The sequence below is a fragment of the Podarcis liolepis genome (assembly GCF_965112155.1).
Source record: "Podarcis liolepis genome assembly, chromosome: 1".
NCBI classification, from domain to species: Eukaryota; Metazoa; Chordata; class Lepidosauria; order Squamata; family Lacertidae; genus Podarcis; species Podarcis liolepis.
In genome coordinates this window covers 4,564,302-4,707,629 of record NC_139554.1, presented here as the reverse complement: position 1 = coordinate 4,707,629, position 143,328 = coordinate 4,564,302, and the positions used below count along the sequence as shown (strand labels likewise).

The following is a 143,328-nucleotide window of genomic DNA, read 5'->3' as shown; positions in this document are numbered from 1 at the left end:
GTCAGCACCAACACTTTGAACTGTGCTCAGAAATGTACTAGGAGCCAATATAGGTCTTTCTGGACCGGTGTTATGTGGTCTCGGCGGCCGCTCCCAGTCACCAGTCTAGCTGCTGCGTTCTGGATTAGTTGTAGTTTTCGGGTCACCTTCAAAGGTAGCCCCACGCAGAGCGCATTGCAGTAATCCAAGCGGGAGATAACTAGAGCGTGCACCACTCTGGCCAGACAGTCTGCAGTCAGCGAGGGTCTCATCCTGTGTACCAGATGGAGCTGGTAGACAGCTGCCCTGGACGCAAAATTGCGTCTCCATGGAGAGCTGTGAGCCCAAAATGACTCCCAGGCTGCACACCTGGCCCTTCAGGAGCCCAGATAGAGCACTACATCAGGAAAGAATCCAGGGAAGATTTTGCACAGGTCCTGGGCAAGGAAGAACTGGTGAAAGGAAGATAATTGAGAACTGATGGATTTCCTATCTGGGTGGTGAATATGCAGCCAAGTGGATAAGATGCCAACAAAGGTCCGTATAGTAAAAGCTATGGTTGTCCCAGTAGTGATGTATGGAAGTGAGAGCAGGACCATAAAGATGGCTGATCGCCGAAGAATAGATGCTTTTGAATTATGGTGCTGGAGGAGACTCTTGAGAGTCCCATGGACTGCAAGAAGATCCAACCTCTCCATTCTTAAGGAAATCAGCCCTGAGTGCTCACTGGAAGGACAGATCCTGAAGCTGAGGCTCCAAGACTTTGGCCACCTCACGAGAAGAGAAGACTCCCTGGAAAAGACCCTGATGTTGGGAAAGATGGAGGGCACAAGGAGAAGGGGACGACAGAGGACGAGATGGATGGACAGTGTTCTTGAAGAGACCAGCATGAGTTGGTGCGGGAGGCAGTGGAAGACAGAAGTGCCTGGCGTGCTCTGGTCCAGGGGGTCACAAAGAGTCGGACACGACTGAACGACTAAACAACAAAGATAAGATGCCAGTCTGGGAATGAGAGGAGGGCCAGGGAGGCAGAGATTGTGTACATTCTCCACAGCTTTCTTCCACGACAGTTGTGCAAAACGCTGGGCGGATTCGGAGCCGCAAAAAAAGCTGGCAGGCTGCAGGTCCCCTAAGCATCTAGAAGCAAACAAGATCTCCCTTCACAGCCCCTGAATGCTCCTCCGAGGCCTCGGATATTCGCACATTCCTCTCCCCTTTCCTCATGTCAGCCAACTCCAAGCCAGAGAACAGCTGGCATTTGATAACAGTGGGAAATGGAGACGGCAGCTGCGGTTTTACAGGCCCGGCTCCTCAAGTCGGTCACGTTTCAAGGAAATTTCTAAATACCCGCCTCCCCCTCCCGGTCCCAAAACTCCTTCTAATGCCAGCTGAAGCTGCTGTGAAGCATCGCTGCTGCAAATGTCCAGATCAGGGGTTTGGTACCCTGAGACCTTTTACGAGGACCGGCTGTGCGATTAGGAAGCAGATTTGAGCTGGCAAGAAAAGGCCACAAATGGTCAATTGTTTAATTTACTAGCAGCCTTGAAGATACAGGATTGAACTAGCAAGGCCACTGCTTTGACCCAACAGAGTCCTTATGTTCTTATGTCAGGGTTCTTCGGCAGATACGTCATCACAGAATCATAGAATTGTAGAATTGGAAGGTACCCCGAGAATCATCTAGTGCAGGGGTTGGCAAACTTTTTCAGCAGGGGTGCGGTCCACTGTCCCTCAGACCTTGTGGGGGGGCCGGAGGGGGAAATGAACAAAGAACCCAGCGATGCATTTTAAATAAAGGGACACAGCGTTCTATGCAAGAGCACCAGGCAGGCCCCACAAATAACCCAGAGATGTATTTTAAATAAAAGTATGTTTCCGAGCACAGTTCAAAGTGTTGGTGTTGACCTTGAAAGCCCTAAAAGGCCTCGGCCCAGCAGACCTGAAGGAGTGTCTCCACCCCCATCATTCTGCCCGGATGCTGAGGTCCAGCTCCAAGGGCCTTCTGGTGGTTCCCTCACTGTGAGAAGCAAAGCTACAGGGAACCAGGCAGAGGGCCTTCTCAGTAGTGGCGCCCGCCCTGTGGAACGCCCTCCCACCAGATAGCAAGGAAATAAACAACTGTCTGACATTTAGAAGACATCTGAAGGCAGCCCTGTTCAGGGAAGTTTTTAAATGTGTGACATTTTGATGTATTTTTGATCTTTGTTAGAAGCCGCCAGAGTGGCTGGGGTATCCTTCAGATTGGGCATCCAACATAGACACAGTTTGTAAAAAAAAAGGTAAAGGTAAAGGACCCCTGGATGGCTAAGTCCGGTCAAGGGCAACTATGGGGTTGCGCCGCTCATCTTGCTTTCAGGCTAAGGAGCCGGTGTTTGTCCACAGACAGCTTTCCAGGTCACGTGGCCAGCAGGACTAAACCGCTTCTGGCACAACACAACATTGTGACGGAAACCAGAGCGCAGGGAAACGCCACTTACTTTCCCCGCTGCAGCAGTACCTATTTATCTACTTGCACTGGTGTGCTTTCGGACTGCTAGGTTGGCAGGAGCTGCGACAGAGCAACGGAAGTGCACTCCATCACAGGGATTCGAACCGCCGACCTTCCGATTGGCAGGCCCACGAGGCTCAGTGGTTTAGACCACAGCGCCACTCGCGTTCACAGTTTGTACCCAGTTTGTACCACATGGCAAGAACACACGCCGGTCAAGGGCAGGATGCCAGCAGTCAAAAGAGTGACCTTAGCAGGTTTGCAACAACATCACTGTCCGAGAAGGATGTTTTCCCACAGGTTTTCCGCACAGTGCTGGCCTCTCTTTGAACCCAAATTTGGAAAGAGGGGCAGAACATCACGTATCACCCAGCAGGCATGGCATTATCTAAGGAAACAGCCAGCTAACACAAACAAAGTTTGCATGCAACTTCTGACACCAGATCCAAACGCAACTCCGCTTTCTGATAAGGCAGACTGGCATGCTTGTTTGGTGTCAGAGTGCAAGAGGTTCAAAAACAAATCTAACTTTTTGGCTGTGAAGCTTTAAACACAAATAAATCAGAACTCTTCTCCAAATTCTGCACCCAGAAGTGTTGGATTCTGCAACCTGTAACGAGCTGGGCAGATGTGCATAATTTTGCAGACTTTTCATCATTTGTTTTGCAGCTGTTGCAACATGGGGAAGCCTCACTCCCTGGAAATGTGTTCAATGAAAGCAAAGTTCTGTGGAGGGCAGATTCCGCACCCGGTGCCAATTCCTTTGTTTACACACTGCGGTGGTTCCCAAACTGTGGACGACACCAAGTTATTCGCCTCTGATTCACTTTTTCCCCAAACTAAAAGCACTGCCAAGCGCTGCACCCTTTCTCCAAAGGGGAGTCCTTTTGGGCAGAAAAGGACTGGTTCCTTCCCCTCGGTGGGCAAGCAGCCCTGACCCTAAAGGCCAGGCTCTCCCCTGGAATTTCCCTGCCAAACCCTTCAAAGAGATCAACATTTGGCACATACCCACAAACTGCAAAGGCAGAAGGAAATGACCGTATTTTTCGCTCCATAAGACGCACCCGACCATAAGACGCACCTAGTTTTAGAGGAGGACAACAAGAAAAAAAATATTCTGAATCTGCGCAGCGCCTCTCCAGCAAAGTGGGAGGAGAAATGGAAGGGTCTCCGTTTATCCTCCCGCTTCACTAAAGGGGCGCTGCACAGTTCTCCCTCTCTGCGCAGCACCTCTCCAGCGAAGCAAAGTCAGAACAGCAAGAGGGATCACTGCGCGGAGAAAACAGCGATCCCTCTTGCTGTTCTGGCATCTGGCATAGCTGCGCCAAGCCTCTTCAGGGCAGGGGGAGTGTTCCAGGAGAGCAAGAGGGATCGGTGCTTTCACTGCGCAGCAATCCCTCTTGCTGTTCTGGCTTCAGCGACAGCTGCGCAGCCTGCATTCTCTCCACAAGACGCACGCACAGTTCCCCTTGCTTTTTAGGAGGGGAAAAGTGCGTCTTATAGAACGAAAAAATACAGTAAGATGCTTGGAGGTAGAACCAGACAGCACACCAGTTACTTACTGGTAGAGGTTCTTGACGGACTGCTCACTGCTGGTGACGCTGTGGTATGGCCCTTCCCGGCGCTGATAGTCCCCTCTGCTGAAGCCGACTCTGGCCGGCAGCTCCAGGTGGACGTTGTAGGATTCTTTGGGCCGTGTCCCAAAGAACTGGACCCCATCCTCGGGGTAGAGGAAGAGGGCATAGGCATCCGAATCGCTGTAGGCCAAGACTGCTTGGAAGGTGTTGTGCTGCGGAAGCAAAGTGCAGAGACCCAAAATTAATCCTATTCCGATCAAAGCAGAGAACAGGCATCAGGTGTGGGGCAGGGGAAAACTAGGGGCATAAAGTGAGCTCCCGGTTGCTCCTTTCCACATGGAGCTCTCTGCCAGTGCCAAACAGCTGATGAGCGCTGGCAGGAAAGCCGCCTCCCCCCCTCCTTGGGGATGGAGAAGCTAGCTTTGAAGTCTGTTTGCAAGAAGCAGTTGGAGTTTCAATCCACTTTCTGCAAACAGGGCATCTTCCCCCTGCAGAGGCCTGGAGCCGGTCGCTCGCCTGCTCATTTGCAAAACTGACGCTGGACATCTCAAAACTGGGCATCAAAAGAAACATGACTTCGTAACTTATAAAGTAGCACTACATGCGTTGGCAGCTAAGAAGATCGGGAGAAAAGAACTAGATAAAATAGCAGTCAGTTGCAAAGGTGATTCGGACATTTAAGCTGGCACATTCTACCTTGCTATTCTATCGTATGCAACAAATAATTTCTAGGAGACGTGATTGTGGTTTATTGCATCTGCAGTGCCTGATGTTTTTATGGTTAGTGTTGCTTTTCTTTTTGTTCCCATTGTGAATGATGCCATGGCCTTTAGCTAGTGCAATAAAGTTGGTGAGGATGGTGATTAAAAGAAATAGATTGGTTCCTTCATTGCAAGGCACTTTGGGGCCCTTCCAACTTCATAGTTCTATGAATCTAATTCTGCACCAGATACAGAACACAGCAGTGGCATGGCCCTAGATCAGGGGTCTGCAACCCGCGGCTCCGGAGCCGCACATGGCTCTTTTACACCTTTGCCGCGGCTCCGGGGCGGATACTAGCGAGGGGAGGAGGCGCATTGTGCGCCCCGACACTCCCCACTGTGGCGGGCGCTGTACTGGCTGTGACGTCGCATGGGGGCGGTGTGTGCGTTAGTCACGCACCGTCCCGACGTCACCTTCCCGCCCGCCCGCTACATAGTAAGGGGCATGTACGCTGGTCACTGCATTGAAAGGGGGCATGTACGCTGGTCACTGTTTTGAAGGGGAGTGAAGAACACACACCAAAAAAAAGGTAACTTGTTAATTTAACGTTTATTTCTATGAGGAGGAGTAATTCTGAGGGGTCAAACAAAGAAATAATTAAAAAGTGACAAAAAAGTTATTTTTATAATGACGAGTTTTGCGGCTCCCAGTTTTTGTTTCTTCGGAAATGGGTCCAAGTGGCTCTTTTTGTCTTAAAGGTTGCAGACCCCTGCCCTAGATTATCAGATCAAGGGAGGGGTCAGCTTTGCTGCACAACTCCAGTTAAGGAGTAAAGGTCTGCATGGGCAGATTCCATTTCTTCCGCTCCTCCTTTCCCAGAAGGCTGCTGCTCAAAACGCCTTGTAAAACTGCCCTGTTTGGTATCATTCATCTCCCTCCCGTCTTATCTCCCTGCCTTTTAATCTCGACTCAGCTGCAAGGAGGGGAAATAAATCCGTTTTTGGATTATCTCCCCCTCGGGAGCCGCAAGAGAGATTCCAGTTTTCACCCAAGCCAAAAGAAGCTCAAGAGACGCAATCGCCGATTCCCAAAAATGGGAGAAGTTGTGGATGCAAGCTTGCTTGGAAACGGGCCCTCGGACTCAGCCCAGGCACGTGGGTGGAGGCTGGTTGTGAAAACCAACGAGGACGACACAGAACTCTGCACATGCTCAGAGGCACTTCTTCCTTGTCCTTAAACCTTCTCCTTCTCCTCCACACACACATTTTCCAAGATGGATTTCCTTTCCTTTCCCTGTTGACCCCTCCATTCTTTTTCAGGCCCAATCCTTTCCATTTCCTTATATGTCTCATCGCCTTTAGATCAGGCTCTGGTTGATTTGACCCCTTAAACTTCGACGGCTGTGCCAAATTTAGTAGAGGAAAAAACCCTGCGTGGCAGAACATCTCTCCCACAATATTTCAGATGCGTAAGGATTTCCTCTCCTAGACTATTAGACTGGCACTGTATCCTGTATCCTTTGGGGCGCCTCCTTTAGACCTTCCTCTTTCAACAACCCTTTGAAGCTGAGACCTTTCCCACCCAGCAATCATTTTGAAGATGTTTTTAAGGTGCGTTCTCATTTGACGCTTGCGGCCCTGGGCTCGTTTGGAAGGAAGGAGACAGGATATACATTTGACTCTGTATGTAAGCAACAATTTGTTTCTTTTAAGTATTTATAAGCCGTCCTTCACCATAAAGAAGGCTGATCACCGAAGAATGGATGCTTTTGTATTCTGGTGCTGGAGGAGACTCTGGAGAGTCCCATGGACTGCAAGAAGATCAAACCTCTCCATTCTTAAGGAAATCAGCCCTGAGTGCTCACTGGAAGGACAGATCCTGAAGCTGAGGCTCTAAGACTTTGGCCACCTCATGAGAAGAGAAGACTCCCTGGAAAAGACCCTGGTGTTGGGAAAGATGGAGGGCACAAGGAGAAGGGGACGACAGAGAACAAAATGGTGGGACAGTGTTCTCGAAGCCACCAGCATGAGTTTGACCAAACTGCGGGAGGCAGTGGAAGACAGGAGCGCCTGGTGTGCTCTGGTCCAGGAGGTCACGAAGAGTCGGACACGACTAAACGACTAAACAACAACAACAAGCCGTCCTTCACCCATAAGGAGAGGCTGCTGGGTGAAGCCAATAGCCCGTGAAATAAAAAATTAAGGTCTTATATATATATTCATGGACTTGCCAGGCAAACACATACATAAATGTATGGGCCACATGTCTGAGGCAGCACAGGAGGGCAGCCCTGGAGCCATTTTGGCTCCCAAACTGACCAAATGTTTCTCGGCAAGGTCAAAGGAAAACGGAAAAGCCTCCCCATTGTCTTTTCCTTCACAAATCCTGTCTTAAGGGTATGTCTGTGTATGAATAGGGTGAGCCTGTGACCTGGCTCAGGAACTAAGTATTTGTCACTGCAAAAGACTGGCCAGGCTCCCCAGGATATCCAATCAAGTATGCATTAACAGGTTACCTTCCAGACAGGAGATAAACAACAACAGGAGATAAACAACATGCTCAGATTTCTGCTGTAGACCGCCCTTTCTGTGATGAAGGTATGATGTGTCTGGGGGGTGGTCTTGAGCTACACGCCTTCTGTGTTGTATGTATGATGTGTCTGGGGGTGGTCTTGGACTCCAGGGTGGGCAATTTAAAATGTCTATATAAGGGCAGCCACACCTTGGTTCTGGGTCCTCCTCCTTTCCTGCGTGTGAGGGGAGCACCCTGTTGCAACAGTTCAATAAAGATCAGGCTTATGAGCTGCTTTGCTTCTCAATATTCTCTGGTTGGCCCCTGTTATTTTCTCCGATCGATGGAGAACCTACAATGGACTCTATAAGGGCTCTTGTGTCTCCCTTAAGGGAATAAGGGCAGATTTTCATTTATTACACCTGCAAACAGGATCTGAGCACAAACCTGGTAAGGTGCCTTTGAACTGCAAGAGGCTCCAATGTACAAAGGACGCGGGTGGCTCTGTGGTCTAAACCACTGAGCCTCTTGGGCTTGCCAATCGGAAGGTCGGCGTTTCGAATCCCCGCGACCGGGTGAGCTCCCGTTGCTCTGTTCCAGCTCCTGCCAACCTAGCAGTTCGAAAGCACACCAGTGCAAGTAGATAAATAGGTGTCACTGTGGCGGGAAGGTAAACGGCATTTCCGTGCGCTCTGGTTTCCGCCACGGTGTCCCGTTGCACCAGAAGCAGTTTAGTCCTGCTGGCTACACGACCCAGAAAGCTGTCTGTGGACAAATGCCGGCTCCCTTGGCCTGAAAGCGAGATGAGCGCCACAACCCCATAGTCACTTTTGACTGGACGTTACCGTCCAGGGGTCCTTTACCATTACAGTCATACCTCGTGTTGCGTTTGCTTCATGATACGTTTTTTCAGGTTGCGTCCCGCAGTGACTCAGAAGTACTAGAAAGGATTACTTCCGGGTTTCACTGCTTGCGCATGTGCAGACGTGCAAAATGACATCACGCGCATGTGCAGATGCGGCGAATCGTGACCCACACATGAGCAGACGCGGGTTGCGTTCTGCTCGTGTTGCAAACGGGACTCCGGAACGGATCCCGTTCGTAACCAGAGGTACCACTGTACCTTTTACCTATGCACTATAGGTAACAAGTCCCGCCTTTGGCCCCGCCCAGTGGTGCCTCAGGGCCCCTCCCACCTCTGGCATAAGGCCCCCAGGAGGCCGGCCTTGAGAGAACGCAACCCATCATAGAATCATAGAATCATAGAGTTGGAAGAGACCACAAGGGCCATCGAGTCCAACCCCCTGCCAAGCAGGAAACACCATCAGAGCACTCCTGACATATGGTTGTCAAGCCTCTGCTTAAAGACCTCCAAAGTAGGAGACTCCACCACACTCCTTGGCAGCAAATTCCACTGTCCAACAGCTCTTACTGTCAGGAAGTTCTTCCTAATGTTTAGGTGGAATCTTCTTTCTTGTAGTTTGGATCCATTGCTCCGTGTCCGCTTCTCTGGAGCAGCAGAAAACAACCTTTCTCCCTCCTCTATGTGACATCCTTTTATATATTTGAACATGGCTATCATATCACCCCTTAACCTCCTCTTCTCCAGGCTAAACATGCCCAGCTCCCTTAGCCGTTCCTCATAAGGCATCGTTTCCAGGCCTTTGACCATTTTGGTTGCCCTCCTCTGGACACGTTCCAGTTTGTCAGTGTCCTTCTTGAATTGTGGTGCCCAGAACTGGACACAGTACTCCAGGTGAGGTCTGACCAGAGCAGAATACAGTGGCACTATTACTTCCCTTGACCTATTAAAGCTTCCCCAGCCCAAGAGGGTAGTTCTCTGCCCCGAGGAGCTTACAATCTGAAATGGCCTGGCGTTGTTGTCTGGGATGCTTCCCGGAGAGGCGGAGGATCGACGTGTCGTGGTTGCCATCTGTTGTAAATAAAAATATGCCCTTTTCCCTTATGGGGTATCCAAGAGCCCATATAGAGTCCTTACATAGGTTCCCTATTGGTAGGAGAGGATAACAGAGGCCAAGCAGAGAATATTGAGAAGCAAAGCAACTAGTAAGCTTGATCTTTATTGATCTGTTGCAACAGGGTGCTCCCCTCACACGCAGGAAAAGAGAAGGACCCAGAAAAATGCTGTGCAAGGGCTTATAAAGACTTTTGAAATTCCCTCCTCTAGATCAAGACCACCCCCAGAAACATCATACATACATCACGTGAGGGGTGTAACCCTAAGACCACCCCTCAGATACATCACAGAAAAGGTGATCTTAAAACAGAAATTTCAATATTGTTTTTCTCTTACCCTTGTTTATTTCCTGTCTGGCAGGTTACTTGATTGGATTGCCTGAGGAGCCTGGCCAGTCTTTTGTAATGATAAAGCTCACACCCTTATTCAAAATTAAAAAAATTCCTTCCAGTAGCACCTTAAAGACCAACTAAGTTAGTTCTTGGTATGAGCTTTCGTGTGCATGCACACTTCTTCAGATACACTGAAACAGAAGTTGCCAGATCCTTCTATATAGTGAGAAGGTGGGGAGGGGTATTACTCAGAAGGGTGGTTTTAAAACCATGGAGAGACCTGGTCTGAACAAAGGCATTGGATTCTTATCTCATTATACATGACTAAGCCATTTTTCACCTTCTCACCCCTTGCCTTTTCCTGTAAGACCTATTGCAGTCGTTAAGAGTCGTCAACAGGCTCATCTCAGCTATCTGCCAATCTCCCATTCCCACCACCCTTCTGAGTAATACCCCTCCCCACCTTCTCACTATATAGAAGGATCTGGCAACTTCTGTTTCAGTGTATCTGAAGAAGTGTGCATGCACACGAAAGCTCATACCAAGAACTAACTTAGTTGGTCTTTAAGGTGCTACTGGAAGGATTTTTTTTATTTTGACTATGGCAGACCAACACGGCTACCTATCTGTAACTGGAACCCTTATTCAAACACAGACATACCCTTAAGACAGGATTTGTGAAGGAAGAGACAATGGGGAGGCTTTTCCATTTTGACCTTGCAGAGAAAACATTTGGTCAGTTTAGGACTCAAAATGGTTCCCGGTTGGTCTTCCTGTGCTGATCTATGTATGTGCAGTTATGAACATTACCATATATCTAAGACCATAACATTCCTATCATAGACGTCACCCTTCCTCAGGGAGAGTGTCTCCTTCACCGATAACCTCGTGTTTCCTGAGCAAGCACCTTCTGCACCCAAGAAGACCTTCGTGCTAGAGGGTATCAGAATTATTGCGGGGCCGGAAGGCAGTGCCTGAGGCCGTCGTGGCCGCATGTCGAAATATGTGCCTGGAGATCTGGAATGCAGAAACTATGGACATCCCCGCTCCGGCTGATAAGGATTTCAGCAAGAGCCTTTGGGGGATTTTCCTCTCGAACTCAAAAAAAAGAGCTTTGCAAATGTTAAGTAAACAAATAAAAAAGATAGTATTGTTGGACGTAGCCAAGGGCTCTGGCTCTGATGAAGCCATGCCTTTGTCAGAATGAAAAAGAAGTGGAAAAGGAGAGGGGGGAAATCTCAAAATGTGTAGCAACGAATTTCACAGCATTCCCTTGAAAATAATTCAGATGTTCCTGACAGCCACAAGCTTTCCTCCAGAAGTGGTCGTGTTTGGCAAACTGAGACAAACTGTCATTTCTATTGAGCTGCTTAGCTTCAGGTAAGGAGGCGGCCTCTCCAGCCCAAGAGCAAATCCAACCTTTGGGCTATCTAAGCAGATAGTGTCTGCTCTGGCTGGTAGCAGCCCTGCAGAGCCTAAGGCCCAAGATTTTTGCTTCTGAGTAACAGCCGCTGGAAACCACAGGAGGGAAGAGTTGCTCTCGATCCAGCAGGCTGTTGTTTCATGAAGAAGAAATTCCTCTTTTGTATTTTTGGCTAATGTTTCTTTTATTTTGCTTTCTTTATTTTCTCTTTCTCGCTCTTTCCTCTCCTTATTCCTATGGTTCCTTTCTTTCCTTCTTCTGTTTTTGTTCTGTATCTTTTAGAGCTGCAATTTTACTATGTTATGGGAAAATCTCAATTAAAAAACCTTATTATTATTTAAAAAAAACACTCAAAGAGGTTGACGAAAAGCGATGAAATTGTCACCCAAAAAAACTAACAGCAATAATTTAAGACTTGCAGGAAGCTTAAGATGACAAGAGACTAAAAGCAGGTTAAAACTCACGCCAAGTTTCTAAACATACAAAAGTTTAAAAACTAAAATGGAATAGCACTCACATTAACTTTCTAAGCATCTGGGTGGGCTCGTCTGAACAAAAATGTTTTTCGCACTCGCCGAAAAGAGTACAGTGGTACCTCAGGTTAAGTACTTAATTCGTCCCGGAGGTCTGTTCTTAACCTGAAACTGTTCTTAACCTGAAGCACCACTTTAACTAATGGGGCCTCCTGCTGCCGCCACGCCGCCGGAGCACGATTTCTGTTCTCATCCTGAAGCAAAGTTCTTAACCTGAAGCACTATTTCTGGGTTAGCAGAGTCTGTAACCTGAAGCGTATGTAACCTGAAGCATATGTAACCTGAGGTACCACTGTACAGTGAAGATCCCTGCCTGATTATCAAGAGGCAAGGAGTTCCAAAGGACATGATCTGCTGGGAATCTCTGGCCCGAGCCTACTTGCAATGCCTGGCATTTTCCCAGATTCATTTCAGCAGAGTTTCGGGAGGAGAGCATTCCCTGTGGATTCTTCCCTTAAGCAAACGAACAAACAGAGCACAGTGTACAGCAAATGAGTCTCGTTGCACAAGGACTTCCGCTTGCACAATGGGGTTTTCCCCCCTTCCCCCTGTGCACCCCAAAATGGGCTCGGGGGGGTCGTGAGAAACCCCAGAACGGCATGCAGTGTAGAGGAGATGGGGGCGTTGTCCCATCCGGCAAGCGGAAATCACAGGACGGTGGCCTCAGCACAAAGCTGGGTTCTTCCTGGAGGTTTCCATCTAAACACGCAGGATTAAACCCAGAGTTAAATGGGAAATCTGACAGATAACAGTGTTCCGGTGGGGTCAAGCGTCAAAGGGCAAGGGCAAAGGTCAGCTTGACTTGCTTGTTCCTAAGCCACCCTCGATGGACTCTGAGCACCCAACATTTGTTCAAACGGAGGGCAAATTCTGCCAGCCCGAATCCGGTTTCCTCAACTCCAGAGGGCGGCTGAGACCCAATTCTTCAACGCAGAATCTCTGGCAGCCTACGCCAGTGGAACGATCTGCTTGTAGATTCTCCTTCCTTGCAGGTTTTTAAGCAGAGCTTGGAAATTCCTTCTCAGTGGCGTAACGTGGGGGTGCAGGGGGGCCCGGCCGCACTGGGCGCAACATCGGGGGGGGGCGCTCGCACTCGCAGCTCTCTGCCCCTACCTGGCTCACTCACTCTCTCTCACTGCAGTGCTGGCTGTGCGAATCCGATCCGAGCCGCTGGGTCGCCGCCCACTGTGGAGGGGGTGGGTGCCAGGCGTGCGGTGCGGAGAGAGAGCGAGGGACTATCTGGGGGAGGGACAGTGCAGCGGCCGCCCAACGCAGCGCTGAGCGCGGGAGAGAACCACACCACACCAGACCAGGCAGCAGCAAGAAGAAGCTGGCAGCGGCGGCAGGTTAGGGGTTAGGGGGCGCAAATTACTTGCCTTGCCCTGGGTGCTGACAACCCACGCTACGCCGCTGTTCCTTCTGTCATGGATTCTTTAGCTGAGATTCCTGCACTGCTGCGGGGCTGGACTAGATGACCCTTGGTGCCCTCCCAACTCTATGATTGTTTCTCCCACCCCATGGTCTTTGACAGGAAGAGGCAGCTTGGCGCTCTGAGGATCTGGGGGCCTGAAGGCGAACAATTCTGCAACCGTCTGGGGTGAGGGCGCTCACATTGGCTACCTCCACTTTCGCATGTTCCCTGGCATTTAAAAACACAACAGCACGCCACGGTTATGCGACTTGGGAAGCTGCCTGATGCTGAGCCAGACCACTTGCCATATACCTCAGTGTTGCCCACACTGACTGGCAGTTCCAGGGTTTCTGGCAAGGGACATTCACAGCCCAACCTGATGGTGATAGGGACTGAACCAGCATATTAACACACACACTGTGTGTGTGTGTGTGTGTGTGTGTGTGTGTGTGTGTGTGTGTGGCTTTAATTCTATTCATTTTGGCTCCCGAACAGCGAAAACCCGGAATGTTTTCAAACGTTTTTCGGACGCCGAACATCCGACAAGGCTTCTACTTGAGTACAGGAAGCTCCTGCAGCCAATCGGAAGCCACTCCTTGGTTTTCAAACGTTTCGGAAGTCTAATGGACTTTTGGAACGGATTACGTTCGAGAACCAAGGTACGGCTGTACATGTTTTAAGTATTTTGCATTATATCTGTGTCGATTTAATTTGTGTAAGCCGCCTTGAGGCTCGGTGGGAAGAAGGTGGGATAGAAATAACATTAACAAACACAACAACAGGACTTTTTGCATGCACACCAGAGGCACCCCCACTGAGTTACAGCCCTTTCGTGTTGTTTTTAAATGTGCGCAAATCGATTTAAAAATAGATATCTGCAGACCTACCTCGTTACAGGAATGCCATTAGGGCCTTCATTTCCATGCGTGGCGGAAAATCTGAAACATGCCTTTCGTTCCCAACAGACACGGGAATGAATCATTCACAGAGACATCCCCCACCCACCCAACAAAACAAGGCAGAGGTTAAAACGGTTAACAAAACAAAAGCAGTCAGACTTTCCCAAAACGGAAAGCCCTCTTTGCCTTTTCCTAGGCAGCTGCCTTAAACTGAGTCAGACAGCTGAGCCATCTTGTTCGACACTGACCGGCAGCCTCTCTCCAGGGTTTCAAAGAGCACTGAGTGCTGCCAGATCCAGCACTTGTGCTACCAGGAAGAGTTGCTGGGATCGCTAAGCCTGAACGCCGGAGCAGTCCTTGTTTCCTTGAATACAGAGTTAACTTCACTGACACCATGTGATTTATTGTTGACCTGGTCCTGACACCAAATCACCTTTCCATTTCCATCCCAATGGGAGCAGCGGCTGTCCGTATCTCTTCCCTCTCTATTGTATCAAATGCCCTATAGGATCCCAACAGCTTGGCCAATGACAGGAGACGAAGAAGAAGAGTTTGGATTTGATATCCCGCTTTATCACTACCCGAAGGAGTCTAAAAGCGGCTAACAATCTCCTTTTTCCCTTCCTCCCCCACAACAAACACTCTGTGAGGTGAGTGGGGCTGAGAGACTTCAGAGAAGTGTGACTGGCCCAAGGTCACCCAGCAGCTGCATGTGGAGGAGCAGGGAATCGAACCCAGTTCACCAGATTACGAGTCCACTGCTCTTAACCACTACACCACACTGGCGCACCCCAAGGAGCACCCCAAGCAGAAATTGCCAGAAATGCAGACGTCATAAACCATCGCCTCACCTGTTTGGAAGGCTCCGAGTTCTGGCTGACCTCTTCGTAGGCCCCCACGTTCTCCCAGGTAGCGATGAAGGTGTGGCGTGGGGCAAACCCGTCCGCGCTGGGGAATCCAGCCTGGATTAGCTGGGCGGCCCGATCTGTCACCTCCCTGGAGTCGTCCAGGCGGTAATAGATTTTGCCCCTCCCGCCACTGGTGTCGATGTCCGACAGGAAAGGAGCAACCGCGGGGAAGTCCGTGGGGAAATCATCATCCACATACTGGGTCTCTCTAGGGAAGTCCTGGGTGGAAATGATCCCATTGGTCCCAACCTGTCAGGGAGCCAGGTCAAAGAAGAATGAATAAAGTGATCAAATATCAAATGCAGTGGAAGACTAAAGGTTTGTACGGTTCTCATCATAAATTTTTATTTAGTTTTACAAATTAAAAGTGACATTCAAAATCATAAATCATAGAAAGATAAACAAAGAATCAATTGAATCTCTGGAATTTCCCCCACCCCTCCATCACTAATCTTTTTTCGCTGCATATTTTAAGTCACTCCATTTTTAAAAAAATATTCCATGCACTCCTAGTTCTTGTTACATTATAAAGGTAAAGGAAAAGGGACCCCTGACCATTAGCAGTGCTCATCTCACTTTATTGGTCAAGGGAGCTGGCAGACAGCTTCCAGGTCATGTGGCCAGCATGACTAAGCCTCTTCTGGCGAACCAGAACAGCACACGGAAACGCCGTTTACCTTCCCGCCGGAGCGGTACCTCTTTATCTACTTGCACTTTGACGTGCTTTCGAAATGTTAGATTGGCAGGAGCAGGGACCGAGCAACGGGAGCTCACCCCGTCACGGGGATTCGAACCGCCGACCTTCTGATCGGCAAGCCCTAGGCTCTGTGGTTTAACCCACAGCGCCACCCGCGTCCCTGTTACATTATAAGTGTTATTTAAATCCTGCTTAGGAGCTCAACTGTTTCCAGTGGTCTCCAAGGTAAGTTATAAATTCCCCCCATTCTTTATAGAAATTCTGTCCTTCCTGGTTTCTGATTTTCCCAGCCCAGTCATTTCCGCCATCTCCACATAGTCCATCAGTTTGATCTTCCATTCCTCTCTGGGGGGAACTTTTCCTTCCTTCCATCTCTGGGCTAACCGTTTGTACAGTTCTGGTTTCCTCACCTCAAAAGGATACGGTAGGAGTTGGAAAAGGTTCAGAAAATGGCAACCAAAATGGTGGAGGGGACAGAGCAACTGCCCTTTGAGGAATGGTTGCAGCATTTAGGACTTTTTCATTTAATGAAAAAGCAAGGAAGGAGCAACATGATAGAATTTTATAAATTTATGCATGGCGTGGAGAGAATGGAGAGAAAAAGCTTCCCTCCCTCTCGTGTAACACAATAACTTGTGGACATCCAATGAATGTTGGAAGATTTGGGGCAGAGAAAAGATAATCTTTACACAGCACAGAGTTAAACCCTGGAACTCCTTGCCACATGAGGCAGTGATGGACCCTGACCTTTAGATGGCTTTAAAAGAGAATTGGGCAAATTTATGCATTAAGTGAATCACAGGCATCTAATTGCTTACTCGTAGCCGGATGGAGAAATGTAAGAAAGATTTAGGTCCCAGTTGCCGGAGAGATAATCAGGGAAATTAATACTGACTGGCCTGTGGAATGAGATCAATTGGTGTCACCACTAGGGAAAGTTTGGGGTGGGACAGCCTTCTCCATGGTGACTCCCAGATTCTGAGCTCCTTCCCTTGGGAAATGCTGCTGTCCTCCTTATTACAATCATACCTCAGGTTACAGATGCTTCAGGTTGCATTTTTTCAGGTTGCGGACTGCCGCAAACCGGAAGGGGTTACTTCTGGGTTTCGGCGGTCGCACATGTGCAGAATCACACTTTGCACATGTGCAGAAGCAGTGAATCGCAACCCGAGCATGCGCAGACATGCCGCTGCGGGTTGCAAATGTGCATTTCGCACGGATCACGTTCGCAACCCGAGCGCCCACTGTACTCCCTTTTATGCACAGTTATGGGCTTATTTTATTCACCTGAGCCTTCGGGGATTTAGCATCCCCGGGACCCAGCAATTGAAAAATGTTAGATTGCAGTTTTTAATGCAATTGTGAAATATTTTTGCGACAGAGATTTTACTGCATGATAAACTGCCTTGAGCTCCCAGATGGGAGGAGGGGTAGGTACAGAAATAAAATAATACGTCCGTATACTGCTTAAAAACTCCACTTGCAAGCAGCCCATAAAAATAATCAGAGCATTCTGCAGGAATCCTTAAAACAACCCTGCAAGGAAAATTCCCCAGATTAAGTGGGAGGCAGCTAGGAAAGTGGAGGTTTGCTCAAGACTGCCTGGTGAGTTTACAACTGTGGATAAGAATGGAGCCTGGGAACTTCCAGGCTCAACAATAACAACCTTACTCACAAGGAAACTGTGTGTCTGCTTCTGCCACAGGAGGCTGTGGGCAGGCTTCTGCCTTTCAGCCTCAGTTTCTCATCCATAAAATGGGAGCAGCACCAACTCACTATCAAGGTTAAGAAAACACATCTGCAGATGGAAAGCTGTTGATTTTATTTCCTTTTAGTTATTAAAATCTAGCAGGTTTTCGTTTGCATTTTTCAAATAAGTAGATGTGGAGAGAGGAAGCTCAGGGCAGAATTCGGCCTTCAATCGGTGGATCGGGACCAGCTGCCAGCTCAAAGCCGGACCCAAAGTGGATCACCACAGCAGCACAGCCACCCTACATTTACACAGGGTTGTGCTTGGAGCAGAGCATCAAAGTTAATTTACCCAAGTTTGCTATGTCTGTCTGTTTCAATGCAGCTACTCTGAGCAGGGGGAGCATTGTAGACCCCCAACTGCATTGGGGAAGGGTCTCAAGACAAGTCCTCGTTTGCAAAGGCCAAAGGGCCACCCGGCTAAATGGATGTGTCATCACTGGAGAGGAACTGGCGACAGAGATTTTGCAGCGTGTGTCGAGGGACGGAGCGCCGGCTTGGAAAAAGATATTCGGAAAGGGACAGAGTTCTTATTGAGTGCCCAGGAATGTCCTGGGCAAACAGATGCCCGGCCAAGGACCCCTCCCTGCCTCTGGCATCTGGCACAGCTCTGGGCTGGCTCAGCAGGGTGGTGGTGCCATGGGGGGGTGAGTCCTTGGCTTCTCCCTGGGGCTGGCACCATCCTCCAACCAGGAGCCTGACACCAGCCTTTGCCAAGCTGGTGCCCTCCAGATGTTGATGGATGGCAACTCCCATCCGCCCCGGATGGCACATCTGGAGGGCAGCCCCGTCAGCCCCCAATATCTGGAGGGCACAGACAACACCCAAACACCCTGCCCACCAAAATCTGGAGGGTACAGCCCCATCCAACATCTGGAGGGCAAAGACAACCCCTTGTTGGCTCCATCCAAAACACCTGGAGGGCACAACCCCCATCAGCCCCGCCCAACAGCTGCAGGGCTCATCCATCCCCGTCCCGTCCAGCAAGATCTGCGGGGCACCCGCTTGGCGAAGGCTGCCCTAGACGAATGCCCTGCTCCTCTCCCCCCAAGTCCCCCGATCTCTCTCCCTCTCTCTATGGGGCGTCGGACTTACATAGACCTGGCTGAATCGGGTCTCGTAGTAGAGCAGCGGGCTGGGCAGCTGCACGGGAGCCGAGGTCTCGTCGTCGCCGTCGGGCAGCTGCCGGTCGCCGCGCGGGGGCCCGAAGGGGAAGAGCTGCTCTCGGGGCAGCGCAGCCCCCCAGCCCGGCAGCTGCAGGAGGAGGAGGAGGAAGAGCCCGGGCAGCGCGGCTTCCCCCAGCATGGCCCTCGCAATGGACTTGCTCCGGGAGGAGGAGGAGGAGGAGGAAGGGGAAGCGGGCGGGGCGGGCGCAGCTCCGGAGCGGGAGGCGCGAAGCCCACGGCCGCCCCCTCGAGTCCCGGCAGCTGGCCCAGGGCAGGGCGGGGCCGGAGGCGCCTCTCCCGCCTCTCCATTGGCTGCCCGGAGCCCGGGCAGCGGCCAATCAAGCCCTCCTGGACTAGAGAGGATGCCAGTAACCCCCCCACACTCCACCCCCCGACGGCAACATCTGGAGCTCGTTAGAGGCTCGGCGGGCGCAGCTGCTGCAGCGCCGCTGGCTGCCCGCCCCGTCGGGGATGCGGCCTTGGTGCCCGGCGCGCATCGGAACAGCTGGATCCCGCTGCTTGGGCGCAGGCACGTCGCGCAGAGAGGGGCGCAGTGGACCAGGAGGAGAGCCTGGCTGCCGGATCAGGCCATGGTCCATCTGGTCCGGTCTCCTCTTCGCACGGGGGGCCAGCCAGACGCCCCGAGGGGAGAGCCACAAGTGGTACCCCGGAACTTTCTCCCCTCCTGTGGTTCCATCTGAAATTCCTTTCTTCTTAAGCTGACTGGCAATATTGTCAGTGTAGATAAAATACATCAAACATCAAAAAAAGAAGATAATGGCCACTGGGTCCATCACCTCCTGGCAAATAGAAGGGGAAGAAATGGAGGCAGTGAGAGATTTTACTTTCTTGGGCTCCGTGATCACTGCAGATGGTGATGGTGGTAAAACCTGGTTTTCTCCGGGTAGGAAGCTAGATTGACATAGGAGTGGGTCTATAAAATTTTGTCTAAGCTCTGCATAAGAAGGGCAAGTCAAGAGAATGTGTTTGGTGGACTCAACCACACCCATGGCACAATGACAGGACCACTTATAAACGCCACCTCCAACTCCTTGAAAGATTCCATCAATGGTGTCTCCGAAAAATTTTACACATCACTTGGGAAGACAGGTGAACTAATGCCAGTGTACTGGAAGAAGCAAAGATCACCAGTGTTGAAGCGATGATTCTTCAACATCAACTTCCTTGGACGGGTCATGTTGTTCGGATGCCTGATGATGGTCTTCCAAAGCAACTACTCTATTCCGAACTTAAAAATGGAAAGTGTAATTCTGTTGGTCAATGAAAGAGGTTTAAAGACTCTCTCAAGGCAAATATTTAAAAATGTAGTATAAACACTGGCAACTGGGAAACACTGGCCTGCGAGCACTCCAGTTGGAGAACAGCCTTTACCAAAGGGGTCATGGGCTTTGAAGACACTCAAACTCAGGACGCAAGGGAGAAACGTGCTAAGAGGATGGCACGCTTGGCAAATCCACACCGTGATCAACTCCCGCCTGGAAACCTATGTCCCCACTGTGGAAGGGCGTGTGGAATGGATCAAACTCTTTGCAAGAAGTAAACTGATGGGAAAAGGAATTGCAAAGTGTTGGCTCACACCTGCTTTGACACAGCAACGTGTAACCTCTCTGTAGACAATTCAGAATCATTGCTCAATAGACAGTTCCTCCTGAAACACCCCATTATAGCGAAACCTTTAAGCCAGTGGTTCTAATGCAAAACTCAGGTGGAAGAGCAAAGCTAATGTACCACCTGAGATTCCAAGATAAACTGCTCCTGACTTTGGACGTTCCATTGAATTACTGTGGGCTTGTTTACAGAATGAATATGTGCTTCACACTGCGCTCCTCACAAGATTTCTTCAAAAGGAAGCAAATTAAGTCGTGCCTGGGGAAACACATGCAGATTTTTGCAAACTGCAGAGTTTGGAGTGAGTGCAAGACTGCAGTCTTCTTTGATATGGAATTCAGCTTTTTATCATTTTTTTTTTATTTAGTAAAATGCAGGCCTGTGTCTCTCCCCTCTGCCTGTGCCTCTGGCCTTTGCACCCTAAAAGAATTAATTAAACACTGCACTAAAGTTAAAGGAAGAGGAAATGTTCCATTTCTCCCCAGGGCATTGCAAATGCATGTCAAATGACTGAACAACGGTTCCTTTTCTTCTTCTTCTTTGTAATTATAAAAGGATGTTCTTTGTGTCACTGGGAAACAGCTGGGAATAGTCTGGGGGTTCAGTGTAACTGGACGCAGGAGCACGTCAAGGAACATATTACAAGTGACAGAAAAACACAGCAGCTTTCTGGAACTCAAAGGAGAGGTGACACAAAAGCTTGGAACCAAAGGCACTGCCTTATAGACCAAGGCAGGGGTCTGCAACCCGCGGTTCCGGAGCCGCATGTGGCTCTTTTACATCTTTGCTGCGGCTCCGGGGCGGATACTAGCGAGGGGAGGAGGCGCATTGTGTGCCCCAACACTCCTCACTGTGGTGGGCGCTGTACTGGCTGTGACGTCGCATGGGGGCGGTGCGTGCGTTAGTCACGCACCGTCCCGACGTCACCTTCCCGCCCGCTGTCAGATCGTGGCTCCAGAGATATATTTGTTTTAAATGTCGCAATGGTTTTGCGGCTCCCAGTTGTTGTTTTTTCTTCGGAAACGGGTCCAAGTGGCTCTTTTTGTCTTAAAGGTTGCAGACCCCTGGACCAAGGGAGTGTATGGGTTCATCTAGCTTAATATTGTCTACTCTGACCGGCAGCTGCCCTCCAGGGTTTCAGGCAGGAGCGATTACCAGTCTCACCTGGAGATGCTAAGGATTGAATGCGGTGCCTTCCGCATGCCAAGCAGATGTTCCGTTATTGAGCTATGACCCTTCATATAAAAGGGGGGGGTGGCAATAGGAGGGATGCCTGAGGGGGATATAGTTTGGGCAAAGAAGTGGCCTGATCCAGAGTCATACCGTTGGTCCATCTTCCTCAGTATTTTATCTGTTGTTGTTTAGTCGTTTAGTCATGTCCGACTCTTCGTGACCCCATGGACCAGAGCACGAGCCAATAAAAATAAATAAATAAATAAAAATATATGACTAGCTAAAAAAAAAACGTGGGGGGAAAACCTCTGCACTTTTATATTTTTTTCTGTCCTGAATCTTCCTCATAGAAAAGTCACTCCATCCCATTGATCATTTTTGTGACCCTTTCCAGAAGCTTTTCCAACTCCAGTCAGGTGGGCAGCATATAAATAATAAAACTATTATTACCGTATTATTATTATTATTATTACTACCCTCCAACATTTCTCCACTGAAAATACAGATGTCCCCTCCAACAGTTTTCCGCTGTAAATAGGGACGTCCTACCATACCCTCCGATGAAAAGAAGGACGTCCTAAGGAAAAGGGGGACATTTCGGGATCAAATCAGAAACCGGGACGGCTTCTGTAAATCCAGGACAGTCCCTGGAAAAGAGGGACACTTGGAGGGTCTGAAACTACAGCTCCCATGATTCTTTGCGGCAAGCCATAAGATGTTTAGAGTGGCATCACGGTACTTTAAATATACAGTGGACGCTCGGGTTGCAAACATGATCCGTGTGGGATACACGTTCGCAACCCACAGCATTCGCAACCGTCAGTGGTGCATCTGCGGGTTGCAATTTGGCGCTTCTGCACATGCTCAAAGCGTGATTTAGCACTTCTGCACATCCGCGACCACTGAAACCCGGAAGTACCCTTACGATACGATACAATACGATATCTTTATTGTCATTGTCTCTTGCGGAACAATGAAATTGAAAACTACATAAAATTACATAAAAACTACATAAAACTACCACAAAACTACATAAAACTACATAAAAACTACATAAAACTACTACAAAACTACATAAAACATTCAAAAACCCCTAAAAACTCTAAAACCCCATTTTAAAATCCACTATACTATAGAGACCCCTTATGCTGCGTTTAGAACCAGAATTGCATTAGTGTAGAAACTGTTTCTCAGGCGGCTAGTCCTGGCCTTTATAACCCTGTACCTTCTTCCAGAAGGCAGAAGCTGAAAGAGATAATTTCCGGGGTGCGTACTATCATGTGCTATCTCTGCCGCTTTCTTATGGCACCTGGCAGCATAGATTTGATCCAAGGTGGGAAGAGTGCACCCAATTATTCTCTCCGCAGTCTTTACAACCCCGGACAGCATTGTTTTTCCCCTGGCCGTGCAGCTCCCAAACCACACGCACAGACCGTAAGTTAGTACGCTCTCTACAGTGCAATGGTAAAATGCCATCAACAGGTCCTTTGAGAGATTGTTTTCCCGGAGGATTCTCAGAAAATATAACCTCTGCTGTGCTCTCTTCACCAGGTCTTTGCTGTTCTCTCCCCAGGTTAGGTCGTCTCTCAACTCCATTCCCAGAAATCAAAACACTTCTGGGTTTCGGCGGGTCCACAACTCAAAAAACGCAACCTGAAGCGTCTGTAACCCGAGGTGTGACTGTATGGCGCCATTGTGGCCAAAGTAAGCCCACATCCAGGGTCCCCAGAGATCTCCTCAAACTTGAGATCTCATAAGCTCAGAAAATCGGGGAACTTCAGAACTTCAGTGGAGCTGACACCAGAGTTGTTTTGCCCCTGCTGTGGCCATTGTTGTTTGTTAACAGGAGAACTGAGACTCTTTCAGCGCTGAGTCCTTATCACTGTTGTGACAGGGTCCAGGCTGCAAGCCGTCCTGCTCACCCTGGGAATATGTTTCCCGCTCCACAATGCCCAAGACTATCAGTCCCTGATGTTGTAAACAAAAATCTGCCCTTATGGGGTACCCAAGAGCCCATATAGAGTCCTTACGTAGGATCCCTATTGGTAAGAGAAAATAACAGAGGCCAACCAGAGAATATTGAGAAGCAAAGCAGCTAGTAAGTTCGATCTTTATTGATCTGTTGCAACAGGGTGCTCCCCTCACACGCAGGAGGGAGGAGGAACCCAGAAAAATGGCGTGCAAGGGCTTATAAAGACTTTTGAAATTGCCCTCCTGTAGATCAAGACCACCCCCAGAAACATCACACATACATCACAGAAGGGGTGTAACCTAAGACCACCACCCCCCCATACATCATACCTACATCACAGAAAAGGCGGTCTTAAAACAGAAATTTGAATGTCGTTTTCCTCCTGTCTGGCAGGTTACTTGATTGGATTGCCTGGGGAGCCTGGCCAGTCTTTTTTTATGGATTTTTTTTTAATATATATTTTATTCAGGATTTTCTTGTTTTACAGAAGTGTAGTGCCTCGTATTTTTTTTCATGTAACATTTTTACAAATCCGTTTCATTTGTTGAGGCATTAGGGGGAGAAGAAAAGAAAAAAGAAAGGGGGGGTAGAGAGAGGGAAGATGGATAGGGGTGGGGTCGGGTGGCGGTGTTTCTATTATGTTTAATGTATGTAGAGTTTGGTGTCAGCGTTGCTTGTGTTGTTCACTTGTGTTCCTTTGGTGGTGAGAGACGTTGGGGTTGGCCTAGGGTGTGGCTGTTCATTTGTGGTTGGCTGTGGTGGTCTTTGTTTCCATGTGTGAGTGGGGTGGGTGGGTGTTTTGGATCAGGTTAGCCATATTGACTTGTATGCTGTTGGTGGATTTTTGTCATTGTCTTGTTGGGCTGTGTGATAAAGGGGAGCCATACCGGGGTGAAGGCGTCTTCTTCTGTTTGTCCCCGTGTCAGTTTCAGTTTATTGGTTAATTTTTCTAGTAGGGCTGTTTCCCATACTATTTGGTACCATTGGTCCATGCTTACTCCTGACAGGTCTCTCCAGTGTCTGGTTATGGTGTTTCTGGCTGCTGAGAGCAGGTGGGTTATGAGTTCTTTGTGGTGTAAATGGGCATTACTGTCTTGGAAGATGTTTAGTAGGGCCAGTTCTGGGGTGAAGTCTATTACTTGCTTAGTTATTTTTTGTAATGCTAAATACTTAGTTCCTGGACCATGTCACAGGCTCACACCCTATTCAAACACAGACATACCCTTAAGACAGGATTTGTGAAGGAAAAGACAATGGGGAGGCTTTTCCATTTCCCTTTGACCTTGCAGAGAAAACATTTGGTCAGTTTGGGAATCAAAAATGGTTCCAGGTCGGTCTTCCTGTGCTGATCTATGTACGTGCTTGGTTGGTACACTTATGAACATTACCATATATCTAAGACCTCCAAATTCCTATCGCACTGATCTGCAGTGACGTCAGCCAGGGAGGAGGAAAGCAAGGAATGGCCATGAGTTCCTGGCCGGTTCTGCTGGGTCAGAGGCGTCTCTGCGTGCCTTTTGGCCACCAGCCATCATCACCAGGAATCGAGGAAGCTGCAGAAATCCTTGGGGGTTTCAAAGGTGGTCTCGGAAGGCCTTGCACGAGATGTTTACATGGTGTGTTCTGTGTCTCCCTCCTGTTCTCCTCTCCACTTTAGTAATCTCTTGGCTTATAAACGCGGCCCTTACAGCTGCTCAGTCGTCCGGCTGCGCCAAAGACCATCTCTCCCCTTGTTTATCTTCCCAGCGTCCTCGTAATTCTTTGGGAATAAGCAAAGGCCGCGAAGCCAGCCTTGAGCAGAAGCAGATTCATTCTTCCCCTGCCCCGAGCGCTTGGATATTTTGGGGGGAGGGGGCGCGGCAACGGAACAGCACTTTTCCCCCTGGCGCTGTTGGGTCGGCCCTCACTTAAATATAAGTGCATCCACTGCACAGAACACCAGTTACCCAAATACCTACAAACTACCTTGTGGAGGACTTGTGTGAGGGAAAACTTAATAATTTGGAGCCTCACGCAGGATTCGATCAAGTAAACAAGAGAGATTTTATTAAACATAGGAAGTTTATAACACGAAGTGGGTAAAACGTAGGATACTTCAGATGATAATGTTATTTCACTTCAGTTCTTTCTCAGTTGTTGCGCAGCTGTTGCCGCTTAATGCTTTGGTTCTTAAACAAGGTGGTGTTTTCTGACAGTTACACACCCCTTAGACAACCCTACTCCTGGGGTACTCCAAGTAACAGACGCAAGGGATCTCCACACCCCTCTAAACTGGTTTGGGAATCTTCTCTTTTTGTAGAAGAATCTCTCCCCTCTTGACCGGAATGAGACCTAAGTAGACTATATCTTTCCAGCTTCTACTTCTCCTGGCTCAGCGTCCCAGTTAATTCCTCACCTATTACCCTTACAGGACACCACACACTGTCCTTCACACTAAGCTCAGAGACTCCTTTCTCTAGCTTGTGATATATTCCTCAGAGTGGATGTTTCCGGGCGGGAGTTGATCACGGTGTGGATTTGCCAAGCGTGCCTTCCTCTTAGCATGTTTCTCCCTCATGTCCTGAGTTCGAGTGTCTTCAAAACCCTGAAGAAGTGTGCATGCACACGAAAGCTCATACCAATAACAAACTTAGTTGGTCTCTAAGGTGCTACTGGAAGGAATTTTTTAAATTTTGTTTCGACTACGGCAGACCAGCACGGCTACCTACCTGTATTCAAAACCCAAAACATCTTTGGTAAAGGCTGTTCTCCAACTGGAGCGCTTGCAGGCCAGTGTTTCCCAGTTGTCGGTGTTTATACTACTTTTTTTAGAATTGCCTTGAGAGTCTTTAAACCTCTTTTGTTGACCACCAGCATTACGCTATCCATTTTTAAGTTTGGAATAGAGTAGTTGCTTTGGAAGATGATCATCAGGCATCCGCACAACATGACCAGTCCAACAAAGTTGATGTTGAAGAATCATTGCTTCCACTCAATTCACCAGAGGCTATCTTTGCATGCATAAAGAAAAGGTAAAGGGACCCCTGACCATTAGGTCCAGTCGTGACTGACTCTGGGGTTGTGTCGCTCATCTCGCTTTACTGGCCGAGGGAGCCAGTGTACAGCTTCTGTGTCATGTGGCCAGCATGACTAAGCCGCTTCTGGTGAACCAGAGCAGCGCTTGGAAATGCCGTTTACCTTCCCGCCGGAGCGGTACCTATTTATCTACTTGCACTTTGACGTGCTTTCGAACTGCTAGGTGGGCAGGAGCAGGGACTGAGGAACGGGAGCTCACCTCGTCGCGGGGATTCGAACCACCGACCTTCTGATCAGCAGGTCCTAGGTTCTGTGGTTTAACCCACAGTGCCACCCTTTGCATGCATAGGAAGTCCCTAACTCACCAGGAGTTTGAAACCCATCAGCTCCCCTCACCTGGTTTAGCTGGGCAGTCAAAGCTGTTTCCAGGGTGTGGCATCTGTCGCATGCTGACCGATTCTAGGTGATGGCTGAGGGCAGGGTAGGGATCACAAGTAGACAAACCTCCCCAGAAGGAACACCATGTGTCCCCCACCAGAGGTACCACCCCTCCTCCAAAACCCCTTCCCTCCACCTCCAGAATGTACGTGCTGCCACAATGAAAGATCCATTTGTTACAGATATGGAACGGGTCTTCTGTGGCACCTGCAACAAGTTCCACAGATCGAAAAGGTCTAGTGGGAATATATGCACCAGGGGTCAGCAAACTTTTTCAGCAGGCGGCCAGTCCATCGTCCCTCAAACCTTGTGAGGGGCCGGACTATATTTTGAAAAAGAATTCCTATGCCCCACAAATAACCCAGAGATGCATTTTAAATAAAAGGACACATTCCAGTCATGTAAAAACATGCTGATTCCCGGACCGTCGGCAGGCCGGATTGAGAAGGCGATTGGGCTGCATCCGGACCCCGGGCCTTAGGTTGCCTACCCCTGATATACAGTGGTACCTTGGGTTATGAACTTAATTCGTTCTGGAGATCTGTTCTTAACCTGAAACTGTTCTTAACCTGAGGTACCACTTTAGCTAAAGGGGCCTGCCACTGCCACGGCCACGCTTTTTCTGTTCTCATCCTGAAGCAAAGTTCTTAACCCGAGGTACTATTTCTGGGTTAGCGGAGTCTGTAACCTGAAGCGTCTGTAACCTGAGGTACCACTGTACACGGAGAGGCGATCTCACCGACAAACTGGTCCTCAGTTCTTAATTGTGAGGAGGGAGGGAGAGTCAAATGGGAGCAGCTATGAGCAGCGCAACTGGAAATTCTCCATTTGTGGAGGCTTATTTTTCTGCTCCTGCAAATTACTATGATTACCAGGCCCTCCCCACCCCCCCTTTTGTGCGCGAGAGCCTTGCCGTTGTCTGTCAAAGAGAGCTCTCCTCCAGCCACAACCCAGCACCGATTCTGCCTGCTTTTGGATCGGTTCCCTCCATCATCATCCCACACATTTTCCATGCTCTTGTGGCTGCAGCTGTTACATGAGAATTGCGGGGGGGGGGCGGCGAGGAGGTGAGGGGCATGGAATTTGTGCGTCTCCCATAATTAGCTCTCTTCGTTGTTGTCCTCAGGCCCGGAGCAGAAGGAACCAAAAAGCACACACACCCCTTTCAGAGGAAGGATCTGGAACGCTCTATCAGATCCCGTGTCTGTGGAAGGGACTGTCCCCATCAGAGCAACGCAGACACGTTTTCCTGTTAATTGAGCCGAGCTTTGTGGACAAGGACAAACAGGATACAAAAGGAGAAGCAGATTTTTGGTGGGTTTTTCCATTATTTGTGTTATGTACTGAGTTGAATAGGATCCAAAATGCAGCAGTCTGATTGGTCCTAGAACAATGGGATTCAGAATGCAGCAGTCTGATTGGTCCTAGAACAAAAGGATCCAAAATGCAGCAGTCTGATTGGTCCACAGGAGCCACCCAATCCTGCTCCAGATGGAAGTGAATCCGCAACCTGATTGGCCTACAGGAGAATCCCAGAATTAGCCAATCACTATGAGCTGAATAAAGAGCATGAAATCCACTCTCGACTCTGAGTATATTTCAACTTGTTTTCAGTGTAGGGACAAATCCTCCCCTCTCCTAAGAACACCCTACTCCCTTTTTGGCATAGCTGTCAACTTTCCCCCTTTCTTGCGAGGAATCCTATTCGGAATAAGGGAATTTCCCTTTAAAAAAGGGAAACGTTAGCAGCTATGCTTTTTGGCCATGGATGGGGGCCAAGCTCACAGTCCCAAAGATGCCGTTTCAGAAGAATGAGTGCCTACACTCCAACATTTCTCCAGTGAAAATAGGGACGTCCTAAGGGAAAGCGAGACATTCCGGGATCGATTTAGAAACCCGGACAGCTTCTGTACATCCGGGACTGTCCCTGGAAAACACTTGGAGAGTCTGTGAATGGGGGCCAGTTACTCCCCTCCCTCTATTATAGGTCCAAAACAGACACAGTGGAGGGGATCCATGACCAGCTTTTCCAGGGTTTTGTACAAAATTAGAGTTGGTGAAAGGAGCTCTCGTGGTGTGTGGAGCTACAGCAACAACAATTGGGTCAATCCAATGTCCTTATTTCTGTATTCCTGGCTGTGCCATCCTCCAGTCTTCATGAAAGAACAGGGTGCTGGCCTAGATGGGCGATTGACCCAATCCAGCAATCTCTTCTTACGTTCTTATCTCAGTGACTGGAATCTGGGGGAAGACTTCTACCTGGAGTTCTCAACTGGCCTCCTGTAGGACTGGCGATATATCGATATTTCATCCCAAACTGGTTTGAAGTCCTTAGCATGATATCAGTTTCATAATTTTTGAGCTGGAAGCAGGTACGGTAAGGTAAAGGTAAAGGACCCCTGGACGGTTAAGTCCAGTAAAGGCGACTATGGGGTTGCGGCGCTCATCTTGCTTTCAGGCCGAGGGAGCCAACATTAGTCCACAGACAGCTTTTCAGGTCATGTGGTCAGCAGGACTAAACTGCTTCTGGCACAACAGGACACTGTGACGGAAACCAGAGCGCACAGAAACGCTGTTTACCTTCCTGCTGGAGCGGTACCTATTTATCTACTTGCACCGGCATGCTTTTGAACTGCTAGGTTGGCAGGAGCTGGGACAGAGCAACAGGAGCTCACTCCGTCGTGGGGATTCGAACCACCGACCTTCCGATTGCCAAGCCCAAGAGGCTCAGTGGTTTAGACCACAGCACCACCCACATCCCTCCTTGACCTGGAAATACATTGCGAATCATGATGCGTGTGTGTGTGCTATGCTAAAATCACAACCCAGGGGAAACCGTGAAGCCAGCCAATGCCTCTGCACAGCTCCATCCTTATTCAGACATCATGATATATCAGTATATTGTGATATTTAACTGGTGGTATATCATGATGTTGAAAACCAGATACAGTGGTGCCCCGCAAGACGAATGCCTCGCAAGACGAAAAACCCGCTAGACAAAAGGGTTTTCTGTTTTTGCGTTGCTTCGCTAGACGAATTTCCCTATGGGCTTGCTTTGCAAGACGAAAAAGTCTTGCGAGTCTTGCCATTTTTTCCCGCTCCCCCCCTTTTTCTAAGCCGCTAAGCTGCTAATAGCCTTTTAGCCGCTAAGCCGCTAAGCCTTTAATAGCCGCTAAACTGCTAATAGTGCTAAGCCGCTAATAGGGTTGCTTCGCAAGACGAAAAGACCGCTAGACAAAGAGACTCGCGGAACGGATTATTTTCGTCTTGCGAGGCACCACTGTACTGCCCAGCCCTAGTCCCCTGCAGATTCACCCCTGAGATTTCTCACGTCCACCCCTAATCTAGCGATTCCCTGACTTGTCCAAATGGCATCTGAAGCAGCAAGGAAGTTCTCAGCAACAAGAGCAATGAAGTGGATTTGTTTTGCAAGAGCCTCGTGTCCAGGGCCAGATTTAGATTTGATCAGGCCCTAAACTACTGGAGGTCATGGGGCCCTTTATATGTCCAGCTGTCCTTTGTCAACTACAAATTGTCACTGTTTTTTGTGTCGACTACTGGTATATGCTATGTGGTAATTGATGGACCTAATAGGTATCTAAGGCCATTTGCACATGTTGGCCTGCAACCATTCCATGCAGAATGTAGGCACCCTATATATAGAAAGGAGCAAACCAGTGATATTTTAGGGAGCAGGCTAGCAGGCGGGGCCCATGACTTACATCATAGGAGCCTACACAACACAAAACACTGTTGCTGTATGTAGGTTTTATTTTATTTGTTTTTTATCTTATAGTTTGGAAATGGACATCCGGGTTTTTTCCCCTTTAAATTTTTCTGGGGGGCCCCAAGAGAGTGGGGCCCCCCATGTTCAAATATATAAAAGGATGTCACATAGAGGAGGGAGAAAGGTTGTTTTCTGCTGCTCCAGAGGAGCGGACACGGAGCAATGGATCCAAACTACAAGAAAGAAGATTCCACCTAAACATTAGGAAGAACTTCCTGACAGTAAGAGCTGTTTGACAGTGGAATTTGCTGCCAAAGAGTGTGGTGGAGTCTCCTCCTTTGGAGGTCTTTAAGCAGAGGCTTGACAACCATATGTCAGGAGTGCTCTGATGGTGTTCCCTGCTTGGCAGGGGGTTGGACTCGATGGCCCTTGTGGTCTCTTCCAACTCTATGATTCTATGATTCTATGACCTAAGCCATAGCTTGCTTAGCTTATATGTAAATCCAGCACTGCTCATGTCCCCATGTCAAGTGGGGACACTTCCAGTTTTGGCAGCGTGAGATGTTGTCCAACGGAATCCAATATTCTAAGGGTTTCTCTTTGGGAATAACACATATTCCTAAACAACGGGGGAGCAGAGTAGGAAACAATGCAAAACAGATATTGCTGGCTGCACAACAGCTACACCCTGCGTGCAAATGTGAATAAGAAACCAATTAAATGCCTTTCAGGGTTGGTTTGGTTTTTTTAAAAAAGAAAAGCATCAGGGAGGGGGAAATGAAGCAGCAACAAGGGGAGGAAGCGCTAGATATTTTGGGACATCCAGGCAACTTTTGAATTGAGCCTTCACCCTACTTTGTTTCCAGGGAGATTGGACAATATCCAACCTGGAGTCTCTGGACAAACGCTGCTGCTTGACGTCTTTTTTCCTCACTCCCACCGCTTCAGTCAACTAGAAAAGTTAAGCCGCATTCACGCCAAACTTCAGAACGGTGTTTTTGATATCTAATGCAGTAGAAAAGGGTTTGAACAAAAACACCGTGGATGTTAAGTTGTGGGTGAACATAGCAGACAACACAGTGATTCTTCAAACAGCTCTTGTTTATTCACAGACCAGACCAGAACTGAACTGAAGGGTTCAGCCAGCCTGCTTATATAGAGCTCCACTACAACGCAACTGTAACTATTTTCTGTAACTATCCAATCACTGAAGGTCAATTTCAATCCCTTATTTGCATATGTGGACCTGAGTGAAAACTATCTACAGTATCCCCCTGCTGGCCCAGGGTGAGAACTTCAGTATATAACAGTGGAGGTGTGGTTCGGAAGTTAACTTATGAAACAATGTAATTACAGTCATACTTTGGATCCCGAACGCCTTGGTACTTGGACGTTTTGGTTCCTGAATGCCGCAACCTGGAAGTGATTGTTTGCAAATGTTCTTTGGAACCCGACCGTCTGCTGAGGCTTCCGATTGGCTGCAGGAGCTTCCTGCAACCAATGGGAAGCTGCGCTTTGGTTTCCGAACGTTTTGGAAGTCGAACGGACTTCCGGAACGGATTCCATTCGACTTCCAAGGTACGACTGTATTTGATTTGAAGTTAAATTTTAGAAATTTAATTATTTAAAAAATTGCAATGCAAAAAGAGAGAGAATGGTGTGAACATTTCAGGCAAGCATCACACATGTGCAGATGAGCGCTCACCTGTTAAAGAGGCTGTTTGAAGGTTCGTGTTTCGAAATATGTATTATTTTTACTAGGTTAAGAACTTAATTCATTCTGGAGGTCCGTTCTTAACCTGAAACCGTTCTTAACCTTCTTCTTTGGCGATCACTTGTAGCTGAGTAAGATTGTCTTCCATAAACACGGTTTTAACAATGAGTCTGTAGGTGACTGTGGAGGCCAGTTCTGGATCCACACGTCCTTCCACAGTGGGGACACTGGTTTCCGGGCAGGAGTTGATAATGGTGTGGATTTGCCAAGCATGCCTTCCTCTTAGCACGTTTCTCCCTCATGTCGTGAGTTCGAGTGTCTTCAAAACCCTGAAGAAGTGCACATGCACACGAAAGCTCATATCAATAACAAACTTAGTTTATCTCTAAGGTGCTACTGGAAGGAATATTTTTAATTTTGTTTCGACTACGGCAGACCAGCATGGCTACCTACCTGTATTCAAAACCCAAAACATCTTTGGTAAAGGCTGTTCTCCAACTGGAGCACTCGCAGGCCAGTGTTTCCCAATTGTCGGTGTTTATACTACATTTTTCAAGATTTGCCTTGAGAGTCTTTAAATCTCTTTTGTTGACCACCAGCATTACGTTTTCCATTTTTAAGTTCGGAGTAGAGTACAGTGGTACCTCAGGTTAAGAACTTAATTCGTTCTGGAGGTCTGTTCTGGGGCCTCCCGCAGCTGCCGCGCCACCACCGTGCAATTTCTGTTCTCATCCTGAAGCAAAGTTCTGAACCCGAGGTACTATTTCTGGGTTAGCGGAGTCTGTAACCTGAAGCATCTGTAACCTGAAGCGTCTGTAACCCGAGGTACCACTGTATATGCTGTGAGTAGATCACTCTCTCCTCTAATCCAGGGCCTAATTCATTCTTGCTCTTAGAACAAGCAGCTCTGCAAGAGGAGGAGAAAGAGGAGGAAAAAATTTAAGGACTATTTGCAAAAATTTTATAAGTTATATGAATGATAGGACTTCGCATGACTTGGAAGGTTAGCCCCAGCAATGAGAGTGGAATATATATGAAATTAGATAATATTAATGAAAGAATCAATGTTTAAATGTCTAAAAAAGGATAACATATGTGTTCACAGAGTAACTGGATGATAAGTGATTTAAACTTAAAACGTAATTGAAAGTACAAAAGAAACACATGAAACAAGGTTATAATTTGCTGACAAATTTATTATAAAGATTGCATTGTGCGGGAGATGTGGGGAAGACCGATGGAAGATTGAAATAAGCTTTGGGGAAAATCAGTCTTTTTTCTTTCTTTTCTTGTTTTCTTTGTTTTTCTGTGCTGTTTATCTATATCTGGAAAAAATGCAATAAAAAATAATAATAATAATAAAGCGGAGGAGAAAGAGGAGGAGGACTCATTTGCATCTGGTCTCATATTTTACCCAGCCCTTTTGGCCCATCATGAATTCGTCAGGGGTCAGGACCATTCTTCGCATTTTTCTGCTGATATTTAACGGTGCCTCGGGGCAGCTCAGCTTCTAATTGGGGATTTGCATCCCACTCAGTATCTGTCCCAGATCTGAAAGGGGTTTTTTTATGTACGCAACAGTTTTTAACTTGTTTAGACCCAACCGTTTTATAGGCGTTCTGAATGGGTGCCGCGAAACGGCTTGGTGATGCTGCTTAGAAAGCGATTCATAAATGTTATGAGATTGAGATGTACAGGACTTGGTGGATTGTTTGAACGAAAGACTCTGTTAAGATATGCGCGGCTGGATGGCAGGCCAAGACCAGCCAGCCCCTATGGAAGGAGGAAAAAGCCTCAGCCAAAGAAAATAAAGAAGAAGAAGATAAAGAAGAAGACTGGCAAAATAAATTACTGAACTACACAGGACATATTATTACAAAAACAGACAATTGTTCAGTGCATATTTCTTAAGCTTTGCGTACAGACTTTTACATTAGTGTAGCTTCTAAAAGTCACTTGTAATATGATGAAGAAGGTTTTAAAATTGGATTAAGTTTTTATGGACGTGCATAAACAAGTATATTATCATAGAACCAAGAGGGGGAGTGGAGGGAAGTCGACACAAAAAAATATGGTTTAATCTGTTTATGATATTTTACTTTTTTCTGTTTTTGTTTGTTTTGTTATTTTTGGAAAATCAATAAATTGTTATTATTTTAAAAAAGGAAGTGATTCATAAATGAAACAGATAAAGTCATCACACCGATTGCTGAGAACCACAAGCAGGGAAAGAGATCTGCTGTGGTCTGATCCCTCTTGCAGGCGTCCCACTCGGGAATCTGGCTTGCCAAATAAAGATACTGGATGCGAGAAACCCCTGATGGGAGTCATCTGACATTAAAAAAAATCATTACTGTAGCAACAATAATATCTGAAAGGTCGCCCCAGACACTCATCTTAGCATTCTCATTTCTGCTTCGCTCCAGTGTCTTCCCCGCATTTTTTCTTGTGGTAACAACTGCAGAAAAATTCCACCCTCCACTCCTAAATAGGAATTTTGCAGCCCCCTTCCCTCTGTGCTGCCAGAAGCGCAGAGATTCTGTAGTGGCGATTGCGCCCTCTAGTGCCACAAGCAGTGGCCAGAGGATTGGAGAAGATCAGTCTACATCCCAATCCCAAAGAAGGGCAGTGCCAAAGAATGCTCCAACTACCGCACAATTGCACTCATTTCACACGCTAGCAAGGTTATGCTTAAAATTCTACAAGGAAGGCTCAAGCAGTATATGGACCGAGAACTCCCAGAAGTGCAAGCTGGATTTCGAAGAGGCAGAGGAACCAGAGATCAAATTGCAAACATGTGCTGGATTATGGAGAAAGCTAGAGAGTTCCAGAAAGACATCTACTTCTGCTTCATTGACTATGCAAAAGCCTAGTCGGACTGCAAGAAGATCAAACCTATCCATTCTTAAGGAAATCAGCCCTGAGTGCTCACTGGAAGGACAAATCCTGAAGCTGAGACTCCAATACTTTGGCCACCTCAGGAGAAGAGAAGACTCCCTGGAAAAGACCCTGATGTTGGGAAAGATGGAGGGCACAAGGAGAAGGGGACAACAGAGGACGAGGTGGTGGGACAGTGTTCTCGAAGAGACCAGCATGAGTTTGACCAAACTGCGGGAGGCAGTGGAAGACAGGAGTGCCTGGCGTGCTCTGGTCCAGGGGGTCACGAAGAGTCGGACACGACTAAAGAACTAAACAACAACAGTGCCACAAGAAGCTGTAAGCACAGAGCTTCAGAAAGTTGGTGTGACTTTCAATTTCTTTCAGTCTCTGTTGTATTAACTTTTTGCATGTTTTTATGTATTGCTGTAAAAAAAATTAGTGATCATTTTATTGTTTTGTCTTTTTTGTAAACCTCTTTGAGTCTTTTTCTACAGTCGAGAGCGGCCTGAGATTCTTAGAAATCAAAACATGGGCTGGAACTACATGAGGAGGTGTAGAGTAATAGAAGAATAGAGTTGGAAGGGACCCAGGGGTCATCTAGTCCAACCCCATGCAATGCAGAAATCTCTGCTAAAGCATCCACGACAGATGGCCATTCAAACTCTGCTTAAAAACCTCCAAGGATGGAGAGTCCACAACCTCCAGAGGGAATCCCTTCCACTATCAAACAGCAGTTGCTAAACAATTTAACCCCTGTGTTGCAAACAATAGTCAGTAATATCCAAGGCAACACGATGACCAAATACAATGATATGATATCAATATACACTCTTTATATAATATGAAATATATGAAATCACATAAACAGAAAACTTATGAATCGCTGAAAGTCACAAAATATGCACTCTTAATGGATTCTCTTGAAAACATGAAACCAAATAAGCATAAGTCTTATAAGTCTCTGAAAGTCTTTGAAGACTATACAAGTCTCTGAAAGAAGCAATGTTTCAGATTCTTATCTAGCGAAAATAGGCTGTAAAGCTTCGTTTATGGCGTCCAACGCTGCTGAAGTAGTTCGCAAACAGACGTTGTGAACAGTGATTCCAGATATAATAATAATAATAATAATAATAATAATAATAATAATAATAATAATAATTTATTATTTATACCCCGCCCATCTGGCTGGGCCTCCCCAGCCACTCTGGGCGGCTTCCATAAAAACCAAAAATACAATAAAATATCACACGTTAAAAACTTCCCTGAACAGGGCTGCCTTAAGATGTCTCCTGAATGTCAGGTAGTTGTTTATCGCCTTGACATCTGCTGGAAGGGTGTTCCACAGGGCGGGCGCCACTACCGAGAAGGCCCTCTGCCTGGTTCCCTGTAGCTTTGCTTCTCGCAATGAGGGAACCACCAGAAGGCCCTCGGCGCTGGACCTCAGCGTCCGGGCAGAATGATGGGGGTGGAGACGCTCCTTCAGGTATACTGGGCCAAGGCCGTTTAGGGCTTTAAAGGTCAGCACCAACACTTTGAATTGTGCTCGGAAACGTACTGGGAGCCAATGCAGGTCTTTCAAGACCGGTGTTATATGGTCTCGGCGGCCGCTCCCAGTCACCAGTCTAGCTGCCGCATTCTGGATTAGTTGTAGTTTCCGAGTCACCTTCAAAGGTAGCCCCACGTAGAGTGCATTACAGTAGTCCAAGCGGGAGATAACCAGAGCATGCACCACTCTGGCGAGACAGTCTGTGGGCAGATAGGGTCTCAGCCTACGTACCAGATGGAGCTGGTAAACAGCTGCCCTGGACACAGATTTGACCTGTGCCTCCATGGACAGCTGTGAGTCCAAAATGACTCCCAGGCTGCGCACCTGGTCCTTCAGGGGCACAGTTACCCCATTCAGGACCAGGGAATCCTCCACACCTGCCCGCCTTCTGTCCCCCAAGAACAGTACTTCTGTCTTGTCAGGATTCAACCTCAATCTGTTAGCCGCCATCCATCCTCCAACCGCCTCCAGACACTCACACAGGACCTTCACCGCCTTCACTGGTTCTGATTTAAAGGAGAGGTAGAGCTGGGTATCATCCGCATACTGATGAACACCCAGCCCAAACCTCCTGATGATCTCTCCCAGCGGCCGCATGTAGATGTTGAAAAGCATGGGGGAGAGGACAGAACCCTGAGGCACCCCACAAGTGAGAGCCCAGGGGTCTGAACACTCATCCCCCACCACCACTTTCTGAACACGGCCCAATTTCGTTGAATTCTTCTTCAGCACAGCAGAAGGATACAGAAATGCTTCATAAACTATAGAAGAATATTAAAACAATGACCTACATATGCATGGTAACTACAACAAACTCAAAATATTGCAGGGGGTTGGACTAGATGACCCTCAGGGTCCCTTCCAACTTTAAGCTTCTATGATTCTAAGGGACACAAGTGGCGCTGTGATCTAAAACACCAAGCCTCTTGGGCTTGCCGATCGGAAGGTCCGCGGTTCGAATCCCTGCGACAGAGTGAGCTCCCATTGCTCTATCCCAGCTCCTGCCAACCTAGCAGTTTGAAAGCACACCAGCGCAAGTAGATAAATAGGTACCACTCCGGCGGGAAGGTAAACGGCGTTTCCGTGCATTCTGGTTTCCGCCCCGGTGTCCCATTGCGCCAGAAGCGGTTTAGTCCTGCTGGCCGCATGACCTGGAAAGCTGTCTGTGGACAAACGCCAGCTCCCTCGGCCTAAAAGTGAGATGAGCGCCACAACCCCATAGTCGCCTTTGACTGGACTTAACCATCCAGGGGTCCTTTACCTTTACCTCCCCCCCCCCTTGATTCTATGTGATGCAACAGTAAAGAATGAAAGCTTTTCCTGCTTGGCAGGGGGTTGGACTCGATGGCCCTTGTGGTCTCTTCCAACTCTATGATTCTATGATTCTATGATTCTAAAGCTAGCGGCAAAATTGATTTGGGGTTGCAAATTTCCCACCAATTTCCAGTCAGGCTTTCCTAATACATTTTTGTTGGGAGTTCTGTGGCTAAGATATCACGGCAAATTTTGCAGCTTAATTTTTGCCCAGTAGATGGTAGCATGTCCTTAGAAAACCTTGGCATCATTTGCATTCTTTCCCTTGAACATTCACGGGAGCAAATCCTTGGAGCAAAGCAAGGCCAATGGCAGAAATGGCCAAACTTGGCCCTCCAGCTGTGTTGGGACTACAATTCCCATCATCCCTGACCACTGGTCCTGTTAGCTAGGGATGATGGGAGTTGTAGTCCCAAAACAGACACTATGGCCAATTGCAGCAAACCAGAGAGCCAACACTCTTAGATTCACTCATTGAATTGTAGAGTTGGAAGGGACCCACAGGGCTCATCGAGTTGGACCCCCTGCAATGCAGGGATCTCAACTAAAGAACTCAGTGCATGAATCTCAACTGACAGATTGCCACCCATTGTTGTTGTTGTTGTTGTTTAGTCGTTTAGTCCGCCTCTTTGTGACCCCCTGGACCAGAGCACACCAGGCACTCCTGCCTTCCAGTGCCTCCCGCAGTTTGGTCAAACTCATGCCAGTAGCTTTGAGAACACTGTCCAACCATCTCGTCCTCTGTCATCCGCTTCTCCTTGTGCCCTCCATCTTTCCCAACATCAGGGTCTTTTCCAGGGAGTTTTCTCTTCTCATGGCGTTGCCAAAGTCTTGGAGCCTCAGCTTCAGGATCTGTCCTTCCAGGGAGCACTCAGGGCTGATTTCCTTCACAATGGATACATTTAATCTTCTTGCAGTCCATGGGACTCTCAAGGGTCTCCTCCAGCACCAGAATTCAAAAGCATCCATTCTTTGGCGATCAGCCTTCTTTATGGTCCAGCTCTCACTTCCATACATCACTACTGGGAAAACCATAGCTTTAACTATATGGACCTTTGTTGTAAACACAGATTGTTTAGTTAGCCAAAGGCCTGGGAGAAGAGGAATGTTTTTGCCTTTTATAAAGCCCTCAACAACCTTGAGCCCAGTTTATATGTGAGACCGTCTTACCCATTCTTCCACTCTGATCTTCAAAACATTGGACTCTTAGAGGTGCCACATAGTCCACCCGCCACACTTGCCTGTGTGGCAGAAGCAGCTACACTTTGGAACTCCCTGCCAATTGATGTCAGGCAGACACCTTCACTGTCCTCTTTTCTGCACCTGCCAAATACATTTTTGCTTAGGCACGCCTTACCCAGACGTGCAGAAGGCTGGTGTGTGTTGACATCTGGGGTTTTGCTTGCTTCTAATTATCTTTGGGATGTTTCAAACAGCTGCTTTGAAACATTTTGAAATGGAGCGTTTTATCGCACCGTTCCTTTTGTAAACCGCTTTGAGGTTTTATTACAACTGCGTGGCATATAAATCTTGCGAAACAAATGAGTAACAAGAAACGAAAGCTGTCTGGTCATCGAAAACAGCCTTCCCCAAACTGATGCAGCCCAGATGTTTCAGACTCCAACTCCCAGCGGCTGCACTAGCCAGGGCTGGAAGTCAAAACATCTGCAAGACAACTGGGTCTCATCGCCTTACCCTTCCTTGCAACGGGCCCAGCATTTCTTCCAAAGTGCCCCAGCTGTTTTGGGTTTTTTTTAATAAATTTTTAAAATTCAAAATTAAAGCAAAACATATTATCCAGAAACATATCTTCCCTATTTCCCCCTCGTTTTCCCTCCCACCCCCCACCCCAGCTTCCCTCAGTTCCAACCTTTGATTTCTCTGAGAATGCTGATTTCCACATGTTACACAGTTGTATAGATCCTCAAACTATTTAGCTGATTGTTATCAATAAAAAGCTTGTGAATGTTTATTCAAAGCCAGCCAAGGAGTCCAGTTCGCTTTGTTGCATCTTCAAATACTTTGTAAAGGGTTCCCATTCATCTTTAAAGTCACAGTTATCCTTGTCCCGTAGCTTGTATGTCAGTTTTGCCAGTTCTGCATAGTCCATCAACTTTCCTTGCCATGATTCTTTAGTTGGGGTTTCTTCAGTCTTCCATCCTTGTGCTATTAGGACTCTCATGGCTGTTGTCGCATACATGAAGATGTTTTTCAGCTTTTTTGGCAGATCTTTCCCTACAATCCCTAACAAAAATGCCTCAGGTTTTTTAACAAATGTTAAATGGAACATTTTCTTCAATGCGTTGTATATCATTGCCCAATTTTTTAAAATTACATTACAATCCCACTACATAGTTGTTCCACAATCCCACAGCTGTTTTGCTTGCTTGCTTCTGGCTGGTTGGAAACTGTCGCTGAGGGAACAGGGTTCCAGCCTGCAGCTCAAGCCCAGATGTGGCTGATAAACGGGCTTTGGTGCAAGCTATGAAGTTGCACAGGAACACGGCAAACTGCCTTCCATCGACTCAGGTCTTTGCTCCATCTAGGCAGGGTTGTCAGTGCTGAAAGTGGCTCTCTGGGGTTGGTCTTGATGACCTTGGCAGTTTCTTCCAAACTCTACCATTCTACGATTCCATGATTGCTGGCACCTGTTTGTCTGGAGAGACAATGATGATGATCTGTGCTTTTTTTATATAGAAAAATGATGCCACGAAGTTGTTACAGTAAGTGCCGTACTTTTAACTTGGGGGGGGGGGTGTTGCCAGCAGTACTGCATGCCATCGAGTAACCCCAGGAAAACCCCAGCACTAATAATAATAATAATAATAATAATAATAATAATAATAATAATTTATTATTTATTTCTACCCCATCCTTCTGACTGGGTTTCCCCATCCACTCTTGGCGGCTTACAACAAAAGATTAAAAATACAGTAAGACATCAGCCTAAACAGGGCTGCCTTCAGATGTCTTCTAAACATCAGATAGTTGTTTATTTCCTTCACATCTGCTTGTAGGGCGTAACCACAGGGCGGGCCCACCACCAAGAAGGTCCTCTGCCAGGTTCCCTGTAACTTGGCTTCTCGCAATGAGGGAACTGCCAGAAGGCCCTCGGCGCTGGACCTCAGTGTCCGGGCAGAACGTTGGGGGTGGAGACGCTTCTTCAGGTATACAGGACCGAGGCCGTTTAGGGCTTTCAAGGTCAGCACCAACTCTTTGAATTGTGCTAGGAAACGGACTGGGAGCCAATGTAGATCTTTCAAGATGATGATGATACATGTATTTATATACCCCACCTTTCCCCCTGATGGGGCTCAAGGTGGCTTAAAGATAAAAAATAAGAACTGCTAAAAACACTGAAAAGCAAATCATTAAAACACAATTAAATGCAGACAGAATTAAAACTATATACAGTGGTACCCCTGGTTGCGAACAGAATCTGTTTTCCGGAGGCCCATTCGCAACATAAAAAGAGCACAACCCACAGCGGCGCATCTGCGCACGCGCGGGTTGCAATTTGCCGCTTCTGCGTATGCGCGTGACATCATTTTGCACGTCAGCGCATACACAAGTGGCGAAACTCGGAAGTAACCCTTTCCGGTACTTCTGGGTCACCGCGGGACGTAACCTGAAAGAACATAACATGAAGTGGACATAATATGAGGTATGAATATACATATATATGATCTGTTTAAAACAACAGAAACATCATGGCACCACTGCACTTTCCTTAAAAGCAGTCAGTTCCCAAAAACCTGTTGGAAGGAAAAGGTCTTCAATGGCTGGTGGGAAGAAGGGGGCCAGTCTAGCTCCAAACCTGTCTGGGAGGAGCCACCACCAAGAAGGCCCTTCCCCTCCCCAAGGACTGAGAAAAGGGCCTTCCCTTCCCTGGCAGGTGGGTACGAGGGAATATAGTATTTCAGATTTTGTTGTTGTTGTTTAGTTATTTAGTCGTGTCTGACTCTTTGTGACCCCCTGGACCAGAGCACGCCAGGCACTCCTGTCTTCCACTGCCTCCCGCAGTTTGGTCAAACTCATGTTCATAGCTTCGAGAACACTGTCCCACCATCTCATCCTCTGTCGTCCCCTTCTCCTTGCGCCCTCCATCTTTCCCAACATCAGGGTCTTTTCCAGGGAGTCTTCTCTTCTCATGAGGTGGCCAAAGTCTTGGAGCCTCAGCTTCAGGGTCTGTCCTTATAGTGAGCACTCAGGGCTGATTTCCTTCAGAATGGAGAGGTTGGATCTTCTTGCAGTCCATGGGACTCTCAAGAGTCTCCTCCAGCACCAGAATTCAAAAGCATCCATTCTTCAGCGATCAGCCTTCTTTATAGTCGTATTTCAGATAGTTTGGACCTATAATGCTGTGTAGAGCTTTATAGGTCATAACCAGAACTTTGAATTGTGCCTTGGAGCTGTTGTAACAAGGACGTTCGCCTTCAGGGGTGAAGTCCAACCGCTGTGTTAGCAGCACCAAAGTAACATCCCCAGGGTGCAAGCCTAGGCCGTGTGTATGGGGGTTTTGTAGAATCATAAAATTGTACCGTTGGGACCCCTAGAAATCATCTAGTCCAACTCCCTGCAGTGTAGGAATCACAGCTAAAGAATTGCTGGCATATGGCCATCCAACCACTGTTTAAAATCCTCCAAGGAAGGGCAATCCACTTCTGAGGTCTTCCATTCCACCGTCGAACAACTCTCACCATCGATGAACCTGCCGCTTGGACGCTGCCACAAGTCACAATCCATACACTTAGCAAGGAACTGGAACGGCTCATGAAATCATTCCATTTTATGGCTGCCTTTAATCTTTTGGCGCCCTTAAATCAATTCCACACAGGTTTATTTGATTTTTCTTCCCTTTCAAATGATCTGTAGCATTTGATGGCTCACGATCCGCCAAGTTTAAGAGAGGTGATTAAGCAGCATTCGGCGTGTCCTGTGCATTGCTCGGGACGGAACAAAGAATCCGTCCTAGAACATTTGTTCTTGTGCTTGTGTTCCTCGTAAAAACACCATTTTTAGGACGCTCGCTCAGTGGGAAAGCAGAGCCGGGAGCTGGAGGAAAACCCAGGGGGAGGAGGAGCCGGCAGTTGAGAGTCTCCTGTGAATTCGACGCTGTGTTGTTATGCACAGTCTCATCTTCAAGATGTGATATGTGGTATTGCTGTCTTTCTGCCTTGGTCAGACCTGTGTCCGGTTCTGGGTAACCCAGTACCCCAGTTTAAGAAGAATGTTGACAAGCTGGAAGGTGGGCGACCAAGATGATCAAGGGCCTGGGAACCAAGCCATATGAGGAACGGTTGAGGGATCTGGGAATGTTTAGCTTGGAAAAGACGAGGCAGAGAAGAAATAGGACAGTCATCTTCAAATATCCAAAGCGTTGTCACGTGGAAGATGGAACTAGCTTCTGCTGCTCCAGAGGGGAGGGCCTGAACCAAAGGTTTCAAGTTACAAGAAATAACATTCCAACTAAATATCAGGAAGAACTTTCAGACAGTAAGAGCTGTTTGACAGTGGAATGGACTCAGAAGGTGAAGTTCCTGGGTGACATTACCTACAGCCAAGGAAGGGGGAGGCAAAACACGCCCACTTTTGCCCTAATAGTTATCACCTACCAGTGGTGCCCCCGGCTATTTAATTTCCATGGCAACATATTTCCTCTAGCTTACGTAACAAATGGAGCACAGGACACACCTGTCTGGTGCTATTCCTTTTGGGAAAGGAACTGGTTTGGTATTTTCATAGACCATCCTTTTCTACAGCCACCAATGTTACAACTACAGTACAGTGGTTTTCAACCGTATCGGAAGTCAAACATAACGATAACGATATCTTTATTGTCATTGTCCCGTGTGGAACAATGAAATTGAAAAACTACATAAAACTACATAAAAACTACATAAAACTACCACAAAACTACATAAAACTACGTAAAACTACACAAAACATTTAAAAACCCCTAAAAACTCTAAAACCCCATTTTAAAATCCACTATACTATAGAGACCCCTTATGCTGCATTTAGAACCAGAATTGCATTTGCATAGAAACTGTTTCTCAGGCGGCTAGTCCTGGCCTTTATAACCCTATACCAGAAGGCAGAAGCTGAAAGAGATTATTTCCGGGGTGCGTACTATCCTGCGCTATCTCTGCCGCTTTTCTTAAGGCACCTGGCAGCATAGATTTGATCTAAGATTTGATCAAACATTTTGGTTTCGGTTTTTTTAACGCCGAAAACCCAGAAGTAAATGCTTCCGTTTTCGAACGCCCCTCGGAAGTCGAATGTTCCTCAAGTGTGGGGGGCAACGAGAACCATGGGGCAGGGTCCAGGATGCTCAGATTACTAGCACCAGACCTCCCCTATCATGATGTAACCATGATGTATGAGTGATGTAGTTTGGGGGGGTTAACATGGGGATTAGCAGCTAATAAAAGTTTGAGGGCTCTTTTGTTGGGGGCTTCCATCTTGTTCCACCTGGTGGCAGGTGGGAGTCCTGTCGCGACAGTCTTCAATAAAGACCAAGCCTACTGGCTGCTGTTTTGCTCTGGTATTCCTGACTGGTGTCCTTGTTTTTTTGTCCAAGGGAGCCCTCAGATTTCTCCGTTAACAAAGCCAAACGTCCGGCGCGGCTTCCAATTGGCTGCAGGCAGTGCTTTTCTCTATTAAAAAAAAATGTTTAGGGGTACTCTCATTTTGACTCAAGAAAATCACCATTTTATAGTTCAAATTGGGAAAAATAAATACAGTAAATGGAGAAAAGTACAAAGATTCACAAAATGTTTAAGGGTATGCGTCCCCCCGGGGGGGGGGGGGAGCACTGGATACAGGAGCTTCCTGCAGCCAATTAGAAGCCGTGCTTTGGTGGTTTCTGAACGTTTTGGAAATTGAACAGACTTCCGGTACAGATTCCATTCGAAAGTACTCATTTCCTAACAGCAGAGAACAAAAATATAGTAGACTCAAACAAGATATATGGTAAGTATCCTCTGAAGCCTACAAGTCAGCAAAGACCTGATGAAGAGAGCACAGCAGAGGTCATATTTTCTGAGAATCCTCTGGAAAAACAATCTCTCAAAGGACCTGTTGATGGCATTTTACCATTGTACTGTTGAGAGTGTATTAACTTATGGTCTGTGTGTGTGGTTTGGGAGCTGCACGGTCAGGGAAGAAACGACGCTGTCCAGGGTTGTAAAGACGGTGGAGAGAATAACTGGGTGCACTCTTCCCACCTTGGATCAAATCTATGCTTCCAGGTGCCATAAGAAAGCGGCAGAGATAGCGCAGGATAGTGCGCACCCCGGAAATGATCTCTTTCAGCTTCTGCCTTCTGGAAGAAGGTGCAGGGTTATAAAGACTAGGACTAGCAGCCTGAGAAACAGTTTCTATCCAAATGCGATTTTGGTTTTAAACACAATGTAAGGTAGTCTCTGGGATGCAGGTGGCGCTGTGGGTTAAACCACAGAGCCTAGGACTTGCCGATCAGAAGGTCGGCAGTTTGAATCCCCGCGACAGGGTGAGCTCCCATTGCTCGGTCCCTGCTCCTGCCCACCTAGCAGTTGGAAAGCACGTCAAAGTGCAAGTAGATAAATAGGTACCACTCTGGCGGGAAGGTAAACAGCGTTTCCATGCGCTGCTCTGGTTCACCAGAAGCGGCTTAGTCATGCTGGCCACATGACCCAGAAGCTGTACGCCGGCTCCCTTGGCCAGTAAAGCGAGATGAGCGCCGCAATCCCAGAGTCAGCCACGACTGGACCTAATGGTCAGGGGTCCCTTTACCCTTTACCTTTAAGGTAGTCTCTATGGGAGTATATTGTGTTTAATTATGGGGTATCAGAGTTTTTGGGGGTTAACCAGGCTGGGATAGCTGGGATATCAGGCTTGTTGGTTTTTGAAGGTCTGGTGTAGATTTTTTTCAATTTTGTTGTTCTGTATAGGACAATGACAGTAAAGATAATAAAGATAATAAAGATGATGATGATAATGATGATGATGATGATGATGATGATGATGATGGGAATAAGCACCAAGGCAAAAGCCAGCTCCAGATGGCTGGAATGCAAAACAGGATGTTATGTTTTGCAGATGTACTGCTGGAGAAAAGGTGGAGTCTATTCTCTGTACTGAGCACCGGATGTTAGCTCAGAGTGTCATATGACCTATGCTGGAAGTGCAGGGGAGGAGTGTGTGTCTCTTCTGATGGAGTCTGAAGGGAACAGTCGCATTTCTATGTACTGCTGAGTGACAGGAATAAAACATGTAAAAAGGACTCCTGTCTGTCTCATTTCCCCTCCCTGGGGGAATGCAGGGAGAGAGAGAAGCAGAGAAGCAGAGGGTGTGTTCTTTCTCACGACTAATGAGAAGAATCGCCGGGTTTGTTTACCTAGCCTGCCGGGGGTCGCAGACGGATGGTAAACACAGTATCTCGCTCAATTGCCTCGGGGGAGGCCAGGTACCTCTGACTGTGAGCTAAGATACTAACAGATGATAATAATAATAATAATAATAATAATAATAATAATAATAATAATAATAATTTATTTATACCCCGCCCACTCTGGGCGGCTTCCAACAAAATATTAAAATACCGTAATACATCAAACATTAAAAGCTTCTAAAATATACTCAGAGTCAAGAGTGGATTTCATGCTCATAGTGGTGAGGAAGAATGGAAGTTCCCCCACAATATCTGCTTTATATACATTATTTACACAATGGGCTGCACGTGATTGGCTAATTCCGGGATTCTCCTGTAGGCCAATCAGGTTGTGGATTCACTTCCACCTAGAGCTGGATTGGGTGGCTTCTGGACCAATCATACTGCTGCATTGTTCTAGGACCAATTAGACTGCTGCATTCTGAATCCTATTGTTCTAGGACCAATCAGACCTCTGCATTTTGGATCCTATTGTTCTCAGTACATAACAGCTTCCCTATCGTATCGTATCGTCAGATTTGAGCACAACAGCAACTCTCACCTCCTGTAGTTTCTGGCAGCTGGTATTCAGAAACATTGCTGCCTTCCATTGTGGAGGTAGAACAGAGCCATCCTGGCCCTGAATTAGTCCAATCCCCTTTTAAAGCCACCCAAGTTGGTGGCCATTGCCGCCTCCTGTGGCAGAGAGTTCCACAGCTCATCTACACGGAGCGAAGTACTTTCTTTTATCTGCTGTGAATATTCCAGCCTTCAGCTTCCCTGGGCTGTCATGAGTTCTAATCTAGCCTTGTACTTTCTTCACACAACTGTTCCTCCTGAGTTGATGGTGGGCAGCTGAAGAGGCGCATCCCATGTGCGACGCAGCCCCAGTTCTCCTGGCGCATGGGGACTCATCCCTTCTTTTTGCTCTCTGAAATGTATGTTTATTTCACAAAGCTCTGGGCCCGTTCCAAAGCTGAACATATTTCTTGTTGCTCTGCATGTTTCCAGAGCTCGGCTCTGACATTCCAAGGGAATCGGAATAAGCTCCGAATCCATCATCTTGCAGGGCATAGCTATAAACCTCCGAGTATCAGAAGCTGGAAGCAATTATCGGGGATGGGATTACTCGGCTAGAACTCGATGCATTTGTTCGCTTCCTCTGGTACATTTGGAACAGGCCACGGTCCGAGCAAGACACGGGGACAGAGGAAGGTTGATTTGACCTTGCAAGCATCTCATGATGTCTTTACGGCTTGGCTATGTTGCATGTGATGTAAGTCTGGGCATATCAGACTTTCCAGCAATCTAAATATACCGCTCTTGTCTTCCCCACTTGGCTCTTTCTCGGTTTCTCCATCCTGTGTGATGTATTGCTTTTTAAAATAAAAATCAGACTTTGGTCTTGCCCACATTTGAACATTATTTAGCTCAGTGGTTCCCAGAGTGGCTGATCGGATTACATGAGGGGTTCTAAGAAGAAAGGGCAGCAAGGGATTCCTTGAGGTGCAAACGATTAGAAGACTTTGGAAAACTGGTATCGTTGGATCAAATTCCTCAGTTTTGTTGACTTAATTAAATAACACAGTTTCACATGGGTTTTGAATAAGTGTGCAATTAACTGTGACTGTTCTGAATTATGTTATGTATTACAATGGTACCTCGGGTTACATACGCTTCAGGTTACAGACTCCACTACCCCAGAAATAGTACCGTGCTCCGGCGGTGCAGCGGCAGCAGGAGGCCCCATTAGCTAAAGTGGTGCTTCAGGTTAAGAACAGTTTCAGGTTAAGAACAGACCTCCGGAATGAATTAAGTACGTAACCAGAGGTACCACTGTATTTTGGTGTTATAGTGTTAATGGTGCATACCCTCCAACATTTCTCTGATGAAAATAAGGATGCCCTATTCCATTATTATTAGTATTAGTATTAGTATTAGTATTAGTATTAGTATTAGTATTAGTATTAGTATTATTAGTATACTCCACCCATTTGACTGGGTTGCCCCAGACACTCTGAGCAGCTTTAAACATACAGTGGTACCTTGGGTTATGAACTTAATTCGTTCTGGAGGTCTGTTCTTAACCTGAAACTGTTCTTAACCTGAGGTACCACTTTAGCTAATGGGGCCTCCCACTGCCGCTGCGCGATTTCTCTTCTCATCCTGAAACAAAGTTCTTAACCCAAGGTACTATTTCTGGGTTAGCGGAGTCTGTAACCCGAAGCATCTGTAACCTGAAGCGTCTGTAACCCGAGGTACCACTGTATATAAAAACAAAATAAAACAATAAACATTTTAAAAAGAACCTTCCATATACTGGGCTGTCTTCTGATGTCTTCTAAAGCTTATATAGTTACTTATCTCCTTGGCTGCTTGGGGGTCAGATAACTCCATACCCTCCAACATTTCTCCAATGAAAATAATAATAAGAATTAATAATAATAATAATAATAATAATAATAATAATATACCCCACCCATCTGGCTGGGCTTCCCCAGCCACTCTGGGCGGCTTCCAACAAAATATTAAAATTCAGTATTGCATCAAACATTAAAAGCTTCCCTAAATAGGGATGTTCTAAGGAAAAGTGGGGAAGCCAGAACCATTTGCACCAGCTTGAGCTCCTTGGAGGGCAGGGACATAAATGGAATGAATGAATAAACGAACATATGAATGAAGGTGCTCTTTTGGGCTGGTAAACCTTAGCCGGAATACAACAAGGCAGCAACAACCTTGATGGTTAAAGACCTCTGTTTTAAAGCACTGAGTTAGGAGGATGCTCTAGGTCCTTAAAAACGTGGCTTGTGGCATCTGAGCTCTGGGATTGCACATTCCCAAAGTGTAACACAGCTGGAAGTTGCAACATGTGCAGGCATGGGAAAGCAGCCACCTCAATATATCAAGCAGCTAGGCAGGCAAGGTGTGAGCACATTCATTATCCTCCCTCCCTCCGCCTGCCTCTGCAGGCTTCCCCGTCGCAAGTTTTATAACATCAGTCATAAAATACAGAATAATAAAAACAAACTAGTTAAAAACAGTAATTTAAAGGCATCCTGGGGAGAACATTGTAGCCTTCTTGGCTAATATCCATGGATAGTCTTGCCCTCCTTTTAGGCAAGGTGTTCCATCCCCGCCGCAGAATTTGAACCCAGATCTCATTTCTCGACGCCCAGCATTCATAGCCTTCAAAATGTTTGAGCTGCATTCCCATCTAAGGGTGAAATTCTGCAGAAGCAGACCCCCTTGGGGGCAAACTCTGTTTTTCTTTTCCTGCAAGATGAACGCTAGAGTCTTCGAGAAAACGTACGCAAGTTCCAGAAGGGGAAAGGATGTGAAATTTCTAGATCTTGTTGCGGCAAAGCATTCAAACAAATTCTTCCAGTGGAGAAAACGGATGCCGAAAGAAAGCTAAATACTTCGGCCCGGTCTCCTCTGAGAAAGCCAGGCCACTGGGACAAAGTGTCAACGTCTTTTGGAGGAAGAGCAGAGAAGACAATGAAAGAGGCATTTCCCTGCCGGGCTTGCAAAATCCCTATCTGGAAAGGCATTTCAGCTGCTTATCTTCTGAAACAAACATTGTACACATCTGAGGCCTCCTTCTGAGCTGTAGTCCTGAGGATCTTTCCCCCACAACGTTCTGCCAGACCCATGGCTTGGGCAGGAATGGGGGGAAGGCGTGGACAACCCCTTTAAAGCCCTTGCTCGAGGTCATCGTTTGCAAGACCACAACCTCAGCCATCCACACAGGCATTCGTCACTTGAGGGCTGTCACGTGACGTAGCAGGGGGGGCAGAACGGAACAGGGGTGCTCCACAATCGTTCCAGGATTCCAACATTGGGGTGATTCCAATCCCCAGTGCCGGATTTACGTACAGTGGTACCTCTGGATGCGAACGGGATCCATTCCGGAGCCCCATTCGCATCTAGAAGCAAATGTAACCCGTGTCCTGAGTCTGTACGTGCGCGGGTCACGTTTCGGCACATCTGCGCATGCGTGTGACGTCATTTTAAGCCTCTGCGCATGCGCAAGCGGCGAAACCGGGAGTAACGCGCTCCATTACTTCCGGGTTGCCGCAGAGCACAACTCGAACGCGTTCATCACGAAGCACATTCAACCTGAGGTATGACTGTATAAGCTAATCAAGTTCTAGCTTAGGGCCTCACTCTCTTGGGGGGCCCAAAAAATTTTGAAGGGGGAAAAACCTGGTTTGCTCGGCGCTGTGGTCTAAACCACAGAGCCTAAGGCTTGCTGATCAGAAGGTCAGCTGTTCGAATCTCCGCGACGGGGTGAGCTCCCTGCTCGTGCCAACCTAGCAGTTTGAAAGCACGTCAAAGTGCAAGTAGATAAATAGGTACCACTCCGGCGGGAAGGTAAACGGCGTTTCCGTGCACTGCTCTGGTTTCACCAGAAGCGGCTTAGTCATGCTGGCCACATGACCCGGAAGCTGTACGCCGGCTCCCTCGGCCAATAAAGCGAGATGAGTGCCGCAACCCCAGAGTCGGTCACGACTGGACCTAATGGTCAGGGGTCCCTTTTACCTTTATATATAGGGTGCCTCCATTCTGCATGGACTGGTTGCATACTGTTATGTACTGAGTTGAATAGGATCCAAACTGCAGCAGTCTGATTGGTCCTAGAACAATAGGATCCAAAAGGCAGCAGTCTGATTGGTCCTAGAACAATAGGATTCAGAATGCAGCAGTCTGATTGGTCCTAGAACAATGCAGCAGTATGATTGGTTGGCAGGAACTACCCAATCATGCTCCAGATAGAAGTGAATCCACAACCTGATTGGCTTGCAGTAGAATTCCGGAATTAGCCAATCATGTGCAGCCCATTGTGTAAATAATGTATATAAAGCAGATACTTTGAGGGGACATTCATTCATTCCTCCTCACCACTATTAGCTGAATAAGGAGCATGAAATCACTTTGCGACTCTAAGTATATTTCACATACCAACATGTGCAAATGGTTTTAGATACCTATTAGGTCCATAAATGACCATAGAGCATATATTCAACACAAAAAGAGCGACAATTTGTTGTTGACCAGGGGTCAGCAAACTTTTTCTGCAGGGGGCCAGTCGACTGTCCCTCAGACCTTGGAGGGGGCGGACTATATTTTTTGGGGGAAATGACCAAATTCCTATGCCCCACAAATAACCCAGAGGTGCATTTGAAATAAAAGCACACATTCTACTCATGCAAAAACACACTGATTCCCGGACCGCATGCGGGCCGGATTGAGAAGGCGATTGGGCCGGATCTGGCGGCCGGGCCTTAGTTTGCCTACCCATGTTGTTGACAAAGGACAGCTGGACATATAAAGGGCCCCATTACCTTCAGTTGCTTAGGGCCTCATCAAGCCTAAATCCAGCTCTGAGGTTCACACTGAGTAACTGTGTACCCTGGAAAGCACAGGAAGAGTCCTCTTCTGCTCAAATCCTGCTTGTGAGCTTACCGGGGGGGCACCTGTTTGGCCACTGTGAGAACATGATGCTGGACTAGATGGGCCATTGGCCTGATCCTGCAAACTCTTGGCCTGATCCCGCAAACTCTTATGTTCTTCTGTTAACTACATGATGCTGACCATTTCAGGTGCTGCGAAATAACTTCATTAAGGACCCTTTCAGGTAGGCAGCCAGGAGTTTCCGATGCAAATCTCTGAGCCAAAGCAGGATTTCTGTCCATCTGCCTTCATTGTTTTATCTCCTTCCCTCCCATTCTTCCAAACGGGCTAAGTTGGAAGAACATAGGCTTCCTAAAATGTTTCCTGGATCAGAGTTCCAGGAATGCCTGGACCCCAGTCCCAACTGTGAGCCAAAGAACATGCGATGCGCAATTTTATGTAGTTCTTATTCCAAGGTTTTGTTTATTTTCTCCCCCTTTTTGCCAAATCTAGCAGTGGTGGCTGCAATCTGGTGTCGAAACCCATATTTTTTTCTCCCAGGGAAGAAAAAGTAGCGGGAAGAGAGGAGGTTTTTTAGCAGAAGAACCAGAAGAAGGGAAAGGATTAAGAAGCCCCTTGCAATTAAATCGACCAATACATATTGGAGACTGTTGCGACAGGACTCCCACCTGCCACCAGGTGGAACAAGATGGAAGCCCAGAACAAAAGAAGACCCCAACTTTTATTAGTTACTAATACCCCAAACTACACCCTTAGAACTACATCACAGCTACCTCATGACTACATCATTGACACATCACAAAAAGGAGGGGTTGAGGGAGGAGTTGTGGAGGTAACCTGAGTATCTTGTCACCTGGCTGGTTCCCCCTCCCCATGAGTCATTTCCAGAGGACAAAGGGGAATTGGCAGTTTCCTGACCCCAGAGGGAAGAGCTGATCATTGTCCTTTGTTCCAGTCCATACTGAATCCACTGAGTCCTTTGTGACCTTGATTGTCTTCTGTCTAGGACCATCAGGGTTGGCATAGCAACTGGGCAGGGCTCCTGTGGATGTGCTGGTATGCTCAAGGGATTATGGCTGGCCTGTATCAGACCTTCCCCATTTTGTAGTCCTTCCTTCATGGAGTAAAAAAAAAGTGGAATGGTGCAGATCCGATGTATGGTTGATTTTCTATGAATTTATAACAGAAGCGTAGTGTATGTCGTGTGTGAGTGTGCGTGTTGAGTTTGTACAAACTGAATGATTGGGGGGAGTTTCCTGCGACACCTATGCTGCTTCCTTTGCATTTTACGCATTGACAGTTATTATTTCTCTCGTAAGGCGGGGTAGGGGGTGAGGGGCTGAGGTATGCGCGCCATTCCTGTCAGCCCTGGACAGCATGTGCGCATGCATGGGTGAAGGGAAAAGCCACTGGCCAGTCTAAATCAGGCTAGCACTGCTCAAGCAAAAATGTTCTTTTCCCCGCGTAAGGGAAGACGAGGCGGTGGTTATTTAGCTTTCCATGGCTTGCACCATGTAGCTAACAAGCGGCATCCTCAGCAGAGTGCAGAACTGCTTTGGAGTGCAGCTGCCCAACCATAGCTGTCAACTTACAGATTTGAAAATAAGGGACCAGCAGCCTTGAAAATAAGGGACCAGCAGCCCAAATAAGGGACCTGCAGCCTCCCCTGTTCCAGGCACTCCAGTCTTCCTGTCCTCCTGCAGTCTGGTCAAACTCATGCTGGTAGCTTCGAGAACACTGTCCAACCAACTTTGTAACCAGAGGTTCAACTGACTAGAATCTGAATCACATGCACCACAAGGCCTATTCAGCCTCAGCTTAAGATGGCTCCCCGGCCTGGCTTTGCACTGCACTGCAAAGTTTGCAGCAGCACGTGCAACAAAATGGCGTCCAGCATTCAAAACCCCCCTCAGCTTGCATTAACTAGCCACACACAAGGCATGCAAGCTCCACCCCCCAGTCATTCTTAGGCTTCTTATTGGGTGAGCAACGCAGCCAAGCAACACAGTTGGAGCCTCCCTCCTCCCTGGCCGGCAGTGAGGGAGGGAGGGAGAGGAGCTGCTTCCTTTGAAATTTAAGGGACATTTAAGGGTCATCCATCAATAAGGGACAGCAGCGGGACACAGCGCTGGAATAAGGGACTGTCCCTTCAAATAAGGGACACTTGACAGCTATGGTCCTGGGTGCTCCCCGCTTCCTCGGGCGGGGAGCACCGCCGCCACAGACACTGGCGGTCGTCACTCCCGAGGTGCCTACGAGCCCCTGCCACCGCAACTGCCCTTCCTGAGGTCAGTCGCCGGCAGCTCCACGGTGGAAATCCGAACTGTGGCTCCTTTTCCCTCTTCCCCACCCCGGAAGAAAAGATTGCTGCACTCGCATGGCGGACGGAGAAGGGGCTTGTCTTGAGCAACCGCCCACCTCACTTTTGACCCCCAAGCCTGGCTGAGTCGCAAAAAACATTATGTGCGTGCGCTATGCCTGGATTCCCAGACCGCCCGCAGGCCAGATCTAGAAGGCAATTGGGCCTGATCTGGCCCACGGGCCTTAGTTTGCTGACCCATGATGTAAACTATACCCCTATTTTCAATGGTGGGTTGTTGTTTAGCTGTTTAGTCGGGTCCGCCTCTTCGTGACCCCCTGGACCAGAGCACGCCAGGCACTTCTGTCTTCCACTGCCTCCCGCAGTTTGGTCAAACTCATGCTGGTAGCTTCGAGAACACTGTCCAACCATCTCGTTCTCTGTCGTCCCCTTCTCCTTGTGCCCTCCATCTTTCCCAGCATCAGGGTCTTTTCCAGGGAGTCTTCTCTTCTCCTGAGGTGGCCAAAGTCTTGGAGCCTCAGCTTCATGATCTGTCCTTCTAGTGAGCACCAGTGGGTTATTCAATCCTAAATGCCAGCAATTAAATTAAATACAATCATGCATTATTGTATAAATGCCTAGACAGAGAAATTGCAATACCCCTGGGGACAAGCAAATGGCTACTTAATGATACGTAAATACCGTAAATAGCAATATCCATTATGGAAGTGACCATTGCAACAGAGTCGGGAGCACCAAAAAAAAATAGTGTTCTTTTTGCAAACTACCAGGCCAGGCTGAGATTGCCCCAACTTGACTAAATGTTAACCGAAACAGAACGAGTGTGAGCAACAAATCAACAGCATGATCAAATGATGGACTGGTTCAGTACAGCAAACCCCATTCCTAAACCAAGACATAACATCAAACTATAACATAACAACAGTATATACCATCATAAAAATTACATGGGGGAGATTCTGCAGAATGGATTTCAGGAACCAATACATCCTCAATAGTTTTGATTCTATAGAGACCCTAGATTAGAGAGTTTTTTATTTAATTTTACCTGGGCTCAACTTGTTCACAATGCACTCCCTATTCCGGAAATGGCGTCTGAGAGTCTACTCCAAATCCTATTATCCCGGACAAGTATGCTGCCAAGTTGTCAGATTTTAGAAGGCTCTCTGTGAGTTACTGTGGTTTTCAGCTCAGCCCCAAAGAGTCATAAATACTTCTGTTTTTCATTCTACATAAGCAACAGTTTGTATTGGCAGAAAAGCGACAACGTGCACCTAAGATTTGTGGGGGTGCCAAAAACTGTGCAGTTGATAACAGCTCCACAGTACCCATGGCCAGTCAGCACTCTAACTGAGCAAAGATTTTGCACTTTTAGGGGGGGGGGGTTGCTTTTTAAGTAATTACCATGGGCTGCTTTGTTTTTTGCCAAAAATTCATACCGCTCTACAACAGTGGCTCCCAAAGTGTGTGGCAGCCGGGATTGTGGGATAACTGGGAGGGGGGGCTAAGAGGCAAGGAGGGAGCAGGAGGTTGCTAGCAGACTTTGAAAGAGTGGTGTCGCTGGATCAAGTCTCTCAGTTTTAACGAATTAACCAAACTAAATCGTTTCAACTGGATTTTGAAAAAATGCTCAATTAATTGTTACTGTTTTGAATTTCGTTGTGTTATTATCTAGTGTAGCGTCCCAGTCAAGGGAAGTCATAGTCCCACTCTATTCTGGAATACTGTGTCCAGTCCTGAGTGCCACAATTTAAGAAGGGTGTTGACAAGCTGGAACATATATGGAAGAAGGCAACCAAGATGATCAAGGGTCTGGAAACCAAGCCTGATGAGGAATGGTTGAGGGAGCTTGGTATGTTTAGCCTGGAAAAGAGGAGACTGATGGTTTACGAAAGATGAAGAGGTTAAATCGGTAATGATACAGTGGGCCAAAGACTTTGGATATAACATTCAATTTGAAGATTGGGAAAAATTATGGAAAGAAAATTTAAAATTTACTGCATGCATGGGATTGAAGGAAAATGTAATGAAAATGTTTTATAGATGGTATATTACTCCGGTAAAATTGGCAAAAATGTATAAAACATGTAATAAGTGTTGGAAATGTAAAGGAAAAGAGGGAACATTCTACCATATGTGGTGGGAATGTAAGAAAGTAAAAAGTTTCTGGGAAGCAATATATAATGAATTGAAAAAGATGTTAAAATACACTTTTGTTAAGAAACCAGAAGCCTTTCTTGTAGGGATTACAGGTAAAGACATTCGAAGGAAAGACTGTAAGCTTTTCCAGTATGCAGTTACGGCAGCAAGAATTCTACTGGCTCAGAAATGGAAACAAGAGGAAATACTGACGATGCAAGAATGGAGAATGAAATTGACTGATTATGCAGAACTGGATAAACTGACCGGGAAAATAAGATATGCCCGAAACCAAAAGTTCATCGAGGATTGGGGAAAATTTGTAGATTATCTGAAAAATATATGTGAGGTACAAACAACGCTAGTGGGGTTTCAAGAAGCACTGTAAAACTCTAAGAGGTATTGCTGAAAGAAAATAGAAGGGGAGGGAAGACAAATGGCAATGCAACTAAAGGAATGCGTATTGAAGGGTAAAAATGGATGATTACCAGAGAAGTTGAAGGAAGTCAAAATTTGTATTTTGTTAAAATTAGGGAAAATTTGGATAAAATTGTATGATTATATTTAAAACTAATAAAAATGTATGATAAAAAAGGAAAAGAGGAGACTGAGAGGAGACATAATACCCATCTTCAAATATCTCAAGGGTTATCAGATGGAAGATGGAGCAAGCTTGTTTTCTCCCACTCCAGAGTGTAGGACCCAACCCAATGGCTTCAAGTTACACGAAAGGAGATTCTGACTAAACATCGAGAACTTTCTGATGGTTTCCGGTTCCTATCTGCCTTAAATGGAGGCAGTCCCCACAACATCGTGGGGATGGAAGGCGAAGAAAAACAAGAATGATAGAGGATAAGTCATTCTTGGAAATGCCTTCCAGGGAAGGAAGGAAGGAATGGGCTTCACTCGCAGTCCATCTCGGTAGCTGACTCTCATTCTGGCATGGAATGTGGGGAGCAGGGAGGCGCTGAGTGTAAATGCACTTTGCCTGGCGGAAAAACCCCTACGCCGCCATTAAGAAGCAGAAGTTCTCCTGTTAATTGGATTTTTAATTGGCTTTGAAGTCAGGCACGCTCTGAGAGAAGATGTTGTCATCAGAACTGTGGAATCACCCAGCTGCATTGATATGAGATTTGGAATTGAGAAAAGATTTTATTCGGTGTGGGTGGTGATGGTGGAGAAGGAAGCCTCCGGCTCCCTATTTACTTTGAGTTTCTTTATTAATGATTCAGCACCCTCTCCAGGCGCAAAATTTTAAAGATACATAATGAGGTTGGATTGCAGTATGGAATGAAACTTGTGATTAAAAGAACAGGTAACTGCGTGTTGTTTAAAGAGATGGGGGAGACCTCTAATGCTGGAACGGATTATCTTGGAAAATTAGAATGGATACCATCTCTACCCACCTTAAAAACAACAGAGAAGAGATACAACTTAAGTGGACTTTGGCCAAAATATAGTCGTAAAGATGAAAAGAATTTGGAGCCGTGGCCGAGGGAGGCATAGAGACTTTGATGGTGATTACCGGTAATTAAAATGAAAGTACTACAAGATCCCTTGGGCGGAAGCTAGAGCCCTCCTTCTTGGGCTGTGGAAATTTCTAGGTGTTGACTGAGTAGTGAGAAAGAGTGGACTGTTGGAGTATGTTGTTGTCCGGAAACACCAAGCAAGATGAGAGCATGATGGGAGGGAGCTATTGAGATATTCTGTGAATTCTCCAGGATTATAGCCCCACCCCAGTTATGTTGAGAGACAACAGCAACTGGAGGAATTTCAAGAACTGGAAAGCAGACAAAGGCCAAGGACTTTATAATTGGACATGTTCAGACTGGCACATGAAGAGAAAAGGAAAATAATTAGAGCACCTCATTTGAAATCCTATGGAAAGGTAGGTAAGGTATTGGCACGAATGTTGTTGTTTAGTCGTGTCCGACTCTTCATGACCCCATGGACCAGAGCACGCCAGGCCCTCCTGTCTTCCACTGCCTCCTGCAACTTGGTCAAACTCATGCTGGTAGCTTCGAGAACACTATTGGACGCCTTTGTCCATGGAGTTTTCTTGGCAGGGATACTGGAGTGACTTGCCGGTTCCTCCTCCAGGTGGATCACGTTTGGTCAAAACTCTCCACTATGACCTGTTCATCTTGGGTGGCCCTGCACGGCATAGCTCATAGCTTCTCTGAGTTATTCAAGCCCCTTCGCTACGGCAAGGCAGTGATCCATGAAGGGGATTGACACAAATACCAATCGCTAAAAATGCAGCTGTGATCTTAATGATTAATATACCAACCAAAATGTAATTAGTTGTTTTTAAAAAATAGGAACCGCAGCAATCTAAGATTAGACAAAAAACATCGATCAAGGAGCACGGGAAACCACTTTGATTAAATTGTATAAATTTGGAAATAATTGGAATTATTTTGATATTGATTGAAATCTGCATAATTGGCAAAATATTGGGTAAATTTTGGAAAATTAATTTTAAAATATTATTTTTTTAAAGAAGGACTTTCTGATGATAAGAGCAATTTGACAGTGGAACAAAATACCTCGGAAGGTTGTGGACTCTCCTTCCTTGGAGGTTTTTAAGCAGAGGCTGGATGGCCAAATGTCATGGATGCTTTAGTTGAGATTCCGGCATTGCAGGGGTTGGACTAGATGACCGTTGGGGTTCCTTCCAACTCTACAGTTCAATGATCTATGATTCCTTAGTGGGTCGTGCAAACCTCTATTCTGAATAATGTTTTTTATCAGGTAGGGGGCACTGGGAGTGAGTTTATTGAACCCCAAAATATTTGGGAAGCCCTGGTCTGCAGCAGCTTCAATTCCTTGCAGTGAAGAAGAAGGAGGAGGAGGAGGAGGAGGAGGGGAGAAGAGTTTGGATTTGATATCCCACTTTATCACTACCCTAAGGAGTCTCAAAGGGGCTCACAATCTCCTTTTCCTTCCTCCCCCACAACAAACACTCTGTGAGGTGAGTGGGGCTGAGAGACTTCAAGAAGTGTGAGCAGCCCAAGGTCACCCAGCAGCTGCATGTGGAGGAGCGGGGAAGCGAACCCAGATTACGAGTCTACCGCTCTTAACCACTACACCACACTGGCTCTTCATATGCCTTCATAGCTTGAAGAGGCTCTAGATTCAATCCCCAGGATCTCTAGGTAGGTCTGAGAAAGCCCTACCTGAAACCCTAGAGAACTTGCAACAATACCAACCCAAATGGTCCATTTGCCCAATACGAAGCCACGAAGAGCCTTGCTACTGGATCAGACCAAAGCCCCATCTAGTCCAACATCCTTTCATTCTCACCGTGGCCGGTCAGGTACCTATGAGAAGTCCACGAACAGGATCTGAGCACCAAAGCACTCTCCCCATTTTCAATTCCCAGCTACTGATCTTCAGAAGCATTTACTGACCCCATGTTCTCTCTGCTGAAATGCCAGAGGCTCCATCAATATCAACATTGTGCCAGCTCTAGAAGACACTCCTGTTTGGGCAAATGATCTCCAGGCTTGAACTCCCTGCTTTAATTATTGTTATGATCGTTATGCTACTTTAGAAGCCTTGTTTATTATACCTTTTAATTATGGGCGTTTTCATGTTCTGATGAAATGGTTTTTGCCACGTTTTGCTGTGTATTTTTTATTATGGAAGCTGTTGTGGGAAACTACCTCGGTATTTGTTACGGAAAAATCTAGTCGCAAGGCTGCTCAGTCCCCCCAGCTGGTTGGGCAGAGCCCACGGGTCCCTGCAGAATAAAAGGAGTCCAGCCACCAACCGGAGCAAATAGCTGTAGACCAAAGTTTATTGAGCAACAGGTTCAAAGAGAAGAAGAAGAAGAAGAAGAAGAAGAAGAAGAAGAAGAAGAAGAAGAAGAAGAAGAAGAAGAAGAAGAAGAAGAAGAAGAGTTTGTATTTGATATCCCGCTTTATCACTACCCAAAGGAGTCTCAAAGCGGCTAACATTCTCCTTTCCCTTTCTCCCCCACAACAAACACTCTGTGGGGTGAGTGGGGCTGAGAGACTTCAAAGAAGTGTGACTAGCCCAAGGTCACCCAGCAGCTGCATTTGGAGGAGCAGAGACGCGAACCCGGTTCCCCAGATTACGAGACTACCGCTCTTAACCACTTCACCACACTGTCTTTGAACCCTGAGGATGAGGTGACAAGGACTTTTAAAACTTTCCCACCATATCCCAAATACAGTTCGTAGGGCATCGTTGCTACATCATTGCTACATCACTGGCATGTCACAAAAGGGGAGGGGTAGACAGGGGTTACACTCGGTTTACCCTGGCAAACATGTCCAGACATGCCCTTGGTACAAGGTTAACATAAGCAGACATGGCAGGGCAAGACCCAGGTATAAGATGAGCATAGGCAAACACCTCTGAAGTCCCACCACCCAAAGTGCAATAGAACTTCCTCTGCATGTCTGGCCCCTTGGCAAGTCTGGTGATGGGATTAGGCTTTCCTTGGCCAACAACCAGCTCAGCAATTGTCCCCTCTGGGCACTTCCTGGGGTAGGAGGTGTGTATACATGTCCTCACGCTTGGTGAGGTGGCAGGGAAAAGAGTCCTTTTTCCAAGGGCAAAATAGTGTTGAAGTGGAGAAAACTGGCAAAGGAGTTGATTTTATATGATTGTTAAAGCTAGGTAACTCCCCCCCCCCAATGGAGGGGACAAGGAGAAGGGGATGACAGAGGATGAGATGGTTGGACAGTGTTCTCGAAGCTACCAGCATGAATTTGACCAAACTGCGGGAGGCAGTGGAAGACAGGAGTGCCTGGCGTGCTCTGGTCCAGGGGGTCACAAAGAGTCAGACACGACTAAACGACTAAACAACAACTTCCCTGAGATGTCAAGTTGAAAGGATACATTTATGCATAATATTTGTAACATTTAACAACTTTAAAGATGTGGGGCCCCCCGTAATTTCCGCAACAGTATTTATACTCAAAATAAAATGTGTTGTATACATTATTTTACTACTACTATTACTAGTAGTACTAGTAATACTAGTAGTAGCACCATTAACACCAGTAGCAGCAGCAACAACAGCAACAACTAGGAGCCACTGCTAACCACTGGTGGGAAACTCAGTGGCGTAGCGTGGGGGTGCAGGGGGGGCCGGCCGCACCGGGCGCCACATCTGGGGGTTAGGGTTAGGGGGCGCAAATCCACGGGTTAGGGGGCGCAAATTACTTGCCTTGCCCCGGGTGCTGACAACCCACGCTACGCCACTGGGGAAACTTCATGACTCTCAATCTCCATTCTTATGGGTTTTTAAATGTTCAAATTGGACTTGGATTGAAGAGACATTTACACAAAGGACACCTTCAAAGAGAAGATTGGCCATAAGTTTAGCAAGCAGCTCTGAAAAGATGGCTTCCATGTTAGGAACCGCTAAGAGATGGCGCAAACAATAAAAACTGCCATTGTTGTCATAATCCATGTTGCAACCAGGCCTGAGATTCCCCACTCTTGGCTTAGCGCCACATGCAAATCCGGCTCGGCAGCTTAACTATATTTACTGCCAACAAGCCACCGTCTGAAGCCATGATTTGTTACTGGCTTACCAACCATTTGTTTGTATTAATTGTGGCTTGGCGTTATTTGTGACCACAGCACCCATGCTTTGTTTGGCTACCCCACCCGAGACATGTGACGATCTGTGATGGCAAGTGGAGCTGGAGAGCAAAAGAAAACCTTTGGAGGTAGTTGTGTTGGTCTGACGCAGTCAAAATAAATAAAAAAATTGTCCAGTAGCACCTTAAAGGTAAAGGGACCCCTGAGCGTTAGGTCCAGTTGCGGACGACTCTGGGGTTGCAGCGCTCATCTTGCTTTATTGGCCGAGGGAGGCGGCGCACAGCTTCCGGGTCATGTGGCCAGCATGACTAAGCCGCTTCTGGCAAACCAGAGCAGTGCACGGAAACGCCGTTTACCTTCCCAACGGAGCGGTACCTATTTATCTACTTGCACTTTGACGTGCTTTTGAACTGCTAGGTTGGCAGGAGCAGGGACTGAGCAACAGGAGCTCGGTCGCGGGGATTCGAACCTCCGACCTTCTGATCGGCAAGCCCTAGGCTCTGTGGTTTAACCCACAGCACCACCCACGTCCCCATGAGACTCCTTAGATAAAGATTAAGGGATCCCTGACCATTAGGTCCAGTTGTGGCCAACTCTGGGGTGGAGGCGCTCATCTAGCTTTATTGGCTAAGGGAGCCAGCATATAGCTTCCAGGTCATGTGGCCAGCATGACTAAGCCGCTTCTGGCGAACCAGGGCAGCAAACGGAAACACCATTTACCTTCCTGTCGGAGCAGTACCTATTTATCTACTAACACTTTGACGTGCTTTCAAACTGCTAGGTTGGCAGGAGCAGGGACCCAGCAACGGGAGCTCACCCCATCGCGGGGATTCGAACTGCCGACCTTCTGATCGGCAAGCCCTAGGCTCTGTGGTTTAACCCACAGCGCCACCCACATCCCCTTGAGACTCCTTAGGTAAAGGTATCCCTGACCATTAGGTCCAGTCGTGGCCGACTCTGGGGTGGAGGCGCTCATCTAGCTTTATTGGCTAAGGGAGCCGGCATACAGCTTCCAGGTCATGTGGCCAGCATGACTAAGCCGCTTCTGGCGAACCAGAGCAGCCCATGGAAACACCATTTACCTTCCTGTCAGAGCAGTGCCTATTTATCTACTAACACTTTGACATGCTTTCAAACTGCTAGGTTGGCAGGAGCAGGGACCCAGCAACTGGAGCTCACCCCATCGCGGGGATTCGAACTGCCAACCTTCTGATCGGCAAGCCCTACGCTCTGTGGTTTAACCCACAGCGCCACCCACATCCCCTTGAGACTCCTTAGGTAAAGGTATCCCTGACCATTAGGTCCAGTCGTTGCCGACTCTGGGGTTGCGGCACTCATCTCACTTTATTGGCCAAGGGAGAGAGCATACAGCTTCTGGGTCATGTGGCCAGCATGACTAAGCCGCTTCTGGCGAACCAGAGCAGCGCACGGAAACGCTGTTTACCTTCCCGCTGGAGCGGTACCTATTTATCTACTAGCGCTTTGATGTGCTAGGTTGGCAGGAGCTGGGACTGAACAACGGGAGCTCAACCCGTCACAGGGATTCAAACTGCCAGCCTTCTGATTGGCAAGCCCTAGGCTCTGTGGTTTAGACCACAGAGCCATCTGCGTCCCTTAGAGACCAACTAAGTATGTTCTGGTTATAAACCAGGGGTCTGCAACCTAAGGCCCATGGGCCGCAAGCAGCCCACGGGGGTCGTTTAACCGGCCCACAAACCGCCCACAATCCAAGGTGCCCACTCGGCGAGCCCCCGCACACTGTGCTAAACTGGCACAGCGCGGAGCAGGGACTCGCTTCCGCGGCGCCGGAAATCGCATCTGCACATGCGCAGACACTGGAAATCACATCTGCGCAGATGCAGATGGCGGAAATCGCATCTGCTCAGATGCTGGAAATCGCAGACACATGCGCTCATGTTCTGGCCCACAGAGGGATCTCCGCTGGAGTGAACCGGCCCAGGCGAGGTAAACCTTGCCAACCCCTGGTATAAGCTTTCGTGTGCATGTACACTTCTTCAGATACACTGAATCAGAACTCACCAGACCCTTATATATAGCGGGAGGGTGGGGAGGGGTTTTTCTCAGGAGGGTAGTAGAAGATGGGTGATTGACTCAATGTGGGTATGGTAAACCTTTAGCATGCTAAAGCTATTTTTGGTCATCTGCATACCATCCCATGCTTTTCCCTGTAGGACTAATTGCAGTCGTTAACAGTTGTCAACAGGTTTACCATACCCACTGAGTCAATCGCCCATCTCCTACTACCCTATTGAGAAAAACCCCACCCCACCCTCCCACTATATATAAGGGTCTGGTGACTTCTGTTTCAGTGTGTCTGAACAAGTGTGCATGCACACGAAAGCTCATACCAAGAACAAACTTAGTTGGTGTCTAAGGTGCTACTGGACAATTTTTTAATTTATTTTGGAGAACAAGTCATTGGTTGTTTGACCGCCTGTGAAGCAATTCGTGGTATTAGTAGAAGTAGTAGTAGTAGTAGTAGCATTAGCATTAGCATTAGCATTAGCCTTAGTATTAGTATTAGTATTAGTATTAGTATTAGTATTATTGTCTTTGTCCATGGAGTTTTCTTGGCAGGGATACTGGAGTGGCTTGCTGGTTCCTGCTGCAGGAAAAAAGGTCCGTATAGTGAAAGCTATAGTTTTCCCAGTAGTGATGTATGGAAGTGAGAGCTGGACCATAAAGAAGGCTGATTGCCGAAGAATTGATGCTTTTGAATTCTGGTGCTGGAGGAGACTCTTGAGAGTCCCATGGACTGCAAGAAGATCCAACCTCTCCATTCTGAAGGAAATCAGCCCTGAGTGCTCACTGGAAGGACAGATCCTGAAGCTGAGGCTCCAATATTTTGGCCACCTCATGAGAAGAGAAGACTCCCTGGAAAAGACCCTGATGTTGGGAAAGATGGAGGGCACAAGGAGAAGGGGATGACAGAGGACAAGATGGTTGGATAGTGTTCTCGAAGCTACCAGCATGAGTTTGACCAAACTGCGGGAGGCAGTGGAAGACAGGAGTGCCTGGCGTGCTCTGGTCCATGGGGTCACGAAGAGTCGGACACGACTAAACGACTAAATAACAACAACAATTAGTATTATTATTCATAGCCATGTTTCTAGGCAGCTCACTCATTAAGGAAAATATCAAATCAGCTCACAACAATGGTACCAAAAATCATATATAAAAATGTTAAAATTGTAAACCTGGGATTTAATCTGGCCTTTCAAATGCTTCAATGCAGGCTGTGTGACGACAGCCTTCCATTTTTAATGTATATATGAGAAGAAAAAGGAAGAGGGGAGGCAGATAGACAAAGCAAGCGATGGAAAATAAAAAACACCTGTTGGTTCAAATCTGTCTAACGCCACTTCGTTACTTACCAACAGGCTTCCGGTCTCCTCTGGAGCAACTAAGCACAGATAGTTGCTGGTTTTCTTATCCTTAGTGAGGACAAAAACCTGCCAGCCCACAGCCCACCCATGTTGATGAGAGTGACAGCTGGCACTTTTCAGCCAACCAGAGCACATGCCAGGTAACTATTGCAACATCTTTCCAGGATTTAGGGACATGGCAAACGCCCTTGTGGGCAGGGGAAGATGGTTTCTGCTGTTGGAAATTGATACCAGGACTTTTTCAATCTTCCTGGCAGACAGAAACTATCTTGTGGATTCAGAAACTTGGCTGAAGTACATGCCTGTGTAGCTCAGGCTAGATGGAGAGCAAGAGACTGGGGTTTTCCTCCACTACTGATCTCTTGAATTAAGCCTAGAGAAGTTGGTAAAATCCCAAAGGATTATCTGTTTAACCAGGTTTCTTGCAAGTAAATAATCCAGAAATTAATCCACAAACCTTTCACTTTCTCAATCCAATCCACGATTATCCCAATAAATGATTGTGCAAGGACTGAGGGACTCTTGAGACTAGTTGGGGGTTATTTTTGGTGGGTGTATTCTGCAACATGTTATTAACACAGTAACAGCGGTGGATTTATACTGGATCGTCCAGACGTCATTCCACTTCGTTAGTTGTTCTGGAGTGCTTTCCCAGTGTCTGGTGCCTGGAGAGGCTCTCTTGCCCCATAGCTCCCAGTATGTTTCCAAGCAGAGTTCAAAGTGTTGGTGCTGACCTTGAAAGCCCTAAATGGCCTCAGCCCAGGATACCTGAAGGAGCGTCTTCACCCCCATTGTCCAGCTCGGACACTGAGGTCCAGCTCCATGGGCCTTCTGGTGGTTCCCTCCCTGCGAGAAGTGAGGTTACAGGGAACTAGGCAGAGGGCCTTCTCGGTGGTGGCACCTGTCCTATGGAACGCCCTCACATCAGATATCAAGGAAATAAACAACTGTCTGACGTTTAGAAGACATCTGAAGGCAGCCCTGTTTAGGGAAGTTTTTAATGTTTAATGCTGTATTGTGTTTTTAATATTCATTTGGGTGCCGCCCAGAGTGGCTGGGGAAACCCAGCCAGATGGGCAGGGCATAAATAAATTATTATTATTATTATTATTATTATTATTATTATTATTATTATTATTATTATTGCATGAAAAAGCATGACATTAAAGCTCACCCCAGAACATCTGGGGTATAAAAATTCACAGGATTTCAGCAGGAAGCTATGAACAGGCAGAGATTCAGAATTGCAGTGGTACCTCTGGTTACGTACTTAATTCATTCCGGAGGTCCGTTCTTAATCTGAAACTGTTCTTAACCTGAAGCACCACTTTAGCTAATGGGGCCTCCTGCTGCTGCCGTGCTGCCCCTGTGCGATTTCTGTTCTCATCCTGAAGCAAAGTTCTTAACCCAAGGTACTATTTCTGGGTTAGTGGAGTCTGTAACCTGAAGCGTATGTAACCCAAAGTACCACTGTATAAGCAATATGAGCCAGTGTGGTGTAGTGGTTAAGAGCGGTGGACTCGTAATCTGGGGAACTGGGTTCGCTTCCCCGCTCCTCCACCTGCAGCTGCTGGGTGACCTTGGGCCAGTCACACTTCTCTGAAGTCTCTCAGCCCCACTCACCTCACAGAGTGTTTGTTGTGGGGGAGGAAGGGAAAGGAGAATGTTAGTCGCTTTGAGACTCCTTCGGGTATTGATAAAGCGGGATATCAAATCCAAACTCTTCTTCTTCTCTTCAAGATCTTTGCAGGAAGCAGGATCATGAGCACAGATCATGATGAAAGCACCATAAAATGAGGTGTGAAAGGGCCTTGACACATTTGCACGATTCTCTTTTCCGCACTGGACAAAGATCTTTTTTCATACTGTCTTCTTCTCTCCAGCTTTTAAAAGGACCCATTGCTCACTGTTAATGCTGCTTTTGAAGTTTTGTTTTGGCCTTGATGTTTCAAAAATCATTTCATCTGTCAAGCGCCCTGAAAACTGTGGTTGAAAGGCCATATAAACATCCCTCAAATAAATAAAAATGTCAATCAGTGCTTAACTAACAGCTCCTCAAACAGCTGTGGAACTTGGCTCACAGATCATACAGGGATAAGTGAGGCTAACCGGGACATCCAAAATCTAAGACTTAGTGAAATCTATTTCTTTCCTAGATTTCAATAATGGATTTGTTGCAACAATGCCCAGTTTACAACCATTCCTGACCATTGTGGTTTTATGTTTCTTATTGCAAAATGATGAAACCCCTTAGGCAAATTCTCCCAAATAAAACGTCATTTCACCATGCCTCTGTCATTTTTTAAAAAAGTCATTTGAACCTTTTAATCTGCCTTTTATAGGTAATATAACCCAATAGTGTGTTGTTTTTGTTTTGGCCTTTTTCTGCCTTTGCAATATACAGGGGATGTAATAAACATGAGGGACACGGGTGGTGCTGTGGCTAAAAACCTCAGCGCCTAGGACTTGCCGATCGCATGGTCGGCGGTTCGAATCCCCGCGGCGGGGTGCACTCCCGTCGTTCGGTCCCTGCTCCTGCCCACCTAGCAGTTCGAAAGCACCTCCGGGTGCAAGTAGATAAATAGGTACCATTCCGGTGGGAAGGTAAACTGTAGGAAGCAGTATGATACAATACGATAATCTTTATTGTCATTGTCCCATACAGAACAACGAAATTGGAAATATCTACATCAAACATTTGAAACCAACAAGCCTGCTACCCCAGCTATCCCAGCCTGTTTAGCCCCCTAAAAACTCTGATACCCCATAAGTAAATACAATATACTCCCACAGAGACTACCTTACACTGCATTTAAAACCAAAATCGCATTTGGATAGAAACTGTTTCTCAGGCGGCTAGTCCTAGTCTTTATAACCCTGTATAGTGGTACCTCAGGTTACATGCGCTTCAGGTTACACACTCCGCTAACCCAGAAATAGTGCTTCAGGTTAAGAACTTTGCTTCAGGATAAGAACAGAAATCGGGCTCCGGCAGCGCAGCAGCAGCAGGAGGCCCCATTAGCTAAAGTGGTGCTTCAGGTTAAGAACAGTTTCAGGTTAAGAACGGACCTCTGGAACGAATTAAGTACTTAACCCGAGGTACCACTGTACCTTCTTCCAGAAGGCAGAAGCTGAAAGAGATCATTTCCGGGGTGCGCACTATTCTGCGCTATCTCTGCAGCTTTCTTATGGCACCTGGAAGCATAGATTTGATCCAAGGTGGGAAGAGTGCACCCAATTATTCTCTCCGCAGTCTTTACAACGCTGGATCGCATTGTTTTCCCCCTGACCGTGCAGCTCCCAAACCACACACAGTACTGCAGGGTCACAGCCAGAATATCCCTGTCACCACAAAATGTCACTAGGGGGACCGATTTTCGATGCTTCCGCAAGCAAGGCTCAGATTTTCCTGTACTTTCCTATAGTCACGAAGTGTCTACAAAGCGTGTCCCTGTTGAAGTCAGTAATCTTTGTTTTCCATCTGAGCTCCTAGCTCCACGGAAAAAACAAACATGATGGATGGACAGAAGCAAATATTATGGCTCTCTGGTCACGAAGGGCTGAGGGCACCAGCTCCTTCCAGCTCACAAGTAACCAGCCACGGTCCCTTTCTTTCAGTGTGTGACAGGGGAGAGAGCTAGCTCAGGGGTTAAAACATCTGCCTTCCAAGCAAAAGGTCTCAGGTTCAGTCCCCAGCATCTCCAGCAAGGGTTGGGAGAGGCTAGACTCTGTCTGGAAGCTGCTGGCAGCCAGTGCAGACAATACTGAGCTGTATGGACCAATGCTCTGATTCAGTAAAATGAATCTTAGACTCAAAGTCTCTGAAAGTCTTTAAATGAAGAGAGATACCAAACTTCGTATGATGAAAGATAAGCTGTGAAGCTTTGTATTGCTTTTAACACTTGATTGGAAGCCGCCCAGAGTGGCTGGGGAAACTCAGCCAGATGGGTGGGGTATAAACAATAAATTATTATTATTATTATTATTATTATTATTATTATTATTTCAGCAAATATAATGTCCAACACTCACTGGAAGGGCAGATCGTGAAGCTGAGGCTCCAATACTTTGGCCACCTCATGAGAAGAGAAGACTCCCTGGAAAAGACCCTGATGCTGGGAAAGATGGAGGGCACAAGGAGAAGGGGACGACAGAGGACGAGATGGTTGGACAGTGTTTTCGAAGCTACCAACATGAGTTTGACCAAGCTGCGGGAGGCAGTGGAAGACAGGAGTGCCTGGCATGCTCTGGTCCAGGGGGTCATGAAGAGTCGGACACGACTAAACGACTAAACAACAACAACAATGTCCAACACTGAACAGAGATTCCGGATACTGACTGCTGTTTCGTAGATCTTCGTCGGCATGGTGGGAGAATATAGAATTGTTTCATGAACCCATCTTATTTCGAATGAATATATGTGAATGGAAATATCAAATGCTGTGGAGCAGGGCTCATGTGATAATGTGATAAAAGACAGCTTCCTCTATTCTTAAATCAACATCCCTTCAGTGGACAGGACAGATATGGCGGTGAGCTTCCTGACACCCGGGATGACCACTGCTCCAAACTTCAGAAATTTCAGAGAATCGTAGAATGGTAGAGTTGGAAGGGACCCTGAGGGTCATCTAGTCCAACCCCCTGCAATGTAGGAATCACAGCTGAAGAATCCCTGGCAGGTGGCTACTCAACCCACCGCCAATGAAGGAGAGTCAACCAGCTTCCAAGGGAGTCCGTTCCACTGTTGAACAGCTCTTACAGTCAGAAGGTTCATCCTGATGTTTAATTTTGGAATCTCCTTTCTTGTAACTTGAAGGTCTTACATTCTGGAGCAGGAGAAAACAAGATTGCTCCATCTTCCATCTGACAGCCTCTGAGATATTTGTAGTTAGCTATCCTATCTCCTCCCAGTCTCCTCTTTTCCAGGCTAAACATACTCAGCTCCTTCAACCGTTCCTCACAAGGCTTGGTTTCCAGACCCTTGATCGTCTTGGTCGCCCTCCTCTGCACACCTTCCAGCTTGTCGACATCCTTCTTAAATTGTGACACCCAGAACTGGACACAGTATTCCAGGTGTGGTCTGACCAAGGCAGAATAGAGTGGGACTATTACTTCCCTTGACCTGGACGCTATACTTCTCTTGATGCAGCCTAGAATAGCGTTGGCTTTGTTTTTGCTGCTGCATCACACTGTTGACTCACGTTCAGCTTGGGGTCCACCAAGACCCCTAGATCCTTTTCACATGTACTGCTGTCCCCCCATCCTATATGTGTGCATCTGGTTCTTCCTAAGTGCAGAACCTTATGTTTGCCCTATTGAAGTTTTTAATGTTTGATGTCCTATTGTTTTAATTTGTTGGAAGCTGCCCAGAGTGGCTAAGGGAACCCAGTCAGATGGGTGGCATATAATTATTATAAGTGCTTTCTTTTCCCCTTTAAAAAATGTTTCGGGGTACTCTCATTTTCCTACTCATATTGAAATACTGCCCCTCAACGAGGCCAGACTTAGATTCACAAAATGTTTAGGGGTATGCGTACCCCTGTATACCCCCAGAAAAAAGCACTGATGATGATCATTATTATTTCATCATCATAATCATGAGTGATATTACAGCAACTAGAGGAAGAGGGCCGGATTTAGGTTTGATGAGGCCCTAAGCTACTGAAGGTAATGGGCCCTTTATATTTCCAGCTGCCCTTTGTCAACAACAAATTGTCAATGTTTTTTGTGTTGAATATATGCTATATATGGTAATTGATGAACCAAATGGGTCAATACACAACACAAAACACTAATGCTGTATGTAGGTTTTATTTTATTTGTTTTTTATCTTATATTTTGGAAATGTACATCCAGTTTTTTTTTCCTTTAATTTTTTTGGGCTATAGCTTGTTTAGCTTATACAGTGGTACCTCAGGTTATGTACTTAATTCGTTCCAGAGGTCCGTACTTAACCTGAAACTGTTCTTAACCTGAAGCACCACTTTAACTAATGGGGCCTCCTGCTGCCGCCCCATGATTTCTGTTCTCATCCTGAAGCAAAGTTCTTAACCTGAAGCACTATTTCTGGGTTAGCGGAGTCTGTAACCTGAAGTGTATGTAACCTGAAGCGTATGTAACCTGAGGTACCACTGTACATAAGGTTCCACTGGGGTTGAGGGCTTAGAAGGCCAACAAAACCTGCAAGTTCCCTGGTCTTGCCAATGCTGTGGCTTCCCTCCTGTCAAAGGCCAGCTTCCCAGGTAAGCTTGGACATCCAGTTCTGGGCACCGCAATTCAAGAAGGACACTGACAAACTGGAACGTGTCCAAAGGAGGGCAACCAAAATGGTCAAAGGCCTGGAAACAATGCCTTATGAGGAACGGCTAAGGGAGCTGGGCATGTTTAGCCTGGAGAAGAGGAGGTTAAGGGGTGATATGATAGCCATGTTCAAATATATAAAAGGATGTCACATAGAGGAGGGAGAGAAGCGGACACGGAGCAATGGATCCAAACTACAAGAAAGAAGATTCCACCTAAACATTAGGAAGAACTTCCTGACAGTAAGAGCTGTTTGGCAGTGGAATTTGCTGCCAAGGAGTGTGGTGGAGTCTCCTACTTTGGAGGTCTTTAAGCAGAGGCTTGACAACCATATGTCAGGAGTGCTCTGATGGTGTTTCCTGCTTGGCAGGGGGTTGGACTCGATGGCCCTTGTGGTCTCTTCCAACTCTAGGATTCTATGATTCTATGATTGGTCCCTCCCTCCCCTCGACTTCTGCAGTGCTGGAACTTTACCTGGGGAGATAGGAAGATGCTTTTGGTTCATCTTCCAGTGGGCTGACCTTCCTGAGGGGCAGGTTCCTTCAATCCTACCTGGAGAGGCCTGAGGGTGAACTTTGGACTTCCTGCATTCAAAGCAGATACTCTCCCGGTCACCTATGACCCTTCCCCCTCAAAGAACCAGTTTTTGCAAAGCCTCCCTATCTGGTCACCTGAGGGCAATTCATACCATGAAGCTGCCTTATTCTGAGTCAGACCCTTATCTAGCTGCGCCTTACGTGCTCTGAATGGCAGCGGCTCTCCGGGGTTTTGGACAGGGCCTTACCTGGAGTGGAGATGCTGCCAGCCAGGGACTGAACCCGGGACCTTCTGCAGGCAAAGCAGATGTCCTGCCGCACTGCCATCCTATGCGCCTTTGACTGGCGAAATCCCCGCCCCAAACACCCTGAAGTGGATCCCTTTTTCCGAGTTACTGCTGCAAATCCGGACGGAAGTGGCGGTGAGGACGGGCAGAGTGCCTCTGGGCATGTGCAGTGCGCCCTTGTCGCCGGCAACCTTTCGGCAGGACCACTGTACCCAACCTATTACCCTTCTCGGCGCTGCAGGTGAGGGTTTCTGGGGCAGAGGAGGTGCCTTGCCAGGCAACCCTAAGCCCCAGCACCTCTCCTTTCCTCGACCCTTTGCCGCCTGCCGAAAAGGACTCCATCCCTCTCGCTTGCTCCCGCCCGCCCCCTTCCCACAGACAGCCGCGATTCCTTCCCGGCTCCCCGTGGGAACAAACGGCCCCTTCTCCGCCCTCCCGGCGAGGCCAGCGCTTCCTTCTCTTAGCCCCCGCCCCGTCTGCGGGAGGCCGTCCACCCTCCTGTCCACCCTCCCCGCCCCGCGCCCCTTCATAGGCACGGCTCGCCCCGCCGCGCCGCCCCACACGCGTCCCGCCCTGCCCGCCCCGTCGAGGCGCACGCTCTCGCCCGCCGCCGGCTCCATGGACGGCGGCGGCGCTTACCGCTGCCGCGCCAACCGGCACCTGGAGGGCGGCCAGTCGGCGCTGCCGGGCTCGCTGCTCTTCGCGGCCGGCCTGCTGGGCAACGTGTTGGCGCTGGGGATCCTGTGGCAGCACCAACTCCGCGCGCGGCTGCAGCGCGCCGGCGGCTGGGGGCGCCCAAGGGCGTCCGCCTTCTACCTCCTGGTCAGCGCCTTGGCCGCCACCGACCTGCTGGGCAAGTGCCTGCTCAGCCCCATCGTCCTGGCCGCCTATGCGCGCAACCGCAGCCTCAGCGAGCTCTGGCCGACGCCAGCAGCTGCCGTCGGGGAAGACGCAGCCGCTGACACTGGAGACGCGAACCCCGGGAGCCTGTGCCAGCTGTTCGCCTTCCTGATGGCTTTCTTCGGCCTGGCGCCCACCATGCTGCTACTAGCCATGGCCCTGGAGTGCTGCCTGTCGCTGGGACACCCCTACTTTTACCAGCGCCACACCAGCCGGCGCCTGGGCGCGCTGCTAACCGTCGCGGCGGGCGCGCTGTGCGCCCTCTTCTGCGCCCTGCCGCTGCTGGGATTCGGTGCCATCGTGCAGTACTGCCCGGGCACCTGGTGCTTCATCCGCATGGCCGGCGGCGGGCGGGCCTACTCGGTGCTCTACGCCAGCCTCCTGGGCGCGCTGGGACTCGCCATCGGACTCTGCAACCTGGTCAGCATGCGCAGCCTCTACCGCATGGCGCGCCGGCAACCCCCGCGAAGGAGCCAGCCGGCCGGAGCGCACGGAAGCGGCGGTGGCCCCGGCGCCCCGTCGACAGCGCCTCCCGGCGCCGGCCGCACCGAGGAGCTGGGCCAGCTGGTCTTGCTGGCTCTCATGACCGCCCTCTTCACCATCTGCTCCCTGCCCATGATCGTAAGTAACGCTACGAGGGGGGGACGGGAGAGCTGTGCACCTTGGAGAGACCCTGGCCGTCGAGGGAAACGCCCCGTCGGAAGGCGCGCTCTGTGCGCCCAGAGGGAATAATCATCATCATCATCATCAGTGGCGTAGCGTGGGTTGTCAGCACCCGGGGCAAGGCAAGTAATTTGCGCCCCCTAACCCGTGGATTTGCGCCCCCTAACCCTAACCCCCAGATGTTGCGCCCGGTGCGGCCGCCCCCCCCCTGCACCCCCCACGCTATGCCACTGATGATGATGATGATGATGATGATGATGATGATAATAATAATAATAATAATAATAATAATAATAATAATAATAATTCTACCCCGCCCATCTGGCTGGATTTCCCCAGTCACTCTGGGCGGCTTCCAACAAAAGATTAAAAATACATTAGAACATCAGTCATTCAAAACTTCCCTAAAAAGGGCTTCCTTCAGATGTCTTCTAAATATCAGATAGTTGTTTATTTCCTTGACATCCCATGGGAGGGTGTTCCACAGGGCCTCTCCAGGGAACCTCCAGCCATAGGAGCCAACTCCGAGGGACTGAGGGGGCTTTGCCCCCCAAATAATATATTTGAGGGGATCAGGGGCCCCCAAAGTTGACTGGCATTCAAATGGTTTGTGTGCACCACATTATGTGATGAATTATGTGGGGCAGGGCTTACCTGGGCTACCACAGTATTTAATTCAAGTTGGCGCTCCTGCCTCCAGCATTTTGGTCCTTGGTGGGGGGCAGCCTCCCCCCGGCTGTGTATGTCTAGATGCCTAGAGAGCATGGAGTAGGTATCTCAAGTACCACATTGCCATGTGCCTCTCAAAGGCACCCCTGGCATCCGCAGCTAGAGCTGAGAAAGACTTGGGGTGAGAGGAAGATCAGAGGGTCTCCTTGTGCCAGCCAGCCGTGGGCCAGGCTGAACCCAGCATCTTGTGGGGCCTGAGACAGAAGAGAGATGGTCCACCCCCTTTTGCAAACACTTTCTGCCAGAACACTGCCGTGGTCACACTTGCAGGTAAAGATAAAGGTAAAGGGACCCCTGACCATTAGGTCCAGTTGTGGCCAACTCTGGGGTTGCGGCGCTCATCTTGCTTTATTGGCCGAGGGAGCCGGCATACAGCTTCCGGGCCATGGGGCCAGCAGGACTAAGCCGCTTCTGGCGAACCAGAGCAGAGCACGGAAACGCCGTTTACCTTCCCGCCGGAGCGGTTCCTATTTATCTACTTGCACTTTGACATGCTTTCAAACTGCTAGGTTGGCAGGAGCAGGGACCGAGCAACAGGAGCTCACCCCGTCGCGGGGATTCGAACTGCCGACCTTCTGATCTGCAAGTCCTAGGCTCTGTGGTGTAAGCCACAGCGCCACCCACGTCCCCTGCGCCACCCGCGTTTCTTGCAGGTAGATAGATTTAAAAACTAAACTGAGGACTGTGTGAAATTAGGTCGGGAGACACAGAATCGTCTCAGTGCTATTTTTTCTAGGAAAAGAGGTACCGGGACTCATCTTGTTCTCTTAGAATGGCAATGGTGCCCATCTGAGAGGGGCCGGAACTGAGTTCCAAGGGTCATCTAGTCCAACCCCATGCAATGCAGAAATCTTTCACCCAGCATGAGGCTTGAACCCTCAACCAGCTGAGCTGTCTGGGTCTGAAGATCTACCCCAGTGAAGGCAGCACTGAGAATCATTGAGTGGTGAATTGGGCTCTTATTTTTATTTTTGGTGGACTGATGTGGATTTTGCTGTTTGTAGTGATATTACTGTTACCACCGTTATATTCTCATTTTTTACTTTACTTCTCATTGTGTATTCTTTGTGGGACACCTTGAGATTTTGTTAGAAAGGTGCTGAATAAATTTAATAAAACTAACAACAGTAATAATAAATTAGCACACTTAATAATAATAATAATAATAATAATAATAATAATAATAATTTATTATTTATACCCTGCCCATCTGGCTGAGTTTCCCCAGCCACTCTGGGCAGCTCCCAATCAAATGTTAAAAACAGTACAGCATTAAATATTTAAATAATAATAATATTAAGGACACCCGAAGAGCCTGCAGGATGAGGCCAATGGCCCGTCTGGTCCAGAATTCTGTTCTCCCAGTGGCCAACCAGATTCCTGTTGGAAACCCGCAAGCAGAACTTGAGCAGAACACCCCGGTTGTGGTTCCCTGCAACTGGTAGACTGCCACCCAGAGTGGAGGTTCCACCCTTTTAGTCTTGCCTGCAGGGGCACAGATGCCATACACCAGGCATAGGCAAACTCAGCCCTCTAGATGTTTTTGGGACTACAATTCCCATCATCCCTGCCCACTGTTCCTGTTAGCTAGGGATAATGGGAGTTGTAGTCCCGAAACATCTAGAGGGCCGCGTTTGCCTGTGCCTGCCACACGCGATGATCTGCGCACCTGATTAGAAGAGGGCCGGCGACTTCTGCTAGCAAACGTGTCTTTTCCATGTTTCAAGCCTCCCTGAACAGTTTTAGCTCTAATCTCCCTTTTGCATCTCTTTGATAACTGCGCACCTTCCTGTCCCTTCTGCTGAAGCCCTCGCAGATTGTTTAATTTAACAGAAAACAGAGCCTGGGCCATAGCAGGACTGCGGTGATAAATGATCTAGCAGCTATTAACACAGGCTGGAATTGTTTTAGGAAAGGGGGAAAAATCACAGTAGGGGGAAAAATCACAGTAGGCAGAGATCTTACACCGGCTGCTCCCTGGAGGCAGAATTCTGAAAAAGGGGAACTTCACACAAGAGGGTTGGATTCTCCTTTCTAACATCCTCATTGGCCTGGCCAAAATATCCGTGACATATTCTTGCTTTCACTTTTGGGGGTGACAGTTTGGAGTCTGTTTTCCATCCACGTTGCAATCAATCTCTAGAACAAATTGGTTGGAGATAATGGCCCGGCGGTTGAGGGTGTTTTCTGCAGCATGTTCTTGACACAAGAATAGTTTATTAGCGGTGGATTTATCTCGCTTTGCTTTGGTCCGTGTCTCTTTCCCAAATCATGCCCCGTTATTGCTGCCTAGGAGGGCCACAGTGCATGCAAAAGAAGCAAAGAAAATGAAACAGAACATTTGTGGTATAAAAAAATTACAGGATTTCAGCAGGAAGATATGCACCGACTGGGAATGAAGCAGCGTGATCAGCCCCCAAGCTTTTGCAGGTGCAACCGGCGTTGAAATCGTGATCACGTGTGACCTCCCTGATAGCATCGTGAGCACAAATCATCATGCATGTGCATTCAAAAGGACGTCTGGCTGTTTTTCACATCCCAGATTAGCTCAGCAGCAGTCTCCCAACCTGAGGTTTTGCAGCTTTCCCTGCGGCAGATGTTGATGGGTTTAAGGGCTTTAGAAAAACAGGGTGTATATAAGATACTCCAGGCTTTTAAATAGCTATTCGCCTAATAAGATGGGGGAAGGATAAAATGCTAAAAGTATCGCTTTACGCTTTGTAGTGTGTGCAGTTTGAGCTCAGTTTATAATCAAGTTACAAAGAAAAAATTTGAAATGGAGGCTGCAGGAGTGGTCTCTCTAGGGAGTTAGTCACATGCATGCATAACTAAGGGGCAGGGGACTTTTCCCAGGCTGAGGGCTGCATTCGCTTCTGGGCAAGAAAATGGGGACCACATGCTGGTAGTGACCAGAGCTGAAACTGAGAGAGGGGGACACAAGAAATGCCAAATTCACCCCTTGCAGTAGGCTACTTTCTACAGAAACCAACACAGCCCCTCTCTGTCATTTGTAGAAGATTTTGTAGAATCGTGGAGTTGGAAGGGACCACGAGGGTCATCTAGTCCAGCCCCCAGCAGTGCAGGAATCTTTTGCCCAACTTGGGGCAAATGCCACTAGATTTTGAAACGGTGCAAAATGTAGGCTCCTCTCCCGGTCTCTGATCCACCTTTCCTTTCTCCCTAGCTTTCTGAAATGACTCGCGTTCTCTTGCAGCAGTGACTGAGACTAAAGGAGAATTTGATCAGGACGCTTTAACTTCCCCCTGCTGCCCCACCAGAGAACAGAAGCATATATCTCCCAAGCCCCATAGCCATTGCCCCGTAAGTCACACCCCAACCCTGCTATGGGACATCACAGCGGACCTTGACTGCGCCCTCGCTGTTGTGGCTAAGGGCTCTGAACCCTGCACTGGTTTTCTTGAGAATCATCACATCACACCTCTCTGAGATTAGCACAAGAGCAGGGATGGAAAGAACAGCTGCCCTCTGCGGTGTTTGGACGTGGGAAGCGGTTCTGGGTAACAGAAAAGTCTCGCCGCTGTTCTCTCTTGGTTAAGCTGCAAAACATTCCGGCTGTGTTTTCGGAGCACCGATAATGACAAGGCTCAGATTTATCGGATTCTTTGCAGCTTGCTGCGAGTCAAAAGCTGCTAACTAATTGATTTCTGGAACGGGGCGGCGAGGGAACACTGACTAATGTTGATGCATTTGAGAACTTGCTGTGGTTACTTGCACACAGCCGGGAGAATGTTTCGCGCTGCCGGCCAACAGCATCCATTTTTTAGCCAACACGCACGGCATGTCTGGAACAGAGCAAAGAAGATTAAGGCAGATCTCTGGTCATCAAGGCAGCCCTGCTGAGTCTGACAAAAGAGACCATCAACTCCAATATCCTGTTTGCAGCAGAGATGATGTGCAGGACCCACAAAGCAAGGCAGCTTGAAGAGAGCAGCCTTCTCCTCCTGTAGCAGTGGCTTACCTGTGGTCCTTGCCTGGTGCGCTTTGCGGGCAGGATGAGGCCTCAGTTAGGAAAGCCAGTTTGCAATCTAGTTGTGTAGCCCTGCCCTGTGTGGTTAACGGGCTTTGAGGCCGGCACTTCTAGCCATGAGAGACAAAGCTGAGCAAACGAGCATAGAATCATAGAATCGTAAAGTTGGAAGGGACCCCTAAGGGTCATCCAGTCCAGCCCCCTGCAATGCAGAAATCTCAACAAGATCATCCATGACCAAATATCATCTCAATCGAAGCATCCCTGACAGATGGCCATTCAACCTCTGCTTAGAAACCTCCAAGGAAGGAGAGTCCACAACTTCCAGAGGGAGACTGTTCCACTGTTGAACAGCTCTTACTGTCAGAAAGTTCTTCCTTTCTGCTTAGTCAGAATCAGTGCCGGATTTACTTATAAGCTAGAGCCTAAGGCTTGCCAATCAGAAGGTTGGCGGTTCGAATCCCTGCGACGGGGTGAGCTCCCGTTGCTCGGTCCCTGCTCCTGCCAACCTAGCAGTTCAAAAGCACGTCAAAGTGCAAGTAGGTAAATAGGTACTGTTCCATTAGGTCCAGTCGTGACTGGCTCTGGGGTTGTGGCGCTCATCCCACTTTATTGACCAAGGGAGCCAACGTACAGCTTCCGGGTCATGTGGCCAGCATGACTAAGCCGCCTCTGGCGAACTAGAGCAGCGCACAAAAACGCTGTTTACCTTCCCGCCGGAGCGGTACCTATTTATCTACTTGCACTTTTTGGCGTGCTTTCGAACTGCTAGGTTGGCAGGAGCAGGGACTGAGCAACGGGAGCTCACCCCATCACAGTGATTCGAACCACCGACCTTCTGATCAGCAAGTCCTAGGCTCTGTGGTTTAACCCACAGCGCCACTCACGTTCACATTTATTACAGTACTTTCAGCATTCAGAGCCTTTGGTGTACATTATCACAGGAGTCCTCCCCATAGACCTGCAAATTAGGCCCATATTTACCCCAGGGAGACTGAACTCCTTCACTTTACAGAAGACAGTCTTCTGTTTGACAATCAATCTCTCTTCCCTGGGAACTGTAGTTCTGGGAGGGGGAAAACGGCGCCCTAACAGCTTAACAAACTACAGCTCCCAGGATTCTTTGGGGAAAGCCGTGGCTGTTTCAAGTTATATAAGAGCATTTTAATTGTGTGGTGTCCCGGGTCTATTTAAAGTTAAACTACTCTGAGAAGGGAGATCTGCAGAGACATTGGAGTTACCCATCAAAAGTTAGCAACTGTTAGCAGATCAAGGAAGTCAACTCGCCACAGGCTTCCCCACCAGCGTAAAATGTATAGCAAAGGCTACCAGCCACAGTGGCTGGGCTCTGTGCACCACAGCGGGAAGTCATTCTGGGTACCAGTTTTTGGAAAGCACAGGAAGGAAGAAAACTCTCTGCTTGCTGGTTTTCCGCAACCATCTGGTTGGCCCCTGTGAGAACAGGATCCTGGAACAAAAGGGCCATTCGCCTGATCTAACAGGGATCGCCTGATCCAACAGGCCCAGAGCCGCAGAATCCAGCTGTTCTGAGGGTGGGGTTGCACAGCTGGCTCCAATGCCAGCACTTTCTAAGTCTGTTCCACTGTCAAACTGGGAACCAGGCAGAGGGCCTTCTCGGTGGTTACGCCCACCCTGTGGAACGCCCTCCCACCAGATGTCAAGGAAATAAACAACTTTTTGACTTTTAGAAGACATCTGAAGGCAGCCCCGTTTAGGGAAGTTTTTAATGTCTGGTGTTTTGTCGTGTTTTTAATACAGTGGAACCTCGGTTTTCCAGTGTCTCGGAAGCCAAACATTTCCGTTTTCGAACGCCAAAAACCCAGAAGTAATTGCTTCCATTTTCGAACGCGCCTCACAAGTTGAACGGCTTCTGAGACGTGTTTCTCAGTTTTCTCGATTGAATTTGCCAACAGCCCATCGCGCCTCAGTTGTCTAACATCTCGGAAGTTGAACAGTCTTCCGGAATGGATTACGTTCGACAACCAAGATACCGCTGTATTCTGTTGGGAGTCGCCCGGAACGGATTACGTTCGACAACCAAGATACCGCTGTATTCTGTTGGGAGTCGCCCAGAGTGGCAGGGGAAACCCAGCCAGATGGGCAGGGTATAAATAATAAATTGTTGTTGTTGTTTGTACGGATGTTTAGACAGAATCTCCTTTCTTGTAACGTGAATCCACTGATTTGAGTCCAACCCTCCAGTGCAGGAGAAAACAAGCTTTCTCCATCCTCCATGTGACAGGCCATCAGAAGGTGACTATCCTTTCTCCTCCCAGTCTCCTCTTTTCCAAGCTAAACCTCCCCAACTCCCTCAACCGTTCTTCTTAAGGTGTTGTTTCCAGGCCCTGGGTCATCTTGGTTGCCCTTCTCTGAATTATGTTCCACCTTGTAAATGTTGTTGTTGTTGTTTAGTCATTTAGTCGTGGCCGACTCTTCGTGACCCCATGGACCAGAGCACGCCAGGCCCTCCTGTCTTCCACTGCCTCCCGCAGTTTGGTCAAACTCATGCTGGTAGCTTCGAGAACACTGTCCCACCATCTCGTCCTCTGTCGTCCCCTTCTCCTTGTGCCCTCCATCTTTCCCAACTTCAGGGTCTTTTCCAGGGAATCTTCTCTTCTCAGGAAGTGGCCAAAGTATTGGAGCCTCAGCTTCAGGATCTGTCCTTCCAGTGAACACTCAGGGCTGATTTCCTTCAGAATAGAGAGATTTGATCTTCTTGCAGTCCATGGGACTCTCAAGTGTCTCCTCCAGCTTGTAAATAGCCAACTTAAATTTAGATTTCTCTGCCCATATTTCACATTTGGCCACCACAGCAGGGTTAGGGGTGAGAACCATCTGGTCTGCCAGCCTGCCCCCCCCCACACTTTAAAGGACATTTTCTCAAGGAGACAGAAGAAGGAAGTCAATGTTAGCTAAAGTGTCTTTTCAGAACTGAACTTTGAGAGTACAGTGGCCCAGGAACAGCAGGAACCCTGTTAACACAAGAAATGGATGTTTGCCAACTGGCGTAAAAGTCTTCAGGCTTGGCCGGATTTGGTGCCAGATTTGATTCATCTGGCAGATTGCCAAATGCAGGCCAGTTTCTAGAGCCAGAACGGCTATTTTTGAGCTACTGACCCCATTCTGAAACTGCCCTTTCCTGTCTTCTCCTAGGCAAGGTTCAAGGCTCTTGGGTCAATTGGCAAGGCCCTTCCCAACTTGGGACCAGGATATCTCAAGGGATGCTTGATCGAGGGAGTCCCTGTCGGTGGTCCCCAGTGGCCCCGATCCACCAGCAGCTAGGTTTGAAAGAGGATTTACACAGAACAAAAGAAATTATCGTGAAAATCCCTGAAACGAGAAGTAATCGACTATAGAATAACAAAAATTCAAGAGAATAGGGCTATTCAAGAGAATAGGGCTATGTTTAAAGTCATTGAGGTTTTCATACCTTCTTTGTAAACTCGAGGAAGCATTTTCAGCCCTGCTCTTGAGCTTGTTTGATATCACTTAAAATCTTATCATTTCTTTATTTCCTTCTGAGGAAACTGATTAGTTCAGTGAAACGAGTTTTGTAGCCGGCATCTCGTTAAGTCTTTGTTTAATTCTAGTTGATTTTTTTTTTTTAACCTGAGGTACCACTTTAGCTAATTTTGCCTCCTGCTGCCGCCATGCGATTTCTGTTCTGATCTGATGCAAAGTTCTTAACCCGAGGTACTATTTCTGGGTTAGCGGAGTCTGTAACCTGAAGCGTCTGTAACCCGAGGTACCACTGTAGTACATTTACAGTCATACCTCATGTTACGTCCGCTTCATGTTACATTCTTTCAGGTTACGTCCTGCGGCGACCCAGAAGTACCGGAAAGGGTTACTTCCAGGTTTCGCCGCTCGCACATGTGCAGAAGCACAAAATGATGTCATGCGTATGCGCAGAAGCGATGAATTGCAACCAACGCGTGCGCAGACCTACCACTGCGGGCTGCATTCTTTTCATGCTGCAAACAGGCTTCTGGAACGGATACCGTTCGCAACCAGAGGTACCACTGTATATATAAAACAAAGGTGGCATTTTTTCATCTCCGCCAAGCTAAGCGGTTGGCTCCTTACCTCTCCTGCCCTGACCTAGCCACTGTGATCCACGTGACAGTCACCTCCAGACTGGATTATTGTAACTTGCTCTACGTGGGGCTGCCCTTGAGACTGACCCAGAAACTCCAGCGGGTTCAGAATGCCTTGGCAAGACTCCTTACTGGGTCTTCGCTGCGAGATCACATTCACCCGGTACTATACCAGCTGCACTGGCTCCCAGTGGAGTGCAGGATCAGGTTTAAGGTGCTGGTTTTAACCTTTAAAGCCCTATACGGCCTAGGACCCACGTACCTACGGGACTGCCTCTCCTGGTATGTCCCATGGAGGACCTTACGGTCTTTAAACAAAAACATATTGGAGGTCCCGGGCCACAGGGAGGTTAGGCTGGCCTCAACCAGAGCCAGGGCCTTTTCGGTCGTGGCCCCAGCCTGGTGGAACGCTCTGCCACAAGAGACCAGGGCCCTGCGGGACTTGACATCTTTCCGCAGGGCCTGCAAGACGGAGCTGTTCCGCCAGGGCACAGCCTGACAACCTCCTTTGGCAATCCTCACAGAACTCTAGCCCAATGGTTGCCATTAATTTGATTTGAACTGATTTTATAATAAAATGATTTTAGAATGTTGTATTATTTTACTGTTATTAGCCGCTCTGAGCCCGGCTTTAGCTGGGGAGGGCGGGATATAAATAAATTGTTGTTGTTGTTGTTGTTATCTCACCTTCTTTCCTCTGAAGAACTCAAGATGGCATACATAATACCCTTCTCTCTCCCCACGTTGTCTGCACAACAACCGTGAGAGGTAGGCTAGGCTAAAAGCATCCGATTGACCTCCCAGGGTCACCTAGTGAGTATTTAACCCTTGTCTCCAAGGTCCTAGCCTAGCAATCTAACAGCAGTGGCTCTGCAGTGTCTGGTTGCTGTTTTTTAAAACACTTTTAACTGATTGTTATCTTGAATTACAACCAGCCTTTGAAGCTGAGATCTTTCCGAGAACGGCATCTGCAATGGAATTGTTTTGGAGATGTTTCACTGCATGCTGTCTGGCGCCCTGGCCTCCTTTGAGACAAACGGCGGGATTCAAATTTACTAAATAAATAAACGGTATATAAATTGTGGGAATCAATGCAAGAAACTTGTGTCCTCCTGGAGAAACATTACTGGGAGGAGGGAACAAGAGTCCTTGGAAAATACCGTGGTATTTTCTCAAATTTAATCCGTTCCAGAAGTCCGCACCAAATCAAAGCGTTCCAAAACCAAAGCGCGCTTTCCCATAGGAAGTAATGCAAAACGGATTAATCCGTTCCAGACTTTTAAAAACAACCCCTAAAACAGCAATTAACATGGATTTTTCTATCTAATGAGACCATTGATCCATAAAATGAAAGCAATAATCAACGTACTATAAAATAAATAAGACAGTATTGTAGATGATAAAAAATTAAATTAACTTTTTTCCTTACCTGCACTGATGACAGTCATTGTTTGGATGGGGGCTTGTATCCATTTCTGCAGTCACACAATCAATCAGTAGCTGAACTGGGTACCACACAGTCAGAAAAACATATTAACTGAGAAAGCCTCAAAAACAAAAACAAAAAATAAATAGCAAAAACAAAAGCGCCAAACTTCATCCGTTCCAGAAGTCCGTTTGACTTCCAAAATGTTTGAAAACCAAGGTGCAGCTTCTGATTGGTGCAAGTGCCCCGGAAACAATAGCCAACAGCTGCATTGGGCGTTCAGCTTCCGAAAAAAACATTCAAAAACCGGAACACTTACTTCTGGGTTTTCAGCGTTTGAGAACCAATGGACCACTGTACCGTGAGTTCAAAATGTGGCTACCAGATTGCTGAGGGGATGTTGGGATTCCCTGCGGGGTGCTAAGAGGCAGGGGGCTTTGGAGGTATAAATGACCATGAGACTTTGAAAAACTGGTTTCCTTGGATCAAGTTAATTGGTTAATTTTGTTGATTTCATAGAACTCCAGGGACACCCAGGGGTCATCTAGTCCAACCCTCTGCAAAGCAGGAACCGCAGCTGAATCACCAGGCTGTGGACTGCGATGGAGAGCCAAGCCAAGGCGCAGGGAATCGTTTCCCTTCCAGCCACCCCCCTTGCCCCACCTTCCTCCACCTTGGTTCTCAAACATTCATATAGATACAAAAAGTCCTTGCGCTCGATACTATTTCCCAAATGGTGTTTCCAGAGGTTTCTCAGTAATGGATACAAAGTTCTGACTTTCTCTCGGGTGTAACTACTAAATTCCGTGGGCGTTTGAAAGATTGTCTTATCTCACACGTATAAGTTTGTTTTTTCTACCTTTTATTCCTGTATCTTTCCCGTTCTCATTTACTCAGTAGATTTTCTAATATGCTGATTCACTCATCACGCTTTTACCCTGAGCCATTTTCTCTGCCAGTGTCGGGTAGGATTTCCTTAACTTCCCAATCCTTAAAACATTTCCCAAACCTCCTTTTCTTCTGCTTCTGTAAAAAGTTAAAGGGACCCCTGAACATTAGGTCCAGTCGTGACCGACTCTGGGGTTGCGGCGCTCATCTCGCTTTATTGGCCGAGGGAGCCGGCGTACAGCTTCCGGGTCATGTGGCCAGCATGACTAAGCCGCTTCTGGCGAACCAGAGCAGCGCACGGAAATGCCGTTTACCTTCCCGCCAGAGCGGTACCTATTTATCTACTTGCACTTTTTGGCAACTGATTGACTGGTTGTGTGACTGCAGTACATTATTGCTTTCATTTTATGGATCCTTGGTCTTGTTGGATAGCAAAATTCATGTTAAATTGCTGTTTTAGGGGTTGTTTTTAAAAGTCTGGAATGGATGAAACTGTTTTGCATTACTTTCTATGGGAAAGCGTGCCTTGGTTTTGGAACGGACTTCCGGAACGGATTAAGTTTGAGAAGCAAGGTACCACTGTAACAGTTGTGGGAACTAAAATAAGGGCTGTTTCAGGCACCATAAGACAGCAGATAGGACCTGAGATCTTCAGATGGAGGGTGGCATACAAATTTAATAAAATAAATAAAAACAGAATCACAAAACTGTGAACTAGGTGGGGCTTCCCTTGTGCTTGACCCAGAAGCTGTGGCTAGCAGTGGCGTAGCGTGGGGGGTGCAGGGGGGGCCGGCCGCACCGGGCGCAACATCTGGGGGTTAGGGTTAGGGGGCGCAAATCCATGGGTTAGGGGGCGCAAATCCACGGGTTAGGGGGCGCAAATTACTTGCCTTGCCCCGGGTGCTGACAACCCACGCTACGCCACTGGTGGCTAGGGCAGGCTGCTGCAACCCGATTGCTGGCAGGAGTGAGGGCTTGCCAACAGATAACACCTGTACTTGGAGGTCTGCACCAGTTGCTAATTTTCTACCAGGCTGAGTTCAAGGTTTTAGGAAAGTCCTTAGCAACTTGGGACCAGTTTACCTGGAAGATTGCTGCACCTCTTATGTGCCAGTCGGGCTGATTCGGTCTGCGGAACTGGCGCTGTTACCAGTGCCACACAATAGCCGTTCTGCATTTGCAGGAACTTCATCTTTTTGTGCACTTTGGAACTCCCTGCCTCATGATACCAGGCAGGCGCCTCCACTGTGCTCTTTCTGGTGCCTGCTAAAAGCATTTGGGAACCGCAGATCCAGAAAAGGGACTATCTGCTTATGGGCCTGTCCGAAGAGATGGTATATACAGTGGTGCCCCGCAAGACGAATGCCTCGCAAGACGGAAAACTCACTAGACGAAGGAGTTTTCCGTTTTGGAGGTGCTTCGCAAAACGAATTTCCTATGGGCTTGCTTCGCAAGACGACAATGTCTTGCAAGTTCCTGCTGGTTTTTTTTCCTTCCCCCCCTTTTTCTAAGCCGCTAAGCCGCTTATCAGCTGATCCGATCAGCAGATAAGCCGCTAAAAGCCGCTAATAGCGCTAATCCACTAATCCGTCAATGGGCTTGCTTCGCAAGACGAAAAAACCGCTAGACGAAGAGAATCACAGAACGGATTCTTTTCGTCTTGCGAGGCACCACTGTATTAGCAGAGCCTTAACTATAAGCATCTTCAGCTTTTTGTTGTCTTGTGTCAGATCTCTTAGCCGGAAAGCAGTTTGGGGGAGTTTTTACAGGACCGCTGCAGTTACATTGTTTTTGGAAAGCTGTTAAATGCCTGCGGAGAACCAGAGCCTCACGTGGACATTCTGAGCCCTTTTAAGGCCAGGATTCTAAAGAGAGGAGGTTGGAGGTTGTCAAGAGGTTATTGGAGACATTTTCGAGAAGAGCAAATGTTGAGGTTGGTGCGTCAGAGTCCAGACTTGGCCAAGTTCAAGGGTGGCTGTAACGCCCGTGGAGCCACTGCTTCCTTAGTTCCACAAACTCATCCCCAATGCCGCCCCCACAAAAGGCATTATTTAGAATAGTGGTTTGCATGACCCAGTAAAGACGATAATAAGGCAACAAAATTGAAAATGGTGACAGTTAATTTCACATCTATTCCAAATCCCACTACAGTGGTACCTTGCTTCTCAAACTTAATCTGTTCCAGAAGTCCGTTCCAAAACCAAGGCGTGCTTTCTCATAGAAGGCAATGCAAATCAGATTAATCCGTTCCAGACTTTTAAAAACAACCCCTAAAACAGCAATTTAACATGAATTTTGCTATCCAACAAGACCAAGGATCCATAAAATGAAAGCAATAATGTACTGCAGTCACACAATCAGTCAACCAGTAGCTGAACTGGGTTCCACACAGTCACAAAAACAAAACGAAAAAGAGCCGCCAAAATAAATAGCAAAAACAGACAGACCTCAGTGTTAACACTCAAAATGGAAGTGTGGCACTCAAATCGGAAGCGTAACACTCAAAACAGAGCACATTTGGCTTCCGGAAAAAGTTCGCAAACTGAAACACTGACTTCCGGGTTTGCAGTGTTTGGCTTCCAAGTTGTTTGAGTACCAAGGCGTCTGAGTACCAAGGTCACACTGTACTTAGATATATAGCAGGACGACCCTCCTGGAACGAACGCAGGGAGACTTGGAGCCAATTCTCATGTTCCAGAAAAGCACCTGAGAAGCACCTTTAGACTGCAAGTGTGCATATGAAAATAGGGATGTCCAATATAATAATAATAATGATGATGATGATGATGATGTTTTTATGTACTGAGTTGAATAGGATCCAAAATGCAGCAGTCTGATTGGTCCTAGAACAATAGGATCCAGAATGCAGCAGTCTGATTGGTCCACAGGAGCCACCCAATCCAGTTCCAGGTGGAAGTGAATCCACAACCTGATTGGCCTACAGGAGAATCCCGGAATTAGCCAATCACATGGGGCCCATTGTGTAAAGAACGTATATAAAGCAGACATTCTGGGGAAACTTCCATTCCTCCTCACCACTACGAGCTGAATAAAGAGCATGAAATCCACTCTCGACTCTGAGTATATTTCAAATAATACTCTGCCCATCTGACTGGCTTGCCCCAGCTGCTCTGGGCAGCTTCCGACAAATTATAAAAACATAATAAAACATTAAACCAAACAAAAAACCTTCCTTATTCAGGGCTGCCTTCAAATGTTTTCTGATGGTGGTACAGTCTCCCTCTGGAGGCGGTGGACTCTCCTTCCTTGGAGGTTTTTAAGCAGAGGTTGGATGGCCATCTATCATGGATGCTTCAGTTGAGATTCCTGCATTGCAAGGGCTTGGACTAGATCAGTGTTTCCCAACCACTGTTCCGCGGCACACTAGTGTGCCGCGAGATGTTGCCTGGTGTGCCGCGGGAAAAATTAAAAAATTCGAAAGATTTTTTTTTAAAGTCAAATTTTCGATTGGGGCGCTGTCACTAGATGACCCCTGGGGTTCCCTCCCTCCCTCCCGCTCTGCGCCTCCCTCCTCCTCCTCCGGGGAGGCCCTTCCTGGCTCTCGGCCAAGGCTTGGCGGCTGCCACTCACTCACTTGCTCGCCCACCCGTCCCTCCATCCCTGCACCCGGCCTCTCCCCCTCCGTCCCCGGCGCGGGGGCTGCCGGGATCCATAGTCCCCTCGCCCTTGGGCTCCGCGCCTGCGCGGGTTGCGCGAACTACCTTTCCCAGCGTGGCCTGGCGGGCCGGGCGTTTTGTTTGAAGCGCTCTTCTCCCGGCCATGGAATGAGCGCGGCGGCGGCGGCCGGGCGGGCAGGGGCTCTTCCGCGCAGACCCCGCGCAGCCTGCCTGCGCCCCCGCGGAGATCAGGCAGCAGGATGAAGCCCGGGGATCCCCGCAGAGGCGGAGCGGCGGAGGTGGAGGCTGCCCCCCAGGTAGGGCTGCGTCGGGGGTTTTTTATTTTTGCAATGCTGCATCCGCGCCGGAGGGGACGCATCAGACCGCGGGGAGACCCCTTGGCGGGCGTCCAAGGCAATGCATGCGTGCAGGCGTTGCATGGAGTGCACTGCAATGCAATGGCAACGCGGCACCCTGCATGCATGCATGCAACTTCCACCGGCGCTCCGGACTTGGCAGGTGAGGGGGGTCACCAGTGGGCGGCAGAGAGAGCCGGGAGGGCGAAGGGGAGCCGGGGGGGAGCAGCGCTGCTCCCCGAGCCGAGCCCGGGGGGAAACTTTGGCGTCGTTGCGCCGGGTGTTGGAAGCGGAGGCTGGCGGGGGCCCCTCACCTGCAAAACCTGGTCGCCTCTCATATATTTCGTGCATTGCATTCATCGCCCGCTTTCTCCTCCAAGGAGCTCCCGGGGGGGCGCGTGGTTCTCCCCATGTTATCCTCGCAACAACAGCCCTGCGAGGTGGGTCAGGCGAGTGGCCCAAGGGAGCACCCAGGGATTGTCCTGGCCAGGTGGGGTGATTTGAATCCTGCTCTCTGCCCGGTCTTCGTCCTCATTTAGCCCCCACATGTGCATGACTGTGCATGACTGAGGTTTTCCCCCCTCGTCTTGGCTATGGTGTGAGTCTGTGCTGTTAATTAATGGGGTTCTGCCTTCGGAGAAGATGAGCCAGCCCTCAAGGAGGTGATTATGTAATTTGCTAGCAATTCATGTCCCTCCCGGCGTGACGCTGCGCGCTGACGTCACGGGGCTGTAATGGTGGTGTGCCTCGAGATTTTTTTCATGAAACAAGTGTGCCTTTGCCCAAAAAAGGTTGGGAAACACTGGACTAGATGACCCTTAGGGTCCCTTCCAACTCTGATTCTATGGAAGCCCCTTCAAAGAAACAGTTTTGAGACAGAACTGAGCAACCACCACCTTTACCCACAGGGGGGAGCTCTTTGCACATGCAGGCGGCCGAAAAACCAAAGCAAAGGGTTTTGGGGTTTTTTTTGCAATTCTTGCTTACAATATTTCAGTGGCTTTTGGGATAGCGACTCTCCAGATGTTGCTCTCCATTACCAATTTATTCCATAAAATTTATACACCGTGTGGTTGTTAAAAAGCAGGCGTCCTGGTTTTCAACCTCCAAAAGTTGTACGGTATGATATACTACCTTCCCCACCACCACCCAACTTTGCTCAAGGTGGCCTGCATAATTCACCTCCTCTCCATTTTATCCATATATATATATATATAAATTTTATTAGATTTTCCACAATAACAAAAGCAGAATGATACACAAAAACAGAAAAAGAGAAGGGAAAAAAGGAGCAATAAACAAATAAACAGTGACAACAAACTTAATTCTTCACAAATCCAACCTTTTAAACATCTTGGCTGACGTCCTCAAGTGCCTCCCTTCTGAGTTTCCTTGTAGTTAAAAGTAGCAGCTTTCCAATATCATTATTAAACTAAAACAATTTCCAATTATAGTCCATCTTATTCACTTTTCTTAACATTCTAAATCCCATTTATTTAATTATTACATAGTTTCATCCTAGGCCTATTTGTTTTCTTTCAAGTAATTTCTAATTTTTTATATGACAATATTTAGTCAAACAGTCCTTAAATCTCCTCCAGTCCTCTTGAAACTCCTCTTCTTTCTGGTCACGGATTCCCATTTCTCAACAACCCTGCGAGGTAAGTTAGGCTGAGAGGCAACGGCTGGTCCAAGGTCACCCATGGCTGAGTGGTAGATTCGAACCCGTGTCTCCCAAGTCATACGCTCTAACCACTACACCCCCACTGCCTCTGCAATGTAATGCTGAAGATGTAGCTCTCTACCCCGGCCTTTGGTGGCCAAGACAGCTGTTTCTGGGATACACCCCTTTCCCTGTGGTTTGTCTTTTAGATGAACTGTTTTTCAATACGTACCAAGTTTTAAATTGATGTAAATCTGTCCTGGGACCTGATGTTACAGAAGGGCAGGTAATAAACGAACCAACAGGAAAGCTCAGTTGGTTAGAGTGTGGTGCTGATAATGCCAAGGTTGCAGGATGAATCCCCGTTTGGGACATCTGCATATTCCTGCATTGCAAGGGGTTGGAATAGATTATTATTATTCTTGTTGTTGTTGTTTAGTCGTTTAATTGTGTCCGCCTCTTCGTGACCCCCTGGACCAGAGCACACCAGGCCCTCCTGTCTTCCACTGCCTCCCGCAGTTTGGTCAAACTCATGTTTGTAGCTTCAAGAACACTGTCCCACCATCTCGTCCTCTGTCATCCCCTTCTCCTTGTGCCCTCTATCTTTCCCAACATCAGGGTCTTTTCCAGGGAGTCTTCTCTTCTCATGAGGTGGCCAAAGTCTTGGAGTCTCAGCTTCAGGATCTGTCCTTCCAGTGAGCACTCAGGGCTGATTTCCTTCAGAATGGAGAGGTTTGATCTTCTTGCAGTCCATGGGACTCTCAAGAGTCTCCTCCAGCACCAGAATTCAAAAGCATCAGTTCTTCAGCCATCAGCCTTCTTTATGGTCCAGCTCTCGCTTCCATACATCACTACTGGGAAAACCATAGCTTTAACTATATGGCAAGATGATGTCTCTGCTTTTTAAGATGCTGTCTAGGTTTGTCATTGTTATTCAATACGTAGTGAGTTTTAAATTGATGTAAATTTGTCCTGGGACGTGATGTTGAAGAAGGGCAGGTAATAAACGAACCAACAGGAAAGCTCAGTTGGTTAGAGCGTGGTGCTGATAATGCCAAGGTTGCAGGATGAATCCCCGTTTGGGACATCTGCATATTCCGGCATTGCAAGGGGTTGGAATAGATGATTCTAGCCCCTTCCAACTCTGAAATTCTATGCTTCTGTGAGTGCCTGGAGGCTGTTGGAGGATGGATGGCGGCTAACAGATTGAGGTTGAATCCTGACAAGACAGAAATACTGTTCTTGGGGGACAAGGGACAGGCTGGTGTGGAGGGCTCCCTGGTCCTGAATGGGGTAACTGTGCCCCTGAAGGACCAAGTGCGCAGCCTGGGAGTCATTTTGGACTCACAGCTGTCCATGGAGGCACAGGTCAATTCTGTGTCCAGGGCAGCTGTCTACCAGCTCCATCTGGTACGCAGGATGAGATGGATTGTCTGGCCAGAGTGGTGCATGCTCTGGTTATCTCCCGCTTGGACTACTGCAATGCGCTCTACATGGGGCTACCTTTGAAGGTGACCCGGAAACTGCAACTAATCCAGAATGCGGCAGCTAGACTGGTGACTGGAAGACCACATAACACCGGTCTTAAAAGACCTACATTGGCTCCCAGTAAGTTTCTGAGCAGAATTCAAAGTGTTGGTGTTGACCTTTAAAGCCCTAAACGGCCTCGGCCCAGTATAACTGAAGGAGTGTCTCCACCCCCATTGTTCTGCCCAGACAGAACGCTGAGGGCCTTCTGGCGGTTCCCTCACTGCGAGAAGCCAAGTTACAGGGAACCAGGTAGAGGGCCTTCTTGGTGGTGGCGCCCACTCTGTGGAACGCCCTCCCACCAGATGTCAAAGAGAAAAACAACTACCAGACTTTTAGAAGGCATCTGAAGACAGCCCTGTTTAGGGAAGCTTTTAATGTTTGATGCATTACAGTATTTTAATATATTGTTGGAAGCCCCCCAGAGTGGCTGGGGAAGCCCAGCCAAATGGGCAGGGTATAAAAATTATTATTATTATTATTATTATTATTATTATTATTATTATTATTATTCTATGAAGTAGTAGTCACAATAATACTCAGCCACCTCAATCTTCCGCAAGTGAGTTTTTCAACCTGTCTCCCTCCCCTCCCACAGGTCCGCGCTTACGTCGGCGCATTTGCCCCCGATTTCGACGAGAAGGCGGACCTCACCGCCCTGCGTTTCTTCTCCGTGAACTCCATCGTGGACCCCTGGGTCTTCATTATTTTCCGGACGTCCCTCTTCCGCAGTTGGCTCCACCGGGTTTCGAGGAGGCTGAGCTCAAAAAGGTCCACAGACTCTCAGCTGCTAGAAACTTGGGAGCGGAAAGGATCCGATCGTCTGCAGTGAGGCATTTCTGCCTTCTGAGGAGCTGGTACTGGAGGGGGTCCAGCCGGACTTCCCCCACCCCCATCCCGGCCCTGTAAATCATCCATAGTCCAAGGAACAGGCCGACAAGCAAACATTTTCCCTGGTCAGAAAGAAGCAGCTGGCTTAAGCTGCATGGTTAACCTCTGGAACTCATGCCCACTGGAGACAGCAATGACCACCAGCCTGGGTGACTTTGAAAGAAGACTGGACAAATTTGTGGAAGAGAGGGCTTGCAATGGCTACTAGCCAGGACTGCTAGGCTCTGCCTCCACTGCAATGCTTCTGAATAACAGTTGATGGAAACCGCAGGAAGGTCTTGTGTTCGAATCCTGATTATCGGATTCCCATTGGGCGTCTGGTTGGCCAGTGTAAGAACCAGGCGCTTGCGGGAATAGATGGGCCATTGGCCTAATCCAGCGGGGTCTTCTTGGGTTTTTAATGTAGTGACCGCACCACCATTCATGGTTTCTGTTCTTTTAAGATGGGTGAAAAATCCAAGAAGCAGTCACCAAATTTGGGGGGGACATGGACATTGCACCCCCGGCTGATCAAAGGTACTAGACGGTTTGCGTACTGCCTGCAGGTATCAGCCACTTGTGGGCAGGCCTGAAAAGTTAAAAAAGGAGGAGTCCGCTCTCTCCCAGCTTGCAAGGACTTTCCTGCCAGGTCTCCTGGAGGCCATGGCTGCTCACCAGTGGTGACCAGGCGAGTTGGCTGGCCTGATATGAGAATCCCATAGCCACGTGGATATGTGTGCTGCTGTCTCAAAAGGGCAAATTCCCCTTGTATTTCTGCCCACACGCCGCCGAGGAGACAGAAATCCGGAATGACCACCTTGATCATTCCCAGTAGAGCGGATGTGCGGCTGTCATTGTAGTATGTACCATATTTTTCGCTCCATAAGATGCACCTGACCATAAGAAGCACCTAGTTTTTAGAGGAGGAAAACAAGAAAAAAATTATTCTGAATACAACAGTGGATGTATGATTTTTGTGGTGCATGCTGTGGCCACAGACATGTGATCTGATGGTGAATTTGGGGTGACCCAATGCAGAAATCCTGAGGATCCATGTGGATCCATGCTTTGTAACCACATTTTTGTACCATTGCAGCCCCAGGAAACAGTGGATGCGTGATTTTTTTGGTGCAGGCTGTAGCCATGGACATGCTATGTGATCTGATGGTGAATTTGGGGTGACCCAATGCAAAAATCCTGAGGATCCATGGGCTTTTACCTCCCCCCTCCTAGGCAGCCTCCTAGCATCCCTTATCTCTCTTCCGATCCCACCAATCAGCTGTTTCCTTTCAACACTCCCTGCCCTCTTATTTGCCTTAGTGTCTTTTCCTTAGCTGGAGCAGTTTTTTGCTCCTCCTTTTCTTCTAATTTCTCTCCTCATTGCTTTAGTCTTCCTGTTTCCCCCCTTTGCAAGTTTGCGGTCTTTACCTCCCCCCTCCCAGGCAGCCTCCTTTATCTCTAGTGTCCCTTATCTCTCTCCATGATCGGCAAACGATCAGCAGCTTTGTTTCAACACCCCCTTCCCTCTTTCAAAAAAAAAAAAAAAGCATGATCTGCTTTTCGCCCCTGGGCAATTCGGCTCCAGGGACCACACATTTGCTCCATAAGACGCACAGACACTTCCCCTTACTTTTTAGGAAGAAAAAAGTGTGTCTTAGGGAGAGAAAAATACGGTACATTCCTAGATACTCCCATCTCGAAATAGGAGACTGTGGCGCTGGGAAGGGGGCAGAAAGAGGCAGACAAAATAAAAGGATACACTTGATTTACCTTTTCTTGAAGGGGAGGGACGGTGGAGTTGATCTGCCCTCAGCTAAATCCTCCTTTCTGCGTTTAAATCAGGAATCTCCTCCTCAACATGCCCCCCCCCACATACTTTATACATGAATGGTGCAGATGTCATCAAGCCAATGTTGGGTTTCGTCCAGTGAATCATTAGCTTGCATGGTGGGGGGTTGGACTAGATGACCTGGGGAATCCCCTTCCAATTCTACAGTTCCGATTCTATGAATCGTGAGCCTTGCTGGGGAAGCTACGGAATGTTGAGCATCAGTCAGGCCAGGACTGAGAAAGGACAACTGAAACCATCAAAGGGGTTGGAGCCCTTGACAAAAAGGTTGGAAATAAAACTTCACGATGGTGTCACGTTGTTCTGCAATATTGGGGCGCATCCAGTCGTGCGTCGTTTGAGGGGTGAAGCCTCCCTGGAGGTGCCCCTTGTTCCGTTCCGGCCAAGCTCCGAAGAAACCTGTTTGTGTTTGCCGATTGGTTGGTCCTTCTGGCAATCACAAACACACACCCTCCCAGGAGCAGTTTTTCACCTTGGGAAGACCGGTTGGTTTGCTTCAGCCGGCCAAACAAATGTTTAGTCTGAGACATCTGCCAAGCGCCTGATATTTTTATTTTTAATATTTGTTATTTATTTTCCGTTTAATAATATACAATCACATCATCATTTTCTACTTTACCACCCTGTCTACTTCCTTCCCTCCCGCCTCATGGCTTTCAAAATTAACCTTTATATCGTTGCAATTTGTACGTTTTCCAATTCTAATGAGACTCGTTACAAAATGACTCAAAAATTAAATAAATATTGAAAGGTAGAAAATTTCTCATTACAAGTCTTCAGACAACCCTGCTAGGGATGTTAATTGCTTACAATAATCTTTCAGGTATCGTATAAATTTACTCCAGTCCTTTTGGAATACTTGATTATGTTGGTTTCGGATTTTTCCTGTCAGTTCTGCAAAGTCCATCATCTTCATCTGCCACTCTTCTTTCGTTGGGCTAAAGGAATTCTTGTTGCAGTTGTTGCATACATAAAGAGTCTTTTAACCTCCCTTGGTATATCTTTGCCCACTATACCCAATAAAAAGGCTTCTGGTTTTTTAACAAAAGTATTTTAAAACATTTTCTTTAACTCATTATATACCGTTTCCCAGAAAGCATTTACCTCTTTACAAGTCCACCACATGTGATAAAAGATACCTTCCCTTTCTTTACATTCCCAGTGCTCTTAAAGAGAATGTTATGAAAATGATGTATAGATGGTACTTAGGTAAAGGGAAAGGGACCCCTGACCATTAGGTCCAGTCGTGACCAACTCTGGGTTTGCGGCGCTCATCTCACTTTATTGGCCGAGGGAGCTGGCCTACAGCTTCTGGGTCATGTGGCCAGCAGGACCAAGCCGCTTCTGGCAAACCAGAGCAGCGCACGGAAACGCCGTTTACCTTCCCGCTGGAATGGTACCTATTTATCTACTTGCACTTTGACATGCTTTGGAACTGCTAGGTTGGCAGGAGCAGGGACCGAGCAACAGGAGCTCACCCCGTCGCGGGGATTCGAACCGCCAACCTTCTGATCGGCAAGTCCTAGGCTCTGTGGTTTAACCCACAGCACCACCCACGTCCCGTGAGTGCTTTGATTGATGGAATTAGTCCTGTTCCAGGTGCCTCGTAATACCCATTCCGCCCTTGTAAGAACTCAGTCTTTCAGTGTGGCAGAGTCCACACTTTGGAACTCCCTGCCACTTGATTATCAGGCAAGCGCCTTCACCGTACTCTTTTGGGTGCCTGCTAAAAACATCCTTGTTAGACAAACATATCCAGATGTTTAGAAAGTTCATGCGAGCTATAATGTTTTTAGTCTATTGTTATTGCAACTTTTCGAAAGTCTTAACTTATTGTCAGTTTTCCTTCGTGATAATTGTATGTCTTTTGTAAAGCGCCTTTTTATTTTACAAACAAGCAGTGTATAAGTTATGTGAAATAAACAGTAATAATAAATAGCCTCTGATTGCCTGATTGCCAACGACTGGGGTGCTTGCAAAGAATCTGGCAACAGCTGACATTTAGGCTCTTTTATATACCATGAAAAGCATCCAGCCTTTTGGGCACATTCCTGTCTTATTCAAGAAATAATGCATGCATCTCTTTATTATGTTGAGGAAGGCGCAGGCTGAATTCCCAGATATATCTCCAAGCAGGGCTGGAAGTGGAGACCCCCGTCTGAAATCCAGGAGAGATGCTACCAGTCAGTGTTGACAATACTGATTTGGATGAACCAGTAGCCTGATTCAGAATAAGGCAAAGTCCTAAGTTTACACGAATCTGGAGGAAAAACTCTCATGTCTTTGAAAGGTAGCATGGGAGATGTCCCCTTAAAGCAGTGGTGGCCAAACTCGGCCCTCCAGCTGTTTTGGGACTACAATTCCCATCATCCCTGACCACTGGTCCTGTTAGCTAGGGATGATGGGAGTTGTAGTCCCAAAACAGCTGGAGGGCCAAGTTTGGCCACCACTGCCTTAGAGGCATGCTCTGCAACGGACACACATCTGGGTCCAGATGTGGAAGGGCGGCAGCTGGAATTGCCGCTATGCCATCCAACAGGCAAAGGTGGGTTGTGGCTCTTTGCTTCCCTTCCTAGGGACCACAGAAGGAGGAGGCGGCAGTGGACTGGACCATTTCGGACAGCGTAAAATTGAAGAGTTTCCGCAGGCTAAGGAAAAGCCCTCTGTCAGCTTCAGGCACAAAGACATTTTATGGAGAATTTTCATTGTTCGTACCTTTGCATGCTTTTGCTTTTTTCTTCAAATTTTATGCCCCCTCATTTTAAAAAGTTCACAGTTCCGTATATAAAGGCCTTCAAAGAATAAATCAATTGGCTAGTCCTTCTCCCTGATGGGGTATTTCATTTTAGGTAAAGGGACCCCTGACCATTAGGTCCAGTCGTGACCAACTCTGGGGTTGCGGTGCTCATCTCGCTTTATTGGCCGAGGGAGCCGGCTTACAGCTTCCGGGTCATGTGGCCAGCATGACTAAGCCGCTTCTGGCGAACCAGAGCAGCGCACGGAAACACCGATTACTGGTTTTTTTTGGGAAATGTAATCAACTGTGTGGGTTGCTTTTTGGTACATTCAACACCTCGAAAGATTTCAAAGCCTGATGGCATGACTTTCTGCTTGCTGTTATTTGGCAGGAGCACAGAAATGTTGCAGAATGCAGTATTTGGGGTTTTTTACATGGATTTCAGCTCCCTCAGGATCTCTGCTTTCGCAAAGAAGCAAGCAAGATTCTAGAAGCTGTGTGAACAATGACTAATAAAATCTTAAGCCAGAGAAGTGGCTAAGCATTGGTGCCCTGTTTTGTTCTTTCCTTGTGGCTAGCAAAAAGTAGAATAAATTTTGCAAATGAATGACACACGGTCACAGAATTCATAACTGGTTGCAGAATTCAGCTTTTCCCGATGCAGAATTTTGCTCATTTATTTTAGCACACATCAGTTCACCTCCTTAAATGCAGGCAAACATTTATTTGGGATTGTTTGGGGACAAAAGCCACTTTGATTGAGGGCAATTCAGAGTGAAGAAATGAGGTAGGGACAGAGTCTAGAGCCGCCTCCACTCCTGCCATTGCCACCTTTTTTTAAAAAAAGCAAAGTTTCCAGCAGAAAGATAACAAGTACAATAAATAGGAACAACAAAGCAATAAACTCAACAACTAAGTAATCACTGGGCAGACTTTGATTGCTCTTCTGGTGGCAACAGCATTTCCTGTTTTAAAATGTCATGGGAGTAATGTTAGCAAGCTGCAAGACCATCCATTTCAGCTCCACCGAAATCACTTGAGTGGTTTGTGAAGTGCAGTTTGATTTTCTTCTCTCTAAAATTAACAGTGCCTTCAGAAAAAGGAAAGAGAAGTGTGGAAAAAATATCACAGGTTACAGAGAGAGAGAGAGAGAGAGAGAGAGAGAGAGAGAGAGAGAGAGAGAAAGAAAGAAAGAAAGAAAGAAAGAAAGAAAGAAAGAAAGAGGCCAACCCCAACCTCTCTCACCACCAAAGGAACACAAATGAACAGCAAAGAACCTGCACAAGCCACACTGGCACAAAACCCTACGTATAGTAAGTAAAATAGAAACATCGCCACCTGACCCCACCCCCACCCAGGTCACAGCTCACACCCTATTCATATCTTAAACATGCCCTTAAGACAGGATTTGTGAAGGAAAAGACAATGGGGAGCCTTTTCCATTTTCCTTTGACCTTGCGGAGAAAATGTTTGGTCAGTTTGGGAATCAAAATGGTTTCAGGTCAGTCTTCCTGTGCTGATCTTTGCTTGGTTGGTACACTTATGAACATTTAACCTATATCGAAGACCTCAAAATTCCTATCACACGTCCATCTCACAGAATATCAGGTGTGGGGCAGATAAAGACATGAAGAGAGCTGTGCCTTTGCCTGCGTGTGTCAGGGCTGCGCATATCAGGATTGTGGCCTCAGCCACACAATAGGTGTGTGATACTCTGCAGCCCAATCTGCGTGGCACACAGTGGCGTAGCGTGGGTTGTCAGCACCCGGGGCAAGGCAAGTAATTTGCGCCCCCTAACCCGTGGATTTGCGCCCCCTAACCCTAACCCCCAGATGTTGCGCCCGGTGCGGCCGGCCCCCCCCTGCACCCCCCACGCTACGCCACTGGTGGCACATTCTGTTTGGCTGTGGCTGCAACTGAACAGGGATTCTTATGAGGAAGAGACCTTGTAGATTCTCTATTGTAGAATCTTCCCAGGAAGGCTGTTTTTCCCAGGCCAGAGCTCAACAATGAATAGCCCTTCCGCCCTTTGAATAGAACAGGATTCTAGCCCTTTGCATTTTGCTGCATCGTGCTGATGAGTCAAGGGTGATTTTCTTGCCTTTGTTTTTGGAAACTGTAGGGGAAACCTGACATCTACTGCACACTTAAATGTATCCTGTTGAAATCTGTTAAGGGGCAGAATGTTGCCAGGATTATGCTTTACACCAGTGGTTCCCAACTGGTGGTCCATGGACACGGGGGACGGGGACGGTCCTCATATTTTACTGTTACGGAAAAATGTAGGTGCGAGGCTTTGGGCAGAGCCCACGAGTCCCTGCGGAATAAAGGAAGGAGTCCAGCCACCAACTGGAGCAAATCCTCCACCAGGGCCAGGGCCTTTTCAGTGATGGCTCCAACCTGGTGGAATGCTCTGTCCCATGAGACTAGGGTCCTTTGGGATTTAATCTCCTTTCCGTTGGGCTTGTAAAACAGAGCTATTCCGCCTGGCCTTTAATTTGAATTCAGCCTGATCTTTTATTTCCCTTCCCTTTCCTCCCCCTCACCTTTTATGAAGATCACCTGCTCTGAGACCCCACAGCTAATTCTCCCCTGACCCCCTCGCTGGCCCAGGTAGGACCAATTCAGCCAGCTAGCCCTGGGGATTATCTGATTGATTTTTGATTTTTATTGTTATTCATGTTTTTATACTGTATTTTATGCTGCTTTTATAATTAAGTGTTTTAAATTTGTTGTTAGCTGCCCTGAGCCCGGTTTTTGAACCGGGAAGGGTGGGGTATAAATAAAATTTATTATTATTATTATTATAGGTTCAAAGAGGAATTTTGAACCCCGAGGATGGGGTGACAAGGACTTTTAAAAGTTTCTATCTTATCCCAGCATACAGTTTATTAAGCATCATCACTACATCGGAAAAGGGGAGAATTATACATGATTAATATAAAAGGAATGTGTTGGGGTAACAGGTGGATACAGGATATGTATTGGGAAGTACATTCTAAGCACCTACTACAAAGGGACAATAGAACTTTGGTTTGCATAGTCTGCCACCTGGGCAAGTCCGGAGGAGTGCCTTTGCCCAGTGATTTGACACCTATGAGTACCTTCCTGTGAGTACAGTGGTGCCTCGCAAGACGAAAAGAATCCGTTCTGTGATTCTCTTCGACTAGCAGGTTTTTTGTCTTGCGAAGCAAGCCCATTGAAGGATTAGCGGATTGGCGCTATTAGCGGCTTTTAGCGGTTTATCTGCTGATCGGATCAGTTGATAAGCAGCTTAGCAGCTTAGAAAAAGGGGGGAAAGGGGGGGGAACAGCAGGAACTCGCAAGGCATTGTCGTCTTGCAAAGCAAGCCCATAGGAAATTCATTTTGCGAAGCACCTCCAAAACGGAAAACCCTTTCGTCTAGCGAGTTTTCCGTCTTGCGAGGCATTCGTCTTGCGGGGCACCACTGTACCTGACTTCCCGCTTGAGGGATTATGGTGGGGACCGAGTGGTTTCCAAGTCCTTGGCCAATGAAGCAAATTGGCGGTGGAATGAAGGAAACTGGCAAAGGGGTTGATTTTATATGATTTTTAAAGCTAGGTAACTTCCCTGAGCTGTCAAGTCGAAAGGGTACATTTATGCATAATATTTGTAACATTTAACAACTTTAAAGATGTGCGCCCCCCCCCCCCCCGTAATTTCCGTAACACTACCAAGGAGTTCCGTGGCACCATTCACATTTTTTTTTTAAAAAAAAACCACTTCCTTAGAGATACCAGAATTTTCCAAAGTAGGGGGTCCATGTCTTGGCTTTTGCAAAACAGGGAGTTTGCAATATACTTAGCAAATTGGTAACCACGGCCCTAGCTATTTTGCTGGATATTACAGAAATATTAATGATTTCACCCCATAGGTGGCAGCATTTGACAGATGAGGGAAAAGACACACCTTGAGCCAAGCATTTTTGTAGTTGCTAACACTTTTCAAGTGTTCAAAAAGCATCTCCTAACCAGTGTCAGATTTATGTATGAGCTAAACAAGCTCTAGCTTAGGGCCCCACTCTCTTTGGGCCCCAAAAAATTTAAAGGGAAATAAACTGGATATACATTTCCAAAATATAAGATATGTGATATAAGATAATATAAGATATATAAGATATATGATATAAGATAATGACTCCCAGGCTGCACACCTGGTCCTTCAGGGGCACAGTTGCCCCATTCAGGACCAGGGAATCCTCCACACCTGCCCGCCTCCTGTCCCCCAAAAACAGTACTTCTGTCTTGTCAGGATTCAATCTCAATCTGTTAGCCGCCATCCATTAAGAGACCACCTCTGTAAAAACATCATGCGGCTTTCCTTCTCCAGCTGTGAAGTGGTTCCTGGTTGGTGTCGTGGTTAGAGTGCTCGACTGGGACCTGGGAGACCTGGGTTCAAATCCCCCCTCACCAAACTTGGGCCAGCCAGTCCCCGTTGCTCCGAGCCTGGCCCACCTTGCGGGGTTGGTGTGAGCATAAAATGAGAGGGAGGGGAAGAAGAAAGTATGCTTCGTTGAGCTCCTTGGAGAACAAGCGGGGTAGGAATTTAAATAATAAGGGAATGACCCGAAAGAAAGAGACGGGCTTCTGAAAAGGAAGGCAAGTGGGGGCAAATAAAGGTGGCATCATCTCAACCTCAGAGGGAACTGGGGTACCAACACCCGAGGGTATTATGTAGGTGTCTTGGAGTGGTTTTGGGGGCTGCAGTTTTGGAGGAGGTGCACAGAGGCAGCTGGGAAACCTGTTAGGTGGGTGATACCCTGTATTTTGGGACACAGACCACCCACCCTCTGATTTCACTATCTACTGGGGTATAGGAAGAATTAAAGGAGGGGCAGATGTTTGCTGAGTGGCTGGTGTGTGTATCTTTTAGGGTGATGTATACAGTGGCGTAGCGTGGGTTGTCAGCACCCGGGGCAAGGCAAATAATTTGCGCCCCCTAACCCCTAACCTGCCGCCGCTGCCAGCTTCTTCTTGCTGCTGCCTGGTCTGGTCTGGTGTGGTTCTCTCCCATGCTCAGCGCTGCGCTGGGCGGCCGTTGCACTGTCCCTCCCCCAGATAGTCCCTCTCTCTCTCTCCACACCGCACGCCTGGCACCCCCCCCCCTCCACAGTGGGCGGCGACCCGGCGGCTCGGATCGGATTCGCACAGCCAGCACTGCAGTGAGAGAGAGTGAGTGAGCCAGGTAGGGGCAGAGAGCTGCGAGTGCGGCTGGCCCCCCCTGCACCCCCCACGCTACGCCACTGGATGTATATATTTAGAAGGGACACGGGTGGCGCCGTCGGTTAAACCACAGAGCCTAGGGCTTGCTGATCAGAAGGACGGCGGTTCGAATCCCCTCGACGGGGTGAGCTCCCGTTGTTCAGTCCCTGCTCCTGCCAACCTAGCAGTTCGAAAGCACGTCAAAGTGCAAGTAGATAAATAGGTAGCACTCTGGCGGGAAGGTAAGCAGCATTTCCGTGCGCTGCTCTGGTTCGCCAGAAGTGGCTTAGTCATGCTGGCCACATGACCCAGAAGCTGTCTGCGGACAAATGCCAGCTCCCTCAGCCAGTAAAGCGAGATGAGCGCCGCAACCCCAGAGTCGTCTGCGACTGGATTTAACGGTCAGGGGTCCCTTTACCTTTACCTTGATGGGACTTGCAGTCCCAAACATCTGGAGGGCCGGACTTTGCCTATGCCTGGTCTAAACCTCTTTTAAGACTACCCAATTTAGTGGTCTTCTTTGCCTCCTGTGGGAGGGAGTTCCATGGTTTAACTATGTGCTGAGTGAAGAAGGACCTCCTTTTATCTGTGTTGGCCATGGGGCATCACAGAGTTCCGGATTTGTTAAGTGTTGTGGGCTGCGTATGAACTTTTGAAAAGTATGCAACAACATTGCCCTGAGCTCCACTCAAAATGCGCCAGGAAGATGGATATCAGTTGGCAACAGCGCAGTCCATCCAGCTCCAATGTTCTGCCCGAGAGACTTTTTCATAACAAAAGCTGAGCTCTGAGGATTCCTTAAGGGAGCTTGTTGTCTTCTGGATTACTGTGGCCGCAGCCCTGCTCCTTTAAATCATGGGGATTAACAAACTGTTATGAAACCCCAGCCTGCTCCTATGAATTGTGAGCTGCTCAGAAGCTTAAACAGGACAGGCTGACTTGCTGGAGGTCTTTTGCACAGAAAAGGGATGGGAATTGAGCAGCAGGAACATAAGAGCATCAGAACAGCCTTTTGGACCAGGCCACTAGCTTGATCTATAATAATAATAATAATAATAATAATAATAATAATAATAATAATAATTTTTTATTTATACCCCGCCCATCTGGCTGGGTTTCCCCAGCCACTCTGGGCGGCTTCCAACACAATATTAAAATACAGTAATGCATCAGTCATTAAAAGCTTCCCTAAACAGAGCTGCCTTCAGATGTCATTTAAAAGTCTGGTAGTTGTTTTTCTCTTTGACATCTGGTGGGAGGGTGTTCCACAGGGCAGGCGCCACTACCGAGAAGGCCCTCTGCCTGGTTCCCTGTAACTTGGCTTCTTGCGAGCCAACATAGGTCTTTCAAGACCGGTGTTATGCGGTCTCGGCAGCCGCTCCCAGTCACCAGTCTAGCTGCCGCATTCTGGATTAGTTGTAGTTTCCTGGTCACCTTCAAAGGTAGCCGCACGTAGAGCGCATTGCAGTAGTCCAAGCGGGAGATAACCAGAGCATGCACCACTCTGGCGAGACAGTCTGTGGGCAGGGAGGGTCTCAGCCTATGTACCAGATGGAGCTGGTAAATAGCTGCCCTGGACACAGAATTGACCTGTGCCTCCATGGACAGCTGTGAGTCCAAAATGACTCTCAGGCTGCACACCTGGTTCTTCAGGGGGTACAGTTGTCCCATTCAGGACCAGGGAATCCTCCACACCTGCCCGCCTCCTGTCCCCCAAAACCCGTACTTCTGTCTTGTCAGGATTCAACCTCAATCCATCCTCCAACCGCCTCCAGCATCCTGTCGTCACAGTGGCCAACCAGATGCCACTATTGGGAAACCAGCAAGCAGGATCCGACCACAGGAGTGCTCCCCATTCCTGCAGTTCCTGTGGCAGGGAGTTCCATAGTTTAAATCTGTGCTACATGAAGAAGAACTTTCTTTCATCTGTCCTGAAACTTACATTATTCTGCTCCATTCTCTGGCCACTTTCTTTTTAATTTTTATAAACTTCTATTGTGTTGCCTCTTACTAATCTTTTCTCTAAATGGAAAAATCCCAAATGCTGAAACTTTCCCCCTTAGGAGAGTCGCTCTGTCTCCTTGATCATAGAGCCTGTAGCGTCTATATAAGTTGCTACTCTAATCTTCAAGCTCCAGCCTTCATAACCTGGGGAACGGACTTTCCCATGCACTATTCACTGCTTGAAAATTCCCTCCCCGCATCTGGTTGGGATTTTTTTTTGCCCAGGTGCCCAGTGACTCATCCAGAGACACAGCAGACCCCTCCTCCGGGGGCAATTAATTCTGTGGCACCACATGCACTGAATGACCCTGACACGCCCGATGCAAAGAGTGCCAGAACTGCCCACTTCCAGCGGAGGCTAATTGTTTGAAGGTCAGGAGAGAGTGAATCACACAGATGCAGTTTGTGCTCAGGAGAAACGGGATATTTATTTCTTATTTTGCTGCCTCATGGGCACACTGGCCGTTATCCCAGGGGCATGGAGTGCGAGAATGTGACTGATCTAACCGTTTTAAGCTGGGAGAGTTAAATTAAGATGGGTAAAAGCCCAGAGTTAAGAGCACGGTAGGAAATGATTGTGGTGGGATGTGGACCAGGGATTTCCTGACTCACAAATTTAGCATCTTACAGCAGTGGGGCTGGTGCTGCTACTGAAATAATTCAATGAACCCAACCCAGAGGTGGAGATAGAGGCAGTCACAGTGGAAGAAGGAATGACTGACTTGAGTTAATCATATCCCAAACAGAATCGGGGAGCTGCTTGGAGAGCAGAGAATAGGATGAGGTTAACAAGATAGAAGTACTGTTTTGGGGGGACAGGGGGCAGGCTGGTGTGGAGGACTCCCTGGTCCTGAATGGGGTAACTGTGCCCCTGAAGGACCAGGTGCGCAGCCTGGGAGTCATTTTGGACTCACAGCTGTCCATGGAGGCGCAGGTCAATTCTGTGTCCAGGGCAGCTGTTTACCAGCTCCATCTGGTACGTAGGCTGAGACCCTCCCTGCCCATGGACTGTCTTGCCAGAGTGGTGCATGCTCTGGTTATCTCCCGCTTGGACTACTGCAATGCGCTCTACATGGGGCTACCTTTGAAGGTGACCCGGAAACTACAACTAATCCAGAACGCAGCAGCCAGACTGGTGACTGGGAGCAGTCGCCGAGACCACATAACACCAGTCTTGAAAGATCTACATTGCCTCCCAGTACGTTTCCGAGCACAATTCGAAGTGTTGGTGCTGACCTTGAAAGCCCTAAACGGCCTCCGCCCAGTAGACTTGAAGGAGCGTCTCCACCCCCATCATTCTACCCAGACACTGAGGTCCAGCTCCGAGGGCCTTCTGGCGGTTCCCTCACTGCAAGAAGCCAAGTTACAGGGAACCAGGCAGAGGGCCTTCTCGGTGGTGGCACCCGCCCTGTGGAACGCCCTCCCAGCAGATGTAAAAGAGAAAAACAACTACCAGACTTTTAGACGGCATCTGAAGGCAGCCCTGTTTGGGGAAGCTTTTAATGCTTGATGTATTACAGTATTTTAATATTTTGTTGGAAGCCGCCCAGAGTGGCTGGGGAAGCCCAGCCAGATGGGCAGGGTATAAATAATAAAATTATTATTATTAATAAGCCAAGGCTTGCGTGCTGATGGGTCCTTGCTCAGACTGAGCCCTGGGATGACATTTGCAGCCCTGAGCAAACTTTCTTTTGGAGGGAAGATGGTTATTCTTCAGGTGACAATACGTGGCAACTCTAACAGATGGTGCCCGTCCCAATAAACTTCCGACGAGGCAACGGTTTGCATCATCACTTGTTTTTCTACAGGGTGTGTCTGCCGCAGAAAGGGAAAAAGTGTCTTTAAGACTCTTTGCCATTATTTTTTGTAGCTCAGGACATTGCTGCTGTTCTTTGACCCCTTCCACTTGCCCAGGTAGGAGGGGAACTCCTAGGCTGTGGCTATCTTCAAGCGGGACTGGGGGTCAGCTGATGATGCCAGGTCAACAGACACAGCAAAGAGCCTCACATGGTTTTCAATAGTTTTCCCAAATAGTTGGGGCAAAGTTTAGCAACGATCAACAGCGGAACAGAAATGCCAAAAACCAGCTTGCTCTTCACACAGAAGAGGTCTCCAACAGCCTGATTGGTCTGTGATTCTGGGAATGAAATAATAATAATAATAATAATAATAATAATAATAATAATAATAATAATAATTTATACCCCGCCCATCTGGCTGGGCTTCCCCAGCCACTCTGGGCAGCTTCCAAAAAAATATTAAAATACATCACACATTAAAAGCTTCCCTAAACAGGGCTGCCTTCAGATGTCTTCTAAAAGTCTGGTAGTTGTTGTTCTCTTTGACATCTGGTGGGAGGGCGTTCCACAGGGCTGGTGCCACTACTGAGAAGGCCCTCTGCCTGGTTCCCTGTAACTTGGCTTCTTGCAGGGAGGGAACAGCCAGAAGGCCCTCGGCGCTGGACCTCAGTGTCCGGGCAGAATGATGGAGGTGGAGACGCTCCTTCAGATATACTGGGCCGAGGCCGTTTAGGGCTGTAAAGGTCAGCACCAACACTTTGAATTGTGCTCTGAAATAGGATATACACTTATACCTCAGGTTACAGAAGCTTCAGGTTGCGCATTTTTGGGGTGCGCACCGAACCCAGAAGTACCGGAAAGGGTTACACAGAAACACTAGATCTCACTTTGCGTATGCACACAAGCACCAAATCGCGACCCGCGTGTGTGCAGACACAGTGTTGCGGGTTGCGAACGTGCCTCCCACACAGATCACGTTCGCAACCTGAGCATCCACTGTACAGTGGTACCTCGCAAGACGAATGCCTTGCAAGACAAAAAACTTGCTAGACGAAAGGTTTTTCCGTTTTCGATTTGCCTCGCAAGACGAATTTCCCCTATGGGCTTGCTTCGCAAGACGAAAACGTCTCGCGACTTTGTTTTCTTTGTCTAAAAACAAAGACATGTTTTGTTTATAAAGTTAATTTATTTTCCCTTCAATTTTTGAACTGCTCTTTACAGTATGTGTGACTTTAAAGAGCAGTTAATAAACTGTTGTTGTACCAAATTTGGCTTTGTTTGGACTTTTTTTGACCATAGGAACGCATTAATTGATTTTCAATGCATTCCTATGGGATTTCGTGCTTCGCAAGACGAAAAATTCGCTAGACAACAAAAATTGCGGAACGAATTAATTTCATCTTGCGGGGCACCACTGTACTACAATTTCCAACCTGGAGGAACTGAGCCAGTCAGAGTGATCTCAGTGTAACAGCTTAGCAAGGACAGGAGTCCACCAGTTGAAGCAGGTTTTAAACATTTCTGGGGGGGCAAGGAAAGTTGACTTCGGATCCTTATTAGGTTGATTTATCATTGATTTAACTTGGTGTGAGGTTGTTGGTTGGCATCTGTCTGTCTCAGGAGACAAATAGAGGAGGATGTGCCTTTGGGGGTGAAGTCAAACATTTGGAAGGTTACACCACCTGCTGTGGCTGTTGAGACCGATACTGGAGAGACATGTTTAGTTGCAGCTGGGGCAGAAGAAGGTGTCCAGTTGTGTTGCTGCAGATGCACCAAGACATTTCCTCTCTCTGTGCTTCTCCCAACGGTCATTCCTCCTCTGCTCACGGCTGTGGAGTCACAACCCGACTGTGAGGTTAAAGGTAAAGGTAAAGGCCTCTGGCTGTTAAGTCCAGTCGCGGACGACTCTGGGGTTGCGGCGCTCATCTCACTTTACTGAAGAAGAAGAAGAAGAAGAGTTTGGATTTGATATCCCGCTTTATCACTACCCAAAGGAGTCTCAAAGTGGCTAACATTCTCCTTTCCCTTCCTCCCCAACAACAAACACTCTGTGAGGTGAGCGGGGCTGAGAGACTTCAGAGAAGTGTGACTGGCCCAAGGTCACCCAGCAGCTGCATGTGGAGGAGCGGAGACGCGAACCCGGTTCCCCAGATTACGAGACTACCGCTCTTAACCACTACACCACACTGGCCGAGGGAGCTGGTGTTTGTCCGCAGACAGCCTCCAGGTCATGTGGCCAGAATGACTAAGACGCTTCTGGCGAACCAGAGCAGCGCACAGAAACGCCGTTTACCTTCCCGCTGGAGCGGTACCTATTTATCTACTTTGCACTTTGACGTGCTTTCAAACTGCTAGGTTGGCAGGAGCTGGGACCGAACAACAAATGCTCACCCCGTCGTAGGGATTTGAACAGCCGACCTTCTGATTAGCAAGCCCTAGGCTCTGTGGTTTAGACCACAGCACCACCTGCATTGGATCCCAAAGAAGAGAAACTCCACGGTCTATGCAAAGCTCAGAAACTGATGGAGAACTGTATGATTTAGTAAAATAATACAGTGGTACCTTGGCTTAAGAACAGCTTAGTTTATGAACAACTGCAAACCCAGAAGTAGGTGTTTTGGTTTGTGAACTTTGCCTTGGAATAAGAACATGTTTCACTTCCTGTTGTGTGCGTTCCATTTGTAAATTGAGTCCCCCGCTGCTATGGGAAAGCATGCCTTGGTTTAAGAACACTTGGTTTAAGAATAGACTTCCGGAACGGATTAAGTTCGTAAACCAAGGCACCACTGTAATTGGTCCAGTCATCAGTTGAAATGTGGGCTCCAATGATCCCTTTCGTCTCAGCTGGGCCATGGGCAGAAATATCTCAAAATCTAGGCTCATTCTTTGCTCTAGTAGCCATACGCAAGGTCTCCCACTCAGTTCTGTTATATTCCAGGGTATGTTTGTGTAAGAGGCATTTATAAGATGATGTGGATTTTATGAGCTCTTGAGTGGCTACTTCCGTTATAAGATGCTGTCGAGAGAGTTGGGCCAATGTTTGCTTAGCATTCTGGCAATAATTTATCAAACCACGAGAAGGATAAGTCAGAAATCTTATGTGGTGTTACAAGATGTCATCAGAGTTTCATTCTGCCTGCTATTTGTTGGTGCTTAAAAGAGCTTTTCCTAAAGACAATGAGAACAAAATAGTACCAATTCCTTAGCCCTCATAAAGTTAATCAAGGGCTGAGAAAATGGCTCCCTGTTCTGGATCCCAAAACTTTCCCTTTCAGTTATGCAGATGTGGCTTTGAGGTCCAGCAATATCGGACGCGGGTAGCGCTGTGGGTTAAACCACAGAGCCTAGGACTTGCCGTTCAGAAGGTCGGCGGTTCAAATCCCCGGGACGGGGCAAGCTCCCGTTGCCCAGTCCCTGCTCCTGCCAACCTAGCAGTTCGAAAACACATCAAAGTGCAAGTAGATAAATAGGTACCACTCTGGCGGGAAGGTAAATGGCGTTTCCATGCGCTGCTCTGGTTCACCAGAAGCGGCTTAGTCATGCTGGCCACATGACCCGGAAGCTGTACACCGGCTCCCTCGGCCAGTAAAGCGAGATAAGCGCCGCAACCCCAGAGTCGGCCATGACTGGACCTGATGGTCAGGGGTCCCTTTACCTTAACCTTTAATATCCTTTAAAAGTGCGAGACGATAAATCGTGATTGCTACCTATATGCTCCAAATCATCCATTTCCTTTATGCAATCAAGCAAGGAAGGGCTGTGGTAGCAGAACCCTTTTCATCTACTTTAATTGCACTAAAGTAAATTTTGGATATGTACCTGAATCCCTCCCACACGAAACAGTGACAGTCTGGAGGCAACGTGAAAAGAGAACTGTGGATTTTGCCTGAAAATCCTCCACGAATAGTCGCAGAGAGAGAGCGAAGCAGCAGCGCTCTCCACACATGCTCAGAGACATCCTCGTCATTACATCCCTGAGTGTTCAGAGTCCCTGAAAACTGGTCCGACGCGGAAGCCCGAGGCAGGAAAAGTGGGGGGATGTCTTAGGAAATCCAGAGAAAAGATCTCCACGCCTCTCCACTCACCCAGAGCTGACGGGGCCGCGTCCCCCGCCACGTGTTTTCAGTTTGCATCTACCAACGGACCCGCGTGAAGGAGACCCACGCGCGTGTAGCGCCCAGGGACGCCGCGGAGATCGGGGGCTGCCGCATCGCCCCGTCGAGGGCGAAGCCGGGGCTGCGGTGGCAGGACGGGATCCCGGCCCTGGAGCAAGACGGCTCGGATGACTGCACACTGCACGGCGTTGAAAGCACTGGCAAAGGTGCTACACCCCGTGGGAGAGGAGTATTGGCGAGGTCCCCGTCGATTCCCCCTGCGCCTTGGGGACTCCGTGGTGGGGGGCGGAATTGGAGAAGTCCTCTGGCTTCCCATCGATTCCCTCCCCCACCCCCCGCGTGCGCCTTCGGGACGCCGTCGGATGGCGAGGATCGGTGAGGTCCTCGTCGATTCCTTTGTGTGCCTTGGGGCGCCGTCGTGGGGCTCGGCTGCTGGCGAAGGTCTGGGGAGGCCGGCCGACGCTCCGCCCCCGACGGGGCACCCGGTCTTTCTCCAGCACCCTAACAGGTGCGGCCGCCGCTTCGTCGTCGTCCTCCTCCTCCTCCTCGTCCCAGCTCTGCCAGACGGAGTCCTCCGACGGTCCTCGGGGTCCCCGTAGATTCCTTCGTGCGCCTTGGGGACGCCGTCGTGGGGCTCGGCTGCTGGCGAAGGACTGGGGAGGCCGGCCGATGCTCCGCCCCCGACGGGGCACCCGGTCTCTCTCCAAGGAAGGAGGGAGGTGTCGCCTGGTCCCGCCCCCGCCGGCTTCCCCGCCTCCGCCTGCCTTCCCTCTTGACGGACCGCGCTGAGGGCAGTCCCTCCGATGAACACCACGAGCTGCGAGGCGGCGCTGGAGCTGCGTCCGCCGTCGGGCGAGAGCCCGGCCAGCGCGGCGCTCATGTTCGCGGCCGGTGTGCTGGGCAACGTGACGGCGCTGGGGCTGCTGCTGCGGGCGCGGGCTCGCCGTCGGGCTCGCCGGGAGCGCCTGGCGCCCTTCCACGTGTTGGTGATGGCGCTGGTGCTGACAGACCTGCTGGGCACGTGTTTGCTGAGCCCGGTAGTGCTGGCAGCCTACGGGCGCCGGCGGACGCTGCGCGGCTTGTCCGACGGCGGCGGCGTGTGCCTCTACTTCGCCTTCGCCATGAGCTTCTTCAGCCTGGCCACGATGGGATGCCTGGGCGCCATGGCGCTGGAGCGCAGCCTGGCCATCGGCGCGCCCTACCTGTACGAGCGGCTCCTGAGCGCCCGCCCCGTCGCGCCGCTCCTGCTGGCCGCCCTGCCGGCCCTCTACGCGCTGGCCGCCGCCTTCTGCGCCCTGCCGCTGCTCGGCTTCGGCCGCTACGTCCAGTACTGCCCGGGCACCTGGTGCTTCATCCAGATGCACTTCCCGCGGGCCGGCGGCGCGGCGGAGCTGTCGTCGGGGGGCGCCTTCTCGCTCCTCTACGCGTCGCTGCTGCTGCTCCTCATCCTGGCCGTGCTGCTCTGCAACCTCAGCGTCATCGTCAACCTGCTCCGCATGCAGCGGAGGGGCAAATCCACCCGACGGGCGACCGCAGCAGCAGCAGCCGCCGCTTCCTCCTCCTCCTCTTCCCAGCTCCGCCAGACGGAGTCCTCCGACGGCCAGGCGCCCAGCCCCAGGTGCGCGGCCAGGAAGCAGCTGTCCATGTTCGAGGAGCTGGACCACCTCATCCTCCTGGCCATCATCACCATCACCTTCGCTGTGTGCTCCCTGCCTTTCACGGTGAGTGGGAAGGGAGGATGTGACTGGCACGCCCCGGGGGAGCAGTCCAAAATCCTGGGGCACAAGCAGCCAGTCTGTGAGCTGGCCAAGAGGTGCGGGGTGAGCTGCCATGGGGCTGGGGCTGCATCAGAGTGAAAAGGGCACTTAAAGAGGTTTACAGTTGTAGAATTGTAGCCCTGTAGTGTTGGAAGGGACCCCAAGGGTCATCTAGTCCAACCCTGCAATATAGGAATCTCAACTTCTTCTTTGGTGATCCCTCGTAGCTGAGTAAAATTGTCTTCCATGAACACAGTCTTAGCAGTGAGTCCGTAAGTGACTGTGGAGGCCAATTCTGGATCCACACATCCTTCCACAGTGGGGACATTGGTTTCCAGGCAGGAGATGATCACGGTGTGGATTTGCCAAGCGTGCCTTCCTCTTAGCACGTTTCTCCCTTGCGTCCTGAGTTCGAGTGTCTTCAAAGTCCATGACACCTTTGGTAAAGGCTGTTCTCCAACTGGAGCGCTCGCAGGCCAGTAATTCCCAGTTATCAGTGCTTATACCACATTTTTTTAGATTTGCCTTGAGAGTCTTTAAACCTCTTTTGTTGACCACCAACATTAAGCTTTCCATTTTTAAGTTCAGAATAGAGTTCAGTGGTACTTCGGGTTAAGAACTTAATTCGTTCTGGAGGTCCGTTCTTAACCTGAAGCACCACTTTAGGTAATGGGGCCTCCTGCTGCTGCTGCACTGCTGGAGCATGATTTCTGTTCTCATCCTGAAGCAAAGTTCTTAACCCGAGGTATTATTTCTCGGTTAGTGGAGTCTGTAACCTGAAGCATCTGTAACCCGAGGTACCACTGTAGTTGCTTTGGAAGACGATCATCAGGCATCCGCACAACATGAGCCGTCCAACGAAGCTGATGTTGAAGAATCATTGCTTCAACACTGGTGATCTTTGCTTCTTCCAGTACACTGGCATTAGTTCGCCTATCTTCCCAAGCGATGTGTAAAAATTTTCAGAGACACTATCGAGGGAGTCAGTTCCACTGCCGAACAGCTCATACTGTCAGAAAGTTCTTTCTGATCATAGAATTGTAGAGCTGGAGGGGACCACGAGGGGCATCTAGTCCAACACCCTGCAATGCAGGAATCTTTTCCCCCAACATGGGATTTGAACCCATGACCCTGACATGCAGAGTCTCATGCTCTGCAGACTGATGTTTAGCTGGAATCTCCTTGTCATTTGAATCCGTTAGTTCAGGTCCTACACTCTGGAGTAGCAGAAAACAAGCCTCTTCCATGTGATCACAGCCCTTCAGATATTTGAAGGAGGCTAATAATAATAATAATAATAATAATGATGATGATGATGATGTTATTTGTATCCCGCCCTCTCTGGCCAAAGCCGGGCTCACAGCAGCTAACAACAGCCATCACATCATCTCTAAATCTCCTCTTCTCCAGGCCTTTGATAATTTCGGTTGCCCTTTTTGGAACCATTCCCAAAAGTGTTGTTGTTGTTTAGTTGTTTAGTCGTGTCCGCCTCTCCGTGACCCCCTGGACCAGAGCATGCCAGGTACTCCTGTCTTCCACTGCCTCCCGCAGTTTGGTCAAACTCATGTTGGTAGCTTGGAGAACACTGTCCCACCATCTCGTCCTCTGTCGTCCCCCTCGCCTTGTGCCCTCCATCTTTCCCAACATCAGGGTCTTTTCCAGGGAGTCTTCTCTTCTCATGAGGTGGCCAAAGTCTTGGAGCCTCAGCTTCAGGATCTGTCCTTCCAGTGAGCACTCAGGGCTGATTTCCTTCAGAATGGAGAGGTTGGATCTTCTTGCAGTCCATGGGACTCTCAAGAGTCTCCTCCAGCACCAGAATTCTAAAGCATCAATTCTTTGGCAATCAGCCTTCTTGATGGTCCAGCTCTCACTTCCATACATCACTACTGGGAAATTCCCAAAAGTACAATATCCTTTTTGAGGCGAGGCAACCAGAACAGTACACAGTTAGGATCCATGGGTCTTCTGCTGGCTGTGGGGCCCTGGCAGACGCCCAGCTTGAGCACCCTCTGCTGCTGGCCCCGAAAGCAGCTGGGTTTGAATCTGCAACCTTCTGCAGGCAGAGCAGGTGTTCTCCCAGTGAGCTCTTGGCCTTCCCCAAAGACCCTGCAGCCTTTTGACGCAGCAGGGCTGATAAGGCAGCTTCCGATGCCCCAGAGTCTTGGATGTTTAGCGTTAAGGGCTCAGGATGACTCTTAAATTGTTCTGTTTTTGTTTTCTGTTGTTTTATTGGTTCTGTATAGTTTGTGTTTCGTTTTTAAGGGGTGGGATCAGGGCTGCCTGGGAGTGAGGCCCCAGCCAACACGATGGCTGGGACAAGTTCCACAGGGGGGGAAGCACTGGGACATCCGATCTCGGTGATCATGGGCAGGAGGCGGAGTTACGCTAAGACCAGACCATGTCATTACCGAGGAGGCAGGTTTAGTCGTTGTTTGAAGACTATCCCGGCCTCCGGGTCTGGCCTTGACCAGATGGATACTGGAATCAACAGGGGAAACCCACATAACCTGAAGGTGTTGCTGTGTAATGCCAGGTCAATGGTGAATAAAACCACTGCCATCCACGACCTGATTGTGGATGGAGGATTTGACCTGGCTTGTGTGACAGAGACCTGGTTGAATGAGACAGATGGGCCCGTCCTTGCTGCCGCTTGCCCACCGGGTTTCTCTTACGCACAGCAACCCAGGCCATGTGGGCGGGGAGGGGGGGTTGCAGTGATTTTTAGGAAGTCATTAGTCTGCACCAGGCGTCCTACTGGGAAGACCCAGTTTTCTGAGTGCATGTTCTGGAAGTTGGGCAATAGGGGCAGTACAGGATTCCTTTTGGTGTACCGACCTCCCCGCTGCACCAAGGATTCCCTGTCCGAGCTGCTTCAGGTCGTGGCGGATGTTCTCCTGGAGACACCTAGTTTGGTTGTCCTAGGGGATTTTAACATCCACGCCGACACGACCTTACAAGGGGCCGCTCGGGACTTCGTGGAAAGCATGGCCTCCATGGGGCTGTCCCTGAATAAGTTGGGCCCAACTCATAGTCATGGACATGCCTTAGACCTGGTATTCACCTCTAGCGACGTGGGTGATCTGACACTAAGTAAAAATGAAACCAAAGAAGTGCCATGGTCAGATCACTTCCTGGTGCAACTGGACTTCTCCGCGACCCTTCCCCTCTGCAGGGAGGTGGGACCAATTCGGATGGTCCGCCCCCGCCACTTAATGGATCCAAATGGTTTCCAGAGAGTGGTAGGGGATGCTTTATCCCGTGTTGATGGCCTTTCAGCTGATTCCCTGGTGGCCCGCTGGAATGCGGAGTTAACCAGGGCTATCGACTGTCTGGCTCCGAAGCGCCCTCTCCGATTGCATGGAGCCCGGACAGCCCCGTGGTTTTCTTCGGAGCTGAGGGCGATGAAACAATCGCTGAGACGGCTAGAGCGTCGGTGGCAGAAAACTCACTCCGAATCTGACCGGACACAGGTTAGAGCTCAACGTCGAGCCAACCAAGTGGCGATAGCGACGGCGAAGAAGACTTTCTTCACCGCCTCTATTGCATCTGCAGAAAATAGTAGCAGGAGACTCTTTCAGGTGGTCCGCAATTTAACGGAACCACCTTTACCATCGGGGCCTTGTAAAGACCCCAAGATCTCCTGCAACGATTTTGCAAAGTTTTTTGCAGATAAAATCACTCATATTCGGAAGGAGCTAGACACCACCGTGGGAGCAGGGCTGGGGCGGGAGAGTGCTAGAGCCCTGTCTGGTCAAGTTGCATGGAATCAATTTCAATCCGTTACCCCCGAGGATGTGGACAGGCTGCTTGGACGAGTGAAACCAACCACCTGTCTCCTTGATCCTTGCCCATCCTGGCTTATAAAAGCTAGCCGGGAAGGGCTGGGCGATGGGCTCTGCGGGGTGGTGAATGCTTCCCTCTGTGAGGGAACATTCCCAGATCCGCTGAAAGAGGCGGTCATTAAACCGCTTCTTAAAAAACCATCTTTAGACCCGGCCAGTATGGCCAACTATCGCCCAGTCTCAAATCTTCCATTCTTGGGCAAGGTGATTGAGCGTGTGGTTGCTGAACAACTCCAGGCACGCCTGGAGGATGCGGACCATTTGGATCCCTTCCAATCAGGGTTCAGGCCTCATCATGGGACTGAAACTGCCTTGGTCGCACTGGTTGATGATCTCCGGCGAGCTAGGGACAAAGGTGAGAGTTGTTTCCTAGTTCTGCTGGACCTCTCAGCGGCCTTTGATACAATCGACCATAACATCCTTCTGGACCGTCTAGAGGGGTTGGGAGCTGGGGGCACTGTTATACAGTGGTTTCGCTCCTTTCTCCTGGGCCGTGTTCAGAAAGTGGTGGTGGGGGATGAGTGTTCAGACCCTTGGGCCCTCACTTGTGGGGTGCCTCAGGGTTCCGTCCTCTCCCCCATGCTTTTTAACATCTATATGAAGCCGCTGGGAGAGATCATCAGGGGGTTTGGACTGGGTGTCCATCAATATGCAGATGATACCCAGCTCTACCTTTCTTTCAAATCAGAACCAGTGAAGGCGGTGAAGGTCCTGTGTGAGTGCCTGGAGGCGGTTGGAGGATGGATGGCGGCTAATGGATTGAGGTTGAATCCTGACAAGACAGAAGTACTGTTTTTGGGGGACAGGGGGCGGGCTGGTGTGGAGGACTCCCTGGTCCTGAATGGGGTAACTGTGCCCCTGAAGGACCAGGTGCGTAGCCTGGGAGTCATTTTGGACTCACAGCTGTCCATGGAGGCACAGGTCAATTCTGTATCCAGGGCAGCTGTCTACCAACTCCACCTGGTACGCAGGCTGAGACCCTACCTGCCCGCTGACTGTCTGGCCAGAGTGGTGCATGCTCTAGTTATCTCCCGCTTGGACTACTGCAATGCGCTCTACGTGGGGCTACCTTTGAAGGTGACTCGGAAACTACAACTAATCCAGAATGCGGCAGCTAGACTGGTGACTGGGGGCGGCCGCCGAGACCACATAACACCGGTCTTGAAAGACCTACATTGGCTCCCAGTACGTTTCCGAGCACAATTCAAAGTGTTGGTGTTGACCTTTAAAGCCCTAAACGGCTTCGGCCCAGTATACCTGAAGGAGCGTCTCCACCCCCATCGTTCTGCCCGGACACTGAGGTCCAGCGCCGAGGGCCTTCTGGCGGTTCCCTCATTGCGAGAAGCGAAGCTACAGGGAACCAGGCAGAGGGCCTTTTCGGTGGTGGCGCCCGCCCTGTGGAATGCCCTCCCATCGGATGTCAAGGTGATGGACAACTACCTGACATTCAGAAAACATCTTAAGGCGGCCCTATTCAGGGAAGCTTTTAATCTATGATATTTTAATGTTTTTTGTTTTCTGTGGAAGCCGCCCAGAGTGGCTGGGGAAACCCAGCCAGATGGGCGGGGTACAAATAATAAATTATTATTATTATTATTATTATTAAAGGCATGTTAAATGTGAGACATCAGTCAATTTCCTCCTGCGATTTATGCCAGTGTCTAACCACTCTTCCTCCCCCATAAATTTTTATTGATTTTCATACAGATTAACCAATTCCGTTCAGTTCCCGTACAACCTTCCCCTGGTGTTTTGACCTCCCACCTTACTTCCACGATGTTTCTGTTCAAATCCTTTATCTGCTGCCTTAAATATAGTAAGGTAAAGGTAAAGGGACCCCTGACCATTAGGTCCAGTCGTGGCCGACTCTGGGGTTGCGGCGCTCATCTCGCTTTATTGGCCGAGGGAGCTGGCGTACAGCTTCTGGGTCATGTGGCCAGCCTGACTAAGCCGCTTCTGGCGAACCAGAGCAGCGCACGGAAACACCATTTACCTTCCCACCGGAGCGGTACCTATTGATCTACTTGCACCTTGACGTGTTTTCAAACTGCTAGGTTGGCAGGAGCTGGGACCGAGCAACGGGAGCTCACCCCGTTGCGGTGATTTGAACCACCAACCTTCTGATCGGCAAGTCCTAGGCTCTGTGGTTTTAACCCACAGCACCACCCGCGTCTTAAATACAGTACTCCCCCCCCCCCAAAAAAAATCATATATCTTACATTACATCCTTTTGCTTGCCTTTCAAGTCTTGCCTGCAATTTCGTTTGACGAATGTTTTCTCAGATGATCCGAAAAGGGTCTCCACTCTTTGCCAGTTTCTTCTTCTTCTTCTAATCATTTTTGTTTGGTTTAACAATACGAAATTATAAGAATCCAAAGACATATCCATGTATTGAGATTACTCTGAATCTCTCGACTTCCCCATATCCCCTCCATGGAATCCTATTTTCAACATTTACAACTGCATATTCTTCCATACTCTAAATTTTATATCAATCCATATTATCCATAGTATTTATTACATTACAGGTGGAATTAAAATCCTGCTAATGTTTCCATTTGCTTATAGAGGTCTCCTAGATAACTTATTAAAAAATTCCCATTCTTTTAAAAAAGTTTTTGTTCTCTTGGTTCCGGAGTTTTCCAGTCAGCTTTGCCATTTCGGCATAGACCATCATCTTAGCTTCCCATTCCTCTCTGTTAGGGATTTTGTCTTTTTTCTGTCTCTGGGCTAGTAGCACCTGAGCAGTTATTGTTCCATTCATGAAAAGTCTTTTCTGCTCCTTTGGGATGTCAGTACCTGTAATTCCTAAAAAGAAAGCTTCTGGGGTTTTTAAACAAAGGTTATTTTACACATTTTCTTTTCATTTCATTATACAGTCATACCTCGGGTTACAGCTGCTTCAGGTTGTGTTTTTTTGGGTTGCGGACCACCGAAACCCAGAAGTACCAGAATGAGTTATAATAATAATAATAATTTATTATTTATACCCCGCCCATCTGGCTGGGTTTCCCCAGCCACTCTGGGCGGCTTCCAAAAGAATATTAAAATACTATAATACATCAAACATTAAAAACTTCCCTAAACAGGGCTGCCTTCAGATGTCTTCTAAAAGTCTGGTAGTTGTTGTTCTCTTTGACATCTGGTGGGAGGGCGTTCCACAGGGAGGGCGCCACTACCGAGAAGGCCCTCTGCCTGGTTCCCTGTAACTTGGCTTCTCGCAGTGAGGGAACCGCCAGAAGGCCCTCGGTGCTGGACCTCAGTGTCCGGGTAGAACAATGGAGGTGGAGACGCTCCTTCAGGTATACTGGACCGAGGCCATTTAGGGCTTTAAAGGTCAGCACCAACACTTTGAATTGTGCTCGGAAACGTACTGGGAGCCAATGTAGGTCTTTCAAGACCGGTGTTATATGGTCTCGGCGGCTGTTCCCAGTCACCAGTCTGGCTGCTGCATTCTGGATTAGTTGTAGTTTCCGGGTCACCTTCAAAGGTAGCCCCACGTAGAGCGCATTGCAGTAGTCCAAGCGGGAGATAACCAGAGCATGCACCACTCTGGCGAGACAGTCTGTGGGCAGATAGGGTCTCATCCTGCGTACCAGATGGAGCTGGTACACAGGTGCCCTGGACACGGATTTAACCTGTGCCTCCATGGACAGCTGTGAGTCCAGAATGACTCCCAGGCTGCGCACCTGGTCCTTCAGGGGCACAGTTACCCCATTCAGGACCAGGGAATCCCCCACACCTGCCTGCCTCCTGTCCCCCAGAAACAGTACTTCTGTCTTGTCAGGATTCAATCTCAATTACTTCCGAGTTTCGGCAGTCTCGCATGCGCAGTACCGCTAAATCGCGCTTTGCGCATGCGCAGAAGCGCCAAATCGCAATCTGCCCGTGTGCATACATGGGTTGCGAATGCTGCGGATTGCAAACGTGCATCCCGCACAGATCATGTTCGCAACCCGAGCATCCACTGTACAGTATATCATCTCCCAGAAAGCTTTTAATACCTTACAGGTCCATCACATATGATAAAAGGTACCTTCTTTTTCTTTACATTTCCAGCAGGTGTTTGTACTTGTCCTATTGACCTATTTGCTAGCTTAAAAGGTAAAGGACCCCTGACAGTTAAGTCCAGTCGCAGATGACTCTAGGGTTGCGGCGCTCATCTCGCTTTACTGGTGGAGGAAGCTGGCATTTGTCCGCAGACAGTTTTTCCGGATCATGTGGCCCGCATGATTGAGTCGCTTCTGGCGAAACCAGTCGTGTACCTTCCCGCTGGAGCGGTACCTATTTATCTACTTGCACTTTGACGTGCTTTCGAACTGCTAGGTTGGCAGGAGCTGGAACTGAGCAACGGGAGCTCACCCTGTTGCGGGGATTCGAACCGCCAACCTTCTGATCAGCAAGCCCAAGAGGCTCAGTGGTTTAGACCACAGCGCCACCTGTGTCCTAGGAGTCAAATATGACTGGTACATCATTTTCATATACAGTGGTAACTCGGGTTAAGAGATTAATTCGTTCTGGAGGTCCGTTCTTAACCTGAAACTGTTCTTAACCTGGGGTACCACTTTAGCTAATGGGGCCTCCTGCTGTCACCGTGCCGCCGGAGCACGATTTCTGTTCTCATCCTGAAGCAAAGTTCTTAACCCGAGGTACTATTTATGGGTTTGCGGAGTCTGTAACCCGAAGCGTCTGTAAGCCGAGGTACCGCTGTAGTTTTCTTTCAGCATACATACAACATGCCATAATTTTCAAGTCTGCTTTCCATAACCTTTCCCAATCTGCCAATTCTAGTCGTTGGAAAGCACAAGGGGGCTTGGGCAGAAGCGAAGATGAAACTAGATAGCACTGTGGTCCTGAAATGAGATGGGCTGGGTGAGCAATTTGAACCCCTGGTGTGTCAGTGGATGGGGGGGGGGAGGAATAGACTTAAGAACTCCTGCATTCATAGAGCAAACACGGTCACTGTAGTAGGATGGTAGGGCTGTCCATTGAGTGGTCCAATATTGTCAATTTTATTGGTTCATTCGTATTGTCAATAATGAAGAGGCTAAAGAACAGTGGATGGAAATTAAAACCTCATGCAGGAAGAGGAAAGGAAAACTTCCCTTGCGAATTTACAAATTGCTAAATGTTTTAATACGAATTGAAGTCAATCGTTGTAGCTGGGGTACAAGGGATTTTATCAAGAGTGGATTGTAATTGGATTGAGTAATAGATCGGAAGCAGGGTGAAAGGGAATCAACAGACCTTGAAGTACAGCACGCGGGGGGGGGGGGCATATAAATTTTTATAATTGGCTTTATGATTGATTTGTACTTGAATTTGTACTGCAATTTGGAATTAATATAATAAGGCTTATATTGGAGTTTTGTAATTGAAAATTAATAAAAATTATTTAACAAAAATTAAATAAAATGAAGAGGCTCAGGAGTGCACTCTACACAAATCCAGAGAGGAGTCCCTAAGGCGGTTGGATGACTCCTTGTACGCCTAGTTAACGGAGAAATCTGAGGGCTCCCTTGGACAAAAAACAAGGACACCAGCCAGGAATACCAGAGCGAAACAGCAGCCAGTAGGCTTGGTCTTTAATGAAGACTGTCGCGACAGGACTCCCACCTGCCACAAGGTGGAACAAGATGGAAGCCCCCAACAAAAGAGCCCCCAAACTTTTATTAGCTGCTGATCCCCATGTTACACCCCCCCCAACTACATCACTAATACATCATGGTTACATCATGAAAGGGGAGGTCTGGTGGCAGGAATCTGAGAATCCTGGACCCTGCCCCATGCTTCCCCTTGCCCTCCACCAAACACCCATCAAGTGGAACAAAAGAGATCTTTACATTTCCCTGTTTCCCAGCCAAGTGAATCACACCATTTTGTCTTCGTCTGGCTTTGTTATTTCTGGAATGGCTACCTGTCTGGCACTCAGGTATCAGGATGCCAGGGATTATCCCTCAGGCAGAGGGGCTGCTGAGTAGCTGAGCTCACATAGAATCATAGAATCATAGTTGGAAGAGACCACAAGGGCCATCGAGTCCAACCCCCATGTCTAGATGAATTTCTGAAGTTTTCCCAGTGAGCCAGTACATAGAGACATTTATCAGTGAATTCTTACATTTGGTATTGTGCAGCAAAGGCCCTTTGAATAGATAGGAAGAAACTGTGATGAAGTGTTTTGTGGGGACAAATCACAAAAGTCACAAAAGTGATTGTGATGATTTTGGTAGTGGGCTGCATATGCCTGATATCTGCTGGAGGGGCAACCCCCCCCCAACCTATACATAAATTCCTGCAACACCCCTATGCGTCCATTTCACAGAATATCAGGTGTGGAGCAGATAAAGACATGAAGAGGGCTGTGCCTTTGCCTGTGATATCTGTGATATCATGATGTCTGCTGGAGGGGTAACTCCCCCGCCAGCAACCTATATAAATTCCTGCAACAGCCTCCTTCCAGCAACTCCTGCAGCCAAACTGGTGCCAAACGTCTTCCTCTACTTTCCTTTGGACCCCGCCTGCAAGGCCGAGAGGGGGGTCTTGTCAGATGGGTAGTTCAGGACCTCCAGACCATCTGCCCAGGCTTGCGCCCCGAGGGGGTCCCTTTGGATCTGCTAACACAGAAGTTTGACTTCACCCCCGGAGGCTCACCCCCATTGTCTCTCGAGACGGATGGATGACAACAATAACACAAAACATTGCCCGGTATTCCAGGGATGGTTAGGTGGATACAATCTGTAATGTTCAATCCACCTTCGGGACTCTTTCCAGCCTCTCGCGGCATAAAAAGGGGAAACTCTTAAAACGTGCAATAGAATGCAAAACATTTACCATATTTTTTGCTCCATAACACTCACTTTTTTCCTCCTAGAAAGTAAGGGGAAATGTCTGTGCATGTTATGGAGCGAATGCCTATGGGTGGCGGGGGGGATTTGCTGCAGTCGTGAGCAGAGGATCCATGGTTCCCCTTCCTTCCCTCCTCCGTGGCTCACTTTGAAACAGCAAAGCGGGAGAAGAGCCGCTGAGTGGGGAAAAGACAGGGACAGAGAGCCTGCTTGCTTTAAAGGAGCAAAGCGGGAGAGGAGCCGCTTATACGAGTCCTGTCCGGTTGGTTCCTCCCCTTATACCCCTCTTCTTCATTATTAGCAGCATCCTTCTCCACCCACCCCACATGTGCTCCTTGTCCCTTGAGTGCTTTTCCTTCCCTCCCCACTTAAAACGTGGTTACAAAGCACGGATCCACATGGATCCTCAGGATTTTTGCACTGGGTCACCCCAAATTCACCATCAGATCACATAGCATGTCCATGGCTACAGCTTGCAGCAAAAAAATCACGCATCCACTGTTGCCTGGGGCCGCAGTGGTGCAAAAACATGGTTACAAAGCATGGATCCACATGGATCCTCAGGATTTTTGCATTGGGCTACCCCAAACTCACCGTCAGATCACATGTCTGTGGCCACAGCATGAACCACAAAAATCATACATCCACTGTTTCGTTTAGAATATTTTTTTTCTAGTTTTCCTCCTCTAAAAACTATGTGCGTGTTATGGTCGGGTGCGTGTTATAGAGCGAAAAATACGGTAAATGGCTTTCTGTTTATATGCGTTAGTTTTTACAGCATGAGATGAGCAAGCCAACTGTGTAAACAAGGCTGAAATCCCAGGGAGCTGCTAGCAACAGAGGCAGCCCAGCAGCCAGCTCAAATTAGCCAGAGGGCGGCTTTTTACAAAATGAAAATACCACACATGGAAAAGCCAGAAGCAAATGCTGAGTCAATATATATGACGAGGAGAAACTTTGGGCTGGTTCACACTTCCTCCGCTTGCCCTGTGCGCAGGTCTGTGTGGTTTTCCACTTGCCATTCTTCCTTCCCAGGGAAAACCTGATATTCGGCTCTAAATCAGAGCAAACGTCAACCGGGAGAAAACCAGAATTGCCGTTTGCACTTGGACAAGAGGAAGCAGGGATAAACCGTTCCTTTCCATTGCTAGTATGGATCACCATACTTTGCTGTGGTGTCCATCGCATCACAGCCCTTGTCTCAAACCAATCCTCCTCTTTCTCACTGACCTTAAACCCTTTCATTCTATGTATCTTCACAGTTAGGTATTCTAAAATTATAATATGATTCAGTTTTTTCCTCCATTGGTTCACCCCTAGCTCTTCTGCATTTTCCCAGTTACTCGCTGTAACCTGCCTGGCTGCAATTATCATCCATTTTACCCATTTACATTACCCATTTACCCTTTTGTTTTTAACTCTGTGCTACTCAGGCTAGTAAGAACCATTCATTTAGATATTTCTCTCTCTCTCTTTCTATCCTTACAGTCTCATCCCAAAGTTTATTATAACAGGATATTGACATTCGGCTGTTGGCCCCCAGTATTTAGCTCTGGGTCTCAACAGCCTTGAAACATCTTCTCCACTTCATTTGCCCCCCCCCCCCCGGCTGAGTCATAACTGGAGAAGGTACAGCTGGCAGATCTGCAATGGGCCGGGTCAGAAAGCGGAAGCCGCAGTTGTGTGTTCTTTCCTCCTGGACTGCCTGGGGCTTTCTCAGCTGGTATTTAGCACAGCGATAAGTCACCGTCCTGAGTCTGCGTGTGAGAATTCCCGCTTTCCCAGTGGGAACTTCTCCTCCCCTAAATCTGCTTTGTGGGGCTCCCACTACACTCGGAAGCAGATTTTGGGGGAGGGTGCAAGGCGAAGGGAGAGAGATGAGCGGAAGTCTCATTACGAAAGCAGAAATCCTATGACAGTTGTTTGGTGCTGCCTGGGATTCCAGTAATTTAGTTCATGTGTGTCCCCATTACTTTCGGGGGAGGAATATAAAATATTGAAAGGAGGGTGAAATAGACTCGGAGTCGAGTGTGGATTTCATGCTCTCTATTCAGCTCATAGTAGTGAGGCATGAAAGTTCCCCCAAAATAGCTGCTTTATATACATTATTTACACAATGGGTCGCACCTGATTGGCTAATTCTGGGATTCTCCTGTAGGCTAATCAGGTTGCGGATTCACTTCCACCTGGAGCTGGATTGGGTGGCTCCTGCGGACCAATCATACTGCTGCATTGTTCTAGGAGCAATCAGACTGCTGCATTCTGGACCCCATTGTTCTAGGACCAATCAGACTACAGTGGTGCCCCGCAAGACGAAATTAATTCGTACCGCAATTTTTGTTGTTCAGCGAATTTTTCGTCTTGCGAAGCACGAAATCCCATAGGAATGCATTGAAAATCAATTAATGCGTTCCTATGGTCAAAAAAAGTCCAAACAAAGCCAAATTTGGTACAACAACAGTTTATTAACTGCTCTTTAAAGTCACACATACTGTAAAGAGCAGTTCAAAAATTTAAGGGAAAATAAATTAACTTTATAAACAAAACATGTCTTTGTTTTTAGTCAAAGAAAAAAAAGTCGCGAGACGTTTTCGTCTTGCGAAGCAAGCCCATAGGGGAAATTCGTCTTGCGAGGCAAATCGCGAACGGAAAAACCTTTCGTCTAGCGAGTTTTTTGTCTTGCGAGGCATTCGTCTTGCGGGGCACCACTGTACTGCTTTTTGGATCCTATTCAACTCAGCACATAACAGAGGGCTAATAATAGATCACCAGTGTTGAAGCAATGATTCTTCAACATCAACTTCGTTGGACTGGTCATGTTTTGTGGATGCCTGATGATCGTCTTCCAAAGCAACTACTCTATTCCAAACTTTGTGACAAGTGAGTGCTGCAGGTCACTTTTGGAACCTCACAAAGATCATGTACCAAGTAGCATGATTACTTTGCGAGGAGATCTGAATTCAGTGGTGAAGCATCTGTTCTGCTTGTAGAAACAGATCTTGGGTTCTGTCCCTGATATACCCCATGACAGGTGAATATGTCCATTTCCACTGTCGGAAACAGTACAGTGGTACCTCGGATTAAGAACTTAATTCGTTCTGGAGGTTCATTCTTAACCTGAAAGGGTTCTTAACCTGAGGTACCACTTTAGCTAATGGGGCCTCCCGCCACCATGCAATTTCTGTCCTCATCCTGAAGCAAAGTTCTTAACTCAAGGTACTATTTCTGGGTTAGCGGAGTGTGTAACCTGAAGCGTCTGTAACCCGAGGTAACACTGTACTCTATTCCGAACTTAATAATGGAAAGCGTCATGCTGGTGGTCAACAAAAGAGGTTTAAAGACTTTCTCAAGGCAAAACTAAAAAAAATGTAGTATAAACACTAACAATTGGGAAACACTGGCCTGTGAGCGCTCCAGTTGGAGAACAGCCTTTACCAAAGGTGTCATGGGCTTTGAAGACACTCGAACTCAGGACACAAGGGAGAAACGTGCTAAGAGGAAGGCACAGGGAGAAGCTGGGAGGGAGGAGGCGCAGCCGGCGATGCCATGTGAAGGAGAGGGAGGGAGAGGGAAAGAATGCGTGCGTGCTGGCAGTTCCCAGACCATCCGTGGGCTGCAGCCAGAAGGCAATTGGGCCTGATCCAGCCCGTGGACCTTAGTTTGCTGACCCATACTCTAACCACACTGACTCTGCCCTACAACAGGTTCTTCCAAACCATGGTGGCAGAGAGGGCTATCAAAGGCTACTAGCCATGATGGCTGCCGTTGGAGCCCAAACTCCCATCAGCTCCAGCCAGCACTGGGCAATGTTCAGGGATACAACAGTCTGGAAGGACACAGTTTTCCCATCCCTGTTTTGAATGGTGAATAAACTGAGGCATGGATACATGAGGAGTTTTGCAGGTCTTATTGCTTCCAGGGCTCCCTGAATGCCACGATTCTGCAGAGGGGAGGGGAGGGTGCCATAATGAATGGAGCTTCCTGCAAATCTCAGAATTATTTCTGTGAATTCTCAGAAGGAGGGGGGGGGTATTGTTTTGTTATTTGGGTTTAATTACTTTCTTGTGTATTGTATTTTATTCTGTGAGCCGCCCTTTTAATGACGGGCGGTATATAAATTTATTAATAAAAACAATAAGTAAAATAAAATTATAAAACCAAAATTAAATTTCTTTTTACGTATATGATTTTAAAATTAAATTTTCTGTTACACAATTTAAAATACTCATTTTAACATCCTTAAAATATCAATGACTTCCCTTCTTTTCCTTCCATGGTCCATTTTGCGTATCATAGATTCCTGCATATTTTACAAAAACTAAACCATTCCATATTCCACAAATGCATCCATCAAACCTTATTTACACTGTTGAATTTATCTTAACGCTGCCAACGTTTTCAGGTGTACACAATTCCCCCCTCCATATATTCAATAAACATTTTCCAATCTTCTTTAAACATACGTTCTTCTTGTTCTGTTATTCTATATGTTAAGTCTGCGACTTGTGCATATTCTGTCATCTTAAATCACGATTCTTCTTTGGTTGGGACCTTGCTCATTTTCCATTTGGGGGCGAACGAAACACGGGCCACAGTAATAGCATACATAAATAACCTTTTTTGACACCTGGGAATTTCATTCTGGTTTTTTTTTTAATAAAATATTTATTAAAGATTTTAAACAACATAACACCATACACATACGCAGTCCAAGAACAATAAGGAACACCATCACCAAAATGAAAAGATACACACACACACACACACACACAAAAAAGATCATATAAAAGACATACAACATAATTAGGTTTCATAAACCATATTTCCATAGCCTTCCTTTCAGACTCCCTCACATCTCCCTTTCCTGTGTTCCCGTTTAAAAAATCATGTTCAGCAGTACTTCATCCTCTCTTTAAATTTGTTTTAATTTGTACCCTTCAACTATTATGTCTCCAATTTAACCCTTTGTTATCAAATATTTAAATATTTAAACTTGACATAATATTATTCAAATTTCATTTTTGTTCTTGTAATTCAGATATTTTCATACTCCTTTCCACTATGTTACTAATGCCATGTTGTCTTTATATCCTGCATCATTCTAACATTCATACAGTTTACAATACTTTTGCAGATAGTCCTCTGGGAATTTCATTCTGAATTATCCCCAATAGAAAGGACTCTGGTTGTTGTTTTTTGGAAAAGTGAATTTTAAACATCCCCCCCCCCAATTCATTACAGATTATTTAGATACAAAAGTAAGTTTTTTCTGGCTGACGCTGCCTGACACTTCACAAGCCAGTAAGAATTCTGGTGTTTAGGTGGGGGCGGGAGGGCGGTAGTGTTGCTCAGAGTCTTGCATAACTCCTTCCTTTCCCAAGAAATAGCAAAATAAGACAAATGATGCATAGCACTTAAGTCCAGCTGGACCAGGCCAAACTCCCATCTGGTATAGCATGCAGTTCTCATGGTGGCCAGTCAGCTGCCCCATGAGAAACTTGCAAGCAGGGTCTGAGCAAAAGAGCGCATCTTCCCAGCTTGTGACTCCTAGCAGCTGGAGCATGCTGCAAAATGAGATCAGTGGCACATCTTTGTCTGTTTTTGTTTAGTTGTTTAGTCGTGTCCGCCTCTTCGTGACCCCCTGGACCAGAGCACGCCAGGCCCTCCTGTCTTCCATTGCCTCCCGTAGTTTGGTCAAACTCATGCTGGTAGCTTCCAGGACACTGTCCAACCATCTCGTCCTCTGTCGTCCCCTTCTCCTTGTGCCCTCCATCTTTCCCAACATCAGGGTCTTTTCCAGGGAGTCTTCTCTTCTCATGAGGTGGTCAAAGTCTTGGAGCCTCAGCTTCAGGATCTGTCCTTCCAGGGAACACTCAGGGCTGATTTCCTTCAGAATGGAGAGGTTTGATCGTCTTGCAGTCCATGGGACTCTCCAGAGTCTCCCCCAGCACCAGAATTCAAAAGCATCCATTCTTCGGCAATCAGCCTTCTTTATGGTCCAGCTCTCACTTCCATACATCACTACTGGGAAAACCATAGCTTTAACTATACGGATCTTTGTCTAGTGTGCATCATTTTGAAGGTGGCTGTGCAAGACACTTCCCTGGGAGTAAGCTCTACTGAATATCGCCTTACCCCATCCATGCATGCTCATTCCGCTGCTTCGATCTGCAGAAAAGGCACTCTCACAGGGACCTGTTAGGCACTCAACCTTTTGGCATGGCCCATTTTTTTTTAAATACAATTTTTTATTGAGATTTCCCAGTAAAATTGCAGCCACGAAAGGTACAAAACAAAGGAGGAAAACGGAAGAAGGAAAGAAAGGGGCTATAGAGATAAAGGGAGGAAAGAGAGAGCGAGAAAGAAAGCAGAAGGAAAGAAACATGAGCAAAAATAATAATAATAATGCAAAAGGGGAACTTCCAATTTTCCGTCTGCTGTTTACATAAAAGAAGAAACTATTTAAACTAGTCACCAGCACTACACTTTGTGACAAGTGAGTGCTGCAGGTCATTTTGGAACCTCACAAAGATCATGTACCACGTAGCATGATTGCTTTGTGGGATGATCTGAATTCAGTGATGAAGCATCTGTTCTGTCCCCGATAAACCCCACGAAAGGTAAATATGTCCATTTCCACTATCGGAAACAGTACAGTGGTACCTCGGGTTAAGAACTTAATTCGTTCTATAGGTCCATTCTGAACCTGAAACTGTTCTTAACCTGAGGTACCACTTTAGCTAATGGAGCCTCCCGCTGCCGCTGGAGCACGATTTCTGTTCTCATCCTGAAGCAAAGTTCTTAACCCGAGGTACTATTTCTGGGTTAGTGGAGTCTGTAACCTGAAGCGTCTGTAACCCGAGGTACCACTGTACTCTATTCTGAACTTAAAAATGGAAAGCGCCATGCTGGTGGTCAACAAAAGAGGTTTAAAGACTGTCTCAAGGCAAATCTTAAAAAATGTAGTATAAACACCGACAACTGGGAAACACTGGCCTGTGAGCGCTCCAGTTGGAGAACAGCCTTTACCAAAGGTGTCATGGACTTTGAAGATGCTCAAACTCAGGACGAAGGGGAGAAACGTGCTAAGAGGAAGGCACACTTGGCAAATCCACACCGTGATTAACTCCTGCTGGGAACCAATGTCCCCACTGTGGAAGGACGTGTGGGTCCAGAATTGGCCTCCACAGTCACTTACAGACTCATTGTTAATGGAAGACAGTCTTACTCAGCTATGAGGGATCACCAAAGAGAGAGAAAAGGCTTACTGGGAAATGATATATAATGAATTGAAAAGGATGTCTAAAATAACGCTTGTAAAAAACCCAAAAAAACCTCCAGAAGCTTTTCTTTTGAGAATTATAGGGACAGAACTATCTAAATAGTATAGACATTTATTTATGTATGCTACTACAGCGGCAAGAATGCTACTTGCCCCAAAATGGAAAGAAGCAGAAGTCCCAGTAGAGGAAAAATGGATACAAAAATTTATGGAATATGCAGAAATGGCGGAAGAATAAGAAATCAAGATAACAAACTTTTTTATATATAAAAGAATGGAAATGGTTTATTGAATATTTACAGATAAATTGTAAGCAGTTAAGAACATTGGCAGGGTTATTGTTATAGCCTGCGGTTTTATACGAGTATATATTTAAAACAGATGAAAAATAATAATAATAATTATTATTATTATTATTATTATTATTATTATTATTATTATTATTTATACCCCGCCCATCTGGCTGGGCTTCCCCAGCCACTCTGGGCGGCTTCCAAAAGAATATTAAAATACTATAATACATCAAACATTAAAAGCTTCCCGAAACAGGGCTGCCTTCAGATGTCTTCTAAAAGCCTGGTAGTTGTTGTTCTCTTTGACATCTGGTGGGAGGGCGTTCCACAGGGTGGGCGCCACCACCGAGAAGGCCCTCTGCCTGGTTCCCTGTAACTTGGCTTCTCGCAGTGAGGGAACTGCCAGAAGGCCCTCGGCGCTAGACCTCAGTGTCCGGGTAGAACGATGGGGGTGAAGACGCTCCTTCAGATATACTGGACCAAGGCCGTTTAGGGTTTTAAAGGTCAGCAGCAACACTTTGAATTGTGCTCGGAAACGTACACAATTAAATTAAATGAGCAAATTAAGTTAATTTGGATGTGCAGAAGTTATGAAAAATACATTTAAGGAACTGCAGAAAGGGGGGAAAGGAAGTCAAGTTTTGAAATGTTAAAATGATTGTCAGGTTAGTGGAAATTTATAAACCTGAAAAGCAAAAATAAATTTATTTTAAAAAAGAAGTGGGACGGAGCAGCGAAGGGAGACTCAGAGGCTGAAAAGGGAGGCTGGCGTAGGCCTGGAGGCAAAACCACAGCCACAAATTCACCCTGGACTGTGAGCCAGACCCTCAACAATTTCCTGTGTTCTGCTCCAGCCTTATAAAGAACCTTCTTGCTGCTGCAGTGCAGTTAAGTCCACACAGTCAGAGCATCCTTTGAAGCGTTTCCTGTGTTAGGGGGGCTGACGTAATTCTCTGCAGCCTTTTCCACCCGTAAAATGCTTGAGGTTCAAAAGCAGATCCCAACATGCCTCCTCCGTTTAACGAATATTCCTGGGCATGCTATTGTCCTTTTCCGCTGCCCTGTGAAGTTTTGACATCAGGGCTTCACTGTACTCTTTACAGCAGCTGCTGAAAACATTTTTGTTCAGACAAGCCTAGCCAGGCATGAGAACATAAGAGCCCGCTGGATCAGGCCAAGGGCCCATTCTAGTTATCATAGTGTCTGGCTTTTTGCGACTGAATTCTGGTGCTGGAGGAAACACTTGAGAGTCCCATGGACTGCAAGAAGAACAAACCTCTCCATTCTTAAGGAAATCAGCCCTGAGTGCTCACTGGAAGGACAGATCCTGAAGCTTAGGCTCTGATACTTTGGCCACCTCATGAGAAGAGAAGACTCCCTGGAAAAGACCCTGATGTTGGGAAAGATGGAGGGCACATGGAGAAGGGGACGACAGAGGATGAGATGGTTGGATAGTGTTCTCGAAGCTACCAGCATGAGTTTGACCAAACTGCGGGAGGCAGTGGAAGACAGGAGGGCCTGGCATGCTCTGGTCCATGGGGTCACGAAGAGGTGGACACCACTAAACAACTAAACATTCACAAGCATTGCTGTCTCCAAAAGTGGAAACAGGACATTGCTGTCATGGCTAGCAACCACTGTGCTGGGCCTGGGGATAACCCGTGCAACGCTGTCCAGGGCTGGTCCAGAATCCAAAGGTTCTGCTAGGAGTCAGTCCGACAGGGCCAAGGCAGGACACTAGGCAGAAAATCAGGCAAGGACAGGTACAGGATCTCAGGCAGGATCTGGCATACAGCAATGTTGCTCCCGCAACCTGTGGCAGAGTCCGACAGCCTTTTATCTTTGTTGGGGTAGCAGCTGGTCCTCATCTCCCGGAGACTCATCCCCCTGTTTCAGCCGAAGGTGAGCTCTCCTCCTGTGAATACTCAGGTCTCTCCTTCTCTCAGACCTTAGTCTCTTGAGCTAGGGAGACGTCGGTGGGTTACTAGACCCAGAGGCCGCCTCAGCCTTCCCTAACCCAACTGGTAGTGGAGCAGCTGTAAGTGATGGCCCAGCTGGAGGCAAGGAGGTAATCCCCACATCTGGAGCCAGGGCAGGATCAGGCCCCTGACTCGGCCCAGCTGGTGCTTGTTGTAGGGGAGCCTGTGCAGACTGGGACTCTTCAGGATCAGGCCCCAGACTTGGTTCAGGTGATGCCTGCGGCAAAGGATCCAGTGAGGACTGAGTCTCCTCTGGTTCCGAGCCCGAGTCCCAGGCCATCACAGCCACTGACCATCACTGCCTCCTGCAGAAGTGACTTCCATAATTTGACATTCCATGGAGAACGTTGATATATATGTTTCAACGTCGTGGACCAGTTGGACGCAGAGGAATGGTAGAACGGACCAGTTGGGGAACCTCCAACGGAAGGTGTTATGTACTGAAGTTCTCACCCTGGGCCAGCAGGGGGATACTGTAGATAGTTATGCAAATGAAGGATTGAAAGTGACGTTCAGTGATTGGATAGTTTTAGAAAGTTGCAACAGTTACATTGTTCTGGAGCTCTATATATGCAGGCTGACTGAGCTCTTCAGTTCTGTTCCAGCTTACAAATAAAGAGCTGCTTGGGAAGAATTGCTGTGTCGTCTGATATGTTCACCCGGGTAACAGGACTTGGTGAGCTGGGAGAGTCTGTGGCAGAGAGAAGTCTAGAATTGGAGGCAGAAGCTGAAACAGGCGAGAGGGACAAGGGAGGTCAAGAGGCAGAGATGGGTGGGATTTTACAACTGCAGCCAGAGAGGCTGGAAGACAAAGAAAGAGAGATCTCTCTAGAACAGGCATGGCCAAACCTGGCCCTCCAGTTGTTTTGGGACTACAACTCCCATCATCCCTAGCTAACAGGACCAGTGGTCAGGGATGATGGGAATTGTAGTCCCAAAACATCTGGAGGGCCAAGTTTGGCCATGCCTGCTCTAGAATGGCACCGAGACAAAAAGACACAAGGCATGATGGAGACCAGGAATAACCAAAGTGGACATACTATTTGGCAAAGACGCAAAGGAATAATTGGTTAAAATAAATACCTCACACAGGAAGAAGAAAGGAGAACTTCACTAGCGGACACATAAATGATTAAATGTGCTAATATAAATTGAAATTAAAACATTGTAGCTGTGTTATAAGGGATTGTTATTAAGATTCGATCGTAATTAAAGGGAATTATTAAACCTTGAAGGCTAGCACGCGGGGAGGCCACCTAAATTTTATAATTGGCTATTTGATTGACTTGTATTCAAATTGGTATCGTAATTTGGTATTGATATAGTAAGGCTTATATTGGGTTTTTGCAATTGAAAACGAATAAAAATTATTTATAAAATAAATAAAAATCTTTATTTTTTCCTTTCTTCTCCTGTGAAGAGGCTGCATCTTAATGTTTTAACGTTGTATTTTAATCTTGTTTTTTAAGTTGTATTTTAATCAGCTTGTTTTTATTATTGGTTGTTAGCCGCCCTTAGCTCTGTCTTGACTGGGGAAGGCGGGGTATAAATAAAAATTATTATTATTAGTAGTAGTAGTAGTATAAAAAAGAGACAGGCAGAGATGAGTTAGGCTGGTGAAGAGTCACAGGTGTCTTCCCCTCCTTCTGTGACAAACTTTCCCCTTGTCTCCTGGGGCCAGAAGAGGCATGAAGAGTGAGGAGCAAAGGCCGGAATGCAGGCACAGTCTCCAATTTCTGGGAGGGAATCCTGAAGAGGAGACGACTTAGGCAGCTGTGGGGAGGTGGACACCTTCAGTCTCAGCAACTGCTTCATGGGGGCAAGACCTACTGGGACGGAGTTGCTGTGCTCATTAGGCCTGACACTCTGCCAGGTCCTGGCAGATCGTATTTTTGCCAATCAAGAGTTAACTCCGATGTGCATGGTGTGATTTACTGCTAGCTTGCTTCTGACATTCAATCTGTTTTCAGTTTATTGCTGGGGTTTTGTTCCTCCTGAATATTTTAAGGACTTGTTTTTTACTGACGATGTCATTGTTTTGTTCTCCTTGTAAACCACTCTGAGGGAGTTGCTGTTTTTACCAATCACATGGCGTATAAATTCTATAAAATAAAACCCATAACATTTTAAGCCTCGTGTACTATACAATTGCTAAACTGCTATTGCTGTTTAGTCGTTTAGTCGTGTCCGACTCTTTGTGACCCCATGGACCAGAACACGCCAGGCACTCCTGTCTTCCACTGCCTCCTGCAGTTTGGTCAAACTCATGCTGGTAGCTTCGAGAACACTGTCCAACCATCTCGTCCTCTGTCGTCCCCTTCTCCTTGTGCCCTCCATCTTTCCCAACATCAGGGTCTTTTCCAGGGTGTCTTCTCTTCTCATGAGGTGGCCAAAGTAACAGAGCCTAAGCTTCAGGATCTGTCCTTCCAGTGAGCACTCAGGCCTGATTTCCTTCAGAATGGAGAGGTTGGATCTTCTTGCAGTCCATGGGACTCTCAAGAGTCTCCTCCAGCACCAGAATTCAAAAGCATCAATTCTTCAGCAATCAGCCTTCTTTATGGTCCAGCTCTCACTTCCATACATCACTACTGGGAAAACCATAGCTTTTACTATATGGACCTTTGTTGGAAAGGTGATGTCTCTGCTTTTGCTAAACAGTGTGTTGTTATTCTTGTTTCTTTCCAGGTCCGTGCCTTTATGAACCATTTTGACCCAGGTGTGGATTACAAGGAAGACCTTCAGGCAATGCGGTTCCTGTCCTTCAACTCCATCATTGACCCCTGGGTGTTTGCCATCCTCCGGCCCCCCATCCTGAGGGTGATACGCTCTGTCCTCTGCTGCCGGGTGCCCTTAAAACCACGAACTACAGACAGGCAGAGGCCTCCTTTTGCCAAACCAAAGCCCGTCGAACAGGCTGGCATTTGCAGGCAGTGAACGGTCTCCTGCTTTTGGAGAAGAAGAAGTTTGAAAGTCCATCTCTGGACAGTTCCTCAGGGTAATTCCAGGAGAATGGCTAGAATTCTCCATTCCCATGTTGGCATGCCTGCTGGACATAAAAGTATGCGCTGTCCTGCATTTCCCTAGGGCAATTGTCTGAAATGACTCCATCCTAGATCTGTAGAGTTTGAAGGGACTTTTAGGAATCCTAGTCTAGTCCAATGTTCTGCCATGGGGGAATCACAGCTAAAGACTTCCTGACATAGGTAGGTAGCCGTGCTGGTCTGCCGTAGTTGAAGCAAAATTTTAAAAATGGACATAAATCTGACATCAGGAACCACAAGACAGAGAAACCCGTAGGAGAAGACTTCAATCTCCCAGGACATTCTATACAAGATCTCAAAGTAGCTGTCATATTATAAAAGAATTTCAGAAATAGACTGGGAAGAGAAGTTGCTGAATTGCAAGTTATTACCAAACTTAAAACCATGGAGAGACCTGGTCTGAATAGAGATGTTGGATTCTTATCTCATTATACATGATAAAGCTATTTTTGGCCATCTCATCCCTTGATTTTTCCTGTAAGACCAACTGCAGTCTTTAACAGTCGTCAAGTGGTTTACCACACCTATCAGCCAATCACCCATTCCCACCACCCTTCTGAGTAATACCCCTCCCCACCCTCTCACTATATATAAAGGTCTGGTGACTTCTGTTTCAGTGTATCTGAAGAAGTGTGCGTGCACACGAAATCTCATACCAATTACAAACTTAGTTGGTCTCTAAGGGGCTACTGGAAGGAATTTTTTTATCTTGTTTCGACTTCCTGACAGATGGCCATCCATCCTAACTGTTCACCAGGAAATCCTCAGGTGGCAACATTGGAGACTGTTCAGATTGGAGACAACATCAGATCATTGGTCCATCTTGCTGATTATTGTCTTTCCTTCCTGGAATTTTCTCTTCCGGATTTCAGGCAGGGGTCTTTTCCATCTTCACCTGGGGATGCCTAGGATTGAATTTGGGGGATTTTGCATGCTATGATGCTTAGATGGGTCAACCTTATGTTGCATTGAGACAGAGGGGGAATTATCTCCCCGAGGAACCATTATTTGTTTGCAAAACACTCTGTAACCAAACGTGTCATCTTTGCACGTTTCTTCTCTCGGAAGAAGGCCGGGGCCAATGCAAAGAACATGATGCACACTTTATCAATGGATATTTATCTTCGAAACCCACTATGTTTTCTTCCTCCTGTTTCCTTTGACTTCAGATGCTATATGTCAGTAAAACTGTATTTGGTCGTTGGTCAATGTGGTAAGATCCGTATTAGCTTGCGTTATCTTATATGAACCATTAGCATTGTTGTCTACGCACTGAAATCAACATCTTCAAATCCAGAAGGAAGATGCTCTTACCTGAAGCAGGTAGAGGCATAATTTACTAGTGCAAACTGTGCACAAAATGGCCAGTAAGTGTGGAAAGCAGAGAGGAGGCAGAATGTGGAGACGTTAGCTTCTGAGAGGTTGGGTGTTTTAATTGAATTGAAATTGGAACTGGAATACTTTATTGTCACTTGTACAACTTGTATACAGTGAGGCTACACGAGCACCCCCCACTCAGCTCTCTTAGTCTTAATTCCCCTCGTTTACTGACGCACAGACACCAAACCCAAAAGTCAGTTGCCCTGTTGTTATCTTTTCATTTAGCAGCCTAACAGCCCACGGATAGAAGCTGTTCTTTACCCTGTTGGTACGACTAATCATGCTTCTATATCTTCTGCCCAAGGGCAGGAGATCAAGAAAGTGCTGACCAGGGTGTGAACCATCCCTGAGAATTTTCCTCACTCTCCTGAGGCAACGTTCTTCCGCGATGTCATCCAGCAGATTCACGGGACAGCCCATAATACCTTGTTTTGTATTCAGCACGCTCTATAGGCACTTCCTATCAGTTGATGTCAAACCAGCGTACCACACCGTGATGCAGTAGGAAAGGACTCTTTCTATTGTGAACCCGTAGAAGGAGATCATCAGGTGTTGATTGACATCGTTCTTCCACAATACTTTGAGGAGATGGAGTTGGGCTTTCTCAAACACCTGGGTTGTATTGATCTTCCAAGTAAGGTCTTCACTGAGATAAACAACTAGGAATTTAAAGGAAGAGACTCTCTCCACACTGCCCTCCCCGATGTACAGCGAAGCTAGTTCTCCTCCCTTCCTCCGAAAGTCCAACACCATCTCCTTTGTCTTGCTGATATTAAGGTGCAAGTTGTTCCCTAGGCACCATGTAGATATTAATATTAATAATTAATATTAATAGCATAAGAACAACAATAGCTCTGCCATCTGGTCCAGTATATGCTCCTCACAGTGGCCACCCAAATACCTGTGGGGCACTCAAAAACAGGATCCAACCTCAGGAGCCCTTTCTTCTCCTGCGGTTTCCAGCAGCAGAGATCCAGAAGCACTTCCTCTGACCGTGGAGGCAGGGCATCGCTAGCGGCTACTGATAGCCCTCTCCTCCAAGAATTTTATTTATTATTACTATTATTTATTAAATTTGTATGCCGCCCTCCGTCCCCAGATCTCAGGGCAGTTCACGGCATAAAACTACAAGATAAAAACACACACACACAAAACCACACATTCAGCCTCATTGGATGTCCCTAAGTTCCAGTGTACGCAGGTGGCGCTGTGGGTTAAACCACTGAGCCTAGGACTTGCCGATCAGAAGGTTGGTGGTTCGAATCCCCGCAACGGGGTGAGCTCCCGTTGCTCGGTCCCTGCTCCTGCCAACCTAGCAGTTCAAAAGCACCTCAAAGTGGAAGTAGATAAATAGGTACCACTCTGGCGGGAAGGTAAATGGCATTTCCGTGCACTGCTCTGGTTTGCCAGAAGCGGCTTAGTCATGCTGGCCACATGACCCAGCTAATAAAGCAAGATGAGCGGCGCAACCCCAGAGTCGGTCACGACTGGACCTAATGGTCAGGGTCCCTTTACCTTTACCAAGTTCCAGTGTAATGAGAGAGAGAGAGAGAGAAGGGAAGTTTTCTCGGTCTAATTTCTCCTTGCCATGCATCATTTTGTAAACTTAAATCCTGTCTCCTGTCTCTCACCTTTCCGCTCAGTTGAGAGTCCCGGTTGCTGCAACCTTTCTTCATAAGGGGGTTTCTGTTTATTAGCCTTGATAGCAAATGGAGCCTTCCATGTACATAGGCAGTTTATCTTTGAATACCAGATGGTGGAGACAAACAGCATAGGTGTTCGTAGGGCTTACGATGCTAAGCCAAGGAAGTTCGCAGCAGCCCCATCTTACCCTGGTTAGCAGTCAACACTAAACCATAGCCTGTTCAACCATGGTTTATTAAACCATGGCTTAGTACAGGTATGGGGAACCTTTAGCTTTACAGATCGTGCTGAACTACAACTCCCATCAGCCCCAGCAAGCCAGGGGTGATGGGAGTTGTCGTTCTGGAAGACCAAAGCTTCCTCAAACCTGGTTTAGTGGTTTAATAAACTTTACCAATGGTGTTATCCGCCCAGCGACTTAACTATGGTTTGTTTATTGCCAACAAACTCTGCTCTGAAGCCGTGGTTTGTTGTTGTCTCTCGTCTGTCAGACAACTTGTTTTAGCTTGCTGCTTATTAAACAAACTGTGGTTTAAGCAAACCATGGTTTAGTGTTACGTGTAAATCAGGACATTATTCAGGAGGGGCACCCAACAGGCTGCTGAAATCACAGAATTATAGAGATGGAAGGGACACACAGGGCCATCTAGTCTAACCCCTGGCAACGCTAATGCTGTGAGGGGATGGGAACCTTTCAATTCATTAAACTCCTTGCCAATCAAAGCTGTTGTTTTAACATGACGCTGCATAACCTGTATTGCTGTAACACCACTCCGGGGACTTTTAACGGCAAAGGGGAGTGTAAGAAACCTTATAAATGAAATAAATGCGAAAGGATGCCATGGTTTGTTCCTTTTGGGATTCTGTTTCAGAAATATTTAAGTAAGAGGTGCAAAATAAAACTTGGTTTCCTCTTGGGTCTTTTGTGTTTTTTGCTCTTCCTCGTGTTTCCTCCGCATTTCTCTGCTGCTCCCCGTGGCTTTTCGGAAGATAAAAATAGTGCTGAGATCTGCCCTCCCAGTTTCTAAAAAGTTCTCTTCCTCTGAGCAAGGGGCCGCCTCACTCGCATTATAACTTGAGAATTCATTTGGGGGTCTTGAGTTTACTCGAAGAAAGATATTTTTCCCCTGGGCGAATTAGGAGGGTGAGGCATAAGGAATAAACTGTTATATAAAAGCAGCCTGGTGTTTTTCAACAAGGAAAGTAATCCTGCTAGGATTTCAAGGCGGGACAGCAACAATCCTCTATAAATGCTTCCCGCTTTATAGTGGCATAGCTCCTAGGTTACAGGAATCCAGTTGGGCTAGAAGTTTAGAAATATTACTGCTGCGAAAGGAAACCATCCAACATCTGATGACTCTTAATGGCAAGACTAGGATCTCCTTTTCTTTAAACAGCTTTCCGCTAAGTGATGTTTTCCAGCTGCTTCGGACTACAGCTCACACAAGCTGATGGGAACTGTGGCCCAACACAGCTGGAGGCCTAGGGTGGAAGAGAAACTCAATTCGGTCCACATTTAAAAGCAAAATAGACGCGGGTGGCGTTGTGGGTTAAACCACAGAGCCTAGGGCTTGCCAATCAGAAGGTCGGCGGTTCGAATCCCCGCGACGGGGTGAGCTCCCGTTATTCAGTCCCTGCTCCTGCCAACCTAGCAGATCAAAAGCACATCAAAGTGCAAGTAGATAAATAGGTACCACTCCGGCGGGAAGGTAAACGGCATTTCCATGCGCTGCTCTGGTTCGCTTCGTTCTGCTGGCCACATGACCCGGAAGCTGTATGCCGGCTCCCTCAGCCAATAAAGCGAGATGAGCGCCGCAACCCCAGAGTCGGCCACGTCTAGACCTAATGGTCAGGGGTCCCCTTTACCTTGTACCGCATTTATAAGAACCTGATCGTTTAGTGTGGCAGAGCCAACACTTTGGAACCCCCCGCCTATTGAGATCAAGAAGGCGCCTTCGCTGTACTCTTTTCGGTGCCTGCTAAAAACATTCTTGTTTATTACACAAGCCTGTGCAAATGCTTAGACAATCAAGGTAATTTTAATCTGTTTTAGTATTTAACTTTTGTATTCCTGTGAGTTTTCTTCGGTTTTGCTGTTTTATCTTTTGTAAACCGCTTTGGGGTGTTTCTTTTAACAATCCAGGGCTGTATAAATTTTATGAAATAAAAAAATGCTTGGTTCGCACTTTCAGAAAGAACAAGGGAAACAAAACAGCCATCCTTCAAAATTCACACTTCTCTGAACTTTCCAGCCAAGTATTGTACACAGAAATGCATTTCCTGCAGTGAAGTGCACATAAAATGTATCTATTTTTGCAGTTCTTGCACACTTTACGCCAGTAGATGCATTACATTAAGGAAAATGTTGTATGCAAAACACTGCATACGAAAATTGTATGTCTGGATAATTTTTCCATTAATGGTGAAGAATTTTCATGAGGACAAATTCGTGTGGAAATGCAGAGAACAGAATTTTAGATTACAGGGGTATCTTGGTTCTCAGACTTGATCCGTTCCAGAAGTCTGTTCCAAAACCAAAGCGTTCCAAAACCAAGGCGCACTTTCCCATAGAAACTAATACAAAATGGATTCATCCGTTCCAGACTTTTAAAAACAACCCCTAAAACAGCAGTTTAACATGAATTTTACTACCTAATGAGACCATGGATCCATAAAAAGAAAGCAATAAACAATGTACTGCAGTCACACAATCAATCAGTAGCTAAACTGGGTTCCACACAGTCAAACAAAAAAAGAGCCGCAAAAACAAAACACAAAATAAATAGCAAAAACAGACAGACCTCAGTGTAACACTTAAAATAGAAGAGTGGCGCTCAAATCAGAAACGTAATACTCAAAAAGGAGCACGTTCGGCTTCCGGAAAAAGTTGCAAACCAGAACATTTCCGGATTTTCAGTGTTTGGGTTCCAAGTTGTTTTGAGTACCAAGGCGTTTGAGAATCTGAAATGGGCAGATTCCTCCCTCCCGCGGTCACCAGGTTGAGGGAAGCCACTTCAAATCATTTTTTGGCACGACTTACTTGGGAATAAGCCCCAGTGATCTCAGTAGGCCTGAGAGCCAGTGTGGTGTAGTGGTTAAGAGCGGTGGACTCGTAATCTGGTGAACCGGGTTCGCTTCCCCGCTCCTCCACATGCAGCTGCTGGGTGACCTTGGGCCAGTCACACTTCTCTGAAGTCTCTCAGCCCCACTCACCTCACAGAGTGTTTGTTGTGGGGGAAGAAGGGAAAAGGAGAATGTTAGCCGCTTTGAGACTCCTTAAAGGGAGTGAAAGGCGGGATATCAAATCCAAAGTCCTCCTCTTCTTCTTCTTCTTCTTCTTCTTCCTCCTCCTCCTCCTCCTCCTCCTCCTCCTCCTTCTTCTTCTTCTTATCTCCGAGCAAACACACATAGGCTTACACTGTGAGAAACCGCAATGCCATTGGAAAAGAAACATTACCAGGCGCAGGTTGTGCATTTCTGTGCACTGTAAAAATATTTACATCTGTGTGAGCTCTGGCTCCCATTAACCTCCAAGGAGATTGTGACTCCCAAGGGAGACAGTTTAATTGAATACACGAAAGCAACAGGCCTTATTGGGAGAGTGCTTTGGCCTCGGGCCAATATCTACAGGATGTACTCTGGCCTTTGTAAACGTGGGTGGGCAGGAGTCTTGAGCAACCAGCGGAGCTTTCTCTTGACTGATTTAATCACAAATGGTTGCTTTAAACTGCGATAAGGGGACCAGGGAGAAGAGTCGGTGGAAGAAGATTGGAAGAAATTTAAAGACTATTTACAGAAGTATTGCAAAATTAATGAATGTTAGAATGATGTTTGAATGAAGTTAAGCGGTTTCTAGCTGTAATGATATAAAAGAATATGGAAAATTGGATTTATAAATAGGTAAAAATTTAATGTTATAATATATTAAGATCAAAGATCAGGATAATAAGGAGGGAAAGAAATTGCTGAATTAATTAACTGAATTGGAATACGAAAAAGGGAGGTATGAGGAGGTCAGGGAAACAAGGATATGAATGTAAGATATGGAAAGGTTGATTTTTTATTTTTATTTTTTTATCTGTGTTTACTTATTCTGTATTTTTCTTGTATTTTTATTTTTGTCTTTTATTCTTGTATTTTTTGCTTTAATGCAATTCCTTTTTCTGAAACTTTAATAAATATTTATAAAAAATAAAAAATAAACTGCGATAAGGGAGAACGACAGTGATCCTCTTTGCATGTGATGTCATTTTCTTTATTTTCCTATAATTTCATCAGTGGTAGGTCATGACGCAATCCAGTGACCCTTAGCTGGTGCCTATCTTTATGAGGTTGAGAGAAAGGCTGTATTCATCACAGAAACCCTGAGGGAAGCTGCCCAGTTCACATATAACACTGTCTACCAGCTCCATCTGGTATGCAGGATGAGACCCTCGCTGCCTGCAGACTGTCTCGCCATGCTCTAGTTATCTCCCACTTGGACTACTGCAATGCACTCTACGTGGGGCTACCACTGAAGGTGACTCGGAAACTACAACTAATCCAGAATGCGGCAACCAGACTAGTGACTGGGAGTGGCTGCCGAGACCATATAACACCAGTCCTGAAAGACCTACATTGGCTCCCAGTACG

At 47.7% G+C, this 143,328-nt stretch overlaps 3 protein-coding genes and 1 long non-coding RNA gene across 6 annotated transcripts in view; 2 read left to right on the top strand and 2 right to left on the bottom strand.

Annotated features, from left to right (window-relative positions):
- The window catches only part of NID2 (nidogen 2), an 80,714-nt gene extending 62,108 nt beyond the window's left edge, over positions 1 to 18,606 (bottom strand). Inside the window, exons 1-3 of the mRNA XM_083514156.1 lie at positions 18,283 to 18,606; positions 14,685 to 14,990; positions 4,030 to 4,256 (exon numbers count right to left, since the gene is read on the bottom strand). Coding sequence (XP_083370282.1) covers positions 4,030 to 4,256; positions 14,685 to 14,990; positions 18,283 to 18,492 — 743 coding nt within the window. The 5' untranslated portion in view covers positions 18,493 to 18,606. The remainder of the gene's footprint in view (positions 1 to 4,029; positions 4,257 to 14,684; positions 14,991 to 18,282) is intronic.
- A 54,157-nt stretch (positions 18,607 to 72,763) lies between these two features.
- PTGDR (prostaglandin D2 receptor) lies at positions 72,764 to 92,888 on the top strand. Its single transcript, XM_083515806.1, has 2 exons — positions 72,764 to 73,682; positions 92,635 to 92,888. The coding sequence occupies exons 1-2, from the start codon at positions 72,780 to 72,782 to the stop codon at positions 92,866 to 92,868; spliced, it is 1,137 nt and encodes a 378-aa protein (XP_083371932.1). The 5' UTR covers positions 72,764 to 72,779; the 3' UTR covers positions 92,869 to 92,888.
- Positions 92,889 to 106,575: 13,687 nt separating this feature from the next.
- LOC310712996 lies at positions 106,576 to 110,784 on the bottom strand. Its single transcript, XR_014529066.1, has 2 exons — positions 110,603 to 110,784; positions 106,576 to 106,855 (listed from the first exon to the last, which is right to left on the bottom strand). It is a non-coding gene; the product is annotated as an uncharacterized lncRNA (long non-coding RNA).
- A 643-nt stretch (positions 110,785 to 111,427) lies between these two features.
- On the top strand, positions 111,428 to 139,612 carry PTGER2 (prostaglandin E receptor 2). 3 transcript variants are annotated; one of them, XR_014528950.1, is made up of 3 exons: positions 111,428 to 112,353; positions 135,317 to 138,253; positions 138,601 to 139,612. XR_014528950.1 is itself a non-coding variant. In XM_083515779.1 (2 exons), exons 1-2 carry the CDS (start codon positions 111,436 to 111,438, stop codon positions 135,563 to 135,565), a joined length of 1,167 nt encoding a protein of 388 aa, XP_083371905.1. In that variant the 5' UTR covers positions 111,428 to 111,435; the 3' UTR covers positions 135,566 to 139,612. The 3 variants fall into 3 exon arrangements, 1 of the variants encoding a protein (XP_083371905.1); XR_014528951.1 differs by having other exon boundaries at positions 135,317 to 138,406; positions 138,584 to 139,612; XM_083515779.1 differs by having other exon boundaries at positions 135,317 to 139,612.
- The last annotated feature ends 3,716 nt before the right edge of the window (positions 139,613 to 143,328 follow it).

Bases quoted from the DNA above. Each gene is read 5' to 3' on its own strand.
- PTGDR (XM_083515806.1), top strand. From the start codon at position 72,780: ATGGACGGCGGCGGCGCTTACCGCTGCCGCGCCAACCGGCACCTGGAG. The intron at 73,683-92,634 runs GTAAGTAACGCT...CCCCTCCCACAG, and splicing joins TCTGCTCCCTGCCCATGATC to GTCCGCGCTTACGTCGGCGC.
- PTGER2 (XM_083515779.1), top strand. From the start codon at position 111,436: ATGAACACCACGAGCTGCGAGGCGGCGCTGGAGCTGCGTCCGCCGTCG. The intron at 112,354-135,316 runs GTGAGTGGGAAG...GTTTCTTTCCAG, and splicing joins TGTGCTCCCTGCCTTTCACG to GTCCGTGCCTTTATGAACCA.